The sequence below is a fragment of the Podarcis bocagei genome (genome assembly GCF_964188305.1).
Source record: "Podarcis bocagei genome assembly, chromosome: Z".
NCBI lineage: Eukaryota > Metazoa > Chordata > Lepidosauria > Squamata > Lacertidae > Podarcis > Podarcis bocagei.
In genome coordinates, this window is record NC_138140.1 from 53,228,204 (window position 1) to 53,353,179 (window position 124,976).

The window sequence follows — 124,976 nt, forward strand, 5'->3', positions numbered from 1 at the left end:
TTGCAGGTGGGGCTCCGTTAAAATTAAATAGGGTTAAATGCAGATTGTGTTTACAGATGTGGAACAGGAGCTGGTACCTCACTCAACCCTTTGCCCAAGGAAAGGGCAGAGAAGAGGCTGTTAGTTATACGCTCTGGCTGCTGACCAGCCCCCACCAAGCAAACAAAGGCTGGTGTTTGTGGCATCTTCCAACTTTCCCTCCTCCGCAGACTCCACAGCAGAAAATACACCATAATCATATAGAAAGAGAGAAGTGTGTGCGTGGGCCCACAGAGGCTCCCTTTCCCCTCACTTCAGAAGGCACAAAAGACCTTAGAAGTTATCAGAGAAAACTAATGGCCATGGTCCTTGCAGTGTTTTAATAATTCCTTTTTAACAGACCGATACTTTAGTTTTGCAACGTTAATGGCTTGCCTATAACTTTATTTGCATTAGTGAAAGGATGAACCACAAGGTTATATAAATCAGCTGGAAGCAACAAAGCCTGCATTTCAACACGGGATGACACAGCTGCACTTTTGACAAGGGTTTTTGTTACCAAAAATACTTTCACGATCACAGGATATTACAGGGTCAATTCACAACAGCGCTCTCCTAAATTGTGTTGAGAAGCTTGGTCCTGTGAATGGTTCAACTGGTGAGGCCGCAGGACAACCCAGACCTGATACAACTCTGATAACTTCATGCACCAAAACCACATAAATTCGAGCTTCCACTAGACTGGATCTCCAGCACAAAAAAATGGCTGTAAAGATTCATTAGTGGAAGGTAAAAAGAGTTGTATGAACCCATCTACACATGTCCAGCAGTTGAACCCTATATTTTAAGGGTTTGTCAATCTACCCGTTTCTTATATAAGTGAACACACACACACACACACAATCTATACCTTTGCATGCCAGTTATATACTAAGCTGTAGGGAACTTAAATAATTACATAATGCAGAAACCACAATCTACAGAAATACAAGACACATCCTAGCTAGACTATCAACTGGGCACAATCCACCAGGAAAGTCTCCTGTGGACATTGCACAAGAACAGAGTAAGGTTCTTGTGCAATTCTCCTCTAAATGGAGATTGTGCGGGAGAACTTCCCATTGACTTGCCTATCCCCAGCCTGGAGCCTCTAGAGGTTTTGGACAACAACTTTCATTATTCTCCATTACTGGCCATCTCCATACTGGAGATGATAGGTGCTGTAGACCAAATTGTCTGGCAGACACCAGGTTGAGCAAAGGTGTGCTATATCCAAACATTGCAGCTACATTTAATATTTTCCATTTATGTGTGTACATGGAATGTTCACCTTAGCACCTACCTCAATAATGCACTGCAGCAAGTCGTAATCATATTTTGAGTGGAGTGGGGTAAAATACTATTGATTTGTGAAGAAATACCAAAAACATTATCCTTTTTTAAAAAAACAACCTTTTGAAATAACTTTTCTCCTTCCACTTGCAGCTGGAAAATACACTATCTAGATATGCCTTGCCTGATTCCTGTCCACCCCAAACTCCTCAGAATGCAACTTTAAGCAATCTCTATACTTTTATTGTTTCAATTTAGGGGAAAGCAGGATAAACATTTATCAAAAATAAATCTAAATAAATGGCAGCAAAAAAATGTTTCCACTGTAGTATTAGCTTAAACAACAGAACCAAAACACCAAATTGTCATAAATATTAAAATTGTCAGTTTATTAGCAACAGCACTCCCAATTTGATAGACAACTGACACATTTTCCAGTTTTACTCATCCACTCAACACAAAAGCACACACAGAAACAAAAAATGCAGAAAAAGATATCTACAAGTCAATACTAGGTTAACATTTGCATATAATTAAGTTTACACTTACACTTTAATGTATGGTCCTGCTACATATACGCAGCTTAAAGAGGGGGAGGGGAAGTCTTATGCTACATTACTCCATGTTAAGAAGCTTTTTTCAAAGAAAAAATAATAACGCAGAGAAAATAAGGGCTGAGCTCACTGGAAGTTAGAATGCTAAAGTTTTCTCTCAAAACTGCTGACGATGAACTGTATCTTACTAGGGGGAGGTGTTTCAGTTTGGGTAGTGTCGCCTCCTTCAGATTTAAAAGCTACAAGGCAGACCTGAAAATGGAATTTCTAAAAAACATGAATTCATTATGTACAAGAGGCGGGGGTTGAAATCTGTCCTGCATCAGCGTTCATTCAAAGTCAGCTGCATGCACAAGACCAGAACAGCTTTCATTAAGTTCTGCAACCAGCTTTCCGAAGGCTGTAAGAAACCCTATAACTAAAAAAAAGTCTCTTTTAAAAATTGTGTACTGTATACACCTAAAATGTCAAGGGCTTTCTCCAGATTTCTCATGCCCCCCCCCCTTCAGACACCACTGCACAACTGAAGCAGGCAAATGCTAACATGCACACAACTGAGACTTCCTGCTGTAACCCCCCCCCCCCCGCCCCGCCAGTCATGAAAGGGAATGCCCCCCTCACTTAACAGCATTTGCAGAGTTTGAAACAAGAGTGGGGGAGGAACTGTCTTCCTAGGCAACCCCCCAAGATAGTTTTAACTGCTGTTTACACATGGTAAATAGAGTGCATTATAAGACAGTATGCTCTGCTATAAAAAAGAAAAAGTACTATAGTCATGTACGGTATTCAAGACAACACAAAAGATTGTATGTCAGTCACTCAAATTTCCTGTGCAAAACACAGCAGAAAATATATAGAAAAACATACATTGTTATTCCCGCCTCCCACCCGCAAAAGTATGAAAGTTTTTGGGTTTTGCTGAGCTTTTATACATTTCATTCACACACACACATTATTATTTCAGTGTTTGTTGTTGAAGGGATGAATATTTGAGCAAAGTGCATCAATGGAGTTCATTTAAAATGTAAGATTAAAGCCATGACAATTTTAAGCAGCATTACAAAATATTAAATTCTATATGAATTTTTAAAAAATCATGACATATAGTGTTTTACAAATAACCATCAGTACAAATAGTTTTAAATCATATTAAGTAAAGTAATTTTAAAAGCCATAATATAGAAATTGGCTAGTAGTTTTAGTAATTATAATTAAATTTTCTAAACATATTAAGTGTTGACTCTCCAAAGCAGAATAGCATATTTTTATATTCAAAATATAATTTAAGAACTTATTTTCACAACACCTGTAGAATTAATACATATTAAAACACATACATAATTTTAATATATATATTTTAAAATAAAGTATTTCTCAAAAGGTGAGTATTTGAAGTTTTGGTGGAAAATTGTAAGAATGTTGGTAAAGGGTGTTTTTTTCTTGTTTATTTAGTTTTTATGTTCTTCACTGTAATTTTAAAAACATCCAGATTTTATGTTTCAATTTCAAAATGTCTTTTGTGTTTGAAAAAAGATAATGATATTAATTAAACATTGGGCCAACAAAAAGAGAACAATATGTAGTAAAAAATAGAAATAAATTTAAGACATGTTGAGAAACAACAACACAGCACCAAATTAAAGCTTCTGCCCCCCCCCCCCCAGCCTAGGAGGGTCAGCCGTTAAGTTTATGCTTTCTTCCAAATCCTAAATATGTCACAGCAGCTAAAGTGACAAGCGTCCCAGGGCAGCTCAAACTTATTTTCTTTCCAATTCACTTTTGTGGAAGGGCGGGCGGGGAGATGTGTGTTTGGGAAGAAATCTTTTTTGTACAATTACATTTCTCTTGGGAACGAATCTTGCACCTTTTTAACCCTTTCTCTGCTGGTACCCTCCTTTCGCAGAGGGTGGGGGAAGGGAGAGAAGGGGAGACAGAAGTCAACCAAAAAAGGGGGAAGGAGCATCCCTAGGCTTTCCCCCAGGTTCCAAAGTGTCCCCCTGGCCATTTCAGAACTGCGTCATTTGCGCTCTCAGAGGCAACCGCCCCTCCCGCCCAGCTCCGGTGTGTGTTGAGAGGGGGGCGCAAAATTGCATTGGGGGAAAAGTGGGGAAATTAAGGGAGCGGCTGAACGGCAGACTCAGAGTCAACCTAGGTTGTTGTTTTTAGGAAGAAGAAGAAGAAGACGACGACTGGGGGAAGAACAGAGGGACATGAAATACAAAAGAGGCAGAGAGCGGGGAGGGATTTTGAAGTTAAAGAAAGAAGTTTTTTTAAAGAAAAAGAAATCCCCACGAAACTTAACTGTAGAGGAAGCTACTTGCAGATCTGAAACGAAATAAATGGTTTGCCATCTTCTCAACAGACACACACACCAATAATAATAATAATAATAAGCCATTTTTTGTAGCTTCGTTTGTATCCGTTTTTAGCTAAAAAGTAGCAGGAGGAAGAAGAAGAAAGGAAAAGAGAGCGGGTGGGAAACGGGCCAGCTCCTTTTAAATTCCTCCGTCCCGTCCCCCCGCCCACATCCCCGTTTCTCCACTTTTAAACCAAAATTATCTCCAGGCTTCAAAAGGGAGCGTCATTTAGGTCCTCAGAGCCAAATTTCCCTATGCTGGAATTGGGGGGGGGGGCGCACTTCTTCCTCCTCTCCAGCTGCTGGGGGGATAAAAACCCGTGCTCCTTTCTGCTCTTTTTGCCCCCTCCCCACTTTTCCCTCTCCCCCTCCCTTAAAAATAAATTTGGAAAGGGAACCTACCTTAACCAATTGCCCTCTCCGGGGTCCCAAATTTAAAAGTTTCCCCACATGGGGGGGGGAGAGGGTACTATTTAAATGATACATCATTTGTTTTAAAAAATTATCCCACTGGTGGGTGAAGGAGAAATTATGCTGGGGGGCAGTAGCCGGTGCGCCCCCCCTTCTCCTCCTCCCCCGCGACGCCTCCTCTTCTCCCGGCCCGTCCGGTCCTTTCCCGGCCCTCCGCCGGCCTCCACGGGGCCTCCCCGCCCAGAGGGGATTTTTAGGGATTTTTTGGTGATTTTTGGGGCGCCCCCCGCTTGCCCCCCCTGCCTCAGGCGCCCTCCTTTTCCCCGCCCTCCCTCCTCACCTCCGAGTCCACTCGAAAATGGCGCCGAAACCGAAAAAACTTTGCAAATTTCATTGTAGCGAGAGTGCAAAGGCTGCTGGGAGCGGGGGGAGACGGGGAGCAGGCACCGCCCAGAGCTTGGGGGGGGGCATCGGCCAGGGCGAGGCCGGGCTTGGCTGAGCGGGGCGGGGGGCGCCCTCTCTCCCTCCCCATCTCCCTGCGCCCGTGGAGCCTTGCGGAGCTCCTTGCTCTTGGCGCGCGCAAGTGAGGGCGCGCGGGAAGTTTCGCGCGGAGGCTGCTCCTGTGTTTTGTTATTCGGACGGATGAACGGACTGGGGTGGGGGGCGCGTGAGAGCGAGGGAGGGAGGGGCTCTCGGGGGACTGCCCGAACCTCCTTGCCTTGCTGCGCCCTTGGAGAAGTAATAGCTTCCCATTTATTGCGGACGCGAAAGGCTGAGTTTATGCAACAGATGCTGTCGTTCTCTTATTCTCCTTCTCCTTCTTCTCCTTCTTCTTCCATTGCATTATGGATCGCGGGCGGGGAGCCGTGGAGGCAGTTCTGCGCGCGCGCGCCTGCGATACTCAGTGCGGTTGTTTTTGAAGAGGAAAACGTTAAAATAGCACACGCTCACCTCAACCATCCCAATAAATGTGTGTGGGGTTCCCCCCCCCCCGAAAAATGCGAAGTGGGGGTGAATTGCATCGCGTTCTTGTCTCAGGGAAGGGTAAGTTGAGTCCGGATGTTCCGTTTTCATTTTAAGATGTCAGGACTTGTGAGCTGAGCCCTTCAGACCAAAGCCCTTTTTACTGTGTGGCTTATTTTAAATGAGTGCGGAGCCTTGTGCATTGACAGCACTGTACTGTATAAATAAAAGTTAATAAAAAAAGGCGATTATGTGCGAGGCAGGGCGTGCAGGAAGTCTGACCAAAGGCTCTCTTGGGTGGGATCATTCTGGCCAGGGGGTATTCTGCTCTGGAGGGCAGCTTTCGGGAGAGGGAGCTGGTCGGGGAATCTCTGATATTTTATTCCTTCCTTCTGCACAGAATGGACCACTCCTTTGCTGGGGGAGTCCCGGGAGAGAGCAAAGGGCCTGTGCCTTGTGGGTCCAAAGTGGGGAGCAGTCCTGATTGAATGTTAATGCTACCTTTCTCTTTTCTGCCTCTGGGGCAGAGATGTGTGCCATGCATTTAAATCACTTCCAACACACACACAAAATATTTTTTTTTGCTCTGGTTGTATGGTGTATGTGTTGCACCAAACATTGAAATAACATTCAAAGTGCATGACTTTAACCAAATAGTCCTGGAAACTGTAGTTCATCCCACAAAGCTACAGTTCCCACACCCTTACCAAACTACAGTCAACCATGTTCTCTGGGGAAAATAATGTGCTATAGATGTGTGCTGGATGTGCCATATGGTGTCAGGGGGCAAGGGATAAAAGTCAGGACTGAATGGAAAAGGAAGGTGACTCAGAGAAGGGAAATCCTGTGGTCTTCCAGATGCTGGGCTCCTAGCAGCCAGCAGGACCAGTGGCCAGGGATGAGGGGAGCTGGGAGCTCACCAACATCTGGCTGCTCCCCCTTCCTGCTGTCAGAGATATTGTGCATTTGGAGCAACTTCGATCTGAGGCCCCCTGGCTGTCAGCAACGTGGCAGGAGGGACATGGTGCCCTGTGCAAAGATACACTTTTGCTTGGCTGAGAATCATGGATGCAAGAAGCAACAAGCATTGCAGGAGTCACAGCCTGCTCCTGCAGGGTGTCTAGTTGTTCCTGGACTGCCCCATCAAATTGTTGCATGTGTGGGTCATGATGGGCAGCCAAAGATGAAGCTTCCGTGGTGCCCAGAGTAAACTGAAAAACATTTCATTTCTTTCAAACTTAATTAATCACTACTATTTTAACACTTGGTACAGATAGGACACCCAGCTCTTAGAATCCAGTGCAATGTGAGGTAAAACAGAGCAGACATAGGTTATGTTGTTGTCAAACCAGTGGTCAGAAATGCTTGGAAGACAAGGGCCTTTTGCGAAATCAGAGGATGCAAGCTAGCATTTTGTTTATTAATAGGAACAATTAAGGGGTACCAGGTAATTAAGAAAGATCTTTGGGTTTGGGGTCCTGTCTGTTGCGCCCTGTCACTTTCCCTGTCCCTTCCCCCACCTGATCACCAACTCTGGAGAGAAAGTCTGAGCAACATCCACACATTCGGCTGAGAGTAGAGTCATAGAGTCATAGAGTCATAGAGTTGGAAGAGACCACAAGGGCCATCGAGTCCAACCCCCTGCCAAGCAGGAAACACCATCAGAGCACTCCTGACATATGGTTGTCAAGCCTCTGCTTAAAGACCTCCAAAGTAGGAGACTCCACCACACTCCTTGGCAGCAAATTCCACTGTCGAACAGCTCTTACTGTCAGGAAGTTCTTCCTAATGTTTAGGTGGAATCTTCTTTCTTGTAGTTTGGATCCATTGCTCCGTGTCCGCTTCTCTGGAGCAGCAGAAAACAACCTTTCTCCCTCCTCCATGTGACATCCTTTTATATATTTGAACATGGCTATCATATCACCCCTTAACCTCCTCTTCTCCAGGCTAAACATGCCCAGCTCCCTTAGCCGTTCCTCATAAGGCATTGTTTCCAGGCCTTTGACCATTTTGGTTGCCCTCCTCTGGACACGTTCCAGTTTGTCAGTGTCCTTCTTGAATTGTGGTGCCCAGAACTGGACACAGTACTCCAGGTGTGGTCTGACCAGAGCAGAATACAGTGGCACTATTACTTCCCTTGATCTAGATGCTATACTCCTATTGATGCAGCCCAGAATTGCATTGGCTTTTTTAGCTGCCGCGTCACACTGTTGGCTCATGTCAAGTTTGTGGTCAACCAAGACTCCTAGATCCTTTTCACATGTACTGCTCTCAAGCCAAGTGTCACCCATCTTGTATTTGTGCCTCTCATTTTTTTTGCCCAAGTGCAATACTTTACATTTCTCCCTGTTAAAATTCATCTTGTTTGTTTTTGCCCAATTCTCTAATCTGTCAAGGTCGTTTTGAAGTGTGATCCTGTCCTCTGGGGTGTTAGCCACCCCTCCCAGTTTGGTGTCATCTGCAAATTTGATCAGGATGCCCTTGAGTCCATCATCCAAGTCATTGATAAAGATGTTGAATAAGACCGGGCCCAAGACAGAACCCTGTGGCACCCCACTAGTCACTCTTCTCCAGGATGAAGAGGAACCATTGATGAGCACCCTTTGGGTTCGGTCAGTCAGCCAGTTAGAAATCCACTGAGTGGTAGCATAGTCAAGACCGCATTTTACCAGCTTCTTTACAAGAATATAATGGGGCACCTTGTCAAGTGCCTTGCTGAAATCAAGGTAGGCTACATCCACTGCGTTCCCTTCATCTACCAGGCTTGTAATTCTGTCAAAAAACGAGATCAGGTTAGTCTGACATGACTTATTTTTCAGAAATCCATGCTGACTATTGGTGATCACAGCATTCCTTTCTAGGTGCTCACAGACTGTTTGCTTAATGATCTGCTCCAGAATCTTCCCTGCTATTGATGTCAGACTGACTGGGCGGTAATTATTTGGGTCCTCTCTTTTCCCCTTTTTGAAAATAGGGACAACATTTGCCCTCCTCCAGTCTGCCGGGACTTCGCCTGTTCTCCAGGAATTCTCAAAGATGACTGTCAGTGGTTCTGAGATCACATCTGCCAGTTCTTTTAATACTCTTGGATGCAGTTCATCTGGCCCTGGAGACTTGAATACATCTAAACTAGCCAAGTATTCTTGTACTATTCTTCAGGTCGGGCATTGTTTTCTTTATCGGAGAAGACTGAGGCAAAGAAGGAATTGAGGAGTTCAGCCCTTTCTGTGTCCCCTGTTTGCATTTCACCATCTTCTCCTCTGAGTGACCCAACTGTTTCTTTGTTCTTCCTTTTGCTACAAACATACCCATAAAAGCCTTTTTTGTTGCTTTTAACCTCTCTAGCAAGCCTGAGTTCATTCTGTGCTTTAGCTTTTCTGACTTTGTGTCTACACGTGCTGGCTATTTGTTTGAATTCCTCTTTGGTGGTTTCCCCCCTTTTCCATTTTTTGTACACATCCTTTTTTAATCTTAATTCAGTTAAAAGTTCTTTTGATAGCCACCCTGGCTTCTTTAGGCACCTTCCATGTTTCCGTCTCATTGGTATTGCCTGACGTTGTGCTTTTACTATCTCCCTCTTAACAAACTCCCAGCCATCATGAACTCCCTTTTCTTTTAGTATTACTGTCCATGGGATCTCACCCAGCACTTCCCTAAGTTTTATGAAGTCGGCTTTCTTAAAGTCAAGAAATTGAGTCCTAGTATGCTTGGCTGCTCCTTTCCTCTGTATAGTAAACTTCAGAAGAGCATGATCACTCGCGCCTAATGATCCTTCCACTTCTACCCCACTAACTAGGTCATCAACATTGGTTAGGACCAGATCCAAAATGGCTGTTCCTCTTGTTGCTTCTCCCACTTTCTGGACAATGAAGTTGTCTGCAAGGCCAGTGAGGAATCTGTTTGACCTTATGCTCTTGGCTGAGTTTGACGTCCAACAAATATCCGGGTAATTGAAGTCCCCCATTACTACTATCTCCCTTCCTTTTGCATGCTTGGCCATCTGTTCCAGGAAGGCATCATCTATGTCCTCCGTTTGGCTTGGGGATCTATAGTAAACTCCCACAATGAGGTCTCTGTTATTCTTCTCTCCCTTAATTTTGAGCCAAATGCTCTCACATTGGCTTTGAGGTTCTAAATCTTGGATCTCTTCACAGGTATACACATCCCTGACATATAACGCCACTCCTCCTCCTTTCTTGTCTGGTCTGTTTCTCTGAAATAGATTGTATCCCCCCATTATTACATTCCAATCGTGGGACTTATCCCACCAGGTTTCAGTGATGCCTATTATGTCATATTTAGTTTGCTGTACCAAGAGCTCAAGCTCATCTTGTTTATTTCCCATGCTTTGCGCATTAGTGTACAGACATTGAAGTCCATTAATCATTCCCCCGTGTCTCTTATTTAAGGATTTTTTCCTCCTACCACTAGGTCCGCGTGCTGTTTGCTCCATTTGGTCTATGACATTTGGATGATCATCTTCATTAATTGATAGACTCCTACCTTCAGGAGCACTGTCTCCCTCCCCCACATTAGTCAGTTTAAAGCCCTCCTGATGAGGTTTCTGAGATTTTTGGCAAAAACATTTCTCCCAACCGTTGTGAGGTGCAGCCCATCACTTGCCAGAAGTCCATCTTCAAGAAACTGCAGTCCGTGATCTAAGAATCCAAACCGTTCCTGTTTACACCATTTGCGAAGCCAGCTGTTCACTTCCACTATTTTCCCCTCTCTCCCTGGGCCACGTCGTTCAACTGGGAGGACAGACGAGATGACAATTTGTGCATTTAGTTGCTTCAATTTCCTGCCGAGAGCCTCGTAGTCTCTTTTGATCTTCTGGAGGCTATTGCTTGCAGTGTCATTGGTTCCCACATGAACCAAGAGGAAGGGGTATTTGTCAGTGGGTTTTATGATTCCTTGCAGTCGTTCAGTTACATCTTGGATCTTAGCCCCGGGGAGACAGCACACTTCCCGAGACATCTTGTCAGGCCCACAGATCACTGCTTCTGTTCCCCTCAGTAGGGAATCCCCTATCACCACAACACGCCTCCTCCTGGGTTTGGTCGGGGTTCTTCCGTGAGCTGTCCATTCCAAGGTCGCCTGCACATTCCCTGAGGACTGACTTTGCTGCTCGTCTTCATATACCTGATCAACTGTAATGAGGGAGAGATCCTCAAATGGAGTCTGCTCTTCGTCTTCCATGCTAGGGGAGAGGACCTCAAAGCGATTGTGTATTTCTAAACAATCAGAGTGAACCCTGGGCCTCCTACTTCTTTGAGTCACGTTTCTCCATATATCTGGCTCCTGTGTTGGTGAACTATCCTCCTTCTCAGGGGAGTCCCCTGTCTCCTCCTTGGTGGGGACGGTGTGCTCTGTTGCTTCCAAGAAGAGCTCCAGCTCTCTAATTCTTTGGAGCGTAGCTACACGTTCCTCCAGTTGCTGGACTTTGTCTTTTAAGAGGGCAATCAACATGCAATTGCTGCAGGTAAAGCTGCCTGCAACCTTTGGCAAGATGGCAAACATTGTGCAGGAATCGCAGGCGACTGCAGCTGTTCCCTCCCCTTCCATCTTGAGATCGTGTCGTTGGGGGTGGCTACAGAGGTCCTCCATCATAAAAAGCTTGAAGACAGGACAAATAACTTCCCCCACAAAAAAACCTAGGTCTCCCCCAACAAACGTTTGAGACTAGCTCCCCTAAATCTAAAAGATTGGTATAACTGCGCGCGCCGCTAGGGAAAACAGCTAATCAGCCACAAAGAAACACACACACACAAGAAAACCCTTTTTGCTCCTTCTTCAACTACTGCCCTACAAACTCAGTGTCTGATAAAACATTTTAGTTACAAAGTTGATGTGAGTTTAAATCTATTTTTAGTCTACTGCTAGTAGTTGGGCTCTGCACTGTGGAGCTGCCCCCTGGTGGGGTGGAGAGGGGAATGCAGTTACCTGTACTTTACTGGGATTGACTGGTTCCTGCTTTGCAGGGTCAGGTCCGCACTGGAGGGTGGAAGGCAATTCCATTTTTTATTTGCGTGTTAATTCATCACTGCTTCTGCTCAGTAAGCAGCAAGCACGCTTGTGGCCTGGGATTTTTAATTTGCAATTGCATTTTAACTGGCAGAGTTACAGGTGCCACAAAGTACCCATTCTACATTTATAAGAATTCAGCCTTTTAGTGTGGCAGCACCTACACTGTGGAACTCCCTGCCTCTTGAGATCAGGTAGGCGCAGTCACCATATGCTTTACAGTGTCTGATAAAACATTTTAGTTACAAAGTTGATGTGAGTTTAAATCTATTTTTAGTCTACTGCTATTTTACCTTTTCAAAAATCTAAAATTACTGTATTGTTGATATTTTTTCTTATTGAAAGCTGATTTGAGCTTTGTTTTGTTTTGTTTCTACAGCCAAGCAGTGGAAACTTTTTAAGAAATAAGTAAATATATAACTCTGTGAACTGAGGTCACTGTTGTTCCCATTTTACAAATGGCAAATCAAGGCTGACAAGAAGAGAACCATTCTAGGCAGAAAGCCTCCATGTTTGCTGATGCAGAGGCCCGGGGTAAGAAGAGAAGGTTTTATATGCCTTTACTTCTGTGGTAAGAGGGTTGCGTTGTCCTTGATTTAATTTTATGCGCTCTATTGGAGTGCATTGCCTTTTGGGGTTAGCCTTTGTGTAGGGGTCACTGAATTTAGATTCCATCAGAGGTGCGAGGAGGGGTAATTGAACTGACTTAAGGAGGGTAGACAAACAGTAATAAAATGTTATGTTTTGCATTCTGTCGTGGGGACAGGATTTCAGTTCTTATTTGAATTAAAAGCATGTATTTATATGTGTGTATGCCACTCAGAAAGGGATGAAGGTGGCACTGTGGGTTAAACCACAGCGCCTAGGACTTGCCAATCAGAAGGTCGGCGGTTCGAATCCCCTTGACGGGGTGAGCTCCCATTGCTCTGTCCCTGCTCCTGCCAACCTAGCAGTTCGAAAGCACACCAGTGCAAGTAGATAAATAGGTACCGCTTTATAGCGGGAAGGTAACGGCGTTTCTGTGCGCTGCTCTGGTTTGCCAGAAGCAGCTTAGTCATGCTGGCCACATGACCCGGAAGCTGTATGCTGGCTCCCTCAGCCAATAAAGTGAGATGAGCGCCACAACCCCAGAGTCGGCCACGACTGGACCTAATGGTCAGGGGTCCCTTTACCTTTACCTATGCCACTCAGAAGTATGGGGGAATCCTACATTGCATCAAATAGTTCATCTCCTCCTGAAACAAAGCCTATTTCTTTTAATTTATTTCACAGGATTAATTTTTTTTTTTTTACAATTGAGCAACAAAACATTTCTTATGAGTTTTAGACCACTAAACATCCAGAAATCAAAGGGATGTACAGAAACTAATTACAGCAAATAAATGATAAAAATATAATAAAGGAATGATATTCAAAGTACAGTTCTGGCTGTGATCAAATTAACAATATTAAACAAGAAGAGCCTAGGTGAAGAGAGCCCACAATTTGGGGAGCCTGGCAGGGGAGCCCTGGAGCCCCCCTTCTCCCACAGTGTGTCTGAACTTCAGATAACGCTGCTGCTGATTCCGCCCCCCCTTTTTCAGGGTTTTGTTGTTGTTAGATACAGTACCTTTTTGTCTTATATTCGCCGCAGAGATGACATTATATAAAATGTGAAATGACTTTTTAGTATGTATTTACTATGTATCGTGCACTCTAACATATTATATAATACTATGTATTGCTTATAATTGTGTTTGCATAACTTTTTTGTATTTGGTGCATATTATGCTATGTGATATTAGAGAGAGAGAGAGAGTGTGTGTTTATTGTGTTATATGTTGTAACCCACCTTGTGGTGGCATGTGAATTTGAGAAATAAATGTATTGTATATTTTGATTTTATATTGTTTAATAAATGTTTGGTTTCACTGCTTAGAGAGTTATATACTTTTATTTACTGTGAAATTCTTCAAGCTTTCTGGAGAGTAAGTGGTCTATAGACGGAAACAATAATAAAAAGACTACTACTGCTACTACTACTACTAGTAGGAGGACTCCCCTGAGTGAGTGCCTGAGGGCCCTGCTCTTGCCACTTACCACCTGGCTTGGGGCGAGGCCTGAAGCCTCATAAGGACTGCGTGCGGCTTGCTGCCTGCTGCCCAGGAGGACTCCCTGAGTGAGTGCTTGAGGGCCCTGCTCTTGCCACTTACCACCTGGCCTGGGGCGAGGCCTGAAGCCTCATAAGGACTGCCTGCTGCCTGCTGCCCAGGAGGACTCCCCTGAGTGAGTGCTTGAGGGCCCTGCTCTTGCCACTTACCACCTGGCCTGGGGCGAGGCCTGAAGCCTCATAAGGACTGCCTGCTGCCTGCTGCCCAGGAGGACTCCCCTGAGTGAGTGCTTGAGGGCCCTGCTCTTGCCACTTACCACCTGGCCTGGGGCGAGGCCTGAAGCCTCATAAGGACTGCCTGCTGCCTGCTGCCCAGGAGGACTCCCCTGAGTGAGTGCTTGAGGGCCCTGCTCTTGCCACTTACCACCTGGCCTGGGGCGAGGCCTGAAGCCTCATAAGGACTGCCTGCTGCCTGCTGCCCAGGAGGACTCCCCTGAGTGAGTGCCTGAGGGCCCTGCTCTTGCCACTTACCACCTGGCCTGGGGCGAGGCCTGAAGCCTCATAAGGACTGCCTGCTGCCTGCTGCCCAGGAGGACTCCCTGAGTGAGTGCTTGAGGGCCCTGCTCTTGCCACTTACCACCTGGCCTGGGGCGAGGCCTGAAGCCTCATAAGGACTGCCTGCTGCCTGCTGCCCAGGAGGACTCCCCTGAGTGAGTGCTTGAGGGCCCTGCTCTTGCCACTTACCACCTGGCCTGGGGCGAGGCCTGAAGCCTCATAAGGACTGCCTGCTGCCTGCTGCCCAGGAGGACTCCCCTGAGTGAGTGCCTGAGGGCCCTGCTCTTGCCACTTACCACCTGGCCTGGGGCGAGGCCTGAAGCCTCATAAGGACTGCCTGCTGCCTGCTGCCCAGGAGGACTCCCCTGAGTGAGTGCTTGAGGGCCCTGCTCTTGCCACTTACCACCTGGCCTGGGGCGAGGCCTGAAGCCTCATAAGGACTGCCTGCTGCCTGCTGCCCAGGAGGACTCCCCTGAGTGAGTGCTTGAGGGCCCTGCTCTTGCCACTTACCACCTGGCCTGGGGCGAGGCCTGAAGCCTCATAAGGACTGCCTGCTGCCTGCTGCCCAGGAGGACTCCCCTGAGTGAGTGCCTGAGGGCCCTGCTCTTGCCACTTACCACCTGGCCTGGGGCGAGGCCTGAAGCCTCATAAGGACTGCCTGCTGCCTGCTGCCCAGGAGGACTCCCCTGAGTGAGTGCCTGAGGGCCCTGCTCTTGCCACTTACCACCTGGCCTGGGGCGAGGCCTGAAGCCTCATAAGGACTGCCTGCTGCCTGCTGCCCAGGAGGACTCCCCTGAGTGAGTGCTTGAGGGCCCTGCTCTTGCCACTTACCACCTGGCCTGGGGCGAGGCCTGAAGCCTCATAAGGACTGCCTGCTGCCTGCTGCCCAAGAGGACTCCCCTGAGTGAGTGCCTGAGGGCCCTGCTCCTTCCTGCCAATTACCACCTGGCCTGGGGCGGGGCCTGAAGCCTCATAAGGACTGCGTGCTGCTTGCTGCCTGTTGCCCAGGAGGACTCCCCTGAGTGAGTGCCTGAGGGCCCTGCTCTTGCCACTTACCACCTGGCCTGGGGCGGGGCCTGAAGCCTCATAAGGACTGCGTGCTGCTTGCTGCCTGCTGCCCAGGAGGACTCCCCTGAGTGAGTGCCTGAGGGCCCTGCTCCTTCCTGCCACTTACCACCTGGCCTGGGGCGGGGCCTGAAGCCTCATAAGGACTGCGTGCTGCTTGCTGCCTGTTGCCCAGGAGGACTCCCCTGAGTGAGTGCCTGAGGGCCCTGCTCTTGCCACTTACCACCTGGCCTGGGGCGGGGCCTGAAGCCTCATAAGGACTGCGTGCTGCTTGCTGCCTGCTGCCCAGGAGGACTCCCCTGAGTGAGTGCTTGAGGGCCCTGCTCCTTCCTGCCACTTACCACCTGGCCTGGGGGGGGGGGCTGACAGGCCTCACTAGGACAGTTGTTACTTCCGGAGGGGCACATAGTGTTTTTAAAATGTTTTTAAAAATTTTCTTTGGATTTTTTGTATGTGGGGGGTGGGGGTGGGATGGATGTTTGGTTGGGCTTGGGGAATTATTATTTTTTTTATTCTGATGTTTTTGTAATTTTTACATTTTTTTGTTTGTATTGCTTTATTGGTTTTGTTTGTTTATTTAAGGTGTTATTTTATTCTTAGGGGGAGGGGTCAGGGCTGCCGGGGAGTGGGCCCCAGCCCACAAAATGGCTGGGGCATGTTCCACGGGGGTGGGGGGGATGCACTGGGACAACTGATCTCAGTGATCACGGGTAGGAGGAGGAGTTACGCTAAGACTAGACCATGTCATTACAGAGGGGGCAGGTTTAGTCGTTGTCTGAGGACAGGGGCGCCGACTTATAAAAAATATTGGGGGAGCCCGCGAAAGCTCATGAATAATAAATAAGCTCATGAATATGCAGATAAAGTGGCACCGCCTCCTCGTGAGCGAATAGGGGAGAGCGTGCTGCGCCTATTAATCAGCTCCGAAGGAAATTGGGTGGAGCTTTTGCTCAGGAGGGAGGGCAGGAGGCATGCAGCCCGACCCTGTGCATTTTGGGCTGGGGGAGGGGCGGCGGTGGCGCTCTGCTGGAGGGACGCCCAAGATTATTGGGGGGACGGAGCCCCCCAAATGAATTTTTGAGGGGGCTCGGGCCCCCTCAGGCCCCATGGAGTCGGCGCCTATGTCTGAGGACTATTCCTGCCTCCGGGTCTGGTCCTGACCGGATGGATACTAGAATCAGCAAGGGATACCCACATGACCTGAAAGTGCTGCTGTGCAATGCCAGGTCAATGATTCATAAGACCACTGCCATCCATGACATGATCATGGATGGAGGATTTGACCTGGCTTGTGTAACAGAGACTTGGTTGGATGAAGCAGATGGGCCTGTCCTTGCTGCTGCTTGTCCACCAGGTTTCTCTTACGCACAGCAACCCAGGTCATGTGGGCGGGGAGGGGGGGTTGCAGTGATTTTTAGGAAGTCATTAGTTTGCACCAGGCGTCCTATTGGGAAGACCCAGTTTTCTGAGTGCATGTTTTGGAAGTTGGGCAATAGGGGCAGTACAGGATTCCTTTTGGTGTACCGACCTCCCCGCTGCACCAAGGATTCCCTGCCCGAGCTGCTTCAGGTCGTGGCGGATGTTCTCCTGGAGACACCTAGCTTGGTCGTCCTAGGGGATTTTAACATCCATGCCGACACGACCTTACAAGGGGCCGCTCGGGACTTTGTGGAAAGCATGGCCTCCATGGGGCTGTCCCTAAATAAGTCTGGCCCAACCCATAGCCATGGACATGCCTTGGTCCTGGTGTTTACCTCTATGGATGTTGGTCATCTGACACTAAGTAAAAGCGAAATGAAAGAAGTGCCATGGTCAGATCACTTCCTGGTGCAACTGGACTTCTCTGCGACCCATCCTCTCTGCAGGGAGTTGGGACCAATTCGGATGGTCCGCCCCCGCCACTTAATGGATCCAAATGGTTTCCAGAGAGTGGTAGGGGATGCTTTATCCCTTGTTGATGGCCTTTCAGCTGATTCCCTGGTGGCCCGCTGGAATGTGGAGTTAACCAGGGCTATTGACTGTTTGGCTCCGAAGCGCCCTCTCCGATTGCATGGAGCCCGGACAGCCCCATGGTTTTCCACGGATCTGAGGGCAATGAAACAATTGTTGAGACGGCTAGAGCGCCGGTGGCGGATAACTCATTCCGAACCTGACCGGACACAGGTTAGAGCTCAACGTCGAGCCTACCAGTGCCGATAGTGACGGCGAAGAAGAATTTCTTCACCGCCTCTATTGCATCTGCAGAAAACAGCAGCAGGAGACTTTTTCAGGTGGTTCACAATTTAGCGGAACCACCTGCAACATCGGGGCCTAGTACGGGCCACATGTTCTCCTGCAATGATTTTGCAAAGTTTTTTGCAGATAAAATCACTCAGATTCGGGAAGAAGTAGACTCCACCGTGGGAGCAGGGCCGGGGCGGGAGAGTGCTAGAGTTCTGTCTAGTCAAGTTGAGTGGGATCAATTCCAATCTGTTACCTCCGAGGATGTGGACAGGCTGCTTGGACGAGTGAAACCAACCACCTGTCTCCTGGATCCTTGCCCATCCTGGCTTATAAAAGCTAGCCGGGAAGGACTGGGCGATGGGCTTCGTGGGGTGGTGAATGCTCCCCTCCGTGAGGGAGCCTTCCCAGGCCCGCTGAAAGAGGCGGTTATTAAACCGCTTCTTAAAAAACCATCTTTAGATGCGGCCACGATGGCCAACTATCGCCCAGTCTCAAATCTTCCATTCCTGGGCAAGGTGATTGAGCGAGCGGTTGCCGAACAACTCCAGGCACGCCTGGAAGAAGCGGACCATTTGGATCCCTTCCAGTCGGGATTCAGGCCTCATCATGGGACTGAAACTGCCTTGGTCGCACTGGTTGATGATCTCCGGCGGGCTAGGGACAAAGGTGAGAGCTGTTTCCTAGTTCTGCTGGATCTCTCAGCGGCGTTTGATACCATCGACCATAGCATCCTTCTGGACCGTCTTGAGGGGCTGGGAGCTGGGGGCACTGTTATACAGTGGTTCCGCTCCTTCCTCCTGGGCCGTGTTCAGAAAGTGGTGGTGGGGGATGAGTGTTCAGACCCCTGGGCTCTCACTTGTGGGGTGCCTCAGGGTTCTGTCCTCTCCCCCATGCTTTTTAACATCTATATGAAGCCGCTGGGAGAGATCATCAGGAGGTTTGGGCTGGGTGTTCATCAGTATGCGGATGACACCCAGCTCTACCTCTCTTTTAAATCAGAACCAGTGAAGGCGGTGAAGGTCCTGTGTGAGTGTCTGGAGGCGGTTGGAGGATGGATGGCGGCTAACAAATTGAGGTTGAATCCTGACAAGACAGAGGTACTGTTTTTGGGGGACAGGAGGCGGGCAGGTGTGGAGGATTCCCTGGTCCTGAATGGGGTAACTGTGCCCCTGAAGGACCAGGTGCGCAGCCTGGGAGTCATTTTGGACTCACAGCTGTCCATGGAGGCACAGGTCAAATCTGTGTCCAGGGCAGCTGTTTACCAGCTCCATCTGGTACGTAGGCTGAGACCCTATCTGCCTGCGGACTGTCTCGCCAGAGTGGTGCATGCTCTGGTTATCTCCCGCTTGGACTACTGCAATGCACTCTACGTGGGGCTGCCTTTGAAGGTGACTCGGAAACTACAACTAATCCAGAATGCGGCAGCTAGACTGGTAACTGGGAGCGGCCGCCGAGACCATATAACACCGGTCTTGAAAGACCTACATTGGCTCCCAGTACGTTTCCGAGCACAATTCAAAGTGTTGGTGCTGACCTTTAAAGCCCTAAACGGCCTTGGTCCAGTATACCTGAAGGAGCGTCTCCACCCCCATCATTCTGCCCGGACGCTGAGGTCCAGCGCCGAGGGCCTTCTGGCGGTTCCCTCATTGCGAGAAGCAAAGCTACAGGGAACCAGGCAGAGGGCCTTCTCGGTAGTGGCGCCCGCCCTGTGGAACGCCCTTCCAGCAAATGTCAAAGCGATAAACAACTACCTGACATTCAGAAGACATCTTAAGGCAGCCCTGTTCAGGGAAGTTTTTAACGTGTGATATTTTACTGTATTTCTGTTTTCTATGGAAGCCGCCCAGAGTGGCTGGGGAGGCCCAGCCAGATGGGCGGGGTATAAATTATTATTATTATTATTATTATTATTATTATTATTATTATTATTTCAACACTAATCGCCCTTGGGAAGCCGCCAAGCATGTCCCAGTCCAGGGCATTCCTAGGTATGTAAAAGGACACAGGAAATTCACAGGAAATTAGCATATTCCTATCTAGGTCTCAGCAAATTAAGATGGTGGGTGGATGAGGACTCACTGGCCCTGTGCTATGCAGCACCCCCAACCATTCCTGTAACCCAAAAATGAAATAATCTTATATGTAGGGCTTTTTTCAGCCAGAATTTGCCAGAACTCAGTTCTGGCACCTTTCAGGTGGGCGCCATTGCAAATATAAGAGAAGAAGAGAGGCATTCATGGTGAGTTCCGCTGTTCTGACACCTCTTGTTCGAGAAAAATAGTACTTGCTATATGATAAAATTGTAAGGATGTCATCATGGTGCAGTTCATGTGGTCACTGACAGGTGCTGCTGCAAACTACAGCATAGTGACCAACTGGGCTCTCAGAGCTGCTGGGCCATCACAGCAGTGCCAGAGATTGAGGAGGAGGATATCCCAGGCCAGTCAGCAAGCGCTTTAAACCCCTGTCCACTGGATACAAATGCCCAGCTCGCACCACTACTGACCTCCTTCCTTCTCTGTGGCTGGCCATGGAATCCACCTCTGTTGCCACTGATTGGCATGAAGAGCAGAAGGAGGAAAGGACCCAGAAATGGTGGCCACTTGGCCTCTAGATCTGCAGGGGACTGTGGAGAGGGGAAGGGCTAAGCCACCTCTTGCTGATCCTTTCAACGTCCTCTGATGTGTGAGGTTGGAAAGATGAGTGTGGGGCAGGCTTTGCAGCATGGGCATAATGGGGGGGGGGCAGGCCACTCTCAGCCAAAATCAATACAAATTTGAGGTTCTGCCCCCCCAACAAAAGCCTGTTCTCCCCACTCAACAAAAATCCTGGCTAGGCCCATGCTTTGCCGGCTTTCCTATGCACTCCCTGCTGTTGCCCCTGGGAGGCGGTGAATAAAAGGGTGAGTGTTCCCACCCCTAATTGCTGTGGGATGCTAGGGTAGGGAGCCTGTAGCTTTTTGGGTGAGGGAGGGGCTTTCTCTTGCAAGGTGTAAATATATGAGGGAAGGGGGATTTGACCAGGTGTAAAGGGGGCAGGAGGTGGGATGGTGAGGTGTCAAGGGAGGGCTGGCGGCTAGGCAACCCCTAGTTTTTAAAAAGTGAGGAAGGAGTAAGAGGTCTGGCCTCTCCTTTTGCGCCATGGGCCGTGTGGTCCTGTAACTGGTGAACAAGGCACAGGATAATGGAAGATCCATGGACACTACCAAGAACCTTAGGATATCTCTATGCCTTGTCCAGTTATGTAGCAAAGTTGAGTGCTTGATTTTACACGTGGTTATTTCCTTCCTGTATCTGTCACACATATATCAGATGGATTGTAAATAGCATATCTATATCCATATTTGATTAAAACAGAGAGAAAAAAGAAACTTCCACTTGTGGCTCCCCCCCTTTTGCCTCTGGCCCCACCAACCACTGGCATGTGGCCCCCGGAACACTACACAGAAGGGAATGTGGCCCTCAGGAGGAAAATGCCTCTCTGTTGCTGTCATGTGCACTCAGCAGCAATGTGAACGGTTCTTTGTGCAATGCTTCTGCAGGAATGGTGACTTACTGCCCTATGGGAGCACAGCCCCAGTGTGCTCATAAGCTCTGGAAGGAGTGACACACAACCCCATGGCACTACAGTTCCTTATATCCCTGAAAAGCAAATCTGTTGTGTTGATGAAACTGCTGCTGCATTAATAAACTGCAGGCTGGCCCCGCAATTCAAGATTGTCAGGGCTTGAGTCCCTGGGCAATCGCCTAACCATGCCCCATAGCCCAGCAGGGCCCACACATGCAGACCCTTGCCCAGAGGCCCCTCAGGCTTGCCCACTGAGTCCACCACCTGCCACTGAAATCCCCCAGCCTGCCCTGTGGTACTGCTGCTACAGCAGCAGGACAATCTGAAACATGGCAGGGAAGTCCAATGGTTGCTTCCCCTTAGAGGCATCTGCTGCTACTTGGCTAGGGCAGCCCAAGGCGGCTCCCTGAGGCAGGAAAGGGCTACCAGGGCCCTCTCAGTCCAAAGCTGGCCCAATACCAGAATGCAGAATGACCTTCCTTATTTTCAGAGGATGCACCTTCCTGTGTTCCAAAGAGGGACTCTCACCTGCAGCTGGTAAAGGGCACCTGCCTTGCATGCAGGAGGTCCCTGGTTTCACCCTTGACATCTCCAGGTAGTCATAGAATCATAGAGTTGGAAGAGACCACAAGGGCCATCGAGTCCAACCCCCTGCCAAGCAGGAAACACCATCAGAGCAGTCCTGGGATGCCCCCTGCTTGAAACATGGGAGATCCACTGCTGCTACTCAGTGCAGAAATTTCTGAGTTAAGATGGACTGAAACTCTGAAACCACTTAAGGCAGTTTCCTCTGTCCCAGTTTTTGTAAAGATTTGCATTAAGGATACTAGTTCTTTCCTTTAAAAGTCTGCTGCTTCCATAAGATCCATGGAGGCAGGTGAAACAAATGTAGTAAATGGCAGGCAGAAACCTGTAAGTAATGGAATTAGCAAATGCAGTATTTTAAGAACATCTGCAATGCATCAGCTGAGAAATAATTCCCAATAAATTAAATGGGGCTTCCAGGTAAGTGTGCACATAATTGTGCTGGGTTTTGGTAATTTGGTTGAAGAATGAAAGGAGAATTTTGTTTATGGCTAGATCCAAGTTTGGGACAAGTACTCTTTGATGAGAGAGCCCCAGCTAAAATTTAAAATCACAAAACATGCAGAAAAGTAAAGCATGAAAATATAGGCTGTTAGGCATTTAAAATATTCCCTTCTAAGTTATTTCCAAAGCTTCCCACTTCCCATAGCATAGAAAGAGACCACATTTGGTAAGTTAAACATGGTTTACTCACAAACTCTTCAATGGTCAGATTCATGTGCTTTTCCAAATAGCAGCTAGCACAGCTGTACCTATGTGCCTCCAAAGTTAGGAGAGAAGCTAACAATCAAACTGGCTATGGGGCAGTGAGATAGAGCTCCTTTGGCTTAATGACAGCTGTAGGGAAATAATGCCATGATTTGAGCAATGAAAAAAATTAGTATTTTCAGTGCTGTTTGCAAACAAATAGAGCCAGCTTTGCAAACATAGACTTAACTGCACCAAGTTGTCTCAAGTTAAAGATAAAGGTAAAGGGAACCCTGACCATTAGGTCCAGTCGTGACCGACTCTGGGGTTGCGGCGCTCATCTCGCTTTACTGACCGAGGGTCATGTGGCCGGCATGACTGAGCTGCTTCTGGCAAAACCAGAGCAGCGCATGGAAACGCCGTTTACCTTCCCGCTGGAGCGGTACCTATTTATCTACTTGCACTTGGACGTGCTTTTGAACTGCTAGGTTGGCAGGAGCAGGGACTGAGCAACGGGAGCTCACCCCGTCGCAGGGATTCGAACCGCTGACCTTCTGATCAGCAAGTCCTAGGCTCTGTGGTTTAACCCCACAGCGCCACCTGTGTCCCATGTCTCAAGTTAGGAAACAGTAAATTTAAAGAGAGACCCCAGTTTCCTCAATGTGTGGAACCACATTTACAAATCTATGAGTGTTTACCCAGAAGTATGTTTCATTGAATTCAACAGGGCTGGGTCCCTTCTGTGCTTAGGGTCACAACCTAAGGAACTAGTATTTCAGTTTATTTGTGTATAAATAGAAACAACCATTTTAAAAGATGGAATAGGTAGATTTAAACATTTTTGTTCACTCCATAGTAAATGTGCATTGATTACAGATTTACTTCTAGTGAGTACAGGATTGAAGAAATGCAGGAGGCCAGTCCTATTCAGAATCAAGTCTTCATTTAGTGGGGCTTATACATAAGTTTGTGTAAGTTAGTTTGCACAGGTCTGTCATATATGCGCACAAGTAAATTTGCCTTGAACTGCCACTTGTGATGCATGCACTCAGTTATTTTCCCCCTTCTCCCCACACTTCATTTATTGCAGTTTTAGCATGAAACCAGAAGGGGGAAATCTAAGACTAGCAGAACACAGCAAATCCTACATACAGGGTCAATGGGAGGAGAAGTGATTCTGGCATTCTGCTGAGTTAATGTGTTTTTTTCTAACTCAAGCTTCGCAAGCCATTCTGGTGAGACCTGCCGGAAGTAATAAATACCAGGTGCCTGAATGATGCGGATTCACAGAGAAGGTGAGAACAGGATGGACTCAGTGGACTAAGTTGCCTTGAGTCCCTGTCAAGGGAAAGGGTGGGAAATCAACCAACCAACCAATCTGTGAGAATGACCAGGCACATACCAGGGAGTAAGTCTTATTGAACTCAGTGGGACTTACTGCTGAGTAAAAATGCTTAGGATTGCAGTGTGAGACCGCACACTCCTTACCCAGTTACCTGGGAGTAAGCTCCATGGCATTCAGTGGGACTCACTTCTGAGCAGTCCTGTGAGGCTTAACTTACATACAATAAAGGAATAAACACCCCCACTGGTTTCCTAAACAATTGTTGGCTGATGAACCTTTGCAATTAAATAATTTAAAGTTACATTTCCCTACTGATTTTCTTAGATTTGTCAGCAGCCTTTGACATGGTCGATCATGATCTTCTGGACCAGCGCCTCGCAGACGTGGGGATACAGGGCATAGCCCGTAACTGGCTGTGCTCTTTTATCTCTGGTCGGGGACAGAGGGTGGCACTAGGGAGGGAGTTGTCGTCGCGCCACTCCTTGGTGTGTGGAGTGCCGCAGAGCGCGATCCTCTCCCCGATGCTTTTTAAGATCTTTATGCACCCCCTTGCCCAGATTATCCAGAGCTTTGGGCTGGGCTGTCACCAATATGCTGATGACACTCAGCTCTATCTGCTGATGGATGGCCACACCGACTCGATCCCTAACACACTGACCAGATGCTTGGAAGCTGTGGGAGCCGATTGAATCTAAATCCTTCAAAGACAGAGGTCCTATGGCCAGGTCGGGATGGCATGGGGATGAGGGACCAACTCCCTTCTCTTGTGGGGGTCCAATTAGTGCCATTGCCTTCCGTTAAGAGTTTGGGTGTAATCCTTGACGCCTCCCTTTCCATGGAGGCGCAGGTTACAGCAACAGCCAAGGCGACATTTTTCCATCTTCGCCGCATCAAGCAGTTGGTCCCTTACCTTTCCCACCCCGATCTGGCCACAGTGATCCATGCGACGGTCACCTCCAGGCTTGACTACTGTAATTCGCTCTACGCGGGGCTGCCCTTGAAGCTGTCCCAGAAACTCCAGCGGGTGCAGAATGCTGCAGCCAGGCTCCTCACGGGGTCTCTGCCATGGGAGCATATTCACCCAGTGCTTTTCCAGCTGCACTGGCTCCCGGTGGAGTACAGGGTCAGATTTAAGGTGCTGCTTTTGACCTTTAAAGCCCTTCACGGCCTAGGACCCTCGTACCTACGGGACCGCCTCACCCGGTATGCCCCACGGAGAACCTCAAGGTCCATATACAGCAACACTCTAGTGGTCCCGGGCCCTAAGGAAGTCAGATTAGCCTCAACCAGAGCCAGGGCCTTCTCAACACTGGCTCCGGCCTGGTGGAATGCTCTGTCTCTTGAGACCAGGGCCCTGCGGGATCTGATCTCTTTCTGCAAGGCCTGTAAGACAGAGTTGTTCCGGCTGGCCTTTGGCTTAGAATCAGTTTGAGTCCCTCTCCGTCTTTCTTTTTCCTTTCTCCTCCTGAGAAGAGGTTGCATCCTAATGTTTTAATGTTGTATTTTAATCTTATTTAAATTGTATTTTAATCAACTTGTTTTTATTATTGGTTGTTAGCTGCCCTGAGCCCGGTCTTGGCTAGGGAGGCCGGGGTATAAATAATAAAAAAAAATTAAATTATTTTTATTATTAAAGATTGTAGGAAGGGATAAATACAAAGTGCTTCCTACGTCAGCTTTACCATTTCCTTCATTTGGGGCAGGTATTTTGTCCCCAGTATAAACAGGACTTCGTTGTTGTAGTAGAGAAATATGAAAAAGTGAATGGCAGCCTTGAGCTTTTTCCATCCCCTTTCCCAATGAAGCTGAAGAAGGCTCATTTACAAGGTGACACAGGGAGAGGGAGAGTTGGAAAATCCAGAGAGGCTGCATGAAGCAGAAGATAGGATCTTCTGTGGGTTTGCAACTGTGTGAAAAAGTAATTCTAGACTAGAGGGAGGGACTAGGGGGGCTGGGAGCTGGGAAAGAGAATCATAGAGTTGCAGAGTTGGAAGGGACCCAACCACCGGAAATATCCTTTTTCCTTTTCCTTTTCCCTCTCTTCCACATCTCAGAGATCAGTTAAAAGTGATGAAGTGATCAGATCTCATCACCCTCTCCTTTTTTCTTATAAACAGGAGTCTTTGTCATGATTAAACAATTTGAATGACAAGTTCACAAAATAAGCTATTTGGAGTTTTGCTTGCTTATAATATATGGCTTATAATATCTCTGTGGGGGGATCTGTTTGGATGAGAGGACAGCATGCATGTTTATACCATGTGAATGCTTGTAGCAAATAAAAAAAAGTGATGCTGACATACGAAGTACTTCGTATTTATCCATTCCTGTAATTTTGAAGGAAGCTGTAGCTAATCCATATACACCCAGGTAACTGGATAAAGACTCCAATTTTATACCACGATTCTAAGCACTTTTACTCAGCAGTAAGTTCCACTGAGTTCAATGGGACTTACTCTCTGGTATGTGCCTAATCATTCTCACAGTTATTGTTACTATATTTATATGTATGTGCTGAGGAGATCCTAGGAACATGCCTTCATCATATACCCCCCACCCCCAAGAAATAAATATTATATGCAAGGAAATAATAGCATTTCACTCCAGAACAGATAATTCAATAGTTGGTTTATGAGCATTTAGAAAAGGATGCTGCAATTACTATGACCCAGCATGGGTTTCTCAAAAATAAGTCATGCCAGACCAATTTGATTGCTCTGGATCAAGGAAGTGCTGTGGACATAGTGTATCTTGATTTCAGTAAGGCTTTTTACAAAGTCCCCCATGATATTCTCACGAGGAAGCTGGTAAAACGTGGCTTGAACGAGGCAACTGTTAGGTGGATTTGTAGCTGGTTGGTGGACCGAACCCAAAGAGGACTCATTCCTCATCTTTCTGGGGAAAAGTGACAAGTGGGGGTGCCACAGAGTTCTCTCCTGGGCCCATTGTTGTTCAACATCTTTATAAATGACTTGGATGATGGAACTGACAGGATGCTCATCAAATTTGCAGATGACATCAAACTGGGAGGGGTGGCTAACGCTGCACAAATATATGTAGCTTAACATGAGTCAACAGTGTGACGCAGGGTCACGGCCACTGCTGCTGCAGCTGTTGAGAGAGAAAGGTGGGAGGGGACTGGGAGAGGCAGGGAGGCCGCGTAGAAGCGCACGGTCCAGTCCAAACCCAGCAGGACAGCCGTTGTGTGGGCCATCCCCTGCCAGCAGAGGGCTGCTATAAAAGCCCCAGACCAGACTGGCTTCATCCCTGGTTGCAGTATAACAGACCCTATCAGGAAACTACTGAATCTGATTGAACACAGTAAGGCAACTAAACTCCCACTGACAATTATGTCCCTAGACATCCTCAAAGCTTCTGATTGCTTACAGTGGAAATATCTATTAGCAGTAGTAACTAACATGAAATTTGGCCCAATGTTTTACAAACAAATATACTCCCGAGCCATATTGTTAGTATTGCAAGACTAACAATATGGACTCTAATACTATAGCAATCCACTGACACAAAACCATACACATACACTATGTGGAAGAATAGAAGCATTGCCACCTGACCCCACCCCACTCACCATTCCATCTCCCCCTTCTTCCCCCCGCTTTTCTTCCTAACCTAACACCGTATGCAACACTAACGTCTCACAACAAATGAAACTGATCTGTAGAAAGCACAACTTGAAAAAATAGATACAGTGGTACCTCGCAAGACGAATGCCTCGCAATACGAAAGAGTTTTCCATTTTTTGAGTCGTTCCGCAAGACGAATTTCCCTATAGGCTTGCTTTGCAAGATGAAACGTCTTGTGAGTTCTTGCGAGTTTGTTTCCTTTTTCTTAAAGCCGCTAAGCCGTTAATAGCCGCTAAGCCGCTAAGCCATTAATAGCCGCTAAGCCGTTAATAGCCGCTAAGCCGCTAATAGCCGCTAAGCCGTTAATAGCCGCTAAGCCGCTAATAGCTTCTAAGCCGTTAATAGCCACTAAGCCGCTAATAGCTGCTAAGCCGTTAATAGCCGCTAAGCCGCTAATAGCCCCTAAGCCGTTAATAGCCGCTAAGCCGCTAATAGCCCCTAAGCCGCTAATAGCCCCTAAGCCGCTAATAGCCGTGCTTCGCAAGACGAAAAAACCGCAAGACGAAGAGACTCGCGGAACAGATTAATTTCGTCTTGCGAGGCACCACTGTAATGCAAGTATTTTTGTAAACTAAGAAATCTTTAATAAAAACATAAAACAACAACAATGTGATGTAGCAGCAAAAAAAGAAAAAAAAGAATCTAATGCTATTCTAGGCTGTATCACCAGAGGTCTAGGTCCAGACTAATGGAAGTCATAGTCCTGCTCTATTATGCCTTTGTCAGACCACACCTGGAATACTGGGTCCAGTTCTGGGCACCACAATTTAAGAAGGATGTTGATGAGATGGAACATGTGCAGAGGAGGGCAACCAAGACGACCAAGGGTCTGGAACCCAAGCCATATGAGAAATGGTTGAAGGAGTTGGGTATGTTTAACCTGAAAACAGGAGACTGAGAGGCAATATGATAGGTAAAGGTAAAGGGACCCCTGACCATTAGGACCAGTCGTGGCCGACTCTGGGGTTGCAGCACTCATCTCGCTTTATTGGCCGAGGGAGCCGGCGTACAGCTTCCAGGTCATGTGGCCAGCATGACTAAGCCGCTTCTGGCGAACCAGAGCAGCGCACGAAAACGCCATTTACCTTCCCGCCGGAGCGGCACCTATTTATCTACTTTCACTTTGATGTGCTTTCAAACTGCTAGGTTGGCAGAAGCTGGGACCGAGCAACGGGAGCTCACCCCGTCGCGGGGATTTGAACCGCCGACCTTCTGATTGGCAAGCCCTAGGCACTGTGGTTTAGACCACAGCACCACCTGTGTCGATGGTGATATGATAGCCATCTTCAAATACCTTAAGGGCTGTCACATAGAAGATGGAACAAGCTTGTTTTCTCCTGCTCTTGAGGGTAGGTCTTCAACCAATGGCTTCAAGCTACAAGAAAGGAGATTCCAACTAAACATTGGTAAGAATGTTCTGATGGCAAGAGCTGTTTGACAGTGGAATGACTCCTTCAGGAGCTAGTGGACATTCCTTAACGGGAGATTTTTAAGCAGAGCTTGAATGGCCATCTGTCATGGATACTTTAGCTGAGTTTCTTGCACTGCAGTGGGTTGGACTAGATGACCCTTGGGGTACCTTCCAACTCTACAGTTCTATGATCCTTCAGAACTTTGAATGTGTTTAAATAGCTAAGGTTGATTCACTTTACAGGCTATACATGATCCACACACAGGAAAGTAAGGCGTGTGTGAACATTTTTCCTACCAGAGGCAGTTCCCTGGCAAGCTCTGGGAGCCCAGGGCATTAGGATTGTAGCAAAAGGGCACTTTCTACTTTAGACTCACAAAAAGCGTTTCTTCACCTTACATTGAATCTAAAATTACTACAAAATTATCATTTCCTGAAATCATTAATCAAACAAAAATAATATGGAAAGGAATCATTTTAAAAGGAAACCAGCAGGTCTTGACTGATCTTATGGAAATCCAGTCTTTTAATGATCCTGTAACTAAATAAATCTAATTCAAAACCTGATTTCAGATAGACAATTGCTGCACATGAAAGTTCTGCTTTTGACAAACAATTTGCTTTTACTGTAAGGGATACCCATTTCCCCTTTGGTCATACAGCCATAATACGTCTTAGGATTCTTTTGTATTCAAATGATATATTGCCTACTTTTTATGCCCCTTATGAATAGCTGATGTGTGTGTGTGTGTGCGTACGCAAACACACATTGGGTCTCTGTGTGTGTCCCAAACTGGATCTTTGACCCGGGTGACAGAAAGTCTAGTTTTGGCCCTGGCATATCCAATGTAAACAAGACTCTGGAGCTCCTTTGCCCCGGCTGGCTTGCTGCGCCAGGGGAGGGGAGGCGACGGGGTGGCAGGATTGAAGCCGAGGAGGAGGAGGAGGAGGAGGAGGAAGAGGCTGATGGGTCTGTCCCAGAGACTGGAGGACTTCTGGAATCGTTGTTCCAAGGCAGTAGCTTGCATCAGCAGTATCTAGCTGCCCTTGAACTTTACCAAGAGAACAGGATAATAACAAGTAGCCACCAATTTAAACAATGCATTCAATCATCATTACAAACCCTACATTTGCTTCTGGGTAAAAACCGACAGCAGAGCCCTGAAGGAAGAGGCATCCTTTTTATAAAAGAAATGATTTCCTGTGGTAAAGAAGTTAAGAGTTTCAAACAGGGGTCCATAAACACGCCATACTTTTAGAGCCTGCCTCCCTCTGGCAAAGACTATTGGGGAGTGTAGTTCTTAAGAGATGGGAGTTGTAGCTCTGTGTGGGGTAAAACTATACAGTTCTGAGGATTCTTTTTGTGTGTCTGTGAAAAGTGTTTTAAATTTTTGGTGTGTACATCTAGGCTGCAGGGAAACCCAAGTTCAAACTCCCATTGCATTCCTTTCAGATTTAAAATTGACATGGCACAACCCCTTTCTCCAAAGCCTTTTCCCTCTACCCATTCCAGGACGTGAGAGGAAGGAAAATAAAGTGTGGATAACTTCTTTTTTTGTTGGTTTTTTTGTTTATTATCCACCCTTCGCCCTAAGGCCCTGGGGCAAATTACAGCTTTGAAACACATCAAAAACAATTCAAAACAGCTTACAACTACAAACATAAGGTGGGTCCTGAAAACATAGGCACCTCAAGTGTCAAAGGCCAGAGTGAGGAGGAGGAGGAGGAGGTGAAGAGCACCTTTGCTAATGTGGCAAGAAGACCTGAGTATTCTGTCCACCGTTGTGTTGGATCTGACACCACGTGTAGCTTAAGAGGCTTCCACTGGAAATATATATATATATAAATGCTGATTCACTTGGGTGGCTCCTGCAGACCAATCAGACTGCTGCATTCTGGATCCTATTGTTCTAGGATTCAGCTCAGTAGATAACACCCCTCCCCTCTAAGTTCCAGTCCAGCCTGGGAGGTTGCATTCATAGTCCTCAAGGTACGCCGGCCGCCTACGTATGCGTTGCCCCTTTACAGGCCTTTCTATGGGCCTCACTGCCCCTCTGTTCCCTTGGGACTCCTCTGACCTTTCCTCCTCCTGGTTTTCTCCTGGGAATCATCGCCGTATCTGGTCGCAGTGGCGGCGCCAGCATTGCCCCCCATCCGTTAGCACCTCGTATGACACTGGGCCAGTGACCCTGGTGACTGTGGCGGGTACCCATGCTGGGCCTGCCCCAAAATTCTTTGCGTACACTGGGTCCTGGGCCTCGAAGTTCCGGGGGTTCCTGCCTCCCCCCACCACTACCTCATCCTGAGCTCTATCGGGGTGAAGGCGGTCCAATCTGATTGCAAGGCGCCGACCCATTAGTAGTTCAGCGGGGCTCCGGCCAGTCGTTGAGCTGGGGGTGCTGTGCTGTGCTAGGAGGAATGTGGCAAGGCGGTACTCCCAGTCCCCTTGCGTCATGCGGCGAAGGGTGTCCTTGGTGGTCCGCACCATGCGTTCTGCTTGGCCATTGGTGGCAGGGTGGAATGGCACCGAACGGATGTGGCGGATGGCGTTCTGCGCTGTGAAGGTTTGGAATTCTCCTGACGTAAATGCAGTCCCGTTGTCTGATACGAGAGTGTCAGGGAGTCCGTGGGTTGCAAACAGCCTACGTAGTACCCGGATGGCTGCGGCCATAGAAGTGGATGGTACCAGTGCGACCGCCAGCCATTTGGTGTAGGAGTCCACCACTATGAAGAATGTTTTCCCCTGAAAGGGTCCAGCAAAGTCTATGTGCAGGCGTGACCATGGTGCTTGGGCGGACTCCCAGGACTGGACTGGGGCCCTTGGGGGATCTGGGCAGGATTTTTGGCAGGTGTGGCAGTGTTTGACCCAGGCCTCTATCTCTCTGTCAATCTCTGGCGACCACACATAACTCCTGGCAAGGGCCTTCATTCTCACTACCCCTGGGTGTGTCTCGTGTAGGGCTGTGAGGACCCTTTTGCGGAGGGGCTGGGGAACAACAACTCTGCTTCCCCACAACAGGCACCCCTTGTGGGCTGACAGTTCATGTTTGCGGGTTGTGTAGCCGGCGAATTCTGGCCCGGGGCTGCTGCTGGGCCATCCCCTCCACACCCAGTCCAGGACCCGGGAGATGACCCTATCTTTCTTGGAATGGTGTGCAACCTCTTGTGCCTGAATGGGGCGGTCGGGAAGCAGCTCCAGGGTCATAACCTCTTGCGCAGGCGCTGGGTTGGGGCCTGTTTCTGGTAGTGGTAGCCTGCTGAGGGCATCCGCGTGGCCCATCGCCTTCCCAGGGCGGTGAATCAGTGCATACTGGTAGCTGGCAAGAAAAATTGACCACCTGAGGATGCCGGGAGACAGCACTTGGAGGGACTGCTTCTCAGGGGCAAACAGGCCGAGCAACGGCTTGTGGTCAGTCACCACGGTGAAGGGCTGCCCATACAAGAAATCATGGAATTTTTTTACTCCCTTCACGATTGCCAGACCCTCCTTGTCGATTTGCGAGTAGTTCCGCTCGGCTGCGGTGAGCGTCTGGGAAAAGTATGCCACTGGCACCTCTCTTCCATCCGGGAGTTGGTGTCCCAGGACAGCACCAATGCCATAGGGTGAGGCGCCGCATGCTAGCACCACCGGCAGCCTCTCGTCGAAGTGTGCCAAGACAGAGTTTGAGACAAGCAAGTCCTTGACTGCCTGGAATGCGGCCTCCTGGCGCTGGCCCCACACCCAAGGGGCCCGCTTGTCCAGGAGTCTGTGTAGGGGCTCCGCTAACGCCACCTTATGGGAAAAGAAGGCATGGTAAAAGTTCAATAGTCCCAAGAAGGCCTGAAGATCAGTCTTGCCCTTGGGCGCTGGGGCATCACAAACGGCCCGTACCTTGTCCCCAGTCGGGTGGACCCCTTCTGCGTCCACCATAAATCCCAGAAAGTCCACCTGAGGCACTCCTAGTAGACACTATTCCCACTTCACCTTGAGACCCGCCGTCTGGAAACGGTGCAGAACGGTGCGGAGGCGGTCCTCAAACTCCTCTGGTGTGGGCCCGGCAATCAACACATCATCGAAGAAGGGGGTGACGCCAGGAATCCCTTTAAGGAGAGAGTCCATTAGATTCTGGAATATGCCTGGCATTACGCTGACACCAAATTGCAGCTGCTTTACCCTGAACGCTCCTCTGTGCGCCACAATCGTCTGTGCCTCTGCTGTGGCCTTGTCCACCGGCAACTGCTAATAGGCTTGGGCCAAGTCCAACTTGCCACAAAATTTTGACCCAGCCAGGGTGGCGAGAACATGTCTGACAACTGGCACTGGGTATGCGTGGGCCATGAGGCCCTTGTCTATGGTACATTTGTAGTCTGTGCAGATGCAGACCGAACCATTAGGCTTGACGGGTGTGATGATCGGGGTTTCCCAGGGGGCATTAGGCACTGGCTCCAGCGCTCCTTGCTCCATGAGCCAGTCCAATTCCTAGTCTATGAGGGGTTTCAGGGCGAATCGGACCCAGCGGGCCTTGAGCCTGATGGGTTGTATGGCGGTGTCTAGCTGTAGGGCAATGGGGGGGCCGTATATCGTCCCAATGCCCCATCGAAAACTCCTGGAAACTCTTTGCATATGGTGTCCACGTCCACTTGTAAGCTAGTGCGGTTCACCCTACTGACAGCTAGCGCCAGTGGTCCAAACCATGCCAATCCCAGCAAGATTATGTAGGGGCCCTTGACCACAAGCAAGTCCAATTGTCACTTCTGCCCTCAATATTGCACCCTGAAGGTCCCCACCCCCATTGTGGGGACCTTATGTTTCTGGAACTCCTGGAGGTGTGAATGGATCGGCCTGAGTTTGGGACCCCCATTAGGACACAGTTCCCTTAAGGTCCATGCCGAGATTATGGATAGAGTTGAACCCGTGTCAAGCTCCATGTGGCACAGGGCCCCCTCTATCTGTACCTCTACGTAAATTTTATCTGTGTTGGAATGGGGCAACTGGTATACCTGGCAGTCTGTGATCTCCGTTGAGTTGCCTTGGTGCGTCTGGGACGTTAGGTCCTTCTTGGAGTAGAAGCATCATTGCAGCTTCTGCAACGGTCCCTCAGGCCACCGACGAGGCGGTCACAAAGCATGTTCTCCAGCTCTGAGAAATTGCAGAGCCAGGTGGCTTGGCGGAGGGAGGTCACAAACCGGTTTCCCCAGGGGCTTGCCGCTTTGCGTAGAAGGCATTTCAGCAGGCTACCACCAAGGGCTATGGCGAGAAGTGCCCCTTCAGCCATTCCATTATTGTTTATAAATATATATGATATATAAATATATATATAAATGCTGACCTGGAATATAAGTTTACCACCTCCCCTCCTTCCCTCTTTTCTTCTTCCCCAACCTTATTCTGTATACTACACTAATGTCTCATATCAAATGTAAAAAGACTCCACAGCTTGCAAAAAGAGGCAATGCACGTACTTTTGTAAACCAAGAATTTTAAAATAAAACTAAAACTAAGCAAATAAAAACAAATGATGGCCTTGCATTCGTAAGCATCTTGAGAACAAGCAACTAACTGAATGTTCCTAGTGTTGGGTTGTTTCGTTTGTATCACAGCTACAAACAGCAGCAGACAGAAACCTACACAAGGCCTCGCTCATGGCCCCACAGAAGAATATGCCAAGGTTGGATTATATCACTGTTTTTTGATGCTGCATGAAGAGGAAAGGGTGCAAGGGGCAGCAGCCTGAATACTCCATGGCAGTGCCTCAGATAAAGAAAGAAGCTAAGAACAAAATGAGAACATCATCCCTCAGATAAATTGTGGTCTAAATGGAGAAGGTGGTACCAGGGGGGAGATTAACAGAATTCCCATTTGAGAAACAAGGTGCTTAACACAATGAACTTCAACAGGGACAAATGTCAGGTTCTGAAGTTGTACATGTGAAAAGGATCTAGGGGTTTTGGTGGACCACAGGCTTAGCACGAGTCAACAGTGCAAAACAGCATCAAAAAAAGTGAATGGTTTTCTAGGCTGCATCAAGAGAAGTCTAGTGTCCAGATCAAGGGAAGTTGCAGGTTCACTCTCTTCTGCCTTAGTCAGACCCCACCCAGAGTCCTGGGCTCAGTCTGGGCTCAATCTGGGCACCACAATTTAAGAAGAATATTGACAAACTTGAACATGTGCACAGAAGAGTGACCAAACTAAGGGGAGCACCCAAACCAACAGAAGCAAATAATAAGAAATTATATTCCAACCAAATATTAGGAAGAAATTTCTGATGGCAAAAACTGTTTGAAAGTGGAACAGACTTCTTCAGGAGGTAGTGGACTCTCAGTGGAGGTTCTAAGCAGCGGTTGGGTGGCCATCTGTCAGAGATTATGGAGCTGAACCATTGTTTAGGTGGTTTTGTTGGGAGGGAGTTGTTCTTTTTGTTGATGTTATTTTTTGTAACTTTATTTTGGCTGTTAAGATTTATGTATGTGGAAAGTATTTGATTGGTTGCGTACTTTTTGATGTTTTGATGATTGTTTATGAGCATGATTTTAATTTTGTAAAGGCGGCATGCAAATAAAATGATTGAACAATTGATTGATTGATTGATTGATTGATTGCTGCATTGCAGGGGCTTGGACTAGCTGACTCTTGGTGTCCCTTCTCCATAGTTCGAATTCCTCCCATGGCTGCATGCAGTTGTTCCACCTGTTGGGCTTTGGGATCTACATCTGGGACTTTTCTAGAGGTTGTGGAAAGCTTGGTCTGCAGAGAGTCTCCCACGCTACTCATTTGGAAATGGAGTTTAACTGCCATAGTCCTCATCATGTACAGAGCACATTTCAGAGCAGAAAGCACTCTGTATCCGTACATTTGGTCTCACACACCCCTGGCAGGATGAAGGACACAATTTAGACAAGAGACGGGGGTGGTGGTGACCCAAGTAGGCAATGTTGACCCGTGTTCCCTCTCCCCAGCCCCAGCCCAGTTCCCTGCATGCTGTTTGAGGTGTAAAACTACAGTTCCCATGACTCTTTGGGGGGAAGTCATGCACTTTGATCGGGCTTTAAATGTAGGGGCGGGGGCGGCGGGGGGGGACCAGAGCAATAAAAAAAACCTTACTCAGACCCCTTCATGATATGGAGCAATAATACATCTCTAGACACTGCGCTATTTACAACAGAAACTTTTCACTGAGTTGGAAGGGTCGCCGAGGACCCCTGCAATTCAGGAACAGTTATATGTGGAATATCCCACAATCCGAAACATTGCAGTCAGAAAGCCCCTCTCCTGGGAAGATGGATCCTTAAGTGCCTGCAGAAGCCGGGAGTATGCCGAAAGTTTTCCGCAGGTGTTTGAAATGTGATCCCCGAAGCTGCCTGTTGAATGCCTATTGGTGGAGCCATCCTCAGATTGGGCCAATGACAGGACAGGCTTTGCTTCTGCGGCTCAAAGGAGCGCCGATCAGGTCTGTCCCGCTGCTGAGCGCTAAGATTGAAGCAGGTCCTGCCGACGGTGATTCGGAGCGCAGAAAAAGGTGAGCGGTGGGCTGCGGGACCCTCCTCGGCTCTCGCGGGCTGACTCCCGTTCAAATCCTGCCCCGGGGCGTTCCAGAGGTGCATTTGGAGAGGGCAGGAAAGGGACCCCGCTGCTCTTCTGCTCCTAACGGGAAGCCTCCGAGGGGGAAATGGGTTCAACACGTAGCTCGTCCCGGGCGGAGCATGCTGGGGGGGTTTCCCGCACCCCGAACCCCGGTTTTGCAGCCCCCCGGGAGCCCTTGCAAAGACGCCGTGTCATCTACGGGTTTGTTCCGAGGTGTACTCGCGTGTGCGCGGGGAGCAACTGTGGTGCTCCATCCTTTGCCATTGCAAAGGTTTTTGCGTGTCAGAGCTGGAAAGGATACGCGTGCGTGGGAACAAAACGCTGAAGTCGGGCTTGCAGGGCGGCTTGACAGAAGACTTCTGCTGTAGCCGCGAGTCCTTGGGTGGCCATACCTGGGAGGAAAGGGTTAACTGTCCGGACCTCGGCTGTCACCCCCCCCCCGAAACTGCCCCTTGAAAACGCTGCTCTCAAGCCTCATAGCAACAGGGAAGGGGGTTGCGGGGGGGGGTGAGACTGGTGGAGATAACTCTTTCCCTCCCCCAAATGCTCCCTCCCTCAATTGGGTTTAGAAGGAGCCTTCCCAGCCCAGCACTCATGGCGCCGTTTCGGGCTTGTTCTCCCAATCTTTGGGAACCGGGGGGCTGGTGGAAGTTGTTCTGCAAAGCCTCTGGAGCGGGCGGCACGCTGGCCCAAAGTCTGACTCTTGTGGACCAGTTCAGTTGGCTCCCTGGCAACGGTGCAGAAGTCGAGGGCATGGTGACATGCGAAGACCTTGAAAAAAGAGAGCGCATGAGCCTGTTTTGCTTATGGTAAACTCAGGCAGGATAAAAGTGAAGGACTATATTCATCACAGAATTGCAGGGCCGGGAGGGACCCCACGCCTCATCTAGTCCAGCCCCCTATTGATGGGACGTGTCCGTTGAAGTCGTGCAAGTCCTTCTGGAGCCAGATGCAGAGAATGGCAGTAGAGAAATGTTCAAGTAAAATGCATTAAATACAATTGGGGGAAGCCACCACACTCTGTGACACTGCTCAAGAGTTATTTTGCTTTGGTAATTATGAGTGAACACAGTTAAAAACAACTATTCAAACATTCAGAAAATTAAAATCAAGAATAAGCTAAAAACATTTCAGGATTGCGTAAACAAACATGCTTTTTCTAATGTTTTGTTTTGATCTTTTTCAAATCTTCAGCATATAATAGAAGAAAGAATAAGAAAACAAGACCAGATATACAATTATACAAAATAATGGCTGAAAACCGGTAAGTTAAGATCACTTTTAAAAAAAAATTGCTGAGGTTTTTTAATACTGTTGTTCTTTTACTTTCTTTGTTACAGGGTTCAAAGGTGTAATTGCCAGCCTGAAAATAAGTCTTTAATTATGAAGCTATGCCAAAAAACTGAGGGGACTCCTATGTTATGTACCCCATTACCTGAACCTCATTAACTTTCTCTGTTTTAAATTACAGTTGTAAATTTTATTGTGATAGTTTTAAACTGCTTTGAGGTTTTTCTACAAACAAGTGGTATACATTTTATGAAATAAATAAATAAGCAGAAAGAAATAGTTATATCAAAAAGCATAGAAATTGCCATGTTTCCTTTGACCTCTTGCAACTTTCAGTTTGCATCATAATTCTTCTAACAGCACTGTTTGCCAAAGTATAGTGTACCATTGATCCAGATTTCAGTAGTTCAAAGTTTTCCAAGATGGCAATGTGCCTTCAGTTAACAGGTGTTATATAAGTCCTTACTTCCTAAATTCATCCTTTCTTGTGTAAACACATCAGGCAGAGCCAAATAAGGGCAGAGAGGGCTATTTTGTGCTGTGATCAGTGAAATACCTTTCCAAAAAGTTGCTACCTTGGGGCAGTCCTCCCACCACATATTTTTGGGCATATACCTGCACAGCACCTGCAACATAGAGGAGAGCAAGTTGGTTTTGTAAAGGACCATGGCCTGGAGGTCAAGCACCAACCATGGCTAACTTGAGAGGATGTTTCCTTGTCAAAGCCAATGAAGATTTGTATGGTCTCTTTGACCATAGATTCTGCCAGCTTTCATCCTCTATTTGGCTATCCCAGTGAGTCCCTCCATTACAGAGATTTGTTGAGTGAAGTGAATAAAATATTAATGCTTTATAAAATACAGAAATCAGTCCTTTTAGTAGAATGGTTTCTCATATAATTACTTTTCAATTTTAACCAGCACCCTGGAACCACGAGAATTTCCAAGGTGGGATTGTATGTCTTTTATAGAAAGTGGTTCACCCTCTATGGCTTAACCCTTAACATGATCTAGTGGACACAACTTCCACTCAGAGATATTAATATGTCTTGAATTATTTGTGCTGAAGCAGGAGGTGATATTGAAGAGGAAAAACTGATAACAGCCTGGTGATAAATATTTAGTCTACTTAGCTGATAAACATTCAAGATAAAGAACAGAACTTGTTTTTCCAAAAAGCTCATGCTCTTAAGAGAACATTATTCCCCTTCTTCTTCTTCTTGTCCTTCTGCTTTCAGATTATTATTTTTTCTGCTGTGGGATAAATCAGTCTTATGCAACTAACCCACTTAACTTTTACCGTATTTTTCGCTCTATAACACGCACCAGACCATAACACGCATGTAGTTTTTAGAGGAGGAAAACAAGAAAAAAAATATTCTAAATGAAACAGTGGATGTATGATTTTTGTGGTTCATGCTGTGGCCACAGACATGTGATCTGACAGTGAGTTTGGAGTAGCCCAATGCAAAAATCCTGAGGATCCATGTGGATCCATGCTTTGTAACCACGTTTTTGCACTACTGCGACCCTAGGCAACAGTGGGTGCGTGATTTTTTTGGTGCAGGCTGTAGCCATGGACATGTAATGTGATCTGATGGTGAATTTGGGGTGACCCAATGCAAAAATCCTGAGGATCCATGTGGATCCGTGCTTTGTCACCAAGTTTTAAATGGGGAGGGAAGGAAAGCAAAAGTCCCCACCCCCCCACCCAAGCCAGACAGGATATACGAAGTATGATTTCTTTTTTATTTACAGTATTTCTTTTTTGGCCACCTCTGTCACTGCAACCTTTGCTCTGTGCTTGCACACTTTTGGGCAATAGGGCATGTAACACACTTTTTTTCATCTGCCAAGATGTAGAAAATCAATTTTAATGTCCCTATATAAAATGCCTAGTGAAGCAGAAGGGTATTACATCAGCCACTGTATTAAGGCTAAACGTTTGAAGAACAGCTCTCTATGGGGGGGGGGAGACTAAATTCCATTTTCAATCAATTGTTATTGTGGCAGCAATTATCAGTGTATAGCGCTCAATGAGGAAAAGAACTTTAAAAATATATATATATAAAACATTCTCACGTTATACTTCTTCAAAGAAGAGTATTAGGCTTTTAATGAAGGGGAGAGGAGAGATGCTGTAATCCTCCTGGCTCAGGAGATTCTGATTTACCAGCCGCGTGTAGAAAGTATAGATTAAGATATTTGATATACAGCATATAAATCCAGAGATTTCCATGTCTCACTCTGCAATCCAGCCTGCTGTTACTTACGAGCAGGGAAGTAGGGTTTCTCTTCCAAACAAGCATACTGTCTCCCTCCAGCAGTACATTGCTTGGAGAAGCTGTAATTTGGAGGGGGCCTGGGGGCAGGGCTCTCTGCTTTTGGAAAAGAAATGAGAAACCTACCATTGTAAAGCAAAAGTCGTTCCCCCACCACCACCCAAGCCAGCCCTCTCTCTCTCTATCTCTCTCCCACCTGCATGCTTTTCGGCTGCCTGCGAGTCCCTAGAGCACGGAGAGGAGGAAGTGGTGGGCTGGAGCCTGCACGCAGTGTGACTAGGGACGATTAGAAGGAAGGACGCGATCCTTTCCTTAACCCTCTGCTTGCCAGGAGGGCAGGGGATTCCCTGCTCTTTGTTGAGTTTGAGCAAACGCAGCAACAGAAGAAGGCGGGCAGTAAGACCCTGAGGCAGAATGCAGGAAAGCTTCTGCCTTCCCTCTTCCCTCCGCCCGCCCGCCCGCCCGATCTTATTTTTGCCTATTTTGCCCCTGCGCTCCAGCGAGTCAGCTCCAGGGACCACACATTCGCTCAATAACACGCACAGACATTTCACCTTACTTTTTAGGAGAAAAAATCTGTGTGTTATAGAGCGAAATTTACGGTAATTCATGCATGAAGGGGTTAAAACCATAGTTTAATCTGTCCTATTAGGCTTAGTTGGTCACCACCATCCCACTTAGGAGGAAGGGGGTTACCAAACTCTTTGTTCTATCTTTTTTTCTTTTTTCTTTTTTGCTTCCACCCTGAGAATCTGACCAGTAGGATGTCTAAGCTGGATGCAAACTAAATTTCTGTTTCTATATGAATCATTTAGAAATATTTACCACTTTTTATAACCTACGGTAAGTCAAACTGCCTGCTTTTTCTTTCTGCTGTATGGTGGAAGCAAAAACAAAAAGAACAAAGAGTTTTATATGTTTTATTTTATGCTGTTCTACTGTAATTGAGAGAATTAGTATGTGTGCCCTCTACTTTTGCAGTTGCCTTATTGCCTATGCCTGCATTGTAGGGTGTTGGACTAGATGACCCCTGGGGCTCCCCTCCATCTCTACAATTCCATTCTCTTCTATCAGTGTTTAAGTTCTTTTGAATCATTGTTTTATCTATGTTTTAGTGATGGCTGCTTTCCCTCTGTGGTGCCTTATCACAATTACTTTTATTCCACAGTAAAGAGGAGGAAGAGAGGGCAATAGCAGAAACTGGCCCCGAGGCTTCAGATGGGGGAGAAGCTGTCCACAGTGCTGACCCTCCTGTTGTTGGGGCACAAGTCAAGGGGCATTCATCTCCGCAACAAGCCATGACAGACTCTGCAGAGTCAGAAGACATGGAAGAATCATGTGATGATGAAGCAACGATAAAAGAAGCAGAAAGGATCTTGGGACTATTGAAAGTCTTTTATAGAGAAGGCGGTGAGAGTCCCATAAACTTCTTTAAGTTTGTGACTGATCCAAATTCTTTTGCGCAAACCCTGGATAACATGTATCATGTTTTATACTTGGTAAGACATGGGCTTGCAAGAATAAATGCAGATGAGGATGAGATTCCTGTTTTGGAACCTTTAGATCCAGGACAAGGCAGTTATGTTCCGCCACAAACCTCAGGCCTCATTCCATTGAGTATTGCATGCTGGGAGCAGATTGTGGAACTTTTTGAAATTTCACAGCCCATGATTCCCCCTGCCCCAAAGGCATAGGCAGGATATGAGCCCATCTGAATGCATCCTTCAGATTTGTAAGTTTAAAAAAATGCTATGTAGTATATTTCTTTCATAATATTTCATGAATGTGAAATAAATGATGTTATGAAACCCTGCTTTTAAGTCTATAAACTAAATAGAAGTAAATGTCACCATTACTGTAATTCACAGTCTTCTTCTTTCTTCTTCTTCTTTGGCGATTACTCATAGCTGAGTAAGATTGTCTTCCATAAACATGGTTTTAACAATGAGTCCATAAGTGACTGTGGGGGACAATTCTGTGGATTCACAGTGTCCTTCCACAGTGGGGACATTGGTTTCTGGGTGGGAGTTGATCACGGTGTGGATTTGCCAAGCGTGCCTTCCTCTTAGCACGTTTCTCCCTTGTGTCTTAAGTTTGAGTGTCTTCAAAGCCCATGATACCTTTGGTAAAGGCTGTTCTCCAACTGGAGCGCTCTCAGGCCAGTGTTTCCCAGTTGTCATACTACATTTTTTTAGATTTGCTTTGAGACAGTCTTTAAACCTCTTTGTGGACCAACAACATTACGCTTTCCATTTTTAAGTTCAGAATAGAGTAGTTGCTTTGGAAGACAATTGCAAAACATGACCAGTCCAATGAAGTTGATGTTGAAGAATTGCTTCCACACTGGTGATCTTTGCTTCTTCCAGTACATTGGCATTAGTTTGCCTGTTTTCCCAAGTGATGTGTAAAATTTTTTGGAGACACTGTTGATGGAATCTTTCGAGGAGTTGGAGGTGGCATTTATAAGTGGTCCATGTTTCACAAGCACATAGTAAGGTTGGCAGTACAATAGCTTTGCAAACAAGCATTTTGGTTATTAACCCGAGGTACTATTTCTGGGTTAGTCTGTAACCTGAAGTGTATGTAACCTGAAGCATATGTCACCCGAGGTACCACTGTACACAACTCTCCCAGATTTGGAGATACAGTGGTACCTCGGGTTACAGACGCTTCAGGTTACAGCCTCCGCTAACCCAGAAATAGTACCTCAGGTTAAGAACTTTGCTTCAGGATTAGAACAGAAATCATGCTCTGGCGGCACGGCGCCAGCAGGAGGCCCCATTAGCTAAAGTGGTGCTTCAGGATAAGAACAGTTTCAGGTTAAGAACGGACCTCCAGAACGAATTAAGTACTTAACCAGAGGTGCCACTGTACTGCAAGCTCATCTCTAACTTGTTTTTGCAGAAGTAGATAGGTAGCCGTGTTGGTCTGCCATAGTCAAAATAAAAAAATTCCTTCCAGTAGCACCTTAAAGACCAACTAAGTTAGTTCTTGGTATGAGCTTTCGTGTGCATGCACACTTCTTCAGATATCTGTGTATCTGAAGAAGTGTGCATGCACACGAAAGCTCATACCAAGAACTAACTTAGTTGGTCTTTAAGGTGCTACTGGAAGGAATTTTTTTATTTTGTTTTTGCAGAATTTGTGAGGGGACCTCAGCAGCAAAAGGGGAGTTACTGTTAAGGAGATGCTGGTAATGTTCTTTCCAGCACAGTGCAATATCTTCTTTATCTTTTAGAAGTGTGGTACTGTCTGTTAAACGTAGGGGGCCTATGCCATGGTTTATAGGCCCATAGACGGTCTAACAAACAGTGTTAGAAACTGAGCTATGAAAGCTAGAAGCCAAATGGCACCATAAGCTTAGGTTATGGGCACAACAATGGAATGTCTAGGCGTGCTTTTTAAATAACAATAATACAAAGCTGAAAATGAATGAACTGCAGCTAAAGTATTATGTTCATTTTTCACATGCTTTATTCTTTCCCCTGCCCACCCCCCTAACATTCTTAAGAGGGTCATTTCTCTATTCTTCAGAGAGTAACTGGGAGTGGGGAGGCAGAAAAAAGGTCCTCCTTTCCTTCCACTCCACAGTTTTAATCTGAAATCTGAGGCTCAATAGTATGCCCAAAGCTCAGAAACTGCTCACATTAATAAAATTCTCTGTTGCAAAATGTGCCTAGAACAGTGGGAGTTTCGAACACTGTTCACAAATGGTACATGAACTCCAGAAAACTTTCTTCTGTAGACCACACACAATAAACTACAATGAGATAAAATGAATTCAGTTGGGAATCTGCAGTTTACAGCATTTGATTCAATCTTCTGTTTTCTTCTTCTGCATAAAGAAGTGTTAATAATAATAATAATTTTATTTATACCCCACCCATCTGGCTGGGTTTTCCTAGCCACTCAGGGTGGCTTACAGCATATATCGAAACATAATGAAACATCAAACATAAAAAACTTCCCAAAACAGGCCTGCTTTTAGATGTCTTCTAAAACTTATGTAGTTCTTTATCTCCTTGACACCTGAAGGGAGGGTGGTCCACAGGACAGGCGCCACTACCAAGGAGGACATCTGCCTGGTTCCCTGTAACCTTTCTTCTCGCAGAGAGGGACCTGCCAGAAGGCCCTCGGCACTGGACCTCAGTGTCCGTTCTTGACAATGGGGGTGGAGACGCTCCTTCACGTCTACTGGGCCGAGGCTGTTGAGGGCTTTAAAGGTCAGCACCAACACTTTGAATTGTGCTCGGAAACGTACTGGGAGCCAATGCAGATCTCTTAGGACTGGTGTTATGTGGTCCCGGCAGCCACTCCCAGTTCCCAGTATGGCTGCTGCATTCTGGATTACAGTGGTGCCTCGCAAGACGAAATTAATTTGTTCCGCGAGTTTTGTCGTCTTGCGATTTTTTTCGTCCTGCGAAGCACGGTGTCGGGAAAGTTTTGGAAAAGCTTCAAAATTCACCAAAGTCTTTAAAAACCTCAAAAAAGGCTACCACACCGCGTTCTATGAGTTGCTCCTCAAAGTCAAGTCGCAACTGTATTAACGGTGTTAAGAAAAAGGAAACAAACTTGCAAGACGTTTCCGTCTTGCGAAGCAAGCCCATAGGGAAAATCGTCTTGCGAAGCAGCTCAAAAAACAAAAAACCCTTTCGTCTAGCGAGATTTTTGTCTTGCGAGGCATTCGTCTTGCGGGGCACCACTGTAATTGCAGTTTCTTTGTCCCCTTCAAAGGTAGCCCCACGTAGAGCGCATTGCAGTAGTCCAAGCGAGAGATAACTAGAGCATGCACCACTCTGGTGAGACAGTCTGCGGGCAGGTAGGGTCTCAGCCTGCATACCAGATGGAGCTGGTAGACAGCTGCCCTGGACACAGAATTAACCTGTGCCTCCATGAACAGCTGTGAGTCCAAAATGACTCCCAGGCTCTGCACCTGGTGCTTCAAGGGCACAGTTACCCCATTCAGGACCAGGGAGTCCTCCACACCTGCCCGCCCCGTCCCCCCAAAACAGTACTTCTGTCTTGTCAGGATTCAGCCTCAATCTATTAGCGGCCACCCATCCTCCAAACGCTTCCAGGCACTTATACAGGACCTTCACTGGTTCAGATTTGAAGAAGAGGTAGAGCTGGGTATCATCCGCATACTGATGAACGCCCAACCCAACCCCCCTGATAATCTTTCCCAGCAGCTTCATGTAAACGTTAAAAAGCATGGGGGGGGGAGGACGGAACCCTGAGACACCCCACAAGTGAGTACACTCATCCCCCAACACCACTTTCTGGACACAGCCCAGGAGAAAGGAGCGGAACCACTGCATAACAGGGTCCCCAACAACATTTGGGGTGTTTTGGTATAGAGAAAATATGAGCAGAATTTTATATAATGAAGCTTAGCCTGGAGAAAGTGGGCAGAGTGAAGCTGTTATTCTCTCACAATGCTAGAACTCAGGGACATCTGATGAAGTGAATGTTGGGAGATTCTGGATGGACAAAAGACATTCCTTCTACACACAGCACATAGTTAAGTATGGCATTTGCTCCCACAACAGGCAAAGACGTCCATCAGCTTCAATGTCCCTGAAAGATAATTAGATAAATTCATGGTGGATGAGACTACTGGTTGCTACCCATGATGGCTTTATTCTCCCTCCTCCGTCAGAGGCTCTTTACCTATGGATTCTCCTTACTGGTGGGGAGAGTGATGGTGCGCTCAAGTCCTCCTTGTGAGCCTCCCCCTCTGTGGACCACTGTGAAAACAGATGCTGGAGAAATGAGAGTCAGGTTTGATCCAGCAGGATTCTTCTTGTGCTCTTATATGAGAGCAATTATCACAGCCGTGTGACTGGTATATCAGTTAATAGAGTTCTCTCTCGAAATTTCTTCCTTGCTATGAGATGCATGTCACTGTGACATCAATTTCCAGCGGAACATTCTCCACATACCTAGTCACTGCTCTTCTGGAATGTTCTGAAAGCCAGGCCACAGTCTGAAAACCCAGGGACAAGGCAGGGCATGACCTGACCCTTCCACGACCTGACTGTATTGGATCCTACACACACCTGCCTGGGAGTAAGGCCCATGGAACACATTAGGGCTTATTCTCAAGTGAACATATGTATACATTGTGCTGTAACTCATAATCCAATATGCTAACCACCACATCATACTGGCTTAGAAAGTCAAGGTATCTTAACAGTAAATGCAAAATTACAAAATACATAGAACACAATCTTACGAGGGCTTACTAATCTTGCCACTATGTCATAGAACACAATCTTACGAGGGCTTACTAATCTTGCCACTATGTCATTTTATACACCCAATATACAATTTAAAATTCCCCAATATGGTGAGACAATTGCCTCCTCTGCCAATACTTCATTGGTAAGATTTACAGGAAAAAACAGTTTAAGGGAGCCCTATGCCACTTTTTTTTCTTTAAAAAAATAAGATTTTATTAAAGCTTTTTCATAATACATAATACAATAAGTTAAAAGAAACTAATTTAAATAAAAGCAAGAACAGAGAAAAAAAGAGAAAACACCAAAGGAAAACAAAAATAGAAGACAAGAAGAAAAATAAAAGTTCTGATTTTCTGTTTGTCACTTACATGAAAGAAATCATTCAAAATATTCACTCTGGCTTGACATCCAACTGATCTATTTTCCCAGTCTTCCAACCCAAATTCCTTTTCCTTTTCACATAAAAAGTCCAAAGGGGTTATCTAATTTTTGTTATTAATAAATGTCAGCAATTGTTTTTCTCCATTCAAACATATCAGCTTCATCACCAATAATGTCAACAAATAATTCCTCCATATTAAACCATAATAAGGCTTTCCATCTTTTCCTCGCAAATCTCTCTGCTGTGATCATATATTAAAATAATAATCCATATTTCTTTTCTGATTATGTATTCATCAATTCACAACCAGTTATATATTTTCCATTCCCATTTCCTGCTGTATTTGCCATGGTTTCTTCACCTTGATTTTGAAAAAAAAAATCCTTCATTTTATGCTTCTATTATAGTTCCAAGAAAAGCTCCAGAGGTTTGATAGCTTTTTCCTGGAAAATCACTCCAAGCTGTACAGAGAGTCCTTACTCAGTTATCTCTGCTAGCTCGTCATGTCTCTTCCGCTCTCCCTCCACGGCTTCATTGCACTCCTCCAACATCTCAGCTTCACTATTTAACTCCTTCATTCTTCTAAAAATCTGTATGAAAGACTTTTCCGTTTCACCTTCCTGTTCTGGCAATCCTTTATCTATATTCTTCTCCGAAGTCTCTTTGTCCTCTTTGATTCCGCTTTCCATTTCATCCTCTGATCCTCTTTCATTAACCATTTCATCAATCCTAGCTTTAATGACCTTTTCTGCTCATCAAACATTTGCTGAAGGATGCCAACAGTCGGTGGAATGTCCAGTGATATATTTGCCATACTGAATGTTTTTGGTCTTACTAATATTTCAGTCTTTTTACATCTCCCATCTCCACCTTAAGATCTTCACAGTGTTTTCTCTAATGAAAACACCTTCCTTTCCCATGGAATAAATATGAAGTGGCAAAATTATTTTTGATTTCAAGAAAAAAGAATTTTAATCAAGAAAAAAGAAAATTAAAAATTAAGAAAATAAAAATTCTTAGCACTCCTAACTTCCTGTAATTATTTAAAAATTTATTGTCTAAAACAATTAGAGCGTGCTTTCTGTTCTGCCTTCAGCCTTTAATGATTGACTCTTCTTAAAGCCAGAAAGTAGCTCACACACCAGATGTAAATATCCACTGGCTGACAGAGAAACCTTTCTCAGTCATAAATTATAACCATCTCAGAGATAATTAAAGAAAGGGAGGCTTTTGCACACATTATGCCCATCAGAGTTTTAACCTATCTTTTGGAAAGATGTTGATTCCTCCGCTCATAAGTCGATCACCCCCTCTGGTTTCCCCGGAGCTGACAGCTTCTCTGTCTCCTGATGTAGAAAATGTCTTTTTCAGATTATTAGAGGTTAATTGCCTTTCACTCTTATCTCTAGAGCATTAGTGTGCATTGGCAGCACCCCGAGCAAGGCAAAGATTGTTCCCCCTAATCTCCTTGCAGGGATTGCATGGGAGGCAAGGGGGCGCTGTGCTGCACCCCTTCTGCAGCTGCTCCTCATGGAGGTTGCCTGTTGGTTACCATGTTTGCCCTCTCAGCTTGGTGTGCTCCTGGTGCTCCTTGGTGGGCTTGGCAGCGTCCCAGAAGCACCTGAGCTGCAGCTGCAGCAGGCCTAGTAGGAGGGCGGCAGGGAGCAAGCCAGGCACCAAGCGCAGCCCTTTCCCAGCTGCCACTCCTTGGCTGCACTGTGCAAGGACAGGTGAAGGAAGGTCCTGTTGTGGGGCACGCACATCACCCAAGGACACACAACGGAAAGGAGGCCCCAGGGAAGGACTGGCATGGACCAGGAAAAGTCTGGCCTCCAGCCACTGGGAATTCCACCTAGGAGTTGCTGTCCCTTCACTGACTGTGAGAAGAACACAGCAGACACACAGCCTTGGCACCCCCTCAGAATTCTGCACTGAGGGCCACAGCATCCCTTGCCCCTCACGCTATACCATTGCTCTAGAGTGAATTTGATAGCCAAGATTCATGCCTGGCTATCATCTATCACTGTAATTATCTCTGTTGCCAAACCTGCCAACAAAAGATGTTCAGTTGATACAGCTCCTCCCCCTGAAGTCCTATTCCACTTTTACAGCTTCCACCCAATCTCTGTTGCCCCTTGAAATATTTGGCCTGCCGGCTGCTCTCTTTCAGATCTGTGATCCTATAAATGCTGCTATAATCATACAAACATACACAGCTGCCTTCTCCAAGGCAAATAAACTGGTCCATGTAGTTCAGTATCAGCGGTTTCCCAAGGCCCGAGGCAGACACCTTGCTACTCAAGACCCTTTTCACTGAAGATGCCCAGAGGTAAGTCTTCTGCCTGTAAGACATGTACGCTTCCTACCAATGAGCTATTATCATGCCACGGTCTTCCAAAGCCGAAGCTTCTTATTCCTCCCACCATGTGACTATACAGTGGTACCTCGGGTTAAGTACTTACCGTATTTTCCGCCCTATAGGACGCACTTTTTCCCCTCCAAAAATGAAGGGGAAATGCGTGTGCGTCCTATGGAGCGAATGCAGGCTTTCGCTGAAGCCTGGAGAGAGGGGTCGGTGCGCACCGACCCCTCTCGCTCTCCAGGCTTCAGGAAGCCATCCGCAAGCCATGGGAGCCCGCGGGAGTTCCCCCGGGCTCCCATGGCTTGCGCAGCGCTGCCTGCACCCCGAAGCCCCGGCGTGCTGAGGCTCCCCCGTCGCGCTGAGGCTCCCCCGGCTTGTGCAAGCGCTGCCTCTTATCCCGAAGCCCTGGCGTGCTCAAGCCCCGGCGCGCTGAGCAGTCACGCCGGGGCTTCGGGTAGCTCTGCGCAAGCCGCGGGAGGGCTCCCCCGGCTTGCGGAGAGCAGCCTGTCCTTGGGGCTGGGGGAAGCTCGGGCTTCCCCCGCCCCAGCCTAGTGCCTTGGGGGGGGATAATTTTTTTCTTTACCCCCCCCCCAAAAAAACTAGGTGCGTCTTATGGGCTGGTGCGCCCTATGGGGCGAAAAATATGGTAATTCGTTCTGGAGGTCCGTTCTTAACCTGAAACCGTTCTTAACCTGAGGCACCACTTTAGCTAATGGGGCCTCCCGCTGCTGCCAATGCATGATTTCTGTTCTCATCCTGAGGCAAGGTTCTGACTTAACCCGAGGTATTACTTCCAGGTTAGTGGAGTCTGTACCCAAAGTGTTTGTAACCCGAGGTACCACTGTACCCAGGTGCCTTCTCAGTCTGGCACAGACTGCATCTGGTGCATCTGGTGCTTTGCCTCTCGCTTCTGCTCTTATTTCCCAGTGCACCTTTACCTGTGACATCCCACCCAGCTGCCAGGTGGTCTCCTGCAACCCCTCTCCTTATTTCTGTCCCTCCTTATGCATGGGACTGTCTCCACACAAGTCCTGGAGGGTTGGTACCCTCTTTTAAGAACTCCTTGGTTCCCCTTTCTTCTCCCTCAACAGCGATGCCAAATAGCAGAGACTTTGGGGTCTGTCTTCATCCCACTTCCTGAGTTAAGTTACTGCCATTTGGCGAAGGCCATACTGCTTGCTTCTTGTCTGAGCAACAGCAGTCTTTTTGCTTCCATTGCAGGCTGCACCTCCTCTCGAGAATTCGGAAGAAGCAGATCTGTGCCTACTCCACTGAGAGAGAGAAAGGCCTGGCTGGAAAATGCATGCATCATGCTTGCATTTGACTTCCAAGAGAAAAATCCTGACATAGGCAAGCTGTGCCTCTTCCTTTCTGTGCTGCTGCAGTAGCTCCAGAGATTTAGGCTTTTAGCACCTTTCCCACTCTACAGAGGTAGCGGACCTGTTAGGACAGTTCACCCTCAGAGGCTGATGGATCCAATGGGTTTCCAGGCGGTTCTGGGAGATTTCTGAGGCTGAAGCCCTGGCCAACCTCTGGTACTGGCATACGAGGTGGGGGGGGCAGGAGTCATATGTCAGGAGTGCTCTGATGGTGTTTCCTGCTTGACAGGGGGTTGGACTCAATGGCCCTTGTGGTCTCTTCCAACTCTATGATTCTATGGAGGCGGGGGAATGCGCTGCACCGGGTACCATTTGGGGAAAGGGTGCCATCACAGCTGCGCCCCTGGGACGTGCGCCAGCCACGCCCCTACCTGTTCTCCGCTCCGGGGGCTGCAGCACGTTGAGACTACAATTCCCATCAGCCTTAACCACTGGTCCCGCTCGCTAGGGATCATGGGAGCTGTAGGCCAAAAACATGTGGGGGGCTGAGGTTGAGGAAGCCTGATCTAGAACATCTGAATGGCTCAAGCCATTGACATGATTGCTCCTGCTTGGAGAGCCTGCCTGGCTCCCTGGTATACTGCAGAGCTGAGGGCAAGATAATGAGCTGGGAGACAGCTTCAATTATGAGCATAGCCAGGATTTTTTTGGGAGGGGCCAGCAGTGGCATAGCGATCCGCTTGGGTGCCTGGTGCGGGGGAGTGTCCTGCAGTTGGGGGTGGGGTGATCTGCCCATGAGGGCGGGGCAAGCCTCTCCAAAGCTTGGAGCCTCTCCGCCGCACCCCCCCCCCAGCTGTAGGGCGGCTGAGGGAGAGGCAGACGCAAGTCCCAGAACCTGCAGGCGCCTAACCCACCATCTCACTCCTAAAAAGTTTCGTGAGCCCTTTTAAAAAACAAAAACTCATTTTGTTACACACATTCCAGTGATGACACCCAGGGCGGGGGGCGCCCCCTTCCTCTGCCACTGGGGGGCAGAGCCTCAGTTAGCTATTTTTATTGATGGGGGGGGGGGAGCTGGCCCTCCCTACCAAGGCTTCCATGCAAGTGGAGAACTCCAGTTGAATGCAGTTGAGGACTGATGCAGGCTCATCTCAAGGCGGCCTCCTTTGCTGCATCCCAATTGGGCCGCCCAGAAGAGCTTTTCCAGATGGTGCAGAACCTTTTAGCCTGGCCCAAAGGAGGTGGTGGGGCCCACAGTACCGCACTGTGACTTGTCTGCAAAGCTCTTTGAGGACAAAATTGCTTGCACCCACTGGGACCTTGACTGCTGTTACAGCAGATGAATCTCAAGGTGTCTAGCCCTGCTGTGTTGGATGAGTTACGGATCGTAAGGCTCAAGGATGTGGACAAGGTGCTTGGATCAGTCAGGGTGAATACTTGTTGTTTTTTGTATTTTGGTTAAAAGATAAAATGCTACGTATAATAAAAGGAAGAATTCCATAGATAGCAAGATCCAGGTTTGGGATAAGTACTCATTCATGATAAAACCCTAGCAAAGATTTAAAATCACCAAATATGCAAAATAAGCATGGAATTATAAGTTGTTACAAGGAACACAAAGAGACACAAAATCCAAAGAAACAAACTTATTTTTTATAGGCCCATGATTCTTTTTTCCTTTCACAGTGCAGGGAACAATCAAATATTTAGTTATCATAAACCAAAAAAGGTGCAATTATGCTTCAGAATATAATTACAAGAACACCACAACTATAGCAGTTAATAGTACCATGAAATTCCAACAGACAATTCCAATAGTAAGTAGAATAAACCAGAACTTGACATACAGTGTCATCTGATGCAGAAAAATGTGTCCATTCTGTTCAGAGAAAAGACAGCTCCAAAGGAAGGGGTTTCTTAATCCTTTTATCAAGGATTATGCTCCTGTGTCACCAGACACGGCCTATCAGGGTCCATACCTGGACCTGGGAGGTAATAAGTTCCCACAGCTGTATTCGAGGTCATTAAGGATGGGGGAAGAGTGCAAAGACCCCCTGGAGATATTAAGCACAAATAATGTTCTACATTAACATCAAATAAATTAGTCAATACAAAATATTAGGAGTTATTTCTGGCAAATCATGGGTGAACCTTGGGCAATTTCAGTATATGTCTTTAATCAGTTCTGTTAAAAGGTTCTCTTTATTATTCACATGCAATAAAATCTGGGACCAAACAAGCACCCTGACGAAAACAGAATATTCATCTAATAAGCATCAGAAATCTGGAACTTACAGCAGCCTGTTGACATAAACATGCCAAGCAGCTAAATGTATGAAACAAAGATGGGGAGCTTACTACTAGATAAAGAGACAGTTTGTTTTTTTTAAATGGTATTTCATTTTAGCAGAGATGCTCAGTCTGGGCAAAGGGAAATCGAGGGCAGGGGATCCTGGCCAGCACAGCAACCCACAAAATTAATGTGGATGACTACAAATCCTTAATTCATAACTAAGATACAGAAGCAATGCTGGCAGCGGATCCCCTCACCCATAAATTATGTACATTCAATTGCCACCATTTTGGAAAGTGAGACTGAAAGAGCCCAATATGTCTCCTCTGGAGCATGGCAGGGATAATATCTGTGCCTGCTGTTCATGCCTTTGAGCATGAATACATCGCTTGTGCCAGGGAACCTATATTCTTCCCAAGTGCCCACTTCAACAAATGACAACTTGCAACTTTGCTCCCACCTTACAGGGTTATGGGAACTTTCCATGACTGCTATTGACAACAATGAGGGAACGTTTTTCTACCCTTTTCTGCAAAAGGGAGGAAGACTTTGGCTACTGAATGCACTTCATCCTTCTCTTCCCAGCGAGACAGAAAAGAATGACGGGACGCTATATTGGAAAGAGGGTGCGTGGGCCCTAACCTCCAAAGCAAGACACAGAACAGTGAACTGGGTAAGATCAAAAGAATAAAACTTGCTACTCCAGAAATGTTAGAAAGAAGTATGCAAGCTTTAATACCACGAGAGATAAAATGTATTCAAATAAAATAAAGGGATTAACAAATATACTGATATATCCAATCGATGCCTGATCAACCTACTCTTGTGACAAACAATTGTGCCAAGACCAAAATGTGTTCCAACCATGTGGGACTTCCTCAGTGATCCAAAACATTTCTCCATATGATTTGTCACAGTAAATCTAGTCTGTCTGGATGATCTGCATTTGATCTTATGCATCATTTGTTGCTTCTCATATCTGGATCTATCATTTTATTTATTATTGTATTTAAACATCTATATCAATCAACAACAACAACAACAATTGTATTGTTTACACCCTGCCTATCTGGCTGAGTTTACTTATTGAATACGGTTTATTTATTGTGGCACTGAAGTGTGTGCATTTATTTCTTTTTAACATTTTAGTGTTTCACTTTACTGGATTCAGCTGCATCAAGATCTCACTGAATTTGCTACTGGTAGCCCCTCTCCGGCTCTCCTGTATTGAGAGGGGACGGGCACAGACACAGCATTGCAACGCTGTGACATGGGCTACTTTCTGCAATGGGAAGACAGAAAAGGGAGGCGGCCAATGTGAGCCTAAGAATTATTTCCCTCTGGTATTACCTACAAAAAAAGTTCATCAGAACAAGGTCCAAGGGGGCACCAAGGGGCACAGGCACTCTCCCTGTCCAGGTGAGGAGTGCAGCAACACCCTGTGGACTAGAAGAAGATTTGTCAAGGAAGTTTGTTTCACAACATTCCACAGTATCAGACGGGGATATTTTTGTCAATATGATTACTGGCTATATCAGTTTACAAAATATTTAATAAGAGGGGGATATAGAGGTCATTGACTCCTGTTTGGAAAAGCCTTAAACAAAGGAAATCATTAATGTGCAGGTGATGTAAAAATCTCAACTCATGAACATTTTCCGTATTACTGTTTTAACATCAAACTTTTAAGATACAGACATCATATAAAAATACACACACACACTTCATGGAATTCCTGCATAGCGGGGGTGGGGTGGGGGGGGATGAATCAGTACTCAACAACGAATTCCTATTATAACAATGGAAACCGGCATTTATTATTTTTTTAGGTGCAGTGGAGGTCCTACTTCTCTTGTGCAAGGTGGAGGAGAAGAAGAAAAACATGAATCGGGGTTGTTCTTGAAAAAATTCCCTTCGTTTCAGTAGGGCCTGCATGAACAACCTCTATGGCTGGCTGCAGCCAGAATGTTCAATCATAAAAAGAAAGGACATAAATAACAAGGAACTGCATGGAAGCATACTTAAGGCATGACATTCAGACCTGAGAACATAAAAAAACAGTTTGAAAAGAAAGAGAGAGAAGTTATCTTGGTTTCTTGGCTGTATTGTAAGAACTCCACCTCCTGCTACTTTTGCACTTAAGTGTTTCCTGCTTAGTGCTGGAAAAGATGGGAACCATCACCCACTGATGAAAGTCAAAGGCCCCTAATTCTTATAAATACAAGAAGTCCGGCTGGCACCCCTAAGAAGCCAAGCTCTCTTGCAGGTGTGAACATGTGCCACACTCTCCCTCCTGGAGGAGATAGCCCAGGCTGCTTCTCCCTCTCCTGCTGCAGCTGCCTGTCTTCCATAAACCTTGTGCTATGGGGCACATCCACCACATAGGGGCCTGACTCCCCACACCTTTCCCAAAACCCTGCTGCAACCGAGTTAGGGAATCTACCGCCTTTAGGGGGTGACTTTGCTTCTCTCCAGCTTCTCTCTCTCTCTTTTTTCTTTGTACTGTTGTTAAATGGAATGATATTCAAACAAATCAAAACCGGATTCTCTTCCTTTTTCAGGGTCGTCACACTTTTGTGTTAGCAGAGCAAAGTGTTAAGTTTGTACAGCCCTATAGCGCTCTGAGAAAAGGGGCAGAAATAAGAGCTGTACATTGAAAGGTTTTATATGGCAACTGTTTTCTCTGAAGAAAACATGGCATTCAGAAATCCTGGCTTCCCAAAAACACCCACTGCACCAAGTAAAAAAAAGAAGTCAAAAGGCTTAATAAAAAAATATCATGGCAGGATGAGGCTGAATACACCAAGTGCAATATCAGCGAGTTGTTCAGTGCTCTTCCTTAGGCAAAACAAAACAAAACAAAAACATGTAAATAATCTATGGCAGCTCACAAATATATTTCTCATTTAACATGAAAGAGACACAAGAACAAAACCCAAAGGTTGTAGTTTTTTTATAGTCACATAAGCATGCGAAGAAGTGACCAAACCAAAGTGCAACTATACAGGATGGATGGACACACAACTCCCTTTCGGTACTACCTAAACTGCCACTTTTGAAAACCCACACCTAAGAGTCTTAAACCTCTGCATGTCCTGTTCACACAGCTGAACTCCGTGATATGGTGTGGAACTGGTCTTCTTGGCAGCTATACAGCAAGAAGAAAATTTTGTCATAGCTGAAAGGCACAGCCACTCAGTTGCAAGTTTAGAAAGGAAGCCAGCAATGGCTTCGTATGGCTGTTAATTGATCTAGAAACACTACTTAATTCTCTATGTGAAAAACCAAACTTTGCCCACTTTGACTGCTTCATAACTCAGAACCTGCCCCTAGCCCTATGGAATAAGGCATGAGAGAAATTTAAACACAAAAAGAAAACAAACACCCACCTTCAATCCAAGCACAAATCTTAAAGAACTTGCTTTTATGAATCACCTGGAGCATTATTATGAGAAGCTCCTGCTGCAACTGAAAGACAGATGCAAGCGGCTCCTGTCAACAAGCCACTGACCATTTGCTCCTTGACTGTTTTATCGAAGCACTCTATTACCATCACAGCTTCTTATCGGCTGGTGGCAGGTTTAGCATGCAGGCCATCATAATAACAAGGTCTGTTCTAACAAATCCTATAGCAGTGCTACAGAGAGGAAATTTCAAGTCTCCAGAGCTGCCATCCACCAAAGGAAGGCAGCCAAAACCACCTGCTCACCACCTGAGATGGACGTGGCAAAACGCAACCCAAGATGCCACCACCACCACTACCTCCTTCCTACTCTCAGGTAAGTGATGGGAAATTGCAAAAGAAAAGCAGACTATTTGACACAAGTTGGGAGGGAAGATCTTGGCAGCAGTCCCCCCCCTTCCCCCTTCATAACGGATATTTGTTCTAAAACAGTTCCACTGCTACACAGTATAGTCCATGAGTTTAACTTATGAAAATTAAGAGTCGCTCTTCACAGGTTGTCTCATATGGGTAGTTATATTCTCCTAACACCATATAAATATGTAATATTTATACAGCTTAGACATTCTGAGACATGCAGTAGGTTTTTGGTGTAGGTAGTACATTTTTCTTCATGATCGTATGTGGGGGGTTTTTACTGATCACCTTGTTACCAGCAGATCTCATGCCGGTCCATGTCTGGCATTGTCTACTACATTTGAGGGTGGCTCTGAATCATCCATGGGGAGAACAAGGCGTGTGCCCCTTATGACAAGTTCGTGGTCCCCAAACCCAAGCTCCTGGTCCAGGGTGTCCTCAGAACCGTTTCCCGCCGCCCTTCGAGATGCGCCAGATGTCAAAGAATCTGTGTTCACGGTGGAATCCCCGTAGGTCAAACTGATGTCTCCGTCATTCAAAATAAGGTCTGAATCATCGTCTTTCAGCTGCTCTTGATTCTGAGTAAAAGAAAAGAGCTATTTTACCAAGCAGCTAATATGCTGAATTAATATCTATTCCTGCTGCCCAATACTGGCATAATAAAATCGGAAAGTTTTTATTTTATGACTGCAATTTTCTACAAGGTAGCAGCTGCAGAAACACAACATACACAGAAAGCATTCCATGGTCATTCTGGGAGGTTCTGCACGTACCTCATAAGCCTGAGGGCTGGTCAGGCACCTGGCAATGGGGCCGCAGCAGCTTGGGAGCGTCGTCGTTAGAGGAGGACCACTGTGCGTCAGGAGGGGCTTCAGGTAACTGAAGGGGGGCATTATTAAGGCACAAAACACTTCAATGAGAGCACTTCATGGGTTTTTTATATAGCAACAACAACAAAAACAATTTATTATTTATATCCTGCCCATCTGGCTGGGTTTCCCCAGCCACTCTGGGTGGCTTCCAACAAAAGATTAAAAACAGATTAAAACATCAGTTATTAAAAGCTTCCCTAAACAGGGCTTCCTTCAGATGTCTTCTAAATTTCTGATAGTTGTTTATTTCTTGGACATCTGGTGGAAGGGCGTTCAACAGGGCAGGCACCACCACCGAGAAGGCCCTCTGCCTGGTTCCCTGTAAAACTTGGCTTCTAACAGCGAGGGAACCGCCAGAAGGCCCTCGGAGCTGGAACTCAGTGTCCGAGCTGAAGGATGGGGGTGGAGACGCTCCTTCAGGTATACTGGGCCGAGGCCGTTTAGGGCTTTAAAGGTCAACACCAACACTTTGAATTGTGCTCGGAAACGTACTGGGAGCCAATGAAGATCTCTCAGGACCGGTGTTATGTGGTCTTGGCGGCCGCTCCCAGTCACCAGCCTGGCTGCCGCATTCTGGATTAGTTGTAGTTTCCGGGTCACCTTCAAAGGTAGCCCCACATAGAGTGCATTGCAGTAGTCCAAGCGAGGGTTAACCAGAGCATGCACCACTCTGGCGAGACAGTCTGCGGGCAGGGAGGGTCTCATCCTGCGTACCAGGTGGAGCTGCCCTGGACACAGAATGGGCCTCCATGGGTCCAAAATGACCTCCAGGCTGCACAGCTGGTTCTTCAGGGGCACAGCTGCCTGATTCAGGTGCAGGAAGTCTACCACACCCGCGTGCCCGCCCACCCACAACAGGACTTAGTCTTGTCAGGATTCAACCTCAATCTGTAAGCCGCCATCCATCCCCTAACTGTCTCCAGGCAGGACCTTTGCTGAAGCCAAGGATATTAATGAAAACCTATTAAATCCCACTCCATGCATTCACACAAGAGATGCATACAACATAATCATGAAAATATACAGTAAAATCATTTTAAAATGATTGTTTTTAAAAAGTAGTAAAATATAATGCTAATGAATGTGGTATTGTACATAAAAAGCCCTGTGTAAAAATGCCTTGTGTTTTTCCAACAGGGAAGACACAGAGAGGGAGCCAGGTGAGTTTCAAGTAGGAATGTGTTCCAGAGTTGCCCTTATTTTGTGTTTAGCTCATGCCCACAGATGGCACTAAGGTCTTACTTTCCAGGCCAACTTCTTCAAAAAGCAACAAACAAGCAAGTGGTTCTGATGGGCAACGACTGGCTAACTGGCTACCCAGGATCAGAGCAAAGTAATTTTATCAGGCCTTTAGTAGTCCTACCTAATTGTTCACTAAGTGGTGGTAAAAAGTTTCATCCAGTTTCACTTTCTGAAAACTGGTTTTCCAACGTCCCAAGAAAGCGGGGGGGGGGGGGGCTCTCTGCTCCTGTTGGGGGCACTTCAGTAATAGGTTGTTTTTGTTCCACAACCTAGAAACATTCGCTGCTGAGTGGTATCAGTTTTATACTAGAGCCACTGGGGTCCATGGCACATATCTGTCAACTATCAAGGACATCCTTTGTTGGGGGGCTGCGCTCTCCTGTGAGCTTGAGATTTCAGGGCCCAAAAGTGCATGTTTTTGGGGCACCATGCTCTCGAGCAGGTCATGTGACTAGTCGGGCATGGATGGTTTGGCACTAGGACAAGCTGGAAGGTATGGTGGCTCCATTCACGTAACAAAAACTGCTACAGAGAGACCAGCATTTTCAAAAGCAGGGGGTCCATGGCTTAGCTTTTGAAGAACCGCGGGTCTGCAGTACCTAGCAAATTGGGAACCACAGTTCTAGGGGGCAGCCTGTGTGACAAACTATACCTTTGGAAAACATCCACACCTCCAGAGGCTAAAATAGCTGGCTGACTCTTTAAGTAACTGAAAATATGACAGATTTATCACTCTGGCTCTTGACTGCCAGGCTGTATGAAAGACAAGGATCCACAGCTGAGCAGAAGAGACTTCTCAGAGAGGAGAAGCTCTCTTCCCCCATCATGGACAGAGGCAGATATTGGCCTTCTAGTACAAAGACCAAGATGTAAGAGGAGGAGGAGAAACAAGGAGAGCCGGTTTTTGTTTCTCTTAAGGATACTTATGGTCGAAGTTGTACCACAGCCGGAATAACCAAGCGCTCTCTGCTTTGGTACTTCTCCTTTCATTTTCCGGCACTCCCTGAAACAAATCAATGAGGCACAGTTACAGTACTTTGGTTGACAAGAATCACACTCCAAACAAGGCATTTGACAAGGAAAAGAAACTCTTCTGCCTGTGATAGCCTGGCAAAGCATTGGTGCAAGCCTTTTCAGTGACGTGAACCACAAACAGAAGCTTCCCTTTTCCTGCCATCCCTTCTTTCACTGGAAGGCCATGCTGAATTCTGTCCTAATTTCTGGCAGATTGACATGTCCTGGGTTCCCGCAAGTCGAGGCACTGAAATGATGCTTTCATGCAGTGTTAGAAACTGAGATATGAAAGCTAGGAGCTAAATGGCACCTTAAACCTAGGTTATGGGCACTGCAACTGAGTGTCTAGGCATGCTTTTTTATAACAAGAATACAAAGCTGAAAATGAATGAACTGCACCTAAAATCTTATGTTCATTTTTCACATGGTACAGTCCTTCCCCTGCCCACCCTCCTAATATTCTCTATTCTTCAGAGAGTAGCTGGAAGTGGGGAGGCAGAAAAAGGTCCTCCTTTCCTTCCATTCTGCAGTTTTAATCTGAAATCTCAGGTGCAAAGCTCAGAAACTGCTCGCGCTAATGAAATTCCCTGTCACAAAATGCGCCTGGAACAGTGGGAGTTTCAAAAGCTGCTTTCACATACTCTTTCATGTGACTGTGGGCAGGCAAGGAAAGGCAGGGCCTACAGACCACGGAGAGTTGGCTTTGCTCTTCCTCTTCTTCATGTTGGCCCTTGGTCCCAAAATGGCCCCAATCCTTCCCAGAAGCTTCTGGCTCAAATTCTGCGCAGCTAGTCTCTAGTCTTGGGTTTGCATGCCGGTGCTTGTAAACTGCATGGGAGAACCAACAGACCCTCCCATCTGCTTGGGACTGGTTTTCTCTGCCCATAATTATTCCCCTGGTGTGTTATTTCAGAAGATATGCTTGCAACAGAGTTCAAGCATCTACTCAGCTTCAAGGTGCCTTGAAGGCAGTCACTACTCTGCAAGGCTGCTGCAGAAACAGAACGGTAAACCGTTTTGCATACAGAAATAAAAAATTGTTTACGTGAGGAAATTAACCAACATGCCACCACAACAAATGTGAGGATATCCACCACGGACACCCCTGTGTTAGAGGCAGAGAAAAAGAGCACAGCCACCTACCATGTTCTCCTGATCTGCATCCACACCAACCCTGCAGAGAAGAGGAAACAATTACTCAAGTTCTCCTGTGGGCTTCATCTACAAGGCCTCTCACTGCCCAGATGTGGGGCTTAAAAGCTAAAAAAACACAAGCCCACACACTTGCCCTTGGCAGGAAGGGTGCGTGGTAGAAAGAAAGAAAGAAAGAAAGAAAGAAAGAGACCACCTTTTTTCCCTCACACAAAAATCAAACTACTGTTTTAAAAAAATAAATTAAATTATGAAATGTCCATAACAAATTACACCTGCCTGCTCCTGCACCTGTTTTCATGTTGCTGTGGACCACCCTAATGTTTTGCAGGAGGGAGGCATAGAATAACTTAGTAAATGAAGCCCCACTAAGTTCAACAGGACTTACTCCCTGCTAGGCTATGTACGTCAAGCCCTGCAGTCTTGGATTTTTAAGCTAATCCAACTGTATCTGGCCACTGATTTTATCCTTCTCATTAAGTCATGTGACCAAGGAGACCCCAGCGACCAAGAGGAGACATTTCACAAGCACACTTTCCCCATCATTCAGTTCCTGGTTAACACTCTTTCTCACTTCAGAAAGATGGACCCTCAGATTCCATTGTTATGAAGTGGGGAAATGTGGAGCAAAGGGTTTCTCTTCCTTCGTTGGCTTCCTGGTTTTCATCTTTTAACATTTCTTACATTCTGTTTCTTACATACTATACAGTCAAACCTCGTTCTGCGTCTGCCTCCGCTTGCATCCGCTTCAGCAAACATCCGCAGCAAACCCGGAAGTACTGGAACGGGTTACTTCTGGGTTCGCCACTCGTGCATGCGCAGAAGTGCTAAATCGTGCATGCGCAGACGCGGCGCTTTGATGTGCGTCATTTTCAGGTTGTGGCGGGGCCTCTGGAATGGATTCCTGCCGTAACCTGAGGGTCCATGCCTCATTGTATGTTTCCCCCCTTTATATCCCTGTGACTTCCCTCCCCCCATGTTTAGCATTATTTAGTTAATTTAATATTATTTTAATATTGTGTTAAAGCAATATGCTTTATATAAAAACCCGTAGAATCTTTTCCAACTGTTATCCTAACTTTGCGAACATCAGTCTAAGCATATCAGTAAGTTTCTTTTGGAACAATGTTTTGCCTTATACTCCTCTACACATTCCCATTCTTTCCTTAGTTTTTGATTAAATTGTAATCTGATTGCTGCCATCATTTTGCCCAATTCAATAAATTCACAAAATTTAATTTGCCAATCTGCTACTGATGGGACTATATCTCCCTTCAGGTTTTTTGCCAGTAAAACCCTAGTGGCAGCCGTCGTGTATAGGAATATTTTTTTCTTATCATTGGGGATGTCTTTTGTCACTATACCTAGAAGGAACTTTGGCCTTTTCTCAAATGTTATTTTACACATATTTTTTAATTCTTCATAAATATTACTCCAGAACTTTTTGATTTTATCACATCCCCACCATACACGATACATTGTACAGATCATAGCAAGATTCCTTAGCTAAGGCAACAGCACAAGACTCAAACCGACACTCACCTGATATGAAGCCATGACAGCATAGGAGTGGTGCCACCTCCAAACACCCAGACGGTAAAGAAGACAATGAGAAGCGTTGTACTGAACATCATCTGCCGCGCATAGGTGGCTGTGTCCCGAATGGCCAGCGCAAAAGCCATGGCTCCACGGAGGCCTGGGAGGAAAGGCTCATCAAACCTTGTGTGGCCTATGGCCGGGCTCCTAAGAGCCTATTCCATTTCTGTCCCGGAGTCTGAATGCAGTATGTACATGCAAGAACGTGAGTGTATGCGTGTGCACATGCGCACGTGCACACACACACACACACACACACACGAGCTTTTCTACTTTTCACCTCCCCCAGAAACTCTCTTCCCACCTCCCCCAGAAACTCTCTTCCATTTCACGTGGTGCTGCAGGAGGGGAGTGCTACTGTTCCAAGCTGCAACTTCCAGCAAAAAAGAATCTTGTAGTGACTTTGAGATGAACACAGTTATTACGGCATAAGCTTTCGTGGACCAGAATCTACAGTATGATCACAGGGCAGCTGTCTCCCAGCTCCAGCTGGTACACAGGTGGAGACCCTCCCTGCCCGCCGACTGTCTGGTCAGACTGGTGCATGCTCTGGTTATATCCCGCTTAGACTACTGCCATGCGCTCTACGTGGGGCTCCCTTTGAAGGTGACCCAGAATCTACAACTAATCCAGAATATGGCAGCCAGACTGGTGACTGGGACCGCTGAGACCACGTAGCACTGGTCCTGAAAGACCTACATTGGCTCTCAGGATGTTTCCAGGCACAATTCAAAGTGTTGGTACTGACCTTGAAAGCCCTAAACAGCCTTGGCCCAGTAGGGGCGTCTCTATCCCAAATGCTGGGGTTCCTTTCCCAAGGGCCTTCTGGCGGTTCCCTCCCTGCGAGAAGTGAGGTTACAGGGATCCAGGCTGAGGGCTTTCTTGGTGGTGCCGCCCGCCCTGTGGAACGCCCTCCCATCAGATGTCAAGGAAATAAACAACTATCTGACATTTAGAAGACATCTGAAGGAAGCCCTGTTTAGGGAAGCTTTTAAAGTTTGATGGACTATTGCATTTTAATATTTTGTTGGAAGCCGCCCAGAGTGCCTGGGGAAGAAATAAATTATTATTATTATTATTATTATTGGCGAGGGCTCTCTTCCAGAGGCAGTGCCCATACACCACATTGCTCAAAGCCAAAGGCTGCTGGGAAAGCCTGCATGGGGGACCTCCCTGTGCCACCACTGCCAGAGAAAGAAGAAACCACAACTTCCTCAGATGCGGGAGGGAGCAGAGGCAGACAGGGAGAGAGGCAGGTAGAAGCAGCAGACAGGTGGGGTTTCTTCTCGCTCTGCCTGCCTGCCATCCTCCCCTAAGTTGGGAAGGCTGCTGCTGCAAGAGCGAAGTGTGTGTAGTTGCATTTGCACAAGTAACATGTGTGTGAAGAGATTACGCTGTACTTCTGCAGAGGCATGAAAGACATCCAGAGCAAGTTGCACAAGGGCCTGGATCCTGGTCCATGCTAGGACTCTTAATTAACACCTTCTCCTTCATGCATCATATTCCACCCTGCCTTAAGGCCAATCCTTAAGAGATGCTTAGATCATCTTTTAAGCCTCTGCCACTGGAATGATGCCACCTTCATGTTAAGTGCAGTGACACCAATCTAATGGCAGGAGCTCGTATTTTTGCACTTTCATCGATTCTCGGCCTTTTGGCTAAGATCAAGTGTCATATTTTTGCACTTTCAAAAACACAAGTACAAAGATAAATACAGATAAATACAAAGATAAATATAGGGGACAGGGCAAAATCCTCTCTCTCCGTTTCATCTGCATCAGGAACAGCTGTACAGTGGGGTCACTCAGAGGAGAAGATGGTGAAATGCAAACAGGGGACACAGAAAGGGCTGAACTCCTCAATGCCTTCTTTGCCTCAGTCTTCTCCGATAAAGAAAACAATGCCCGACCTGAAGAATTTGGAGCAAATGATTCAGCAGAGGAAACACAGCCCAGAATAACTAAGGAGATAGTACAAGAATACTTGGCTAGTTTAGATGTATTCAAGTCACCAATAGTCAGCATGGATTTCTGAAAAATAAGTCATGTCAGACTAACCTGATCTCCTTTTTTGACAGAATTACAAGCCTGGTAGATGAAGGGAACGCAGTGGATGTAGCCTACCTTGATTTCAGCAAGGCATTTGACAAGGTGCCTCATGATATTCTTGTAAAGAAGCTGGTAAAATGCGGTCTTGACTATGCTACCACTCAGTGGATTAGTAACTGGCTGACTGACCGAACCCAAAGGGTGCTCATCAATGGTTTCTCTTCATCCTGGAGAAGAGTGACTAGTGGGGTGCCACAGGGTTCTGTCTTGGGCCCGGTCTTATTCAACATCTTTATCAACGACTTGGATGATGGACTCAAGGGCATCCTGATCAAATTTGCAGATGACACCAAACTGGGAGGGGTGGCTAACACCCCAGAGGACAGGATCACACTTCAAAACGATCTTGACAGATTAGAGAACTGGGCCAAAACAAACAAGATGAACTTTAACAGGGAGAAATGTAAAGTATTGCACTTGCGCAAAAAAGAAATGAGAGGCACAAATACAAGATGGGGGACACCTGGCTTGAGAGCAGTACATGTGAAAAGGACCTAGGAGTCTTGGTTGACCACAAACTTGACATGAGCCAACAGTGTGACGCAGCAGCTAAAAAAGCCAATGCAATTCTGGGCTGCATCAATAGGAGTATAGCATCTAGATCAAGGGAAGTAATAGTGCCACTGTATTCTGCTCTGGTCAGACCTCACCTGGAGTACTGTGTCCAGTTCTGGGCACCACAGTTCAGGAAGGACACTGACAAACTGGAACGTGTCCAGAGGAGGGCAACCAAAATGGTCCAAGGCCTGGAAACGATGCCTTATGAGGAACGGCTAAGGGAGCTGGGCATGTTTAGCCTGGAGAAGAGGAGGTTAAGGGGTGATATGATAGCCATGTTCAAATATATAAAAGGATGTCACATAGAGGAGGGAGAAAGGTTGTTTTCTGCTGCTCTAGAGAAGCGGACACGGAGCAATGGATCCAAAGTACAAGAAAGAAGATTCCACCTAAACATTAGGAAGAACTTCCTGACAGTAAGAGCTGTTCGACAGTGGAATTTGCTGCCAAGGAGTGTGGTGGAGTCTCCTACTTTGGAGGTCTTTAAGCAGAGGCTTGACAACCATATGTCAGGATTGCTCTGATGGTGTTTCCTGCTTGGCAGGGGGTTGGACTCGATGGCCCTTGTGGTCTCTTCCAACTCTATGATTCTATGATTCTAATTACTGTTTGGGTGCCTGAAAGCAGGGATGGAGGATGGCTAATAAAACTGAAGCTGAACCCAGATAAGATACTTTGCCTGTGGAAATGGAGAGTGGCCTGAAAATATCTAGGTGTCTGGTCGACGGTGAGGAATCTTAACTTATTTCAAGATAACTACATTAAACTATGGAAAGAGATTTAAAAAGAGTAGAAATTTGGGGAAGGATTAAACTTTCCCTACTAGGGAGAATTTCAGCTATCAAAATGAATGCGCTCCCCAAAATGCTGCTTTTATTTCAACCGATTATTGACAAACCAAGTTGCCTCAAGGAATGGAAAAGGGGTATTTCTAAATTTGTCGGGGTGGGGGAGCCACGAATTAAACACAAAATTTTGATTGACACAAAAGAAAGAGAATTGGCAATTGAAGATGACAGAATATGCAGAATTAGCAGGTCTAACAAGTAGAATAAGAGAACAAGAAGAACAGGTATTTAAAGAGGAGTGGTATCTTTTTGTTGAGCATAATGAAAACAATTGTGCACCGTTGAAAACGCTGGCAGTATTAAAGTAACTCAACAATATAACATATTCTGAACTGATGTAAGATAGGAAAATTAAACTAGATAGATATATTAGAATATGTAGGAATGTTGGATAAGATAAATGAATCCTGGAAGGGGAGGGGAGGAAGTCAGTGAATGTATGGTATAATAAAAGATGTTTAATTTGAAATGTACAATTTGAAAATTTAATAAAAATTATTAATTTTAAAAAGGTGCATTATCTGTGGGCTGGTGCTTCTCAGGTCCAAAAATTAGGTAAAACAGCTTGTTTTGGCAATCTTCTAGAAGGGAGATGCCTGGAGTCGGGGGGGGGGGGACTTCCTAGATTCCAAGATGCCATTGCATGTCTGAGTACAATTCAAAGTGTCGGTGCTGACCTTGAAAGCCCTCAACAGCCTTGGCCCAGTAGACCTGAAGGAGCATCTTCATCCTGGACGCCAGGGTCCCTCTCCTGCAAGAAGCTGCAAGAAGCGAGGTTACAGGGAAGCAGGCAGGGGGCCTTCTCGGTGGTGGTGCCCGCCCTGTGGAACGCCCTCCCACCAGATGTTGATAAGCAACTATCCTACTTTCAAAAGACATCTGAAGGCAGCCCTGTTTAGGGAAGCTTTTCATGTTTCTTGCTGTATTGTGTTTTTAATATTCAATTGGGAGCCGCCCAGAGTGGCTGGGGAAACCCAGCCAGATGGGTGGGGTATAAATAATAAATTATTATTATTATATATTATTACTGCAGGCCCATGTGACAAGGATGCAACCTATGCAGAGCTACAGCTGTTTCTCCAGCTATGGCCATTCTAGGAACAACCTCTGAGTTAGACTGTTGTAGTGTTTGGCTTCCCTTGAAGATGATCCAGTATTTGCAGCTAGCGCATAATGCTGCTCTCTTGCAGTGAGACGAGATCATTTTACACTGAATTTGAAATCACTGCAGGAGAGCAACCAGGCCCAGTTCAAAGTATAGGTACCACCAAACCAAGTCCAAACAGCTTAGGACCCAAGTGTTTGAAGGAGTGCCTTCTGCAGCACTACCCAAACCAGGTTTTGACACCTGCAAGAAAGGCCCTGCTGAAGGTTCCCTCGTTGAGCATAGCCCAGTAGGGCTACTATACACAGCAGGGCCTTCCCAGTGGCACGACCACCTTTGCTATGAAACGCCCTCCCTGTCGAGATCTGGCTCTCTCTCACTTGGTCTGCATTCAGTCAGAAATTAAAAGCTCACTTAGAATCATAGAATCATAGAGTTGGAAGAGACCACAAGGGCCATCGAGTCCAACCCCCTGCCAAGCAGGAAACACTATCAGAGCACTCCTGACATATGGTTGTCAAGCCTCTGCTTAAAGACCTCCAAAGTAGGAGACTCCACCACACTCCTTGGCAGCAAATTCCACTGTCGAACAGCTCTTACTGTCAGGAAGTTCTTCCTAATGTTTAGGTGGAATCTTCTTTCTTGTAGTTTGGATCCATTGCTCCGTGTCCGCTTCTCTGGAGCAGCAGAAAACAACCTTTCTCCCTCCTCTATGTGACATCCTTTTATATATTTGAACATGGATATCATATCACCCCTTAACCTCCTCTTCTCCAGGCTAAACATGCCCAGCTCCCTTAGCTGTTCCTCATAAGGCATCGTTTCCAGGCCTTTGACCATTTTGGTTGCCCTCCTCTGGACACGTTCCAGTTTGTCAGTGTCCTTCTTGAACTGTGGTGCCCAGAACTGGACACAGTACTCCAGGTGAGGTCTGACCAGAGCAGAATACAGTGGCACTATTACTTCCCTTGATCTAGATGCTATACTCCTATTGATGCAGCCCAGAATTACATTGGCTTTTTTAGCTGTCGCATCACACTGTTGGCTCATGTCAAGTTTGTGGTCAACCAAGACTCCTAGATCCTTTTCACATGTACTGCTCTCAAGCCAGGTGTCCCCCATCTTGTATTTGTGCCTCTCATTTTTTTTGCCCAAGTGCAATACTTTACATTTCTCCCTGTTAAAATTCATCTTGTTTGTTTTGGCCCAGTTCTCTAATCTGTCAAGGTCGTTTTGAAGTGTGATCCTGTCCTCCCAGTTTGGTGTCATCTGCAAATTTGATCAGGATGCCCTTGAGTCCATCATCCAAGTCGTTGATAAAGATGTTGAATAAGACCGGGCCCAAGACAGAACCCTGTGGCACCCCACTAGTCACTCTTCTCCAGGATGAAGAGGAACCATTGATGAGCACTCTTTGGGTTCGGTCAGTCATCCAGTTACAAATCCACTGAGTGGTAGCATAGTCAAGACCACATTTTACCAGTTTCTTTACAAGAATATCATGGGGCACCTTGTCAAATGCCTTGCTGAAATCAAGGTAGGCTACATCCACTGCGTTCCCTTCATCTACCAGGCTTGTAATTCTGTCAAAAAACGAGATCAGGTTAGTCTGACATGACTTATTTTTCAGAAATCCATGCTGACTATTGGTGATCACAGCATTCCTTTCTAGGTGCTCACAGACTGTTTGCTTAATGATCTGCTCCAGAATCTTCCCTGGTATTGATGTCAGACTGACTGGGCGGTAATTATTTGGGTCCTCTCTTTTCCCCTTTTTGAAAATAGGGACAACATTTGCCCTCCTCCAGTCTGCCGGGACTTCGCCTGTTCTTCAGGAATTCTCAAAGATGACTGTCAGTGGTTCTGAGATCACATCTGCCAGTTCTTTTAATACTCTTGGATGCAGTTCATCTGGCCCTGGAGACTTGAATACATCTAAACTGGCCAAGTATTCTTGTACTATCTCCTTAGTTATTCTGGGCTGTGTTTCCTTTGCTGAATCATTTGCTCCAAATTCTTCAGGTCGGGCATTGTTTTCCTTATCGGAGAAGACTGAGGCAAAGAAGGCCTGTTCCAGCAGGCCTTCATTATGTTGTTGTTGTAGTAGTAGTAGTAGTAGTAATAGTAATAATAATAATAATAATAATAATAATAATAATAATAATAATAATAATAATAATAATAATAATAATAATAATTTATTATTTGTACCCCGCCCATCTGGCTGGGTTTCCCCAGCCACTCTGGGCAGCTTCCACAAAGACCAAAAATACACTAAGCTGTCACACATTGAAAACTTCCCTGAACAGGACTTCCGGGGGCGGCGCGAACGGCAATGGCGGTCCTCTTTGCTCTGTAAAGGGGAAGCTCCGCAGAAACGGGTCATCCGCTACGGCGAAGCGGAGACACTTGCTGAAAAACCACAGGCAGTGATAGCCTGTGGCCGTGGGACTCGGCGGGCACCATCAGTGCCCCCTGAAATGTTGAAGGAACCCAGTAAGGGGCTCCGGAGCGCGAAAGGGTTGGCGCGGTGCTGTGAGTCGATCGCTTTTTCTGTGGAGTGAAGCCGCAAAGCTGCTGTCGGTGAGCGCTGACCCTTTTCCTGGGAACATTCGGCTACAAAACAACATCCCATGAGTAGGGAAAACTTATTGAACTTGGGACTAAATTTATTTGAGATTTGGCTGAAGCGGGAGACGCAACCAGGAAGTCCGTCTCCCGGCACTGTTTAAAGATTCAAAGCAAAGACTTTAAACTCTCTAATGCCTTTGAAGCTGTGATTTTTAAAAGGAACTAACCCGTGCATCAATTGAGTTGATTTTGTTTTGACACTAGTGGATTTTATCTTCCTATTTGTGGATGCTTTTTTACCTCTTCCTCAGTGGATTTACAAATATACCAAGAAACCCCGGCAGTCGGGCTGCCAGACTATTAGAACTGTCAGACTGTGGACTTGGTTACATTGGATTGCTACATGGGATTGCTATCTGAACTGCTACATTGTTACATTGAACCTGCACTTTCTAGAGACATTGTAAGTACTCTAAAGAACAACTCTGTAAAAGTTAAAGGATCTGGAGGACTTTTGGGACTTTGAGGCTGTTTGACATTGTTATCAATACTTAAGGGAATTGGAGTAACTTGGAAAAATTCTGCATGAACAATAGCTTTGTTTTCTCCCTTAAGAAACATCTAAACTCCCTCTAGAGGAACTTTGGATTATAACTACTGGGGGTTTTTCTTCTTCTCTGCTTTTTTTTTTTAACTGTGGACTTGTGGATTCCCATGGGAATCGCATACTGACTGACCTTGACACGTAGACAGAAGTGGGATGAGTGGAACTGGGAGAACAAGATCAGCCAAAGCTAAATCACAACAAACTACTATAATCTCACAGCTGCGCAGATCATCTGTCCCTATTGTCTCTGTGGCACAAGAGGAAGAATTAGAGCAAGCTAGGCTGGAAGGAATGGCTACAGGAGGGGATTCTCCTTCGGTATTAGATAAAATCTTTGAAAAATTGGAGGGCCTGAGTAAACAAGTGGCTGAACAATCATCTAAAATTGACCAAAACACAGCTAGTGTTAACAATTTGACCCAACAAGTCGCTTTAAATGCACAATCAATTGGGAAATTATTGGAAGCCACCACAGAAAATCGTAAATTAGCTGAGGAGGCTAAGCAGAAAGCAGAGGCTGTGCAAGAGGAAGTAAAACCTATGCGCAAGCAGATTGGCGAACACCAGGAATATCTGTCTATGATAGAATTAAGAAGTAAGGAAAATAACTTGAGGTTGAGGTCAGTTCCAGAACTTGAAAAAGGGGATTTAGCTGAATACTTGACAAAGGAGTTTACAGAATTTTGGCCTTTGGAAAAAGATAAAGATTTTAAAATTGTAAGTGCATTCAGACTTGGAAAAGGAGGGAGGAAGGGCAAGTTTAGAGACTGCCTGATCTCTCTGAGAACGAAGGAAGAAAGAGATAAGATACTGAGTGCACACTTTCAGAAGACCCTTGAAATTCAGGATTTGAGAGTGGAAATCTACAAAGATATCCTGAAACACTTATTGGAACTTATTGGATCTTGCTATGGAGATTTGGTGAAATTGCTGAGAAGTAACAGAATTGTTTTTAGGTGGGAGTTCCCCCAGGGATTATCTTTCACTTTTAGAGGGAAGAAAGTGAAAATCAAAACAGCTGAAGACAAGGAAAAGTTTTTGAGTGACCACGGAGAAGACCTTCAGAAAGGGACTGTAGAAGAACCAGGAGCCTCAGGATCCGGGCTACTAAGATTCACACCCACACTCTCGGGGCCTGAAGAGCAGGAGAGAGAGATACCACCACTACCAAAGGGAGAATAGAATTGTCCAAGATGTCACTGCAGCTACTAAGCTGGAATATTCATGGCTTTAACTCCCCAGAAAAAAGGAGATCTTCCATTTATTAAAAAAGGAACAATTAGATATTATTTGCCTACAGGAAACACATGTGATTAGGCTCCATAGGAAAGTGCTAATTAATAAGAGATTAGGCCAAGAATTTACTTCATCTGACCGAGTGAAGAAGAGAAGAGTTGTGATATATGCAAAAGAGAGCCTGTCACCAAAATTTCTTTTTAAAGATGAGCAAGGAAGAATTTTGGCAATTGAAATTCAAGTACAAGGGGGGAAATTCCTGATTTTGGGGATTTACGCACCAAATGAGGGGAAATCGGAATTTTATAAGAAGCTGCATGAAACAATGTTGGACTACATGGACTATAATAACATTATTATGATGGGCGATATGAATGGGGTGGTATCCACGAATATGGACAAAGCGCAAAGTCAAAGTATGACAAAAGAGGGCAGACTGCCAAAAACTTTTTTTGAATTAACTGACCATATGGATTTGGTTGACATCTGGAGGATAAAGAACCCCTTGGGAAGAGAGGGGACATTCTTCTCTGAAGCTAAAATGACATGGACAAGAATCGACCAAATATGGATAACTAGAGGACTGGCACCTAAGACTAGAAAGGTGGAAATCTGCCCAAAAACCTGCTCCGACCATAACGCAGTAAAGATGGAAATGAAACTAACTTCAACTGGTTCCTTTAGATGGAAGATGGATGACACCTTACTAAGAGATCAGGAGATTGTTAAGAAGGCCCAAAAGACCTTGAGTGATTATTTTGAAATAAATCTGAAAACTACAGTGGAAAAAAGAGTAATCTGGGACGCAAGCAAAGCGGTCATGAGGGGGTTTCTGATACAACAGAATGTGATAAAGAAAAGAGCTCAGAATGAGAAAAAAGATAAGATCTTGGAGAAAATAAAAGGAGAGAAAAAATTAAGATCGAAACCAAAGTCACAGGAGATTCTGAGAGAAATTAAACTTTATCAAGCACAATATACAAAATTGATAAACCAGGAAGTTGAATGGAAAATCAAACAAATGAAACAAATGACTTTTGAATCGGCAAATAAATGCGGAAAACTGCTAGCATGGCAGTTGAAAAAGAGACAAAAATTGAATACGGTTACCAACTTAGAGATTGAAGGGAGAAATATTCAGAACCCTGTGAAGATCAGAAAATGTTTCCAGAGATACTTTAAACAACTTTATACCCAAGGGCCGCAAAAAGAGACTGAGACAGACCAATTTCTAAGAAACAACGGAGTACGAAAACTATCTCAAGAAAATAAGACAATACTGAACTATAAAATAACAGAACAAGAGATTGAAGGTGCCATTCAGAATATGCAATTGGGCAAATCTCCAGGGCCGGATGGGCTTACCTCCAAGTATTATAAGATCTTGAAAGACTATCTGATTCAACCATTGAAGGAGGTCTGCAATGAGATTATGGAGGGGAAGAATGCACCGGAATCGTGGAAAGAAGCTTTCATCACACTTATACCTAAATCTGAAACTGAAAAGACACAACTTAAGAACTACCGTCCCATCTCCCTTTTAAATGTGGATTACAAAATTTTTGCAGATATTTTAGCAAATAGATTAAAAATAGTGTTAAATGAAGTGATTCATAAAGACCAGGCAGGCTTTCTCCCAGGCAGACATTTGTCTGATAATACAAGGAACATTATCGACATTTTGGAACTTTTGCAAATGAATACTAATACAAAAGCAGTGCTGATCTTTATTGATGCGGAGAAGGCCTTTGACAATATCTCATGGAATTTTATGAAGAAAAATCTTAAAGGGATGGGAGTGGGACGGGGGTTTGAAAATGGCATAGACACAATTTATTCAGAACAAAAGGCAAAATTGATAGTCAATAATGTGGTGACAGAAGAGTTTAAAATTGAGAAAGGAACACGACAGGGCTGCCCTATTTCCCCACTGCTATTTATTTCGGTCCTGGAGGTGCTCCTGAACATGATCAGAGGGGACCGGTTGGTTGAAGGAATCCAGGTCGGAGCCAAACAGTATAAACTTAAGGCTTTTGCAGATGACTTGGTTTTGACATTACAGGAGCCAGAATTTAGTACGAAAAGGGTGTTAGAATTGATTCAAGAATTTGGTCGGGTGGCAGGATTTAAACTAAACAAGCAGAAAACTAAGGTTTTGGGGGAAAACTTGACAATTTTGGAAAAAGAAAGGTTTCAGAAGGAGACAGAGTTAAATGTGGTTAAAAAGGTGAAATATCTAGGGGTTAATATGACGGCTAAAAACCTGAATTTATTTAAAGATAACTATGAAAAATGTTGGTCAGAAATCAAAAAGGATTTAGAAATTTGGTCAAAACTGAAGCTTTCCTTGTTGGGTCGAATTGCTGCTATAAAGATGAATGTATTGCCAAAAATGTTGTTTTTGTTTCAGACCTTGCAGATTGTGGACAAGATGGAATGTTTCAAGAGGTGGCAGAGAGATATCTCTAGGTTTGTCTGGCAGGGCAAAAAGCCCAGAATAAAATTTAAAATATTAACTGATGCCAAAGAAAGAGGGGGGTTTGCCCTGCCAGACATGAAACTGTATTATGAATCAGCAGCTTTCTGCTGGTTGAAAGATTGGCTACTTCTAGAGAACACTGATATTTGGGATTTGGAAGGGTTCAACAATGTGTTTGGGTGGCATGCATATTTGTGGTACGACAAGGTTAAAGCTCACAAAGCTTTTAAGAACCATATTGTCAGGAAGGCAGTGTTTAATGTCTGGACAAGATACAAAGATTTATTAGAAAGTAAGACCCCAAGGTGGTTGTCACCAATTGAAGCTAAGGCTCAGAAAAGACTCAATATGGAGGCCAACTGGCCAAAATATTGGGAGATAGTAGAAAAAGATGGAGACATATGGAAACTGCAGAGTTTTGAGAAATTGAAGGACAAAGTGTGAGATTGGTTACATTATGGTCAGATCAGGGAGGTCTTTAATAAGGACAAAAAAACAGGCTTCCAAGTGGAAAAATCGAAATTAGAAACAGAACTGTTAGAACCTAAAACTAAGGTACTTTCAAGAATGTATAACTTGCTGTTAAAATGGAACACTCAGGATGAAACGGTTAAATCAGCTATGATAAAATGGGCGCAAGACATTGGCTACAATATTATGTTTGCTGACTGGGAACGGTTATGGACCACCGGTGTGAAATTTACGGCATGTAATGCCTTGAAAGAAAATATTATGAAAATGATATACAGGTGGTACATGACCCCAGTCAAGCTTGCAAAAATATACCACTTGCCAGATAATAAGTGTTGGAAATGTAAAGAGACTGAAGGAACATTCTTTCACCTTTGGTGGACGTGTCCAAAGGTTAAGGCCTTCTGGGAAATGATCTATAATGAACGAAAAAAGGTATTTAAATATACCTCCCTTAAGAAACCAGAGGCCTTCCTTTTGGGCATTGTCGGCCAAATGGTGCCAAAGAAGGACAGAACTTTCTTTATGTATGCGACAACAGCAGCAAGAATACTTATCGCAAAGTACTGGAAGACAGAAGATTTGCCCACTCTGGAAGAATGGCAGACGCAACTGATAGACTACATGGAATTGGCAGAAATGACTGGCAGAATCCGAGACCTGGGGGAAGAGACAGTGGAAGAGGACTGGAAGAAATTTAAGGATTATTTGCAAAAGTATTGTAAACTGTATGAATGTTAGAATGATGCAGGATATAAAGATAACGTGGCATCAGTGATATATTTGAAAGGAGTATGCAAAATTGGTTTATAAGAACAAAGGTAAAATTTGAACAATATTATGTCAAGCTTAAATAATAGATAATAAAAGGGAAAAATTGGAGACATAATAGTTGAAATGTATAATATAAAATAAGATTTGAAAAAAGGTGAAATATTGCTGAATGAGATTTTGTAAATGGGAACACAGAAAAGGGAGATGTGAGGGAGTCAAGAAAGAGGGTTATGGAAATAACATCTAAGAAAGTGAACCTTTTTTTCTATGTTTTTTAATGTCTTTTTTTGCTTTTTTGTACGCTTTGTATGTTTTTCTTGTCTTTTTTGGTCTTTTTGATTTATTGTGATGGTGGTTTTCTTTTTTATTGGTTGTGAAGGTGAAATTTGTTGTATTGTTTAAAACCTTTAATAAATATTTTATAAAAAAAAGAAGAAAACTTCCCTGAACAGGGCTGCCTTAAGATGTCTTCTGAATGTCAGTTACAGGAAAGTTATAGACTGGAAAGAGAAAGTTATAGACTGGAAAGAGAAGCTGCTGAATTGCAACTCATTACCAAACTCAAAACCATGGAGAGACCTGGTTTGAACAAAGACATTGGATTCTTATCTCATTATACATGACTAAGCCATTTTTCACCTTCTCACCCCTTGCCTTTTCCTGGAAGACCTATTGCAGTCGTTAAGAGTCGTCAACAGGCTCATCTCAGCTATCTGCCAATCTCCCATTCCCACCACCCTTCTGAGTAATACCCCTCCCCACCTTCTCACTATATAGAAGGATCTGGCAACTTCTGTTTCAGTGTATCTGAAGAAGTGTGCATGCACACGAAAGCTCATACCAAGAACTAACTTAGTTGGTCTTTAAGGTGCTACTGGAAGGAATTTTTTTATTCTGAATGTCAGGTAGTTGTTTATCTCTTTGACATCTGGTGGGAGGGCGTTCCACAGGACGGGCGCCACCACCGAGAAGGCCCTCTGCCTGGTTCCCTGTAGCTTTGCTTATCGCAATGAGGGAACCGCCAGAAGGCCCTCGGCGCTGGACCTCAGCGTCCGGGCAGAATGATGGGGGTGGAGACGCTCCTTCAGGTATACTGGGCCGAGGCCGTTTAGGGCTTTAAAGGTCAACACCAACACTTTGAATTGTGCTCGGAAACGTACTGGGAGCCAATGTAGGTCTTTCAAGACGGGTGTTATGTGGTCTTGGCGGCCGCTCCCAGTCACCAGTCTAGCTGCCGCATTCTGGATTGGTTGTAGTTTCCCAGTCACCTTCAAAGATAGCCCCACGTAGAGCGCATTGCAGTAATCCAAGCGAGAGATAACCAGAGCATGCATCACTCTGGCGAGACAGTCCGCTGGCAGGGAGGGTCTCAGCCTGCGTACCAGGTGGAGCTGGTAGACAGCTGCCATGCATACAGAATTGACCTGCGCCTCCGTCGACAGCTGTGAGTCCAAAATGACTCCCAGGCTGCGCATCTGGTCCTTCAGGGGCACAGTTACCCCATTCAGGACCAGGGAGTCCTCCACACCAGCCCGCCCCATTCCCGAAAAACAGTACTTCTGTCTTGTCAGGATTCAACCTCAATCCATTAGCCACCATCCATCCTCCAACTGCCTCCAGGCACTCACATAGGACCTTCACCGCCTTCACTGGTTCTGATTTGAAAGAGAGGTAGAGCTGGGTGTCATCTGCATACTGATGGACACCCAGTCCAAACCCCCTGATGATCTCTCCCAGCGGTTTCATATAGATGTTAAAAAGCATGGGGGAGAGGACGGAACCCTGAGGCACCCCACAAGTGAGAACCCAGGGGTCTGAACACTCATCCCCTCAACACCACTTTCAGGACACAGTCCAGGAGAAAGGAGCAGAACGTCTGGATGACAGTGCCCCCAGCTCGCAGCCCCTCTAGATGGTCCAGAAGGATGTTATGGTCAATTGTATCAAAGGCTGCTGAGAGATCCAGCAGAACTAGGAAACAGCTCTCACCTTTGTCCCTAGCCCGTCGGAGATCATCAACCAGCGCGACCGAGGCAGTTTCAGTCCCATGATGAGGCCTGAATCCCGATTGGAAGGGATCCAAATGGTCCGCATCCTCCAGGCGTGCCTGGAGTTGTTCAGCAACCACCTGCTCAATCACCCTGCCCAAGAATGGAAGATTTGAGACTGGGTGATAGTTGGCCATACTGGCCGCATCTAAAGATGTTTTTTTTAAGGAGCGGTTTAATGACTGCCTCTTTCAGCGGATCTGGGAATGTTCCCTCACAGAGGGAAGCATTCACCACTCCGCAGAGCCCATCGCCTAGCCCTTCCCGGCTTGCTTTTATTAGCCAGGATGGGCAAGGATCAAGGAGACAGGTGGTTGGTTTCACGCATCCAAGCAGCCTGTCCACATCTTCAGGGGTAACAGATTGAAATTGATTCCATGCAACTTGACCAGACAGGGCTCTAGCACTCTCCCGCCCCAGCCCTGCTCCCACGGTGGTGTCTACCTCCTTCCGAATATGAGTGACTTTACAGTGGTGCCTCGCAAGACGAAAAGAATCCGTTCTGTGATTCTCTTCATCTAGCGGTTTTTTTCGTCTTGCGAAGCAAGCCCATTGAAGGATTAGCGGATTAGCGCTATTAGAGGCTTTTAGAGGCTTTCAGCGGCTTATCTGCTGATCGGATCAGCTGATAAGCGGCTTAGCGGCTTAGAAAAAGGGGGGAAGGGGGGAAAACCAGCAGGAACTCGCAAGACATTGCCGTCTTGCGAAGCAAGCCCATAGGAGATTCGTTTTGCGAAGCACCTCCAAAACGGAAAACTCTTTCGTCTAGTGAGTTTTCCGTCTTGCGAGGCATTCGTCTTGCGGGGCACCACTGTATCTGCAAAAAACTTTGCAAAATCGTTGCAGGAGATCTTGGGGTCTTTACAAGGCTCCGGTGGTAAAGGTGGTTCCGTTAAATTGCGGACCACCTGAAAGAGTCTCCTGCTATTATTTTCTGCAGATGCAATAGAGGCGGTGAAGAAAGTCTTCACCATCGCTATCGCCACTTGGTAGGCTCGACATTGAGCTTTAACCCGCGTCCGGTTAGATTCGGAATGAGTTTTCTGCCACCGACACTCTAGCCGTCTCAGTAATTGTTTCATTGCCCTCAGCTCTGAAGAAAACCATGGGGCTGTCCATGTTCCATGCAAACGGAGAGGGCGCTTCGGAGCCAGACCGTCAATAGCCCTGGTTAACTCCCCTACCACTCTCTGGAAGCCAATTAGATCCATTAAGTAGCGGGGGTGGACCATGCAAATTGGTCCCACCTCCCTGCAGAGGGGAAGGGTCGCAGAGAAGTCCAGTTGCACCAGGAAGTGATCTGACCATGGCACTTCTTTTGTTTCACTTTTACTTAGTGTCAGATCACCCACGTCACTAGAGGTGAACACCAGGTCTAAGGCATGTCCATGACTATGAGTTGGGCCAAACTTATTCAGGGACAGCCCCATGGAGGCCATGCTTTCCACAAAGTCCCGAGCGGCCCCTTGTAAGGTCGTGTCGGCATGGATGTTAAAATCCCCCAGGACAACCAAACTAGGTGTCTCTAGAAGAACATCCGCCACAACCTGAAGCAGCTCAGGCAGGGAATCCTTGGTGCAGCGGGGAGGTCAGTACACCAAAAGGAATCCTGTACTGCCCCTATTGCCCAACTTCCAGAACATGCGCTCAGAGAACTGGGTCTTCCCAATATGACGCCTGGTGCAAACTAGTGACTTCCTAAAAATCACTGCAACCCCCCCTCCCCGCCCACATGACCTGGGTTGCTGTGCGTAAGAGAAACCTGGTGGACAAGCAGCGGCAAGGACAGGCCCATCTGCTTCATCCAACCAAGTCTCTGTCATGCATGCCAGGTCAAGTCTTCCATCCACGATCAAGACATGGATGGCAGTGGTCTTATGAATCATTGACCTATAACTACACAGCAACACCTTCAGGTCATGTGGGTTTCCCTTGTTGATTCCAGTATCCATTTGGTCAAGACTAGACAGACCCGAGGCAGGGATAGTCCTCAAACAACGACTAAACCTGCCTCCTCGGTAATGACATGGTCTGGTCTTAGCGTAACTCCTCCTCCTCCTGCCCATGATCACCGAGATCAGATGTCCCCGTGCCTCCCCTCCCTGTGGAACTTGCCCCAGCCATCGTGTTGGCTGGGGCCCCACTCCCCGGCAGCCCTGATCCTGCCCCTTAAAAACAAAACACAAACTATACAGCAACCAATAAAACAACAAAAAACAAAAACAGAAGTTATAATAAAATTAATCCCCAACTAGATATCCATCCCACCCACCCACCCCCAACAAAGGGAAAAAGGAGAAAAAGAAATAAAAATTTAAAATGCCACTGACTGCTTGAGGACATTTTAAAACACATTAACCACTTGGAACAGGGAAGCAATAGCAGAACAACTTCCCGCACTTCCCCAAAAGTTTGTTCCAAATGAGGGCCTGGGCCAGCTGGAAAAGGCCCTGGAAGGGAGCAGGCCCTGCAGTCCTCCCCTCAGCCGATGGTGAGGCCGATGTAACATAACAGGCCATATATTTGTACTTTAACTGTAAATTTGTCAATCAGGGTGGCTAAAAATGAATGGTTTATTTAAAATTTTTTTTAATTTAAATAGGATTTTTTTTAATCGGAATTTTTATTGATTTATATCAGAATTTTTAAATAAAATGCTTTTGGAGAAAAAACCTTTCTAAAGATTTTCTCTTTAAGTTACATTCTAGTCCAAAGGCTATTCATCAGGAAATAAGGATTTGTTTTAAGTTTTTCATGTCTGCTAAAACTCAGTCTAAGTTTTTTTTTTTAAAAAAAACATTTAACCACATCAGTTAACAAACATGGATACATTTGCTATCATGTTATTGTTTTAGTTAAATAAATTGCTTAAATTGTTACTACGGAAATGATTATTTTTCTCCTTCCAATCAAGTACAGCAGAAAGGTTGTCCAAATATAAACAGTTAACTTATTAAACCTCACAATAATTTCATAATTATCTGTCTATGTATTTCTAATAGTATAACCAAACCATTAATTTTTGATATAACTGCAAAAACTACTCTGAAAATTTATTATTCCAAAAATGAAACCTTCATCTGGTTGTCATTATTAAGATTATACCAGCAAGAATGAGTCTTTCTGTAAAAAGTGATTTAAATCAAGTCTTACTGACTAGTGATTTAAATCGTGATTTACCGTATTTCTCGCTCTATAGGACGCACCGGACCATAGGAGGGGGAGAACACGGGAAATTTTTCCCCCCTTGTTCTCCCCCTCTAAAACAAGGTGCGTTCAAGGTGCATTCACCCAAAGCCTCTGGAGTGCAGCGGGAGTTCCCACTGCGCTCCGGAGGCTTCAGGCGGCTACCTTGGAAGCCTGGAGAGCGAGAGGGGTCAGTGCGCACCCACCCCTCTCGCTCTCCAGGCTTCAGTGAAGGCAACCCAAAGCCTCTGGAGCGTGGGGGGGGGGAGTTCCTGCTGGGCTCCGGAGGCTTCAGGTTCCTTTTGACCTGCTCTTTGGGGCTGGCGGTGGGGGGAAGCCAGCCTCAAAGACCAGGTCAAGGAGCAGCGCGAAGGCCGCCTTCCCGCTGCTCCCCGAGCCTGTGGAGCTGGCGGTGGGGGAAAGCAGCGCTTTCCCCCACCGCCAGCCTCAAAGACCCCTGAAGCCTTTGGAGCGCAGTGCGAGGTCCCGCTATGCTCCAAAGGCTTCAGGGATAGCTTTGCGCAGCCATCCCCAAGCTCGAAGAGCGAGACGGAGCGCTCCGCAGCGCTCCATCTCCCTGTTCTGGCTTTGGGCTTAGCCACGCAGCCTGCATTCGCTCTATAGGACGCACACACATTTCCCCTTAATTTTTGGAGGGGAAAAAGTGCGTCCTATAGAGCGAAAAATACAGTAAATCAATTTGATTTAAATCAAATCCACCCTGTTGTCAATTCTACTTTGCCTTCACATGTTGATGTTTTTGTATTATTTTTATTTTTGGTTGAAAGCAAGCCTGGGCAGGGAAGAGAAAGAGCAAGTATAAACAAAATGAGCAAAAATGGCTGAATCACTGCAAGAAGCAAAAATGGTTGCTATTAATACTAAGCATGTATTCAAAACATTTTTACGCACATTCTCCCAATCTTGGTTCTGATGACAGCCAGTAATTGTCTTCTTTGCAGACATTTCCCGCTTGGAGCTTCCTGGACGGATCTGGCTGGCCTGGGGGACCAGAGGCTGACCTTTGATCAGGCAGGGCAATCACTGCCCTAATATAAAATCTAAGGCATCTCTAAAGGTTCCATCCTTTGTCAAGCAGACTTTGCACTTATGAAAATAATCTATGAAGGGATGGATTTGAAACACCCCAAGAGGTGATTACTCACCAGCAAACATCATCATATGTTGGAAATTTGTCCCGATCTTGTTTCTTCTCCCCAAATTAAGCAGGAAAGAGAGAGGGTAAATGTTTGCAGCTCTCCCCAGGAATACAGCCAGCTAGATTTGGGCACATATTAAGGATTTTCCCCCCTTGTTGACAGGTTTGCGAAAATTAGAATGCATCATGCAATAGCTGACACTAAAGTTTACGTTTAACCCTAAAAATGGTGGGTTACCAATGTTCCTACTGCACAAGAAAGAAGAGTTTTTATCCCAACAGTGACAAATAACAAATAATCATGCCAAGAAGGAGAATCAGTGGCCTTCAGAGAGCATGAGTACCTCCTGCAATCCCAAACTAGCAATTTCAAAACTGCAAAAAAAACCTGACTGCTGAGAAGCAATCTGTTCAGAGATGCCAGCCATACCACCTAACATTGACTGGACCACTTCTGAGTACAGGAACATAGGAAACTGCCTTTTATCAGGCCACTAGGTTATGTTGCCTACCAGCAGCCGCCCTCCAGGAATTCAGGCACTGGATTTCTCCCAGCCCTACCTGGGGACGCAAGGAATTGAACCGGGGACCCTTCTGCATGCCGAGCAGGTGTTGCACCACTGAGCCATGACTTTCCCCAGAAAGCTTTAAGCATGCTGAATTCTTGACAGAATGCCCAGATCTTCCATCAAGCGCTCTGTGCCACAGGCAAACCACCCTTATTACAGCTCAAGCTGCTTTTAAAAGTCTGGGTATTAAAAGCACCCATGTCTGGCACAAGGGTACATGGAAGGCCTTTTGAGAAATGAGCATCTAAGACTCATACTCACTAGGCAGACGGTTCCAATGAACAAAACACAGCTTACTTCTGAGGAAAGGATTGGACTTAAATATTCCTATTAGTGCAAAGAGCTAACCATGTTTTTTTTGGATTCCAGCCATGGTATCTAAAGGCTACCACAGTCAGCCCAGCCATTTGGAAGGGTGAGGCTGCTGTTTCAGGTGGAAGAAGCCCCCCCACCCCGGAGGCAGGTCTATGGGCCCCCCACTGCTGTTTTTCGGCATTCCGGTCCCACCTCAAGTGGCAAAATGGGAGAGCCACCCCTGGGCTACCATATCTTACATTCCCCCTAAATGGAGGTCATCTCTACAAAGGACAGACATGTGTGCACCAGAAATCAGAAGTATGTTATGCATTGATGAGAGGTTTCTTATGAATGCATTTACCATATGCCAAGCACACACAGCACCTGTCCTAACCACAGATTCAAAGAGGACCAAAACAAGCCCAATAGGTTCCTCTATGTAGGAACATCTGCGACCCTCCAGGTGTTATTGGATGCCTGTCAGCCCCAGTCAGCATGGTCAGTGGCCAGGAAGGGTGGGGGTTAGCGCCCAGCCATGACTGGAGTGCCACTGGTCACACATCCCTGCATTACACTGTACACATGTATTCCTACAGAGACTATCCCTGTATATGATTATCCCCATCCTTGAGCCAACAAGGCTCCAGCTGTTCAAAATCAGGGCCAGTTCAAGGCTTCTAGGGGAGACCTTGGGCACAGGGTACCAATGGGAGCCTTTCCCCTTCCCTCCTCAACCCACACTCTTTCCCCACTCTTGGCCCCACCTTTTCCTCTCTGCTGCTTTATCCTCTCAAATATTTCCTTCCTTCCTTCCTTCCTTCCTTCCTTCCTTCCTTCCTTCCTTCCTTCCTTCCTTCCTTCCTTCCCTCCCTCCCTCCCTCCCTCCCTCCCTCCCTCCTTCCTTCCTTCCTTCCTTCCTTCCTTCCTTCCTTCCTTCCTTCCCCTGTACCTTCCTCTCCTTCCTCTTGCCCACTCTCCCTAGGGCCCTGGCTCTGTTCTCAATCTGCTCTGACCATTAACAAGATTTTCCTCGTGTTCATCCAAAATCTGCTCTCCAGCAACTTAAGGTCACTGGGTACAGCTTGGCTGGAGCTCAGATGTTTTTGTCCCTTTCTCCAGGGCAGGCCACACTGTGCCCCCTCATACGTCTCTTTCCCACTGCCTCCAAACCTTCTTCACAAGCTTTCATAGCCGCTGCCCTGCAAACTCTGAGAAGCTCCTCCCACAGCTAATCACCTTCCTCAACAGAAACCCTGCCCCCTCTGACCTTTGCACAGGGAGAACAGCTAATCAGCCACAAAGAAACACACACGCACAAGAAAACCTTTTTTGCTCCTTCTTCAACTGCTGCCCTGCTAGCTCTGATAAGCTCCTCCCACAGCTAATCACCTTCCTCAACAGAAACCCTGCCCCCTCTGACCTTTGCACAGGGAGAACAGCTAATCAGCCACAAAGAAACACACACACACACACACAAGAAAACCCTTTTTGCTCCTTCTTCAACTGCTGCCCTGCTACCTCTGATAAGCTCCCCCCACAGCTAATCACCTTCCTCAACAGAAACCCTGCCCCCTCTGACCTTTACACAGGGAAAACAGCTAATCAGCCACAAAGAAACACACACACACAAGAAAACCTTTTTTGCTCCTTCTTCAACTGCTGCCCTGCTAGGTCTGATAAGCTCCTCCCACCAAGAGGCTTTGCCTCTGGAATCTAAAGGTTCGGTTTAAAGTGCTAGAGTTTGTGACATACACCTATGAAATGACCTCTAACAACTGCTGCAAAAATTTGCAACACTCAACAGCCGTAAACACTGATCATTTCTTGCTTAAGGTAGAATGATATGCTCCCAGGCTGCGGGCCTCTGTCCCCACCACCTCTCTTTCCCCTTTCTTTTCCATTCTCTTATCCTATGCAACGTATGCTGTTGTTATTTAGATCTGAGGTTTCTCCCCATTTCATATATGTTGATTGGGGAGGTGGCAAAAGGCAACTTCTACTCTTTTGGAATAAAAGGATACAAAAGCTCCCACAACAAACGTTGGATTAAACACATGATTCTGGAAGGTGAACAGCGTAAGGCCCATGTAGGAGAAGATGAAGTTTTCAGCCAAGAAATTGAGGAGCTCAAACAACTAAAGCAAAACACATACACACACAAGGGAGAGAGAAGGAATATCAATCATAGCTGTGACACATGGCAAGATAGTATAGAAAACACCAAGTATGTCCATAAGTGAAATGTCTGGGCAGCGAATTTCTTTGGGCACACATTGCAAAAAAAGATGAGTTTATGATTACTGGCACAATAGTTTGTGATTACTGTAAGCCAGGGGTCAGCAAACTTTTTAAGCGGGGGGCCGGTCCACTGTCCCTCAGACCTTGTGGGGGGGAGAAATGAACAAATTCCTATGCCCCACAAATAACCCAGAGGTGCATTTTAAATAAAAGGACACATTCTACTCATGTAAAAACACGCTGATTTCCGGACCATCCGGGGGTTGGATTTAGAAGGCAATTGGGCTGGATCCGGCCCCCAGGCCTTTGTTTGCCTACCCATGCTGTAAACCATCCCATGCCCAATACACAGTCAGCACAACCAAAAAACTAAAAAGAATTGCAGTGATGCATGTTAGAACAGAACAGAAGTTTTCAAGTATAATTTAAAAAAGAAAAACCTGAAAAGGCACCCATAAGCCCCTCCCCAAACTACTGGATGTCTGGTGTTTTGATGGGTTAATGAAAATGGCTGGTGCGGAGGAGAGAACATTTAAAACATATTAAGGAGAATGAAATTGAATGATGAAGGGGCAGCGGGGCCCACAGGTCACCACTGGGACAGAGGACTCACCTGTTTAGTTCTGTGCTGGGACTCAGTGGACAAGTTGTTATAAGTATAATGGGCCTGAGTGATGCCACAAAACAGCACAGCTACAACACCTGGAGGCAGAGAATTACATTAAAACTGTCACAAAGTACATGGAACTGAGATGTGTTTCAATCAGTACTGCAAACATGGGCTGTTCTGTTGGACAGAGCTTCTTTCCCATACAGAATGGCACAGAAACAGTTGACTGGGCAGGTCTAGGTTCACAGAACCACAGGAACTCAAGAAGCTGTCTTACTTCGAGTCTGATTGCTGGTTTAAGGGGGTGGGGGAGGATACACCTGTTTCACTGCAGGGTTCTATGCCACACCAAATATGTTAGAAAAAGGAGATATATAATAGTAATCGGAGACTTCAGCTCCCTCAATATCTGATAGAACTCAAACTCTGCCGGGAATATAAGGTCCAACAAATTCCTCAGTTGCCTCACTGACAACAAGGGGATCATCTATCTGACTATTTAAGAAGAATATTGACAAGCCAATGGCTTCAAGTTACAAAAAAGGAGATTCTGACTAAACATCAGGAAGACCCTTCTGACAGTACGATCTGTTCAACAGTGGAACAGTCTCCCTTGGGAGGTGTTGGGCTCTCCTTCCTTGGATGTTTTAAAGCAGAGGGATGGCCATCTGTCAGGGATGATCTAGCTGAGATTTCTGCATTGCAGGGGGTTGGACTAGATGACCCTTGGGGTCCCTTCCAACTCTACACAGTTCCGATTCTAAGACTCTGTAACTGTTATCCATCCCATCAAGCAATCCAACACACCCAGACAAGCAGACAGGCCATAGCTTACCTGTAAAGCCACAAGCTTCAGCCAATAGAAAGGTGCTCCAAGACATCAGGAAAAACAAGCCTGTTTCCAGCAGCTGGAACTCACGGAGTTTGGTGAATTTGGTGACGTGACAGAGGGGTTAAGGAAAGGACACAGGTGGGCTCCTCTGCGGATGAAAATATTCAGCAGGGGGAAATAGAGCAAGAAGCAAGTAATCTCCCAATTTGATTATTCAGGCCCCAAAGGACAGTCATATATGCATGTTGATTATTTGCACTGTTACCTTGCTGATTCATTCCTTGCTAGCAGGAAATATCAGTATCTTTTAGAAATAACAACAACAACAAAAAATCCTTTCCCCCCCAAACTGATAGTGTAATTTCTGAGTTTGGACACCAAAAATCAAGTGGTTACACCTAAGTCCCATTTCAATAAACCAGCTTCATTCAAAATGGCTCCTGGAGTCCAAATATTGACAAAGACCACCACCACCTCCTCAAGAACCCTTGTGCTGAGTTTGGTGATGATATCTTACGAGGAAGCCAAACATATGTCAAGAAATGTGCCAAGTGATGTTCTGGTCTGCCATCTTGATTCATAATGGTGTCCAGGATCCTAATGGTGACAAAGTCTGCTATCTCCTTGTCAGGAACCCTTGTACAAGGTTTGGCGCTGAGTTTTATCTCAAGAGCCAGCCAAGTCTATGCCAAAAAAATGGGAAGTGTCACACCAAAACCAAGTTTGTTTGCCATCTTGATCCAAAATGGTGCCGGGCACCTGAACTTCAACATAGACCCCCATCCCCACCTCAGAAAGCCTTGTGTCAAGTTTGGTGACAATATCACAGAAGGTGGCTGGATCTATGACAAAACGCGGGCAAAGTCACATTTCCGTCTGCCATCTTGATTCAAAATGGCACCAAAATTAAAGTTACACAAAAAAGGATACAAACATGTGTTTGCTTATGTACTACCTCCCCCACCAATATCTATAATACAGTGGTACCTCGGGTTAAGTACTTAATTCGTTTTGGAGGTCCGTTCTTAACCTGAAACTATTCTTAACCTGAGGTACCACTTTAGCTAATGGGGCCTCCTGCTGCTGCTGTGCGATTTCTGTTCTCAACCTGAAGCAAAGTTCTTAACCTGAGGTACTATTTCTGGGTTAGTGGAGTCTGTAACCTGAAGCGTATGTAACCTGAGGTACCACTGTAATGGAAACAGAGCTCTTAGTATATAATCTTATCTTCCATTCCAGGATTAGAGGAAGCAAGCCCATTCCTTTCTAAGCAGAATGCCATTTTGTGCTGCCTGTTTCACCTGCAGCACCCAGGCTAATTTATTTCAGGCATTATTATTATTATTATTATTATTATTATTATTATTATTATTATTTCTATACCGCCCTATACCCGAGGGACTCTGGCTGGTTCACATAAAATATCCCAGAGTTTCACATACCATTCTCCGCATTTAGTTATCTGTGGAGTTGTTCTTTTTGCATCTTTCAGCGAAGCTGTTAACAAGCATTTAGAACTACACCTCCCTCTCCCAACGTTACACACCCTTGTATTATGCTGAAGAAAAATGGTTCGAAGTTGCAGGAACATGAAGCAGTTAGAAAGCCAAGTAACACTCATTGAACTTAAAGGATATCAAAGCAGTCACGACTCCAGTAGCTGCTCCCATGGCAAATGATCCGCTGAAGATCCCCAGGAAAATCCCAATGGACTTGAACATTGCCGTTAAATCAAAAGTGTGGCTGTTGTCCCCCGCTGGTTGGTAGGCTACAATCGAGCTGGATGCAAACATACACAAAGGTTTCTTATTAGCATATCTTGCTGGATATCAGATGCATTGCAGGGCAGCTGTGTGCAACAGGAAAGTCTCGTTCAACATCAGGGCAACTGAAGCAGTCCACAGCAGAGAAGAGCATCTTAAATATTATGAGCAAGGAAAGTCATTAACCTAAGCACAGGTGCATGAGAATGCTTGGCTGCCTTTCCAATCAAAGGGGTGCAGGTGGGAATGGGGAATTTGGGTGTCTAGTTTTGAGAGGAATATAGAACACAAGAAGCACCTGCTGGATCAGGCCCATCTAGTTTCACAGTGGCCAGCCATATGCCTGTAGGAAGCGCGCAGGCTGGGTTTGAGCAGAAGAGCCCTCTCCCTCCTGTGGTTTCTGGCAACTGCCAGTCAGAAGCACTGCTGCCTCCAACTGTGTCCAGAAGCAGCACACCTCTGAATGCCATTTACTGGGGAGCCACAGCATGTTAACCACACACTCTGACCGTGGGCATCCTGGCGCTATCTGGTCAACCACGATAGGGATCAGGTTGCTGGACTAGATGGACTTTGGTCTGATCCAGCAAGGCTCACCTTATAATGGACACAAACAATGGGTTGTTCCTTTGAAAACAAGCAATGCTTTGGTTTGGAGGTAGCTTCCCTTTTAACACCGCTTACAGTTCCTCCCAATTACAGCTTCCTTGCCAGCACTGTGTGTTCCTAGAGGCACCTACTGCTGGCATGGAGGCTTCCCAGATGACATCCATAGTGCCTCATGTGAAATGTCGCTTACTTAAACCTTGAGAAAGACGACAGAGAACTTACGAAGACAGGACAATGGCAACGGCATCATTGAGAACACTTTCGCCAAACAGAAGGGCATACAGTTCAACATCCACCTGAAGCTCATGGAAAATGGCAAGTACGGTCACTGTCCAAGAAAATAAAGGAAAGTTGAAAAATGAAATTCAGACCAATGGGCTCTTGCTAGAATTCTGTATTGTTACCAGCACCCTGAGACAATCATTCTAAATTTATTTCATAAGGGTTTCTTCTGGGCCTTTTTCATTTCCTGTGTTTATCATAATCATTCATCTAAGTAAACTACTCATAGCTCTTTGTATGAATTATCTCAGACATATTGACAGCAACCCTTCAATGTAGAGATGCCAGTATTGTTTTGCCCATGTTGTAGATGTTGAGGCTTATTTCATCACATTTATATCCCAATAGCTCAGGAGTACATTGTTCTAGTTTTTCTCCCATTTTACCCTCACAACAATGCGGTGATATAGATCAGACAAACAGAGGGGTAATGCTCCCAGGTCAATCACTGAATTTTATGGCTATGTTGGAATTTGAACCCAGATCTCTCCAGTTCTAGCCTTGACGCCGCCACACCATACTGCCTCCTGGAATTCCAGTAATTTGAACTGGGGGCTTCTAACTCATGCCAGTTCCTAACTCATATACTAGGTTGGCTGTTCTCTATATGGTCTTTCTTTCTCATGAAAAAAGCCAGATCTTCCCTCAAAGACAACTGACTCCTCACATTATAAATCCACTGCTAAGATATTTGTTATGTTAGGATTACTTCAGAAGTACAGTTACTTTATGTATGTATGTATGTATGTATGTATGTATGTATGTATTTTCCAAAGTTCTCCCCATTACTTGTACAGTCAGTTGTCTGAAACACTTCTTTCTAAGCACATGCTCAAGTACATTTTCTTTAGTGATGAAGTACATATAAGACTATATTTCCCCCCAAAATTCTAAAGTTTAAAATTGGGGGTTGTCTTATACACAGAATGTTGCAATTAATTATTTCTTGATTTTGGGCTCAAAAAACAGGGGTCGTCTTATACATGGGAGCGTCTTATACATGGAAAAATACAGACTTAGGCATCTCAACTTAGTTTATATCACTTAGCAAAGCCAATATGTGCACCCAAATATGTTTAAGGGATTCAATTTCACTAAAGAGAGCTCACACAGACTGAGGCGAATCTCAGGTATGTACCGTATTTTTTGCTCTATAGGATGCACTTTTTCCCCTCCAAAAATTGAGGGGAAATGTGTGTGCGTCCTGTGGAGCGAATGCAGGCTCCTTGGCTTCAGCTATAGCAACGTGAAGCCTCCGAAGCGCAGAGGGAGCGCTCCCTCCTCACTCCGGAGGCTTCGCGTTGCTTTCGCTGAAGCCTGGAGAGCGAGAGGCGTCAGTGTGCACTGACCCCTCTTGCTCTCCAGGCTTCAGGGATAGCCGCCTGAAGGCCTTTGGAGAGCAGCGCGAGTTCCCGCTGTGTTACGGAGGCTTCAGGTTCTTTTTGCTGAAGCCGGTAGAGCAAGACTCTCCTGGCTTCAGCAAAAGGAACCCGAAGCCTCCAGAACGCAGCAGGAACTCGCGCTGCGCTCCGAAGGCTTCAGAGATAGCCACGCGCAGCCCCTCCGGCAGGGAGAGGCCGCACGCGGCTATGGCTACTTTAGCAGCGCGCAGCCTCTCCTGGCTGGAGAGATTGTGCGCGGCTAAAGAGGAAGCCAAGACAGCCAGCAGGATGGATCCCGCTCACTGTCTTGGCTTCTTTGTTCTTTGGGGCTGGGGGGCGGGGAATAAGATTTTTTTTCTTGATTTCCCCCTCTAAAAACTAGATGCGCCTTATGGTCCGGTGCGCCCTATGGAGCGAAAAATACGGTAAAACTTTTCATACAATCTGAGAGAGCTCAAGTGCTCTTTGTTACCAATAAAAGCCCTCCAAATCCCATTTGTTATCAATCAATATAAAAAAGCAGGGGGCAGGGAAGAAAACCAAATCCTTTGGACTGCCTGGCTTACGTGTAGCACCTGCCGTAAGCCCAGCTCAAGTCTCTAAGTACACAGACATTCCATTCAATGTCATGGAGGTGGAAATGAAAGTCTTGTGTTTACGTAATAAACAGAAAATTCTGGTTTCCTTGGTTCCCCCTTTTTAACGTTGGTAACAGGAAAAGCATGGGAGACCACAGAAATTCCCTTCCTCATGACAATGCAGATCATCAGGAAAGGTTCTGCAAATAGGAGCTCTGTTATTGTAACAACATTATACAAATCTACGTTGCGGAACACTGTGTGTGGTTCTGGTGAAGGAGAAGGCAGAGCTGGAAAAGTTTCTGAGAAGGGCAACTGAAATGATCAGGAGATGGCAGCCATTTTCCCTATGAGGAAAATGGACCTTTCTCACTTAGACATGATAAAGGACTGCAATTCTGTGTGGGAAAAGTGGGTGATTTTTTCTTTCCTATAGGGCTAGAATCCAAGGTCATCCAATGAAGTGGAATGGTGGGCTATTCAAGGCAAAACAAAAAAGCAAATACTCCTTTCAAAAGGTTTGACAATAGAATTTGTTGCCACATTATGTGCTGGTGGCCAGGAACTTTAAAAGGAGATTAGACAAATTTATGGATGTCAGGTATACTAAGCACTGCCTCTAGGAGCAGAACACAACTGGAACTGCCAGTTGCCATGAAAACACACACAGGAGGGGACTACAGCCATGATGCCCTGGGGGGCTTGCTAGAGGAAACATCTGGCCAGCCACTGCGAGAAAGAGGCATGTGCTGCAGTACATGGGCTGCCTTTGTGTCTGACCAGCTGCGCTTTTCTTGTGTTCTTATGCCTGCCCACTCTCAACTTTAAAAAACTTTCTCCACTCTTAGATAATAAGAAAGGATTTGGATACACCATATCTAGATTTCAAAGAGAAATGGCAGATGATAATAATAAACTCTTAAAGAAAATGTACAGTTTATTGTTAGAATGGGGGACTAAAAATAAAGAGGTCAAATCTGTAGTGATTAAATGGGAACAAGATATAGGAGACAATATACAAATGGAAGATTGGGAAAAATTATGGAAAGCCAATTTAAAATGTACTGACTGTACTGTATATTGTTAAAAGAGAATTATATGAAAATGATGTATTGATGGTATATCACACCTGTGAAAATGGCAAAAATGTATAGAACAGGCTCCAATAAGTGCTGGAAACGTAAAGGAAAGGAAGGTATGTTTTTTCATATGTGGTGGAATTGTAAAATAATTTAAAATTACTGGGAAATGATTTATAATGAAATAAAAAAATGTTTAAGTTAACTTTAGTTGGGAGGCCAGAAGCATTTTTATTACGCATTTCAGACAAAGATCTGCCAAAAAATAAGAAGAATTTATTGATGTCTGCTACAACAGCAACTAGGATTTTGCTAGCCGAAAGATGGGAAAATAATGAAATACCTGTGAAAGAGCAATGGCAAGAAAAACTGATGGTGTATGCTGAAATGGTGAAGTTAACTGAAAGATTGAAAGATAAGGACAATAGAGACTTTTAAAAAGACTGGGAACCTTTTATCTACAGAAACAATGTAAGGAAATGAATTCACTTGCAGTGTTTGAATAAACACTTACAATTAGCAAAACAAAAAGCAAAAACATAAATATGAGGTTAAAACGTTAAGAACAAAATAAATAATAAGCAGGAGAAATGAAAGTGTAAGAAACCAGGAAGGGAAGTTGGGGGGAGGGGGTAATCGAGAAATTATTTTGTGTTTATATTGTTAGTTGTGATTATGTTAAAAAAAGATGCAAAATTCAATAAAAATCATTTAAAAAACCCAAAAACTATCTCCACTCTTGTAGCAGACAGAAAAACCCAAGAACAAAAAGTGAGCTGGGATCCAAGGAATATCTTCCGTGGAACATCTGGCCCAAGTCTGCAACACACCTGGGTCAGTAGCAGAGGCAATGGCACCGAACAAGAGGCAGTCAGTAAAGTAGAAATCTCCTCCAAGCTGTCCCATCACCTTCATCAGAGAAACACAGCCATACATGATGGACCTGGTGATTCAACAGGAACATGGACAGGTAACATTTTCTCATTTCTCATTTAATTTGTATACTGCCTTCCAACATTGCTATAGACAAGGCAGTATAAAGGCCTACATCCTACATCAATCCGGTCCAATACAAATAAGTCGTAACCCAAAAATATGACTAGTAAAATAAGCTTAAATAAAGTAAGGTAATATTCAATATTTTGCTTCTGATATTACATGATAAAATCAACTCTCAAAATCAGCAAACTGTAATTGTACAGAAAATTATTCCCAACTATTGCAATTCATTACTAGACTATGATTAATGAAAACAACAGTAAAGTCACAATACAAAAAATACCACAGCCCATGTAAAAATAGATAACTGAGTAGCAAAGTCACATAGCTTATAACATTACAAAATGCACTAACACAGCATTTTGTTAAATGCTGGTCCAGGGCAGGATAAATTAATAATAATAATAATAATAATAATAATAATAATAATAATAATAATAATTTTTTTATTTATACCCCGCCCTCCCCAGCCAAGGCCGGGCTCAGAGCGGCTTACAAGCAATAATAAAAACAAGATGAATGATTACAACTTAAAAACAAAAATAAAATACAACATTAAAATAATGGAACATTAAAACATTAGGATGCAGCCTCTTCTCAGGAGGAGAAAGGAAAAAGAAAGACGGAGAGGGACTCAAACTGATTCTAAGCCAAAGGCCAGGCGGAACAACTCTGTCTTACAGGCCTTGCAGAAAGAGATCAGATCCCGCAGGGCCCTGGTCTCAAGAGACAGAGCATTCCACCCGGCCGGAGCCAGTGTTGAGAAGGCCCTGGCTCTGGTTGAGGCTAATCTGACTTCCTTAGGGCCCGGGACCACTAGAGTGTTGCTGTATATGGACCTTGAGGTTCTCCGTGGGGCATACCGGGTGAGGTGGTCCCGTAGGTACGAGGGTCCTAGGCCGTGAAGGGCTTTAAAGGTCAAAAGCAGCACCTTAAATCTGACCCTGTACTCCACCGGGAGCCAGTGCAGCTGGAAAAGCACTGGGTGAATATGCTCCCATGGCAGAGACCCCGTGAGGAGCCTGGCTGCAGCATTCTGCACCCGCTGGAGTTTCTGGGACAGCTTCAAGGGCAGCCCCGCGTAGAGCGAATTACAGTAGTCAAGCCTGGAGGTGACCGTCGCATGGATCAGTGTGGCCAGGTCGGGGCGGGAAAGGTAAGGGACCAACTGCTTGATGCGGCGAAGATGGAAAAATGTCGCCTTGGCTGTTGCTGTAACCTGCGCCTCCATGGAAAGGGAGGCGTCAAGGATTACACCCAAACTCTTAACGGAAGGCAATGGCACTAATTGGGCCCCCAATTAATTAATAATAATTAATAAATTATTAATGTGATAATCTCCTCAAGTACAATAACACTGATTTTAAACTGAACATTTAGCACCTTCAGACTCCTAAGCTTAATAACAAAAAAAAAAATAGAGAAATAAGAATGCTTTCTACATCTGGTGTATACTAAACAGCTGCTCAAAGGGGACCATACACACCCTTCAGAATTCCTACACCCATCATGATCCATTCTCCTTCCATTTTCAAGAAGTCTAGAGGAACAGAGCAAACACTCACCCTATCACAAAGCAGGAAATGGCCGTTCCGAGGAAAGCGTATGCCAAGATGGATCCCAGGTTTCGAAAGAAATGCCGCTAAGAGGCAAGCAATAGAGTCTTCCATTAAATTAAACTGCTTCAGAGCCGATGGTCAAATACTTGTTCAAGTGGATTCTTGATTACTTGTTCCAAAATGCGCAATCTCTCCATTAGCTCAGGCCATGTACCCCCAAGCAGATAAATAAAATAAAGAGGGTGGCACATGCTTGGGAGATGTAGTGGGTCCCCAGCTCTTACAGAGTCCGGCTGTAATCTTTATTTTTACAACCTACTTGGTTATAGTTTAGAGGCCCTACCGTTGCTTCTGACTTTCCCCCAATACAGTGCTTAGGGCAAAGAATAAACGAGTACTGGCGAGGAGAGAAGACTGGGGGTGGACTCCACAGGCTTATAGGCTTGCACACTGCTTGGCCAGAAGCAGGTGATTTTACAAAGACGAGGGATTCATCCTGTCTAGAAAAGTCATAATCCCTGTGGCTCCTTCAAGTAAATTATACTCCTACGACAGTCACTACCACACTGAGAATCAGGGTAGAAGGGGACATATGTGAAGCCTTGGATTACAAAGGATAGCCTTTGATAATGTTCAGATGGAAATCATTTTCCTCGACACACAGGCCTGGTGTGGGTTGTTTATGTTGCTGTTGGAAGTGAAACAGGCACCCACTAGGGGAATTTCCCCTCCTTCTCTCAGAATACTGGAAGTTGAGGCCACCCAATCAAACTGGCATGAAGTCCAGAAACAGAGGGAAAAATAAATAAAACACTTATTCACACCATGCATAACTAATTTATGCAACTCATTACCAAAGATGTGTTGGAGGCCATTAGTTTAGATGGTTTTTTAACAAGGGTTAGAAAGCTTGGTGGAGGATGGGTATACTGAAAGCTAATAGCTTATAACAGCTGAACCGCCAGTGGCAAAACCCTCTGCGTAGCTGAGAGCAAACAAGGGAAAGCCACTGCCTCCAGGCTCTGCCCGAGAGCATCTCAGAGGCTCCTGGCTGCCACCATCAGGAACAGAACGCCGGAGCCCTGGTCACAAGCAGCAAAGCAAGCCTTCCGTTCTAAGACAACTGCAGTGATTTTCACTGACAGAAGAAAGGTTCATAGCTCAGTGGGAGAGCACCCGCTTTACATGCAGAAGGACCCAGCATCTCCAGCTATGGGGTCAGGAAGATGCAAAAGCTTCTGAATTCTTTGTCGTGGCCAATGCCAGAAGAGAGCAGCAGAAGGGAGAGGGCACAAGGCTCACCCGGGCCAATTCCTGCCACAATAAATCCAAACAGGCAGATGCCAACTGTGTGCACATGTCTATAATGTAAGTATTACTACACAGAACAAACAACCACAACTAATGATCAAACAGTTATTCGTTTATATAATCCTAAAGGTTTCACATGACCACAGTTTATCATCTGATTTGGGGGCGGGGGGGGGGGCGGACTCCTAAGGAAGCTGGAACTTTCAGCCAAGCATTTCAGAGTGAAAGTATGCCCAACCTCTGCTTTTTCTAAAATGTTTCATTAAGAGCAGCTTCTCCAGAGATTGTTGTTGGCAAAAGAGCCTTGCAATGAATTCAGAATTTGGAAGCTTCCAAAGGTTCCAAAATATTGTTCTGAGTTCAATAGCTGTCTGGACAATTGCTTAAAACAGAGTTCAAAATATGCACAAGATTGCTCCACTGGACTCCCACGTCAATCAAGTTGGAATGATTATCACCCATATAAACAACAAAAACCTGCCCCTGAGGAGGGGAACCTGTGGCCCCCCCAAACATTGCTGGATTTCAGGATCCATCAACCCCAGCCAACAAGGCCCTGATTGGGGCGGAGGAGTTGTGATTCAGATGGAGGTTCACTGCCCACAACGTAACACATTCTAAACAGCACAGGAAGCCTATACAAATACAAAAATTCCTTGCAGCAGAAATTATCCCACATAAGTACCATGGCTCATCTAGCTAAAGCAGCATCAATCATGCGCAGACTCACAGGAACCCTGTGGTTGCCAGAAGTTTAAAAATATAAGGAGAAGAAAGACAAGGAGGAGAAACCCACTCAGTAACTGTATGCACTCATTGGCCATGAAATGCTAACAAGGTGGTACACGGGGAGGGGGAGTTGAAAATGGGGTGTGAGGGGGGAATGAAGAGTGTGTTGTGGAGGACAGCATGGCTGGTTACCTGGAACAAGAACATTCCATTTTGCTGCAGGTCCCATTCATTACAAACAATACCTGGATGTGCAAGAAAGCCTGTTTTAAGTCACAGGACAGGTTGCACAAGTTGGCATGGGTGGCATAAGAAGACAGGGTGTTGTGTTGCCGCTCCTCTCCTTCTCCCCTTCACTTTTTAAATTCTTCTGAAGCATCACTTAAAAGTTTAAAATAACTTTGAAAGTTAAATAGGGTTGCCATATTTCAAAAAGTCAAAATCTGGACAATCTCAAAGATAACTGATAAGTTTTTGAGCTATTTTGGGGGGAAATTGCAAAAATATAGACTTCTAAAATACTGTATAGACTTCCAAATTCCGGACATGTGGCAACATTTCTGCCATTCCAGAAAAGTGATGGCAGCGCAGGCTGCATCCTCCTGGGCCAGTTCTCCTGCAACACCTTACTCTGAGGAAGGGCCAAGGAGGGGGAGGGGCCAAGACATTAAAAGTAAGGCTAGGGGGAGAGGCAGCAGGTGGGGGCAGGAGGTGTGCTAATTTGCTTGTTTTGCTCAATAAGTGGGCTAGGCCTGCAAACAGTTATAATAGCTCTACAGATTTTTAAAAAGAAGCTTTGTGTCCTCCCGTTGCTCGGCCCCTGCTCCTGCCAACCTAGCAGTTCGAAAGCACGTCAAAGTGCAAGTAGATAAATAGGTCCCGCTCCAGCGGGAAGGTAAATGGCGTTTTCGTGCGCTGCTCTGGTTCACCAGAAGCGGCTTAGTCATGCTGGCAACATGACCTGGAAGCTGTACGCCGGCTCCCTCGGCCAGTAAAGCGAGATGAGCGCCGCAACCCCAGAGTCGGCCACAACTGGACCTAATGGTCAGGGGTCCCTTCACCTTTAACACATTAATGCTGAGATGGACAGCATCATTACCTGAGCCTACAGGATAGAGCAGAATTCACATCTGACAAAGGTGTAAAAGCACCAGAATTTCTTTCAACATATTAAAGCATCGGTTTAAACGAGGAAGGACATACCCTTTTCAAGCTGTATCCTGCATAAAATATAATTGGAGGGAGCAAGATGTTGAAGAATACTTCTGGATCGAATGTCACCTGTAGAAGTTTTTTTTAAAAAAAGAATGAATAAAAATCCAGGTAAGGAAAGTTTTACATAAGACTGTATATAAAGCTTAATTAAGTTCACTTTAAATCAAGAATAAAAACGTTAGCAAACACAACCGCTTCAGGGAGCCAAATGTTTTGCTTTTACAACCTGGGAACAATGGATAATTTCACAAGAAAAAGCTCCCATTACTCTAAACAGGAACACCCTTCACCATACCTGGAACTGGAAAGTTTTAGGTAATACAGAAATGTGATTTGTGTGTACAGGGAGAGAAAAAGGAGAAGGCTACACACAGGAAACTTCCATTCTGGAGGCTCTACCTAAGGAATTTAAGATGAAATAGATAGTGCTATTAGCTAATTACCTTGGAGAGCATGAGGGTGGGCAGACAAGGATGGGAAAGGAATTCAGGGCACATGAACAGGTTTCCATAACAGAACACAGAAGGACCAGTGGGATGATGGTGGTGGTGGAGGAGGAGGAGGAGATACATGAGAAAGCCTACCAAACCAGGTTTCTTGCTTGGTTGCTTCAGGGCCCACTGGCCCTGGTCAGCCCAGCCCAACCAGACTGGTTTGGAAAGCCAGAGGTGGAACTGAGAAACCCTTTCTAGGGTGGAGGGGCAAAGAAGAGAAGGGAGAAAACCAGCTTACCTTTCTGAGCATCTCATTATCCTGAACGTTATTAGGTTCGTGGGAACTGATTTCCCCTTTCAGGGTATACTCGTAGAACTTCCCACTGAGGTTTACCAACAGAGTTGCAGGGCTGGTCTGCACTGGGCAGCTTAAAGTCACGTTGTTGATATCACTGGGAATGTGGATGCCATAGCGAAGGACGACACCCACCAAGACACCTGTGAATAGTAAATTCAGTGCTCTTTCAGTGTCTGCACGGTTGTCTTCTACCAGTGGTTTTACTCTGCTGCTGTGGTTGTATTTTGTTTTCGATCAAACCGCACCAGCCAGGCACCCTTCAGATATTTTGGACAACCGCTGCCATCAGCCCCAGAAAGCAAGATCATGCTGGCCTGGGCTGGTGAGTATTGTTTTGGACTGATGGGAGAAGTTTTGATCAGGAGGGTGCTAGGCTCACAAAGGCCGTTTTAGATTTTGTGTTTCATGTTCTATTTTTATAGTTTAGCATCTTCGTTTTTAACCTGCAAGCTACTGGGAGAATTCCTGTTAGTGGGCAGTATATAAATACTGTAAATAAATAAGGTGAAAGGGAGCGCTGAATGAGAAGAACTGCAGCCACAGCCAAGAGATTTTAAGGCTTGGGGCTACAAGATCTCAGGATGTAACACTCAAAGAACCGCTTTGTTTGCCACATTTGTAAAGTGCACAAGTGAAACTGTGATGTATGCACAAAGTAAACACATTTTAAAAAATGTGCAAGTACAGACTACAAGGAACTTGGACTGTCTGTAGTTCCAAGGCACTTAATCACTATAAGGACTCATAAAAATAGCGAGAGAAACACTTGGACAAACCCTCCATGCTCATATGACACATGCTCATGATGCTATTAGGAACTATCTTGCATAACAGATTGACTAAAGGGAGCAAGAGGGGAGAGGAGAGAGGAAGGCTGAGCAACAGCGGAGCAGCCTGGGAGCAAGGAAGTGGCTAGAGTCTCCTGACAGAGAAGGGGCAGCGTTTCTGGGGTTGGTGCTACAAGAAGCATCCTAAGGCATTGGCCGGGCTCGGCCAGCTTGCTAAAAGAAGGCTGCACTCAGTTAGCCTGCCTGCCTCCCAGGAAGGAAGGAAGAAGGAAGGAAGGAAGGAAGGAAGGGCCATAGCTCAGAAGCAAAAGCGTACACATTGCATGCAAAAGGTCCTTGGTTCAATCCCCAGCATCTCCACATCCCTGCCTGAACCCATGCTGCCCAGCAGCAGGCATAGAAAATACTGAACTAGGCGGCTCTTCCTATAACCTTTTCATTGCACAGGTCTGGCACCTCTTCCAGGAGATCAGCCTCTTCACTGCTTCTCAGGTGTTAATGTTCCCTACAAAGCAGAATTCCATTTGATAGTGCTGATCTTCTGGAAAGCCCCCCCCCCCCCCGCAATCTGAATTGATGGTTTGGAACTCAGAGGCTTAAAAGCTCAGCCAAGGAAATTTCCATGACACTGTCACCTATCTCTTTGCTTTACAGTGGTACCCTGGTTCTCAAATGCCTTGATACTCAAACAACTTGGAACCCAAACACTGCAAACTCGGAAGGAAGTGTTCTGGTTTGCGAACTTTTTTCATAGAATCATAGAATCATAGAATCATAGAGTTGGAAGAGACCACAAGGGCCATCAAGTCCAACCCCCTGCCAAGCAGGAAACACCATCAGAGCACTCCTGACATATGGTTGTCAAGCCTCTGCTTAAAGACCTCCAAAGTAGGAGACTCCACCACACTCCTTGGCAGCAAATTCCACTGTCGAACAGCTCTTACTGTCAGGAAGTTCTTCCTAATGTTTAGGTGGAATCTTCTTTCTTGTAGTTTGGATCCATTGCTCCGTGTCCGCTTCTCTGGAGCAGCAGAAAACAACCTTTCTCCCTCCTCTATGTGACATCCTTTTATATATTTGAACATGGCTATCATATCACCCCTTAACCTCCTCTTCTCCAGGCTAAACATGCCCAGCTCCCTTAGCCGTTCCTCATAAGGCATCGTTTCCAGGCCTTTGACCATTTTGGTTGCCCTCCTCTGGACACGTTCCAGTTTGTCAGTGTCCTTCTTGAATTGTGGTGCCCAGAACTGGACACAGTACTCCAGGTGTGGTCTGACCAGAGCAGAATACAGTGGCACTATTACTTCCCTTGATCTAGATGCTATACTCCTATTGATGCAGCCCAGAATTGCATTGGCTTTTTTAGCTGCCGCGTCACACTGTTGGCTCATGTCAAGTTTGTGGTCAACCAAGACTCCTAGATCCTTTTCACATGTACTGCTCTCAAGCCAGGTGTCACCCATCTTGTATTTGTGCCTCTCATTTTTTTTGCCCAAGTGCAATACTTTACATTTCTCCCTGTTAAAATTCATTTTGTTTGTTTTTGCCCAGTTCTCTAATCTGTCAAGGTCGTTTTGAAGTGTGATCCTGTCCTCTGGGGTGTTAGCCACCCCTCCCAGTTTGGTGTCATCTGCAAATTTGATCAGGATGCCCTTGAGTCCATCATCCAAGTCGTTGATAAAGATGTTAAATAAGACCGGGCCCAAGACAGAACCCTGTGGCACCCCACTAGTCACTCTTCTCCAGGATGAAGAGGAACCATTGATGAGCACCCTTTGGGTTCGGTCAGTCAGCCAGTTACAAATCCACTGAGTGGTAGCAGAGTCAAGACCGCATTTTACCAGCTTCTTTACAAGAATATCATGGGGCACCTTGTCAAATGCCTTACTGAAATCAAGGTAGGCTATATCCACTGAGTTCCCTTCATCTACCAGGCTTGTAATTCTGTCAAAAAATGAGATCAGGTTAGTCTGACATGACTTATTTTTCAGAAATCCATGCTGACTATTGGTGATCACAGCATTCCTTTCTAGGTGCTCACAGACTGTTTGCTTAATGATCTGCTCCAGAATCTTCCCTGCTATTGATGTCAGACTGACTGGGCGGTAATTATTTGGGTCCTCTCTTTTCCCCTTTTTGAAAATAGGGACAACATTTGCCCTCCTCCAGTCTGCCGGGACTTCGCCTGTTCTCCAGGATTTCTCGAAGATGACTGCCAGTGGTTCTGAGATCACATCTGCCAGTTCTTTTAATACTCTTGGATGCAGTTCATCTGGCCCTGGAGACTTGAATACATCTAAACTAGCCAAATATTCTTGTACTGTCTCCTTAGTTATTCTGGGCTGTGTTTCCTTTGCTGAATCATTTGCTCCAAATTCTTCAGGTCGGGCATTGTTTTCTTTATCGGAGAAGACTGAGGCAAAGAAGGCATTGAGGAGTTCAGCCCTTTCTGTGTCCCCTGTTTGCATTTCACCATCTTCTCCTCTGAGTGACCCCACTGTTTCTTTGTTCTTCCTTTTGCTACGAACATACCCATAAAAGCCTTTTTTGTTGCTTTTAACCTCTCTAGCAAGCCTGAGTTCATTTTGTGCTTTAGCTTTTCTGACTTTGTGTCTACACGTGCTGGCTATTTGTTTGAATTCCTCTTTTGAATTTCAGAAGCCAAACATGATCTGTTTTGAGTGCCACACTTCTGTTTTGAGTGTTACACTGAGGTCTGTCTGCTTTTGCTATTCATTTGCATTTTCATGGCTCTTTTTTGTTTTTGTTACTGTGTGGTACCCAGTTCAGCTACTGATTGATTGACTGTGTGACTGCAGTGCATCATTTATTGCTTTCATTTTATGGATCAGTGGTCTCGTTAGATAGTAAAATTCATGTTCAATTGCTGTTTTAGGGTTGTTTTTAAAAGTCTGGAACAGATTAATCCATTTTGCATTACTTTCTATGGGAAAGTGCATCTTGCTTTTAGGAAGCTTTGGTTTTGGAACAGACTTCCGGAACGGATTAAGTTTGAGAATCAAGGTACCACTGTACTCTGTACCCTGAGCACATGGGTAAAGTCCTTGCCTATATGAGAGAGAATGGAACAGGACTTGAGAAACAGCACTTGCTTCACTTCTCAGAAAGAGAAGCTGCTTATGAACAGATCTGGTAACCAACAAGAGGGGAAAGCAACCAATACATCTAAGTACGATATTATTTGTTCAATCTCTTTAGCCTTCTTTCTCAAAAACGACGCAAGACAGTTTTACAGAAATATAAAAACATATAAAATGAATATAAAAGATACACAACAAAGGATATAAGTTATTGGTGGTTAGTCCCTGGTCTGGAGGTCTGGTTTGGCCATCTATGCAAATTTTTCTGGCTGTCTAAGAACAAATCAATTTTGGCAGCGGTGATGTAAAAATTGTTTGTTTGAAAAAAAGAGATGCATCTCAGCACCCTGGCAGTATTGCCAACCGTCCCCTTCTTCATCTCAGACTGATCATTTGATGAGAGAGGGGGAGACGAGCTATGTGGATCAGCTGGAGGGGTGTCTCTGGGTCCTCTGGGTAAGGGGGGGCAACCACCCCCACCCCTTGTGTGTGTTCCCCAAACAGCTGGCTAAGGGTCAATGTGGTTCTCAATGGGTGGTTGGCCATGCATTATAGGCAGACTTTAGGAAGATATTACAAACATAACCATTTAAAGTTTATGTAAGAAAGAGTTATCCACAGAAATATGTCCATGGTGAGACTTAAGAACTGGACCTAAGAGAAACCTAGGATGCTGATCCTGGATACATCTTGGAAACAAGGCAGAACCTACATGCACCCCGTGAGAAAGTGACTGAGGTTGTCCTAATGATATCGTCTACATGCCCCACAGAGGGGAGTCTGTGGCAGTCATACCACCACGAAGGACTTCTTCTGGGAGCCAACTGAAGTCACAGCAGGTGCTGAAAGTAATACTCATATGGGGTCAGGAATAAAAATCCGATTTCACTTTTTGTGTGTTTATATACACAGAAACTGAGGTTCATTCATTCAACTAGCATTTGAAGTTCAAGTTAAGGTTTGAAAAAGGATTTAATCTCACTCCCAGGGGAAGTCTAAAACAAGTCACAGGTCACAGATCTTGGAATTTTAGAGTTGGAAGGGACCCCAGGGGCCATCTAGTTCAACCCTCTCAATGAAGGAATCTCAGCTAGATCATACATGACAAGTGGCCACCCAAGCTCTGCTTAAAAACCTCCAAGGAAGAAGAGCCCACAACCTCCTAAGGGAGTCTGTTCCGCTGTCGAACAGCTCTTACTGTCAGAAAGTTCTTCCTGATGTTCAGTTGGAACCTCCTTTCTTGTAACTTGAAGCCATGGGTTCGAGTCCTGACCTCCAGAGCAGGACACATCTGTGCATGCATGTGACAGTAAATCTCTACCCATCCTGACTATCTAAAGGTGACACCAACAGGCTCTTCACACAAGGACCTCAGGACTCTAATCAATAACAAAAGATATCACAAGAACCACCCTTATATATATGCATATATGTGGTTATATGCTCAACTACCACAGTGATCCCTCCAAATCTTTTCCCACTATTACAAGTGGCTTTACAGTTCTTAAGAATCAATTTATAAGTGTTGTTCTTTCAGCTTCATAACAACTCTGTGATAAAGACAGTGTATCTCAGGCCACCCTGAAAACTACCAGATTTGTAGTGGCATTATTGTTCACAGTGCCACAAAATTCTTGCTTTTGTGGACTACCCAAAAACCTCTGCAGCTGGCCGGACTTTGGGGGGGTCTCCCATGTCCAAGCTCAAGTCACTGGGCCCCATGGTAAGCACTGGAATTACAAAGAAAGTACAATAATCTATTGCAAACTTTTAAAATAGGAACATAGGTATGCATTGGCACCAATTCTTAAAAATATGTAGCACACAACCATTCCAAATGTTTGCAGACCATTCTCATATGTAACTCAGGTGTTATGTTTGCTTCCTTGCTCAGTTAGCAACTTCGTAAAAAGCAAGCTCAGATATATCTAGCCTGATCACTTGGGAATCTAAGACAAAGTAATTTAAACTTCTTGCAGTTTTTAGTTTGTTTCTGTTGAGCAATCAGCTTTCTCTCCGAAGAGTTTAAGGTCTCAAACTTTCCAGCACCATTCTTGTGACTACCCTAGTAAAATAACCAAGTGTCACAAGTCATGTACTGGAGAGGTAGCAAAGGAAGTGCTGTCGATTTCCCATCAGCTCTCTAAAAAATGTTTAAAGCAGCACTGGAAGGAAGAACAGATTAATGGTATATGTGTACAAGCATTACTGGCCCTGCCAAAGTTAAGGGATTCCTATGTTCGAAAGAGAAAGCTTGTTACCAGTCAGGATCTAGAATACAGTGGTACTTAATTCGTTCTGGAGGTCTGTTCTTGACCTGAAACTGTTCTTAACCAGAGGTACCACTTTAGCTAATGGGGCCTCCTGCTGCCTCCGCGCCACCAGAGCACAATTTCTGTTCTCATCCTGAAGCAAAGTTCTTAACCCGAGGTACTATTTCTGGGTTAGCAGAGTCTGTAACCTGAGGCGTCTGTAACCCAAGGTACCACTGTACAGTATTGGATTTGGGGCCACAAACTCACTAGATAGCCTTCAGAAGTCCAAATCTCTCACCCTCACCTGTAAACAAGGTGGATAAAAATCAATGATTTAAAAAAAAATCAAAAAAATTGGATCCACTTCATTGGATGACCTTGGATTCTAGCCCTATAGGAGAGGGGGAAGAAAAAAATTACCCACAATTGGGGAGGGCGCTGCTGCCTGTGCATGAGAACTAGGGAGCAACACTTTGTGATCCCGGCTGGACTTTCCCCCCATGTCAGCTCTAACAGGAGCCGATTGTAAAACACTTTGTGACTATTAATCCCACTATAAGATGCGATCAGAGTGAGGAAACCAAATCACCATCTCACAGCTATAGTGGGGTCCTCAGGAGTCCCAAACTAATGGATTTGTTTCCTAACCTCGCAGCAGCACTGTCCAAAGGCCATAAACTGCCCACAGGGTGGCAGGTCCGGGGCAAGAGTGTGGCAGTTTCAGGGATTCTGCACTGTGAGCAGAATGGCAACTACGTAGTAAGGCAGGCGTTTCTTTTTATTTTTGTGTGAAAGGGAGTGCAAGGCAGAAAAAGAAGTTCTGTTGTCTCAACCCCGGCACCTTTCGGCCAGGCATTCTGTCACCAAGCCTCACCTTGTGTGGGAAGCTCCAGAAAGAGCAGCAATACAACCATCTTACCTGTTGCTTATGCTCACGGAGCGCCTCTGAACATGGAAAAACAAATGGTTTCACGATACCCGGAGGGCTAATAAACACGACCTTTATTTCGGAGGCAGCAGCGCGCTTCATCATATGCATGAAGGAAACTGCGCAGGTCCTGAATCTAAAGGTGTGCGCACAGGTAGGCAGTGGACTCGCTGCCGGGCACGTTGATAACGGCCCCAGCGATTCCCCCTGCCCCTCTCCTAGGCTTGGGCTCCACACACAGATGCGGGCAGGCGGTGGGAGCAAGGGAAGAAGCCTCAAAAGGAGGGAGTGCAGCACCGTGGCGCCACAGTGGAGCGGCGCTGCATCCAGGGCTGGATTGAGGTTTGATGAAGCCCTCAGCTCCTGAAGTTAATGGGGCCCTTTCTATGTCCAGCTGTCCTTTGTTCACAACAAATTGCCACTGTTTTTTGTGTTGAATATATGATATGGTAATTTATGGACCTAATAGGTACCTGATGAAATTTGCACATAACAAATAGGAGCCTACACAACACAACACACTGTTGCTGTATGTAGGTTTTATTTTATTTCTTTTTTTATCTTATATTTTGGAAATATACATCCTGGATTTTTTTCCCTTTCATTTTTTTGGGGGACCCCAAGAGAGGGGGGCCCCTAACTTGTAGCTTATTTAGCTCATACGCACATCCGGCACGCCTGCATCCCTGCTCCTAAATGGCCGACGGGCCCCCTTGGAAAGCGTCCCGGGTGCCCGCCAGGGGGGTCTCTGCCACCCTCCCTCCCTGTACCCAGCGCGGCGCGCTGCACCCACCGTAGATCATGGCCAGGCCCGTCTCGTGCAGGAAGCGCGCGCGGCGGTGCTTGAAAAGCCAGATGGTGAGGATGGTGAGGGTGAGCAGGAGGATGAAGATGAGCAGGTTGGCGCTGTCCTGGCGGTGGCTGGCTTCGGCCGCCTTCTCGGACACAATCTCCTCCTCCAGCGCCACGGGCCGCGCTCCGGAGGCAAGCAGCGGCTCTGCCCGGGCGCCCAGCCCCGCCGCCGCCAGCAGCAGCCCCAGGAGCAGCCGCTGCCGCCGCCGGCCAGGGTCCCCCAGGTGTCCCGCCGGCCCGGCTCTCCAGCCGCCCCGCGGCAGCTGGGTCAGGGCAGCCATGGCTACTCCGGGTCCCCCTCCGCTTCTTCCCTCCCCGCAGCCGGGACTGGAGAGAGAGGAGGAAGCGCCGATGCCAGGCCGAGCAGGCGCGGCCAGCAGGGGCGCGCGAGGAGCAGGCGCCGTGGGGAGAGCAGCGCCGGGCGCGCGGCGGAGCGCAGGGTTGGCTCCGGAGTGGGTCCCCCTGGGAAGCGCAGCGGTCGCGCCCAGGGCGCAGGCCCGCCCAGGAGGCGAGGCGAGGCGGCAGCAGGGGCCGCAGGAAGAAGCTCTATTCCTCCTTGTTACAACAAACGTGACATGATGCAGGGCCGTCTGGGGTGCAAAGAACCGCCCAGCACCCCCAAATTTAGTTGCGTCTGCCGAGCGCCGCCGTTGTTCTAAATTAGGCCCGCTGCTTCGCCTTCCAAAAGGAAGAGGCTGCTGCAGAAACCTCGCCCCTTCCATGCGAAAGGGCAGCCCCGCCTCGTTCCTGCACCCAGCCTGTTCCGCGGGGCAGGCGGGACTTCAACCGGTGCAGCTGACCCGCCCTCCGCGCGTGGCGGGGAACGGCTCCCCCTCCCCCAGCAAGGGACGCACCTGCTTCCCCCAGGACGGGGTGAGGATGGAGAGCAGGGCGTTGCTATAGGCCAGCAGGCACTGCCAGGCTGCTTGGGTGCCGCAGCCCAACTTCTAGCCAGGAGGCCTGCCCCGGCCAGGGAGCATCAGTAATACCTAGGTATATATGTATTTTGTTTTTCTAGCTTGATCCAAATTATTTATTTCATAACAGGTAGGTAGTTAAGACCTTGGGTGGCTTCAGCAGCAAGCACCTGGCACCCTGCAGAAATCAGCGCCCGGGTGCCCCACCCCCCCTTGCACCCCGGGGTAAAGATGGCCCCGTTCCGGAGTGGGTCCCCTTGGAAGAGCAGTGATTGCGCCCAGGGCAGGCCCACCCAGGAGGCAAGGCACCAGGAGCCACAGGACCAGCAGATCCAGGTGTGGAAGCTCTATTCCTCCTTATTACAACAAACATGACATCATCATCATAATTTATTTATACCCCACCCTCCTGGCTGGGTTTCCCAGCCACTCTGGGCGGCTTCCAACAAAGATTAAAAATACGTTAAAACATCCATCATTCAAAACTTCCCTAAACAGGGCTGCTTTCAGATGTCTTTTAAAAGTCAGATAGTTGCTTATTGCCTTGACATCTGCTGGGAGGACGTTCCACAAGGGTGGCCACCACCACCAAGAAAGCCCTCTGCCTGGTTCCCTGTAACTTCGCAACTTGCCGGAGAGGGACCCTGGCATCCGGGGTGGAGGCACTCCTTCAGGTCTACTGGGCCAAGGCCATTGAGGGCTTTCAAGGTCAGCACTGACCCTTTGAATTGTGCTCGGAAACGTACTGGGAGCCAATGTAGGTCTTTCAAGACCGGTGTTATGTGGTCCTGGCGGCCACTCCCAGTCCCCAGTCTGGCTGCCGCATTCTGGATTAACTGCAGTTTCCATGTCACCTTCAAAGGCAGCCCCACGTAGAGCACATGGCAGTAGTCCAAGCGAGAGATAACTGAAGCATGCACCACTCTGGCCAGACAGTCTGCGGGCAGGGAGGGTCTGGAGCTGCCCTGGACACAGAATGGACCTGCGCCTCCATAGACAGAGGTGAGTCCAAAATGACTCCCAGGCTGCGCAGCTGGTCCTTCAGGAACAGTTACCCCGTTCAGGACCAAGGAGTCCTCCACACCAGCCTCTCCCCTGTCCCCCAATAACAGTACTTCTGTCTTGTCAGGATTCAACCTCAATCTGTTAGCCGCCATCCAACCGCCTCCAGACACTCACACAGGATCTTCACTGGTTCTGCTTTGAAAGAACGCGCCATGTGGGAATCCTTTGCAGATGACTACCAGTGCCTGGAGACAGATGGTCAGGTGGTGCATCCACAGCAGTGACCAGAGGAGGAATGACAGCTGGGAGGAGCGCAGAGAGAGGCACTGCCATAGTGCACCTGCAGCAGCCAAAGCGGACACTTTCCTCTGCCCCAGCTGCAGCAAAACATGTCCGTCCAGTATCAGTCTGTACACAGACACAGCAGGCGCTGTAACTTTGACATCACTCGCGAAGGTGAAGGTGTTAAAGCTGTCTGTGGTTCTCCCAAAAAATAATAGGTGCTCAAACTTTTTTCCGTGGACCAACACTTTCAGAATAAAAGAAAAGAAAAATACTTACTGTATTTTTCCGTGTATAAGATTCCCCCTATTTTGGGGGACTCAAAATTAAGAAAATGGGGGGAGATTGCCCCCGTGTATAAGACTATCCCCCTTTTAACATTTTTAGTAAAAAAAATCCTAGTCTTATACACGGAAAAGTATGGTAATTTTTTTACTGATAACGGAAACATTGGAAAACAGCTAGGATTGTCCTCGTTGTCACTTGATAGTCTCGCTCTCATTTTGAAAATACGTTTATCCATATTCTATAATCAATCGATCGATCGATCGATAGCATACTATAAAGCACTGAAATGTTTAAATGCTTCTTTGACACATGCCATTTTCTCCTGCTGCCACACCATTTGAGAGCCACGGTTGGAGACCACACGGGGGGAGGCCCTTTACCAGTATTTTGGTCAGGGGTGAAAAGAAGGTGGTGGGGCGAAATACAAGGGTTCCCTTTGGGTGGGGGCTGGGGGGTATCCTTTTGGCTGCCCTAGTTATGCCCACTCCCCAGGTGAGATCAAGGAAAGGGAGGGGTGTTGTGATGGTTGTTGAGAAGCCAGACTGAAGGAGGTGACTGAAACCACCTGTTGCCAACACAGAATGACTTTGTGCAAGGGTTAATTTGTGCACGTTTATAGTATGTGACCCAGCTAATACAAACTGTGTGCACTTCAGTTTTTAGCCTCTGTGGAAAAAAGTGTTATGCACTTTATTTGTTACTACTGCCAGATACTTGCTGCTGGTTATTTAACTGTTTATATCTGATGGTACTGGAAATGTTTATCATTATGTTCCCACAGACCAAGGCTCCTTTGGGATCAAGGTCAGGAACTAATTTTAACAAGCAAATATCCAATTCTGATTTATATGGTCCATGGGGTCACGAAGAGTCGGACACAACTAATCAACAACAACAACAACAACAGACATCAATTGATATGTTTTCATGATTGAAAGTTTATTTTATCATGAATTAAAATATAACATCCATATTATCAAAATGAATTATTTATTTGGATTGCCATATTATGTTTTGAAATAAATTAGCATTTAAACTGTTATTGTTAATGATGTATTGATTTGTATTTTTTATTGTTATGTTGTGAGTGGAATAGTAGCATGGAAACTGAAATAATAAAAGCAGTTTATTTAGCAATTTAATAACTTGCATTTCAGGGAGTTAGACTAGACGCCCTTGGAGTCCTTTTCAATTCTGTGATTTTATGATTTATCTACCCAATCAAGTCAGAGCTGTATTGAAGGACCCCACAAATATATCTGTCTTATTATCTAAATGTGCAGACTAAAGAAATGGTTACTTTGATACCTTGCCACTTGCCCCAGAGACCAAGGAAAATAAAGCATTTACCATTTTCAACAGAGATGGCTTAGAGAATAATTGGTCAGATGGCCATGGACATATTAACACTATCTTAATCTACAGTATGTAATCCAAAGAAAAACCAGAATTCCCACATCCTCAAGAACAGTGAAATGGTTGGGAAATGTAAAACATCAGCATCAATATGAAAAATGCTTTGTTATTCCCTTTGACAATTGACTATTGGAAAGCTTTCACTCAATTACATTTCAAACAAATGGAATCCATGGTGCTGTTGGGGAGATTTCATGGGATCCCAGTGCAACATCCTAGTGTCTGTGAGGCGTTGGTTCATTATATCTTTCAGTGTCAGTTGTATACTGATATTACAGAACATTATTTCGAGCTATTATTAAAGAGAATTAAATGCTTGGATTTGAAAGAATCTGGGCTTCCTGCTATAAGCACGTGATAGTATGTAACCTGGAGAGTTGCTTCATTCAGAGTAAAAGCCACTAAATGCAGGGGGAAGTTTTTGGATTCCATTTCTGTCAGCTGTCATAGTGATTTGAAGACATGAGAGTATAAAGCATATCTTGCTGTCATCGAATTTACCTGCTTACATGTTTATTTGTTTTATAAATAAATCTCTGCTTATCACAAGGAATCGCATACATATATATTAATTTTAACTGTAACTACTGCGCCTTTATGGAAGTTTTGGTATCATGTTTATTAGTGATCCAAGGGCCGATCCAATAAACATTCATTCATACTCACTTCATCTTGAGTATTCCCAAGGGAGGGCTTTACAACCTTGTTCTGCTTCAGCATTTAGTCCATTTAGCTGCCATGACTAACAGCCAATGTTATTCATAGGTAAAAAGTAGAATTATATTTCAGAAGTGAAAACAAGGCACAGAACTGACTCCATTCATGAAGTTTGTATTCCAGCGTGATATGAATAAAAGTTTCATTGGACAATCCAAATTCAAATATCATGGGAAGCAGAGAACAATTCATCTTCCCATATGTCATTACTTTATAAACCTATACCATCTCTCTGTTCCCCCATGTATTGCCTCTCCGGAAATCAAAAAATTCAAAACCCCTTGGTTATTTCAATTGTGCTTTTCTGCCTCTTTTTCAGTGCTGAAACTCCTTTTTAGGTGGGCTGACCAGAATGCATTCAAAATACAAAACTGCCATACATTTATAATAAGGCATTATGATACTGGCAGTTTCCAGTTCCTCATCCTTAGCATGGAAAATTCCTTCTCACAGCTGCAATACACTAAGAAGTCCCACAGGTAAGTGCATATTATTATTATTATTATTATTATTATTATTATTATTATTATGCCCTTCCCACAAGGGAGCCCAGGGCAGTGTACAACATAATTCATGAATACAAACATCTCAAAATATTAAAATATTAAAAATTATATACCTTATGATGGAAGCCTAATGCAAACATTGATAAGTATTGACACCCATGATCTGAAAATGATTAAATGAAGATTGTCTAACACCCCATCACTAGCTCTTTTAAAAAAGTATATTAATTATAGATTAATAAAGCAAACAAGAAATAAATTAGTTAATAAAGCAAGAAGGAAAGAAATAATAAGAGAGTGCAGCAGTGCAATTCTCTACATGTCTACTCAGATGTAAGGGCCCATTGAGTTCAATGGGAATTTTAACCTTGATCATGAAAAGCTAAATTATAATGATGCTCCCAGACCATCCATAATATTAAATGACTAATGATAAATACATTATACCTTTGCTTGATAAAATTTCTGGATGTCATTAATACTGTGTCAGTTTTGCAGGAAAGAGCAGCTACCGTTTTTAAATTATTCCATTCTAGTGGCTCCCAATAAAAACTCTGCAGAGCCCAAGTTTCCCTTTTCCTTTTACCCTCCTCAAAAGGCTGCCTTGGCGGCTTACAAATATCTCTTACAAAGACAGCCTTTCCCCTCTGTTTTATAATCTAAAAGACATGACACAAAAGGTAGCATCTTTTAGATATTAAACCTGAGGGCAGAGACTGTCTCATCAGTGACATTTGTAAGCCACTCTGGCAGTCTTTTTTAAACCCAAAAGCAGGATAAAAATGCTTTAAATATAATACAAATAAATCATTGGAAGGGCTTATGTTTCCACCTATCTTGCTACTGAGCATGTTATTATTGTTTTGGCATTTCTGCTTAACTTTAGACAGCCAAGGCTTCAATATTATTACTATCCTATACTATTCTTTAACTACCTGGAAGGCCTTTTCTTTTAAAATGATTTTAAAAATATATTATTCAAACAATATGCAAGTGTCTCAAAGCAACATTTGAACCAGTGACTTCCAGACCTATGGCTGGAAGGTGAGGCCTTCTTGGTGGTGGCTCCACCAGGTGTGCCGGGGCAAGGGAAGGGCCTTATCAATGGTGGCTCCCCCTTTGTTGGACACCTTCATTACTGAACCTCAGAAGAAATTTAGGAACACCTCTAATTGCTCAGGCGTTTGGTGGCTGGAAGATATACTGCTTCTGGCAACTCTGAGATCCCTAGTTGTGAATAGCTTCAAGTTGTGTTGTTTTTTTATCTAAAAAAACTGGTGTGAATGTTTTGGCTGTTTTTAAAATGCTTGTGAATTATTTTTAACGGCCGCTTTAAGTTGGTTTAAATGTTTGCTCTTGCTGTGCTCTTGTGCTCCTTCGGCAGGAACAGGACCCGGATTAGTAATAACTGTTTGATTATGTTTCTTCATGGCCTGTTTGATGCTGTTGTCTTTTTCAATTTAAAAGTTCCCCTTGCTTTGTATATGGATATTTATCGGTTATGGGAAAGGCGCTTGGTGACAAGAGGAGAACAGCACGAGGCGCTGAGGGCGAAGAAAAGAGGCGCCAAACTCATCCCCTCAGAAACTCGGGCGCGACCGAGCCAAGAGAGAGTCGGGCGGCGAAGAAGGGCGTGTGGCGCAGCCATTGGCAGGCCCAGCTGAACTCGGCCCCGCCCACTTCCGCCGATTCGCGCCGCCGCCGCCGCCACCAGCAGCGGCCCCGCCTTCCTCCTTCCTCTCTTAGGCGCTTGCTTGCTTGCTTGCTTGAGAGGCTCCCACCAGCCTCCGCTGCGCATTACGTCATCCCCGCGCCGATCGGCGAAGGCCCGACTCTTCGCGTCGCATAGCGTTCGCGTCTCAGCTCTCGCCGGAAGCTTCCCGCTGGCCTTTCGTGCGCGTGCGCGGCCCCGGCAGTGCCTGTGAGGGAACGAGGCAGACGATGGCGGCCGCCTCTCTGTGGAAAGGGCTGGTCGGCGTCGGACTCTTCGCCCTGGCGCACGCGGCCTTCTCCGCCGCACAGCGTGAGTGGCTCCCGCCTCCGCCTGCGGTGGCAGCGCCCCGTCCCCTCGCCCTACGCGCATGCGCACCCTGGCGGAGGGGGTGTCCTGGTGGGCTTCGGCGCCCCTCTCGCCGCCCGGCCCAGCCCCCCCTCCTGGGAAGGGGCGGGGGGCGCGAGCAGGACGTGTCTTCTGGAATGTGCCGCCTCCCTGGGGGGCGGCCCGGGCAGGAGGGGTCCCAAGGGCCGCCAGCGTTTCCCCGCCTCACCTACTGGGAGGGAGGGAGGGAATTCCGCCTGCCGCGTTTAGAGGAAAGGGAGGAGGTTCGTGTCGTAAATTGCGAGGGTAGAATTAACCAGTGCCAGATTTACGTATAAGCTCAACAAGCTCTAGCATAGGGCCCCACTCTTTTGGGGGGGGCAAAAAAATTAAGGGGGGGGGAAACCTGGATGTACATTTCCAAAATATAAGTTCAACAATTACTTTGATAAAATACATATTTTGTTATGTGCAAATGGCTTTAGATACCTATTAGGTCCATAAATTACCATATAGCATATACTCAACACACAAAAGCAACAATCTGTTGTGGACAAAGGACAGCTGGACATATCAAGGGCCCCATTACCTTCAGGAGCTTATACCTTAGGGCCTAAATCCAGCCCTGACCACCACGGAGAAGAACGTGGCTGTGCAGCATGGGAATTGTGGCAGAGTCAGAAGGGGATCCCGTGGGACATCCAGGGCAAATGCAGGAGCAGTTTGTAGGCACAATCCTGCTCTGGTTGACTGTGTTCAGTAGGGCTTGCTCTCAAGTAAGCGTGCATAGGGCTGTAGCCTTGCTGTGGGTGAAGCTTACGCTTGATTGGAGCCCGCAACTTTTTTCAGGTGTGTGAGACATCAGGAGGTAGAATTTTATGAGGCGCTAGTGAAATACCCATTATTACATATGGCAGCCATTGGAACCTGGGAGGGATGGATTGTTGCCTCCTCACATTCCCAGATACTGAGCATTGCACACATTCCCGGTACCATCCTGATTTCTGGTTTTTGTCCATGCTCGACTGCGGTGGGAAAATGTCAGACCTTATCTTAGGCTGTGTAGTTGTTGGATCCCAAGACCTTAAAAAGAACAGTCCACAAAAGGTTTCTCTGATCTCTGTAGCACTAAGATGGTGAATGGCACCTGGTGAAATTTTGCCTTTATGTTTGTCTCATAGAATTCTAAGCCTGGTAGTGAATAGAACAAAGACTTTTAATGGCTGGAAATGGAACTTGATGTGGAAAGACTATGGGGTGTAGTGGGTGGAATAGGAGTGCCATTAGAAGTCAAGGGGATCAGTTGGATTGGTGTGACACCAGCGTACACTGTGGGAGAGCGGTTGGGAGAACTAGGCTGGTGTTAGGATAAAGACAGCTGGTGAGTAGCAGGTGCTTGACTAAGGCAATAGGGAATAGATGTTGTATCAAGTATGATGTGGAGACAGTATGTTTTTGTCAGTTGTGTGAATGAAGGGAGTCTTAAGCTCAGGAGGTGGTGGTCATCTCAGCAGAAGTGCTGGATTAATCATGCAACTTCTGATGCAATGTGTTGCTTGATCTCGCCTCTGCATCTGTAATCTGTACGCCAGATGAGCTAACAGTAACCATGCAAATCCCTTCAGGGTTATGTGCGTCAGTATGAATCCCCCAGATACAGCAGTCAAGATTTTAATGGGAACAGCTTGTTGGGAACATATCTAACCAGTTTTGTAATACAGTGGTACCTCGGGTTACATACGCTTCAGGTTACAGACTCCGCCCACCCAGAAATAGTACCTCGGGTTAAGAACTTTGCTTCAGGATGAGAACAGAAATCGTGCGGCGCCAGCGGGAGGCCCCACTAGCTAAAGTGGTATCTCTGGTTAAGAACAGTTTCATGTTAAGAACGGACCTCCGGAATGAATTAAGTTCTTAACCTGAGGTACCATTGTATCTAGATTGGTTACTGGTTTGATTCGAAACTCTGTTCAAGTTGTTGGTTTTAACCTTGGAAACTCATAATTGCTTGAGACTCTGGTCCGTAAGGTTTGCCTTCTCCCACATCAGTAAGATCTCCTACTGAGGCCCCTCTGAGAGCCACCACCATTAAAGATAATGTGGGCAATAATGAAGGAGAGGGTTTTCTCATACGTGGCAGGCCAGTTGTAATTTAAAGTAGTATTGGGGAATGCTGTATTTTAGAAGATACTTCATGTTTTGCTGCTTTAATTGCTATTTTACATGTGCATTCTGCTGTGTTGACTACTTTTCATTATATATTATTTTATTTAAAAATTGCATTGCATACCACTCTAGGATAAATATTAAGAAGTGTAGTATAGAAATACCAAAAATGGATGAGTGGCTGGGCTAGTAATTTCATGGGCCTCTCCTGGAACTGTCACACAATGGGTTTTGGTGACTGGACTGGTGGCATGCTGCCAGACCTTGGCCTAGTCCATAAAATACTTGGATTGAAGGCAGCCAATGTGAATTCCCCATTTGTATCTTTTTGCTCTAACATAGATTGTAATCTGTGGGGTAGGGACAGATTCTCTCTGATACTGGACACTGTTCAAGTAACCAGTTAAAATAGTACGTTAGCGGCTTGTCACCCCAACTCTATATGTGTGTACTGACACCCTGGCCAACAAACATGAGTGACTGCTGACATAGTGCCAGTTGTAACACTTTCAGCTTAGTTGTGAATCTGCATTGTGAATCTGCACAAACTCCCATATTTCTGGATCAGGGCAGTCAGTTGGACAGGAGAAGCTAGATGATGGAGTGATTTGTTTCTGTTGCCGGCAGTGATTCCCTGTTATGACAAGTTTGGGAGAACAGTTTAATATGCATACTGAAGCAACATAGACTGGTTGCCTTTAGTTGAAATAGTTTTTAGTGGTTGTCTAAATGAGCTTGAGGCCTTTCTGTAAGATACGTAAGGAGAAGGGTCATGGCATGCAGAAAGTCTGTGGTTCAGTCCCAGACATCTCCAGGTATGTATGGGCAAGACCTGACTGAAGCCCTGCAGAACTGTTGCCAATCCTTGTGGACAAGTGCACTAAAGAACTGACTTGGAATAAGGCAGCAGAGAGCTACCAGTGATTCTCTTGCATTACTCAGTTATAGCTGTTGGACACATTTCTCTTGTGTGCACTATGGAGATTAGTTAATCCACCGAGGCAAGATTTGAAGATCTGATTAATAATCAGAAAGAGAAACTGAGGTGGAGGTGGCTTTTACCTGTAGTGGAGTTGATAGAAAACCCAGCTGTGTGGCCCCTTTTTTGCTCCGTGAACATAGAAAGGAAATCAGATTAATTTACCAGCATGTCTTCATTTTGCAGATCGCTCCTACATGAGATTAACAGAAAAGGAAGATGAAACTTTGCCAATAGATGTAAGTTAAATGTTCTTTTTCTTTCAGGGATGCAAGTGCTGACTTGACTGTGATCCGTAAGATGACACATTTCCATTTAAACTAATATGGTTGCAATGGAATAAGGTGGGGGGATGAAACATCCAGGAACAAATTAAACGTTTTCACTGGCTTGTGGACTTGTATGGATAGTGTACTGTGTAACTTAATTCTGGCTTTTGTTTTTTACTTTGCCCTGTTTCTACAAACTGCATCTGAGCTCTTGTGTCACCATGCTTCTTCCCCTAATCTGCAGCCTGCATTGCAGTGTGACTGAGATTCATCTGAAATTTGGCATCTTCCTCTTCTCCCTTAGCAGCATTCCTTTAGGAATTGCCACTCTCTCCAGTCAGTTCTTTGACAGCCTCTGCTTTACTTCCCATACTCTGCAGAACAAACAGCCTCTCCCTCTAGCATTTGGCAGGTATTTGTTTGTATGGAGCTGTTGTGTGGTACAGTGGTGCTTCGCAAGACGAAAAGAATCCGTTCTGTGATTCTCTTCGTCTAGCGGTTTTTTCGTCTTGCGAAGCAAGCCCATTGACGGATTAGCGCTATTAGCGGCTTTTTGCGAAGCACCTCCAAAACGGAAAACTCTTTCGTCTAGCGAGTTTTCCGTCTTGCGAGGCATTCGTCTTGCGGGGCACCACTGTATCTGCTATCCACTTTCCAGCCTAATGTAATCATCCTTCAAAAATTATTACGTATCAGTGTGAGGCATCCTACCCATTCCCACCCACCTCTGCCCCTCCTCCTTTCCACACTAGAAGACTAGATAAGGTTGAGAAGTAGTTGCCAGGCTCATGCCTATTCAGCCATGTAAATAACCTGAGGTGTCTCAAGTCCAAAATTAACCCTGCTGCATTGCACATTTCTGAAGCCGTGAGATTTCCCATCTTGAAAAGCACAGTGGTTGGATATTTAAGACCAAACACGAGGGGGAATTCTATTAGCAGTATTTTACTTAAGTCACTCAAGTGCTGCTTACTTTTTAATCTGTTACAGATAGTGCTTCAAACACTGTTGGCCTTTGCGGTTACCTGTTACGGCATAGTACATATTGCAGGGGAATTTAAAGACATGGATGCTACTTCAGAGCTGAAGAATAAGTATGTTTTTACCCATTTCTTTCTGCTGGCATTATTACTTTGCTCAGTGCTTTGCTTTTTATTCTTTCCCCCACCCTTTACATCAGGCAGTCTTCCAGGTCTGTTTAAAGAGGAGGGTTTCTCTCTCCTGATCAATTAGAAGACATTTAGCAGTTGTTATTTCATCATTTGCACAATGCTGTAAGATTGAGAAACTACAGTTTGCTGTACTTCCCTCTCACACATGGCAAAGTTAAAAGAAACCTGTTCTATGCTGCATATCTATTAGTAATTGTTATTATTGGATTTATTAGTTACTTTTTCTTTGCTACTGCAACTCAAAGCAACTTACACACATTAAAACCAGGGGTGTGTGGGTGTGGGTGTGTATCCCCACCCACCAGATAGTTAAGAGCCAGATGCCTGGTTAAAAAGGAAAGTTTTTGCCATGTTGACTATGAAACCTACATGATTAGCAGGTATCCACCATCTGAATATCAGCAGAAAAATAGGAAGGCTGTAACCTTCATGCCCAATTCCTGTTGGACTCTTGTGGGAAGCAGGAGGAAGGAACAGATGGCTGCTTGATCCAGCAAGACTCTTCATGGGGTGATGGGAGCCAAATGGAGATTGCTCTTCAGTTTAGCTCTTCAGTTTAGCGCATCCTGGACTTCTGCTGCTTTTTCTGCCTCCCATTATCCTACCAGGCTCTGGCCTTAACTCCCATCTTATTGCCACATTTTTGGTAGCCACCTTTGGCCTGGCCCCAGCATCCTTCTCTGTCTTGATGCCCCAGTGTGGGTCCTGTGGTTTGTCACCCCTGCTGCTGCTGCTACTTCTAGCTAAGAACAGATCATGTTTTTATCTTGGAGTTTGATTTTTATCTCTCTGCTTGCCTCCATTGCACTATGTGTGTTTGCTGTTGCTGGTTTTTTCATGTGATTTTAATTTTTATAAGCTACCCTGAGCATTGCATATTCGTTTGAAGGGTGGAATAGAAATTCTTACTAGTATTGGGGCAGGAGGCCAAGTTTGAACTTTTTAATATGTCCAAGGAAGATCTGAAGGTAACCTTGGTTATGGCATTTTAACCAGAATAGGACTGTGAATTAACAGTTATGATTTGTTGCCAATTGCACTTCTCTCCTTTTTGTTCTGCTTTTTGTTTCAGGACATTTGACACATTAAGGAACCATCCATCCTTCTACGTTTTTAATCACCGGGGCAGAGTATTATTCCAGTCCCCAGACACGGTCCATTCTTCCTCCAGCAGGGATGCTTTGTCGTCTAGCGCATCGCTGAAGTTGCGAAAATTCGAACCTCTTCGCCGTTAAAGATTTTTACAGATTATTCTAAAAATAGAACAGGACACTGAGCTATAACATTGGAGTTGGGGTGTAAACACTTTTATTTCATTTCTGGAGCAGTATTTATATTGATCATCCAGACTATATATATATATATATATATATATATATATATATATATATATATATATAATTATTAAAAAGGACCTTCTTCAAACACTGTTAATGACAATGACTGAATTTTGAATTGGCAAAACAGTGTAAATTGTTGCTAGAATTATGCTGTGAAACATCACTTTACTTTTTGTCCATTAGCCCACCATCATGGTCGATTCGAATTTAGTGAAAGCAAATTCTTTATTTCCAAAAAGTAGGTGATTGTTTTAATGCCACAGATGAGCACAGAAGAAAGGGGTATTGGCTTATGCTGCTGTTCTGTTGAATGCTGAGGAAGGGGGCTGCTTTGTGTCTATCCCTTCCCTCCCATCCTTAACACAGAAGACAATGGTGATTGTGTTTCTTTCCTGTCTTCAGCATTTTGGCTGAAGTAATGTGGTCGCTGTTATGACCAGCATCAGAGACATTCAGACAGGCGGTTCTGAAGTGGGAGCTTTACCCAAACTGTTGCCAGGGACACAAAAGCTCCCTTCGTTTATTGCTCGGTGTCCTTGAGCTACCTTGAAATGCTCACAGGTTTTGAAGGGAAATGGATCATTTTTGAGAGCCATTGGAGATCTCACTGGGGGTTAGGCAGGAAGGATGCTTACATCCTTACTACACCATCTGTAGTCTCATCCACTTTGCACCAAGCTCCTGCTAATTGTAGCAAGTGCTGGCTGTTGCCTAAGCTGGGAGCAAGGTGGATCGCAACAGGATTACTGCTGCAAAGCAGGAGGGCTGTACCTGAGGGAGGGCTGCAAGTCTGGGTGAGGATGGGACTGCTACATGAGCGAGTGGCTTATAACTTACAAGGATCTCAGGGACTGCTTAGGATGTCTGTCTTGAGATGCCACAAGGCTGTTCAGTTTGTTCTTGTAACGTGGACAAGTTGTTTCCTGACTTTCTGCTCAGAAGGGTGCATTTTAATCCAGCTCCCTCCATTTAGAAGTGTGCACTCTCACTGAAAACCTAGGACGAAGTTTGTCCAGAGGTGGGAGAGCTGCTTTGCTTTTCTTTAAACAATTTACCCCGTTTGTCTTGTTTTTCCACTTTGCTGCACTGCTCTTTTGCCAATGGCATCTCCGAGTCACATGCCTTGGAGCATGTGGGGTGTTTGAGCAGAGGGAATAGATTCCTGTCAATTCACTAAATTTAGTTTGTCCCCATGTTTGTTTGCCATAGATTTAAACCGGTTGGAGTGGGCTGCAGGAAAGCTGTCTGTCTCTCCTTGGCTGCAATGGCGTGTTTACATTTTACTTTTTTCTGCAGTGAAAGAAAGGTGCCCCATCCACTTGTGGCAGCACAGTATAGACGCATGGGCATCAACTGCTGGTGCACTTGTGATAGAATAAAACAATGCATTCCACCCAGTATGGTTTGCTCTTTTCTCTGCATGGTGGTTCCTGGTTCCACAAAAGGCACCCTAACCTCAGGGGTCAGGATGGTTGAGCTGTGAATGTAAAGAAGACATGGCATTGTTTAAACTCAGATTGCTGCTTGTTCATGGAAGTTATTTTAGTGTTACAGTCCCCCCAAGTACACGCAGTGGCAAACTGAACATAAAGTCTGTTGTTATGTAATGGCCTTACTGTTCCCTACCCATCCCTTGTCCTGGAGTGAAGACTCCTGCTCTGTAAAACCTGAAACAGTGCTTCAGAACTAAGCACGGAGAACAGCAGCTGGTGGGATCTCCTTTTCTTGACGAGAGAGGCTGCAGGTCTTATGCTTCACCTACTTGATGGTTCACTTTAATATTTCCTTTAAAGCCAGTGAGGGTCTCCCAGCACATTTTCAGAATTACAGCTGCTGCTGTTGGGAGTTAAGAGCCAAGTTTTTCTTGACCCTGTATGGGTGATCTGGGCTGCATAAAAGGATCTTGTCCCTTGTGGTAACCCGGCTCCCTGTGGATCTCATTGCATAAAATTGAGGTGGGGTGAGAAAAGTACCCAATCCAGTCTTGCAGCACAGTCCTGAATGTTTGCTAGGAAAAGGTTGCACAGTGCAGTGGAGCTTGTGGGCTAGTGGCTGTGCATAAAAGAATGGCTGGTGTCACAGGTGTCCTTCAGTTTGAACTCCCCTCCCCCTGTCTTAGTACCATGTATGAAAATCATTTTCAGCTAAACTCTCCTTATTAACCAGGTGCCTACAAACCTGGCAAGAACCTGCTTTGGGTTGCCAAAAAGGCTCCATCACAGCAGGGCATCGCTGCATGAACAGAGTCCTCCCCACATTTGTGTTTTAAGTTTGCAACCTATTGAATGCCCTTTGAGCATTTAAACTTGCAAGGAGTAGCAGCTTGAACCTCCAGCATTGACATTAACTATCACGTGTGCAAAACTTGTTCTTTCATTTTTGATCTTGCATTGCCTAATAAAGAACCAACATCCTTAAAAAGCACATGGGGTATGAATTCTTTCTTCAAGGATTGAACTAAGAAAAATGCCACTTTTATAAAGCTGAAGGGTGGTTTTAAATACACCCATTATTTTCCCTTTTATCCGGAAAAGGCTTGTGTTTTACTGCACTTGCTGCTGTACTGGATTGAATTTGTCTTCTGGTTTGCATAGAGCAGTGGTGGTTGGCAACCTTTTTAAGCCCACAGGCACAGCAAAGGTAAAAGACTCCTGGGTGGTTAAGTCCAGTCAAAGGTGACTGTGGGGTTGCATCGCTCATCTCGCTTTCAGGCCAAGGGAGCTGGTGTTTGTCCACAGACAGCTTTCTGGGTCCTGTGGCCAGCAGGACTAAACTGCTTCTGGCGCAATGGAACACCATGATGGAAACACCGTTTACCTTCCTGCCACAGTGATACCTATTTATCTACCTGCACTGGTGTGCTTTCAAACTGCTAGTTTGGCAGAGGCTGGGACAGAGCAACGGGAGCTCACCCTGTTACGGGGATTCGAACCGCCAACCTTCCAATTAGCAAGCCCAAGAGGCTCAGTGGTTTAGACCACAGCGCCACTCGCGTCCCTTCTACAGGCACAGTAGAAACTTATGTGCTACTATAGAACACTTTTCCCAGGCCTTATTTCAGGAGGAAGACATTGCCAGGAAAGCATGCAAGCAACTGAATCCTAGTGCTACTGTTAGAAGCCCATGACTTGAATTCTCGGTACAAAAAGCTTACCTGTTTTTTGAAAAGCTAGCATTACTTCCCACCATCTGAGTTGGCAACTTCTTTTGAATACGTAAGATTTTTTCAGTATGAGATTATTGAGGCAGGCAGAGCTCCAGCTTTAGCCTGAAGTAGCGGCATAGGAGCAGCTCCTCTATTTGAGACACCCACTAGAATTTTATAAATAGCAGCTAAATTAGATAGCTGTGGCCATGTCTGTTTATGCCAGGGGTAGGCAACCTAAGGCCCGGGGGCCAGATGTGGCCCAATTGCCTTCTCAATCCGGCCTGTGGACGGTCTGGGAATCAGCATGTTTTTACTTGAGTAGAATGTGTGCTTTTATTTAAAATGCCCCTCTGGGTTATTTGTGGGACATAGGAATTCGTTCACTCCCCCCCCCCCAATATAGTCTGGCCCACCACATGGTCTGAGGGACGGTGGACCGGCCCATGGCTGGAAAAGGTTGCTGACCCCTGGTTTACACCCACACAGGTGAAAGGAAGTTCTAAGGAGCTGCTATTGTAAAGCTCTCCCGTCTCTTGGGATAAAAGTAGTGGTTGTGTTTTGATAGCAACACCAATCATTTCTCTGCGACATGCCTCTCCCTTGTATTGGTACCACTGTATTATGGCAAGCAGCCATGCAGAATACACGTAATTTGCCTAGCAAGTAAATTTTAACATAGTTGAAATTGCCTGCCTAGCCAGTAATTCCAATGAACTCTGCTTACTAAATTTAAAATATGTTCCAACTCATTAGTTAGCATCATTAGCTAAGGAGCAATAACAGCCAGCATGCAAGTAGTTACTCCATACTCCACTGAGAACTAGCAATCTGATAAATCAGGGATGTGGTACCTGCTTTTCTCTTGAGACTGCAATTTCCATCCGCTCCACCCAGCTTGGCCAGTGGTCAGGGAGGAGGGAACTCTTGTCCAGGAGCACGGGGACAGCCATAAGCTGTTTCTCAGTAGAAAGTTTTTATGGAAGCCTTTTGAAGACAGGTGTAAGCTGCAGTTTTTCAATCTAAACCAGACTTCTTATTTGTTCCAAAGTTGCTTTAAACAAGTTTGTCTACAGGTAAAAAATGGGTAATCAAGTATTCCTCATGTAAACATTTTCTCAAAGATAATGCATGGTGGTGGCGGCTGTAAAAAAAAGACCTGCACACATGAATGATTCGAATTTGGACTCACAGCTAGTTGGGTATGTACTGCAAATCTTGAAATATTTTGTCACCAATTTACTTAAGCAGAGGTGTACCCTGCAGTACCCAAATTTGTGTTTTGCCACAGGACCTCCTTGCTCCCATCACACTTAGTAGAAATGAGGTCCCAATTTCTTCTGGTCTGAGGCCTTTAGCACGGAGGCTGTCAGCTTTCACATGCCAGCATGGTTAATAGGATGCCTCTCCAAAGTTTAAGAAGTTAGGAATTTTTAAAGCTAAACAGAGCAGGCAGATGCACCTGTGCATGAGGCAACATCAAAATGCAGATGTGCATTAGACAGTCTACTTCAAAATAAAAACCCCTGCAACTGGTCATCTACACAGGTGACATCTTAATGACTTGTCTCAACTCCCATTGTCTACCGCCTGCTGAATCTCCCCTTCCCTCCCTAGAGATGTTTAGGGCAAAGCAGAGCAGCTGAAGATTACTTCAGTGCAGGAAAATGAGACAAACTACACAATTAGAGTTTTATTTTTAGCACTCGCATGGGTATGTTTTGTGCATGTGTCTTCTACCATGATTCCAGGGAGAGCCCTGCCTTGTTTTGCCAATACCAGCCTGCAGAACTGGCAAATTGTGTTCACACAAGATGAGCCCCCAAAAGGACCTAGCTTCAGAGAAATTATGTCCACAACCAGAATCTGTCAGCCAAGGTTATCCTTAGCCAAAAGCACACATGGCCAATGGCCATGAAATGGGAGAGCAGCTCAAATCTTTAGAAGGTTCTGCTCATGATTAGACCAAATTGGGAATGGGCTTCTGCTAGAGAAACACACACCAGCTTGTTCACACATAGGGTTCTGGAAGGTAAATCAAGCAAATATGAAAATGTACTTCAGTAGTGTTGCCTCAAGTCACTACAACAGGGGCCCCGGTCTTCATTTGCTTTCCCTTTATCTCCTCACCATTCCTTGTCCTTCTCCAGCCTCTGTTTAAGACTACAACTCCCATCAGTCCATGCACAATATGGTTGTGTGCTGGCTGGAGTTGATGGGGGTCATCAGTTGCAAAAGGCTGTGCTCTCCCACTGCAAAAGGGCGGGCGGGGGGGGGGGAATCATGAAGAATCCAGGGCCTTGCTCTGTCAGAAGAACAAATCTGAGAAGTGACTTATGAAGACTGCTGTGTAGCTGTCCTGGAATCAGCACACCAGATGAGTAATGTCAAGTCTTTTGTCATCGCAGTGGCTTATCTTTTGCCTTTGGGTTTTTCCTTTATCCAATTTTGGCTCAGCCAGCAATTACAAAGCAGCAAGTCAGTCAATGCCACGGAGTGCAGCTTAAAAGATTACTCAAAGCATGGCTTCAGACTCTCTGCATTAAGTCTTTCCAACAGAGAGCTGGCAGGTTGGGACTGTAGGGGGTTTATGGCAGCA

The 124,976-nt window shown here is 45.7% G+C and overlaps 2 protein-coding genes and 4 long non-coding RNA genes across 7 annotated transcripts; 4 read left to right on the plus strand and 2 right to left on the minus strand.

The window, feature by feature from the left end:
• Positions 1–32,517: 32,517 nt before the first annotated feature.
• On the plus strand, positions 32,518–41,774 carry LOC308579438. Its single transcript, XR_014004477.1, has 3 exons — positions 32,518–36,286; positions 37,546–37,615; positions 41,091–41,774. It is a non-coding gene; the product is annotated as an uncharacterized lncRNA (long non-coding RNA).
• Positions 41,775–45,324: 3,550 nt separating this feature from the next.
• Positions 45,325–45,728, minus strand: LOC308579453. The gene is made up of 2 exons (XR_014004491.1): positions 45,593–45,728; positions 45,325–45,499 (listed from the first exon to the last, which is right to left on the minus strand). It is a non-coding gene; the product is annotated as an uncharacterized lncRNA (long non-coding RNA).
• Positions 45,729–45,872: 144 nt separating this feature from the next.
• Positions 45,873–50,275, plus strand: LOC308579443. The gene is made up of 3 exons (XR_014004481.1): positions 45,873–46,106; positions 48,717–48,875; positions 50,130–50,275. It is a non-coding gene; the product is annotated as an uncharacterized lncRNA (long non-coding RNA).
• A 1,583-nt stretch (positions 50,276–51,858) lies between these two features.
• SLC9A6 (solute carrier family 9 member A6) lies at positions 51,859–106,863 on the minus strand. The gene is made up of 16 exons (XM_081180432.1): positions 106,079–106,863; positions 98,151–98,350; positions 97,407–97,484; positions 94,170–94,246; positions 92,436–92,548; positions 88,507–88,612; positions 87,550–87,691; positions 85,916–86,021; positions 85,084–85,172; positions 84,254–84,367; positions 81,374–81,485; positions 62,163–62,316; positions 60,612–60,642; positions 59,378–59,457; positions 57,114–57,219; positions 51,859–56,918 (listed from the first exon to the last, which is right to left on the minus strand). Exons 1-16 carry the CDS (start codon positions 106,857–106,859, stop codon positions 56,646–56,648), a joined length of 2,562 nt encoding a protein of 853 aa, XP_081036558.1. The 5' UTR covers positions 106,860–106,863; the 3' UTR covers positions 51,859–56,645.
• Positions 106,129–109,671, plus strand: LOC308579435. 2 transcript variants are annotated; one of them, XR_014004472.1, is made up of 3 exons: positions 106,129–106,143; positions 108,184–108,515; positions 109,411–109,671. It is a non-coding gene; the product is annotated as an uncharacterized lncRNA (long non-coding RNA). The 2 variants fall into 2 exon arrangements; XR_014004473.1 differs by lacking the exon at positions 106,129–106,143 and adding an exon at positions 106,992–107,130.
• Positions 109,672–113,136: 3,465 nt separating this feature from the next.
• MMGT1 (membrane magnesium transporter 1) lies at positions 113,137–121,656 on the plus strand. Its single transcript, XM_081180564.1, has 4 exons — positions 113,137–113,291; positions 116,638–116,690; positions 117,711–117,814; positions 118,965–121,656. The coding sequence occupies exons 1-4, from the start codon at positions 113,210–113,212 to the stop codon at positions 119,125–119,127; spliced, it is 402 nt and encodes a 133-aa protein (XP_081036690.1). The 5' UTR covers positions 113,137–113,209; the 3' UTR covers positions 119,128–121,656.
• Positions 121,657–124,976: the final 3,320 nt, after the last annotated feature.

What these genes read in the sequence shown, in the direction of transcription:
- SLC9A6 (XM_081180432.1), bottom strand. Translation starts at nt 106,859, where the DNA reads ATGGAAGGGGCGAGGTTTCTGCAGCAGCCTCTTCCTTTTGGAAGGCGA. An exon ending in TGAAGCTTGTGGCTTTACAG is followed by an intron (nt 85,173 to 85,915) that starts GTAAGCTATGGC and finishes CTCTGCCTCCAG; the next exon opens with GTGTTGTAGCTGTGCTGTTT. An exon ending in ATGCAGATCAGGAGAACATG is followed by an intron (nt 59,458 to 60,611) that starts GTAGGTGGCTGT and finishes GATTTGTTTCAG; the next exon opens with GGAGTGCCGGAAAATGAAAG.
- MMGT1 (XM_081180564.1), top strand. Translation starts at nt 113,210, where the DNA reads ATGGCGGCCGCCTCTCTGTGGAAAGGGCTGGTCGGCGTCGGACTCTTC. An exon ending in GGCCTTCTCCGCCGCACAGC is followed by an intron (nt 113,292 to 116,637) that starts GTGAGTGGCTCC and finishes TTCATTTTGCAG; the next exon opens with ATCGCTCCTACATGAGATTA. An exon ending in ATGAAACTTTGCCAATAGAT is followed by an intron (nt 116,691 to 117,710) that starts GTAAGTTAAATG and finishes AATCTGTTACAG; the next exon opens with ATAGTGCTTCAAACACTGTT.